Here is a 121,896-nt window from a genome sequence, read left to right as displayed (position 1 = left end):
TTTATGTGGGGGTTGTAAATATATGCGTTGTGAATCAAAGCTAGATTATATGATATAAAAATTACTGTGACATATAGTGCTGTGCAAAAATCTAATGTCATCTGACAAAATAAGATGAGACGCCTTTTATCTGGGCAGTAAAAATAGCTTAACAACTTCCAAACCTGTTGGCATCAGTTACCATCCATCTAATTTAGCCAATCAGTATCAAGTTTGGATAATCAATTATTCTTCAGATTAAATCAGATGTGCTGGTTGATGGAATTCAAATCCATGCATTGGCTGGACAATGCTTTTTTACAAAGTTTTCATGGTGGCTTTGACGAGTTCAGGACAGTCACACAAATATCTCAAACTAAAACAATAATATTGTCTCAGCACTCATAGTACATAGAAGACAGACAAATGTTTATTTAATTGCTGAGATCTTTATTTTTACAGTATTTCACATTACAAATGTTAGCGTGCTTATGGAGTATGTGGATTCATTGGGCTTTTCTTCTAAAACTATATTATGTGTTGAATTTTTTATGATTATTAGAGAAAGAGTCTGACTTCTGTGAGAGGTCGTTTCATTCAAGCTACTTACATGTGGATTAACTCACTCAAATTCATCCATAATTTTACCCAAACTTTACATTGCCAAAATTATGTTGGCATTTCTTCTAATTAGTGGGTTTGGCAAGTTCAACCACAGCCATTACTAACGTAAGATCAAGCATATAGCCAAATAATCTTCGTAGAAAAAGAATGGCAGTCGAAAGGGTCATAGTGAAGAGCTTAGTGACTTTAAGCATGGCACTGTAATAGGATGCCACTTTTCACTTTTCTACACAGCTAGAGCTGCCCCGGTCAACTGTAAGTGATCTTATTGTGGAGTGTCTAGGAGCGACAACAGCTTAACCATAGAGCGGACACGCAAACTCACAAAATAGGTACCGCGGAGTGCTGAAGTACTGAAATCTTAATGCTATCCTTGCAGACTGCAAGTCAGGCCTTACTGCCCAACATCAGTGCCAATCCTTGCTAATGCTCATGTGGCTGAATGGAAGAGAGTCCCCATGGCTATGTTCCAAAATCTAGTGGAAAGCCTTCCCGAAAGAGTGGAAGCAGAGAGGGTACCAACTCCATATTAATGGCCTTGGGTTTGGAATGAGATATGTAGTAAGCACTTTGTGGGCCACATACTTTTGGCAAAATAGCTGCAGCTATGTGCCACTGTAGCAGTTTAGATTAGCAGCCCAGATTTAACAGTTAGCTTCATAAACACAAGATTGTTTCTGTTTGGACTGTAAAACGGTGCATAGACATGGCAGTGTGGAAAGAGAGTGTAACTAATAAAATCCAGATAGTTGAGGCAGTCTTACACATATAGTTTGTGTATCTCTGTGAGCACTGTGTCTGAGGCTGAGATTACAGGTTGCCCTTATATCATATGACAGTCAAAGCAGTCTGAGAAGACAAAGGCCAGCATAAAGTTCTGAAGAGAACACTGAGCCTTTTACTCTGCTGCACATGGCGGACATATATAAGTAGTTTGAGATGTCTGACACAAAAAAGCATTTGTTTTTAATATGTTGTGGGAAGTATTACTAGTGCCACGAAGCCGTTCATGCTGCCAAAAGTGCTGCCCATGGATTTCCTCAGGGACATTGTAATGGTCTTACTTCTTTATATTAGAAGTACCATTGCCCTCTGTTTTCTCCTTACTGATGATGTAGAAACAAGAGCTCTTATTTGTGACTGCAGTACACTTCAGGTCACTTTTTCAACGTGGAAATATTTTTCACATTAACCTCACATTGACTTCAGATGCTGTGAAGTTCAGAGGTTTATCCAGAATTAAAGCATGACACACTTCTACCTTGCATATCCTTTTCAGTGCTGGATTCTAATACCATGGGTGGCACAGCAGCTTTTGTGGCCAGATATCTGATTGGCAGGAAGACTCATCTTTCTCACTTCCTCTCTGTTGCCATTACAGATGTCATGCGTTATGTGACAGCATCTGTTGCTGTTAGCTACAATCAGTTCAACAGGGCAGTCTACAAAATATTTACTAAGTAAATCATATATATATATATATATATATATATATATATATATATATATATATGTGATTTACTTAGTAAATATTTTGTAGACTGCCCTGTCTACAAAATACATATATATGTATGTATGCATGTATGTATGTATGTATGTATTTTATGATTTACTTAGTGAGGAGCAGTAGCAATACTCCTGTGAGTAAATAATTATCTGGTATCAAACTTACCAAAGTAGTAGTGAGTCTGATTACAATGATTTCTGCATAGTTCAGTCATGTTTTTTTTTGTGTTTTTATCATTTATGGTTGGTGAGTTAGCTGGCTTGTTAACTGCACCAAAAGGAAGGGCTTTTTTCATCTGCAATGTTTTAGGCTAAGTCTTGCCCATTTCGCAAGGCAGCGCAAACTGAAATGTTTTGTATTTGTCTAAGGCATGAGGCAGGTATACTGTTTCTGGCATTGTAGGTATAAATTGGTGGTAGAGTTATCTGTGCAACATGGTAATTCATCAGAAACACATTCATCAGAAGTTCCACATTCAGTCCCTGAGGACCCTTACCTATGACACAACTAAGCTGCAGGTAATCAGCAGCTGGCTGTTGGTCAGTTGGTTGTCATGCAAATTTAGTCTGATGTTACAGCTGAATATAGATGATGAGTATGTGGAAGTGTGATAGTATTTACACTGCCCTGCCCTACTCTGATCTCTCTTTCTCTGTAGACTTGCTGTGCTGTAATTACTGTTAAACTAATGAAGATTAGGAGTGAGCAGTAGCTTGAGAGGCAGAGGTGAAGAAGGGGTTACAGAAGCTGTAAGATTATACTCTTTCCTCTTTTAGCCTTTTTTTCTCTCTTCCTCTGTTCGTCCTTCCTGTGAAACCTTGCGAGCCAGGTTCCATATTTATATTGGCTTAGATTTCTCCCTCTCACTCTCTTTCTGTCTCCTGCTCTTCTTTGCAGACCAAAGAGCTTTAAACTGTTTGTGTTCGATAAAAAATCCGACGATTATTATTCAACTAGACTCATAATTCACTACATATACACATATATAGATACAGAGGTGGCATTAAAACCATAAATTTAGCATGTCTCCTGTTCAGCAGACCACTTCAATATACTGTTTTCAGTGTACCATGTCTCTGAACAGGTGCGTCCTAATTATCCTATCACACGACTTGCAGGGATGTTGTTGCCTCCTCAAAAAGGAAGTTGGCCTCTGTGTCGAGACTGGAGTCTCTGTTGTTTTAGCTCAGGCCATTCATGAGACAAGATTTCTGGGTAGAATTATTGATCGTTCTTTGTTTATTAAACTTGCCAAAGTAGTAATAGTGCACTGTTTTTACATCTTTCAGAATCTATTGAACACAGTGGGTCTGGTTCTAGATTAGTTATTCAGAATGTGTTGTTGGCATTCTGTTCTTTAAAGGGGGACCTCCAATGAGTTCTGCAGTCTTTGCACAGTTCGGTTGTTGAGATCTGAACAGTCAATCAGAGTTTTGTATGAGAGTAAATGTCTACAACATTATTTATTGTCCAAAACAACTAATGAACCTACAGATATCTTCAGAGTTTTCATGTGTGATGTATATTTTACATTGTAAAACTATGCCTCAGACATCAGGTAGCTTATTTGTAGCCATTTCATGTAATAACTCTGTGTGAGGTAGCTTTAAGAGGCATTAAACACCTGAGCAATCTAGTTCCTTTCACCACCACTGTGAACGATTGTGATTCAGTACGTTTTACTAGAAATTTCCCATTAAATTACTCTGAATGATTTTGTTTATAGTTTAATGATTCAATTGTGCCAAAATTTTGGAAAATTCTTCAAGGTGCATGACTAATATTTGCTAAAAAGCGTCCATGTGTAGTGCAACTCTTAGTGTGCCTTCTTTTCTGAACAGCTCTGTGTCTTTTTTAGATAAAAATGTGTCTTAACTCCATACAGGAGTGAAGTAAACACATACTGATCCACCACTGAAATGCTCCAGAACAAACCTCTCTACCAGATGTTTTGAAGTCTTCCACACAGACATTGTACAGATTATGAAGACCATCTGCACTTTATATCTTTAAGGTACTGACCTTGAGGTTGACATCAGCAGTATTGCATTATTACATGAAAGTAACCATTTGCCATCTGACACAAGCTTGTAAAGGAGCTTTTCCTAGAGCCCATCTCTTTATTCCACTTCTGTCCCCAGCACTACACAATAAGGTGTTGCTCTACTCAAGCACATCTGATTTAACTCACGTAGGTCTTGGTGGAGAATTAAGCTGAAAATGCTAGAATAGGGATGGCTGTAAGTATGCATAGCAATTGTAGAATTATCATGCTCAAATTTATTTTAAAAATGGCAGCCATAACTGATTGTAAAGGTATTGTCTGTAATAGAAAATTAGAATTTGTTCAGTTTAATTTAAGATATTACTGATTATTGGCATCAGTTGTCAGTTCATTCAGTGAAGCTAACTCAATTTAAAAGCCTTATCTACAGCGACATTTGCTCATGATTATCACAGGGCTCTTGGTGTGGGCTAGTGCCTGAATATTGCAGTTTTTCATCTTTGGTACCCTGAGGAGTCGCTCCAAAGCACAGCAGTAAGCACACTGACGCAAGCGTAATCTCCAGCCGTGCTGCAACATCTCTCCTTCTACACCTCTTTCTCATTCTCACTCTGTCTCAGTCTCAGTCCCTTTCTCACTTAGCAGTTAAAATCCTCAGCCTGTCACACCTCAGCCAAAGGGTTGTTGCTTTGACACAACTAATAACAGAACATTGATGGTTTAACATAAGTAACTGCTCTATTTTGGTTACGCTGTGAACATCTATGGTGTTCTGGTTTTAATAGGAATCAGTTGCTGATCCATGTGTAAGGCACAGGTTGGTCCAGGCTGCTGTTTCTACATGAGGCACAGGTTAGTCCAGGCTCTGTGCCCTGCAGGTGGGAGTGGCTCTTTAAGTCCAGATGTTTTTGTGCTGTCTGTTCCAGACTGCTAGATCTAGCCCTGATTTCCAAGCAAGAGGCAGGAGTGCTGCTTGAATGTGTTGCACTGCAGCACTGGGATTTCTGATATGACTAATAGATGAACATCAGTTTTCTTTTTGCAAATCAAGTAACCACACTGTCAAGACGTGGTGGGACTGATTGTCTTGTCATTCAGGCATTTTGATAAGCAAATGTCACTGATCTTGGTTCCAAAGATCTACAAAATATGTGTGAAACTACTGAATGAAATCCAAAACAGTTTCACCTTTGATGTAACGCTAAGAAAGCCCCTCAGGACCACGCACACGTGCACACTGCCACAGAGACTCACAAAGAGCACCCCCCCCCCTTCTTGGCATGCTTGGTCCCATCATGCCGCAGGCTAGTGATGTCATAGTGAAGGGGTTTTCTTTAATGTGAGTCTACTTCTACTTTATTCACAATTCCATTGTTTTTTATGAATCAGCACTTTGAACAGCAGGGAGATGCTATCATGAGGCATTATTGTTAGGTGTCAACAGGATGGCCTCTTTATCTTTTTATTCACTCTGTTAAAATCTTTCCTCAGACATCCTCCCTTTCTTCCTTCTTCTTTCTTTCTCTCCCCCCACCGAGCATGCTCAAGCTATTTTCACCTGCCTCTCATTCTGCACGACTGGCTCCATTTCATTAGGAGAAGGGCTGAGAAAGACAGAGAGTCAGAGAAAGCTGTGTGAATGGAATGGATTTGGGGATAATAGGAAAATGATGATGGCAGGCAAAAAGGAATGAGAGAGAGAGAGAAAGCAGAGGTGCATGTATGGAGTGTGTGTTAGTGTGTGTGTGTGTGTTGGGGGTAGGGAGAGAAGGAGGTAGGGTCAGAAAGAGAAAGAGAGAGGACAGTGTTGTCACTGCATTGAAGGGGGAGGTGACTGCAGTATTCTGCATCGCTGCACTACCTCCTTCCTCCTGCTGGTGGCACCACTGCATGAGAACGAGGGGTGAGAAGGAGGGGGGAGAGGATGAGTGTAGAATGACTGAGAGAGAGAGAGACCCATTAGAAATGGTGTGTGTTAGACCCAGAGGAGTTTCACTGAAGCACAGCAGCGCAACACACACTTCTGGAGGCGCAATATTCCCAACCCTCCTGCAACATTTCCCCCCCTCTTATGACTCTCTCCCTTCCCATCCTCACTCTCTGCATCTACTCCTCTCCCTATATATCTCTTGCTCTCTATTCCCCCTCTATCTCTCTGCATCTGCACTTCTCTTTATGTATTTCGCTGTAGAACTTGATTTCCATTGCCCCTCTAAACTTTCGGCATCCATACCTCTATCTCTCCTTCTATCTTAACTCTCTTATCTCTCTGCATCTGTACCTCTCTATGTGTGTCTCGCTATTCCCCCCTTCCTTATCTCCACCCATACCTCCCTCTTTTTCTCACCCTCTCTGAACTCTCCCTTTTTCCCTCTCTCTGTATCTATACATCTCTGAATGTATACACATCTCTCTGCCTCTTTCTCTATGCTGTTTCTATTCCCTCTGTATTCTCTCTATCTCTCTCCACCCATCTTTCCCTATGTCCCTATTTCCCAGAGGGTACCTTCTTCTTTATCCCCCCATCTGTGCTACCCATTCTCTGTTCCCTCTGTTTCCCCTCTATCTCTCTTTCCATACCCCCCCATTTCTATGTCCCCCTTTTTGTCTACTCCTACTGTCTTTTTTCTCTCTCTCCTTTCTCTGTCTGTCCCACTCTACCTCCATCTCTAGTCACTCTGTCCCTTTTCACCCCTCTCTATCCATACCTCCACTTCTTCTCTTCTTCTTTACTCCCTCTGTTTCTCTCCACCCATACATCCCTGTCTCTGCATCTGTCTTCCCATTTATTCCTCCTTTATCTCTACCCCCTCAAACCTTTCTATGTCTCACTCTCCCTGTTTCTATTCTCTACGTACTCTGTCTCTCTATCCATACATACATTTCTTTATTTATCTCTCTCTACCCCTCATTCTCTACGTCCTCTGTCGCTCTCTCCATATATACCTGTCTCTATTTATCTCTACCCCTCATTCTCTACGTCCTCTTTCTCTCTCTCCATACGTACCTGTCTTAATTTATCTCTCTACACCTAATTCTCTGCGTCCTCTGTCTCTCACTCCATACTTACTTGTCTTTATTTATCTCTCTCTACACCTCATTCTCTACGTTCTCTGTCTCTCTCTCCATACATACCTGTCTCTTTTTATCTCTCTCTACACCTCATTCTCTAAGTCCTCTGTCTCTCTCTCCATACATACCTGTTTCTATTTATCTCTACCCCTCATTTTCTACGTACTCTGTCTCTCTCCATACATACCTGCTGGTCTTATACTTCCCTCTCTGTTCCCAAAAACTCTCTCCATCTATACCACCCTCTCTTTATTTCTCTGTCTATTCCTCTTTCTCTATTCCCAATATCTCTTTCCATCCATACCTCTCTCTTCCTCTCTTTCTCCCTCTATCTCTCTTTAGGTATCTCCATCCATACCTCCCTCTCTTTGTCTCCAGCTATACCTTCCTCACTCTATTTCTCTATTTCTATCCACATATCCCTTTCTATATTCTTTCTTTACACCTCCCTCTCTATCCCCCACAGTTTCCTCCATCTATACCTCCCTTTCTTTCTCCCTTTTTCTTTCAGTCTGTACCTCTGTCTCTCCCCTTTATACCTCTATACTCTCTCCCTCTATTTCTCTTCATCTATACCTCCCTTTCTCTCCCTCTATACCTCTCTCTGTGCTCCTGCAGTCTACTCCATCTGTACCTCTCTCGCTCTCTTCTTCTGTGCATTCTTCTCTTACCCATTTCTCCATCTCTCCTTCTACATCCCCTGCCATTTCTCCATCCATACCACCCTGTTTATCTCTTTCCACCTCTACTTTTCTACTTCCTCTGTCAGTTCCTCCATTCCTACCTCTCATCTCTCTTTCTATACCTCCCTCTCTCAATCTCTCCCTCAATGCCTCATTCTATTTTTTCATTTCTCTCCATCTATCCCTCTCTTTCTCTCTTCCTCCTTATATCTGTCCCTGTTTATCTCTCTTAGCCCCCTCCTCCCCTCCTCCCTCTCTCTCTTTCTCTCTGTTTCTCAGTCGCTGTTTTTCTTCTTCATTCTTGCTGTGTGTTTCTTCTCCTTCTTAATGCCCTCTGCAACTCCTGCGCTTTTTCCCCTCTTACAGCTGCCAGAGCCAGAGCGGTCCGTCTTATCTATGCTCTCCTTTTTTTTCCTTCGCTGGTTTTACTCCGTTCTTTTTCTTCTCCTCTTCCCTTTGATCTTCGCTCGCTTCCACATCCTTCACACTGTACATGCAAATTCCCCCCCCCACCCTCTCTGCTCCCCCCTCCACCTCCTCTTCACACGTCATCTCTCTCTCTGTTATCTTCCTTTTCCCCAGCTCCTTCCATCCTGACCCCTCCCCTTCTCATGCTCTCTCCCTCCATCTCTCTCCCTCTCTCTCTTTGCCTCCCTCTCTCTCTCTCTCTCGCTCTCTCTCGCACTCTCTGTATTGGATGGGTTTTGTGTTTTTGCCAACTACAGGAGCATAATTGACTCGGTCAGCAATCCTCTGATCCCCCCCCCCTTTCTCTCTCCTCCATTTGAACTTCAATCTCTCTCTCTCTCTCTCTCTCTCTTCATCTCTCTTTCCTCTTTGCTGGTATGGTGGTGGTAGCTCCAGCAGTGCCTCTTTCTCTCCCTCCCCCACTTGCTGCAGAGTGTTTGCTAATTTATATTAGTGTAACTGCAGTTGTCCCAGATACATCTCTCTCTCTCTCATTCTCTCTCTCTGTTTTTAATCTTTGATTCTTCTTTTTCTCTTCAGCGATAACTGATTCTTGCCCTGTATTTACTCACTGTGGTGCACATACGCACCCCCACCCACACTAACTCTACAGTGCAGCTGTAGAGGACAGGCTGAATGTCGTTTGCGCCGTAAACCCGGGATAATTAAACTCTCCTCTCTCGCTCACAGTCTCGCTCCACTCGTTCATCTCCACTCTCCTCTCCTCTGTTCTCACCTTGTTTTCTTTTTCATTATTTTGTGTTGTAAAACATGGCTACAGATTCCACTACTGCAGAACATGATTTGAAATGTTTTTTCCTTTAAAAAGGTTTTTAGGATCTTAGTGTTTGAGTTTTTGTAGTATTTACTATCAGTTCATCAACAACTCTGAAGCTGTATTTGCAATGATAGCTCAAAAGAAGTCTTAAATAGTGTGACATTTTGGTAGAAATACTCATATGAAGTAAATGGGGAATCAGACCTGGTCATTTTATTCTGTTTTATCTTTACTAAACTTTCTTAGTCTTATGCTGTTCCGTCTGTACTGAAGAAAGTAATGGTCGCTGTCCATGGTGCTGAAATTAGATCCCAGTCCTGTACCCTTTTTCACCTACACTTGCTTTGATTAAGCTTGACTTTATTTTATGAGCTTTTATGATGCAAGACTTACTCTCTTACTTTCTATGCTACGAAGCTCTATAGTCAGCACTATAGATCACAAAAGATCCTCTTTAGATGTACACTGGATACACACTGTCTACACAGTATTCTTAACTCCATGCTATGATCAAGTTAGATCTTGCATACCATAGTTATGATCACATTCTGTTTGCAGTTTTTTTAGGTACTAAAATTAGTTTTATATGCATCTCAGTCAAATTAAAGTTATTACTGCACTCGCATCAGTTTAAGCATCGCTCAAAAAGTGTTGCTTTACTGAAATCATTTTTTCATGCTTCTTGTAAAGTCCTGCGTAACTGCTCAAGTTACATTACTGCTGCTGTAATCTGAGAAAGCAGTATTACTGTACTGAATTCAGTTTTTCATGCCTCACACAGTCTTATTACTGGACACTACATAAACAGTCTGATATAAAGACTGTACAGAGATCAGCTTTCTGTCAGATGAGCCCAACTGATCCAGGAGTGGAAACACAGCTGTTCTAAGGTCAGTTTTGCAATGGCTTGCTGATCTCCAGAGTCCTGTCATAATGCAAACCTCTATAGACACACCAAAGCATCTTTTTTGGATAGCAGAATTAGGTGAAGTCTTACCTGAGGCACACTCCTGGCTCTCCTCATTTTCGGCTTTCACCCTGTTTTAGGCCCACATGAAGAGTTCCCACACAAGTTAGCTAGAGTTTTCAAACTTGCACCATGGACAGGAGGGTAGAGCGTAGATGAGGACAGGATGGGAACAGAGTAGAAGATAAAGTAGTCAATGAGTGGAGGAGAATAGACATATGAAGAAAGAAAACAAGAAGGAAATAAAGCATGAAATGAAAGAGGGAGAGAGGATGGATGAGGTGGAGGTCAGTCAGTGGGAAGAACAGAGAAGGGATAGAGTGAGAGCGCAAAAGAAAGGTGCAGCGGGATGAGGGAGAAAAGTAAGGCATGGGACGGACATGGGAAGTGAGTTGCTTCAGAGAAATGTGAATCCTGAATGCGGAATCTGAGAGCGAGAGAGGAGAAGGGGGAGGAGAGTAGAGGGAGGGAGGCCGAGAGAGGAACGGGATACAGAGAGAGAGAGAGAGAGATATCAAAGTGGCGTATTACTTTGAGTATGGGAAAACAGCTAACTCAGAGGTATCCCAGCCAACAGACAGCACTGCAGTGGCAGAGAGAGAGGGAGGATGGGCGAGAGAGAGATCGAGAGAGGGATAGAGGGAGAGCAAAGGACGAAATGAGAAAGCAACTCCAGCCTTTACTGCAGTGAAAAACTCATTCACTCTACTCTCTCTTTCTCCCTCCCTTCCTCCCTCCCTCTCTCTCTCTCTCTCTCCACCCCCCTTCGCTCAGTGCTGTGTGTGCATACCGAACAACCACCCCTCCCTCCTTGCCTCTTCACTCAGTTGATCAGTGGACGGCAGTGCTGGCTGTACTAATTTACTGAGTGACATTGTAATTCTGCAGAAAGAGAGAACAGCGGTCAGTTTAATTCAGACAGGCAGCAGCGTCACAATGTCGACTACACAACTTTGCATACATTTAGCTCTACCATATCCAAGTCTTCCCTGCTTCATCCACAGCCATAGCAGGAGTGTTTAAGATTCAGAGCTTTTTGCACTGCAGTGTTGATCCTGTAGGTCCCAGATGTCGCTACAGATCTAAACTATAAGCATTCCTCTCTGCTTAGCATGAACACCATGAATTACTGTTATTGTGAGCTATTACAACACAGCAGCTCAGATAGCACAGTCCTCATGAGTGCTGATCACTTTTGGGACATGATTCATTACACACTGCAGGTGTGTGTACTGTGGCATTCGCCAACCAAACGTCCTGTCATTGCAGCCTAACGGGAGACATGGGTGACACATACATACATGAAACAGTTCTTATGCTTTTCTCCCCTCTTACTAACCATCACCCCTTTTTCTCTCTCCTCTCTCCTCAGACTCCTCCCCCCTCCGCTTTCTCTCCTCCTCTCCCTCCCCAACTCCTCCCCCCTCCATCACCGCCCCCCCCCCTTTCCCCTATGCTCAGTTCCGTGTGTGTCTCCTCATTCAAAGGGCGCAAGGGTGGGAACAAGTCGTCCAACAAAGCATGTTACAGCGCCGACATGCCTTGCCCGTCGGACAGCGAGAGAATCGTGATAAACTGCGGCGGCGTGCGCCACGAGACGTACCGCAGCACGCTCAAAACGCTGCCCGGCACGCGCCTCTCGTGGCTCACTGAGCCGGACGCGTTCAGCAACTTCGACTACGACCCCAAGGCCGATGAGTTCTTCTTCGACCGGCACCCGTCCGTCTTCTCCTTCATCCTCAACTACTACCGCACGGGTAAGCTGCACTGCCCCAACGACGTGTGCGGGCCGCTGTTCGAGGAAGAGCTCGCCTTCTGGGGCATAGACGAGACGGACGTGGAGGCGTGCTGCTGGATGAACTACCGGCAGCACCGCGACGCCGAGGAAGCGCTTGACAGCTTTGAGAGCCCCGAGCCGGACGCGCCGGACGACGACGCGGCTCTGGCCGGCGGCGCGGACGGAGACCTCAAGCGCCTCTGCCTGCAGGAGGACGGGAGGAAAGTGGGCTGGTGGCGCGTCTGGCAGCCCCGAATCTGGGCACTTTTCGATGACCCCTACTCGTCTAAATACGCACGGGTGAGTAGCCTCGACGTTACACCGGCCGTCGTTGCCTTCGTTCAGGGAGCGGGTCAGTCACTGAGCGTGCTAACTCGCTAAGAATGAATGGGGAGTTTTGTCTCATTAATGAAATTAATGAGTTTAAAAATCAGACGTTTGCTAACTGTCACGAGGTTTGCTCTAATTAAGGAAACAGTTCAGTAAGGAACAGTGCGTAAATGATCAGTTCTGTCACAAAAGCTCATTTGACATTGCTTCAGCAAATGAACTGTTTTGTCAAATAACTGTTTTGCTAACAGGTAACGAAAGCTTTGTGTCATTGAAGATATAGTGAGGTTCAGTAAGAACAGGCGATTAAATGATTACTTGTGTCACAACAAAGCTAATTTGACATCTTGCTTTCGTAAATGACCAGTTCATTGAAGACGGAGTGCAGTTCAAAATGGAAATTTGCTGACTGTCATTGTAAGTTTAGTGTCAGTAATGAAATGGTTTAGTAAAAACGGACGATTAAATTACCAGCTCTGTCCAAAAAGCTAATATGGTAACAATAAATAAAGTTTTCCCTCATGAAAGGAACAGTTCAGTCATGAAAGTAGTAATTTCTTGAGCAAATGCTGAAATCTAAAGACGTGGTGTGTTAAAGGAAGGATTTAGTCAACAAGAAAGTTAATATGCTAGCAATTACTGGACACTTTCTGTCATTAAATGATCAAAGACCTAATTTACTCACGGGTTTTGTCTCATTAAAAGTCTCTTGCTAAAAAAAAAAGCTAATTTACTAACAGTGATTGGATGTTTTGCATCCTTGTAAGAAAGATTCTGTCAAAAAATGTTAGTTACCAGCGAATGCTGGTTGTCGCTAATTTACAGTGTCTTTTGAGCAATGGCTGTTCACTTGCATTCATTGTTAGCAACAGCAGCTTTTTCTGACTAAAACTGTTTGTTGGATAACAGGAATGAATTGCGAAACATGAAAATTACAGCATGATTGTGGTGATTTTTGTTTATACATCAAGGCTGAGGTAAATCAAATTTCAAATCAGCTTAATTCAAAGTGCTGAAATGTCAAAACACAGAAGTTTTGTCTTGTTTGTCAAAACAAGTGTTCAAAAAAAAGCATGTGTTGCTTACTAGCATTGTGTTATTCTATGGTAACTTTGCATATTTTTGACAGGTCATGCAGGGTTGTCTCTCATAAAGAAGACTTTTTGAAATGTTACCAGTGTTCTTGATGTTACAGACCTGTTTCCCAGGCCTGCTTCAGTAATACAGTATTGTGGCATGTTTTGTGAGCTGTGTTCTTGGTCATTGCCATTCAAGTCTGAGGCCCCGTTTTAGAGCTGATCTGACAAGGGCTTGTAATATGACCGTGTTAATGCTTGAGAGATAACTGTTGATGGATAGATGAGTAAGAGATGTGGATGATATTGATCAGACGTTGCTGAGTGTTACCTGATTATGAATCATCACTCAGGAATGTCTTATGCTGTCTGCCTCAAACTGAGTCCACTGTACTTAGTGTTGTGTTTCAGTTGTGACTGTAACGCAACCATGTGCTGGGCTTCGAAGGTGACATGACTATGATTATGCACAGACAGACGTTAATACAGATATCGTAGAGTCACAGATAAGCATTTATACTTGTAAATGGAGAATATTCATACAACAGTGCTTATGCTCATGAAGTTTGTGTGTGCTGTAGGGCTGCAGTCACCTACTGTCACCTGTCTTCCTGTTGAATAGAGGAAGTAATTTCAGGTCATGTAACAGTGTTTTTAGTGGTTGGAGGTTGATGCTGGCAGACTATCATCACCCTGATATATGCTTTAATACATCATCCCCATCACCATCTTCCTGATCCTCATTGATAGATAGAACTTTATTGATCCTGAAGGAAATTTCACATTGCACATATATTAGACAGAAATAAAAATAGACATAAATTAGGCAAATTAGGCAGTCAGAATCAGCACTGACATTAGCTGTGTTCCAAAGCCTAGGCTGCAGCCGAGGTAGGGCGGGTCCTTGGTAGGACTGTCCTATGAAGACTCCTCTTAGTAGCCTATTGGTCACACAAATGAAACCGTCCACACCAGGCTGCGTGGTGACGTCACCAGAAAGGTCCTAGCTCTCATAACTGCTGTACGAAACTTGTGAGGGAACTGTAAGGGAACTTGTGAGGGAAAACGGAGCCCGTAGCATTGTGTTTGTTGCTATGGTAGCTAATGCGCCAACAAACTTATGTACTATGATAAACTATATATACAAATACTTCTGATTATAATGCGATATATGCTTTAATTAGTCAGTCATTTTACACTTTATATGGTAATGAAGACGAATTCAAGGACATGAACAACTCACATTTTAAAACAACCTCTGCTCCAACTGCATTGTTTTTCGCCATTTTCATGATGCTGTTTTTTTCCTTCACGTCTTTCGTGCGCAGAGAACTTTGGGTAACCGAAGGCCTGGAAGGATACATCTGTTGCATCCTCGAAATCACTCAGAACGCAGGCTGCATTTCTAGGCTGTACATGAAGGGTCCTTCACTTTGGAAGCATTTTATGACTTAGCGGATGAGAAATGCAGCCTACCTTGGCTGCAGCCTAGGCTTTGGAACGCAGCTTTTGTCATCGATTACATCATTGATAAATTCCTTCAGCAGCAGGAGGGATCATACTGTCACTGCTTAATGTACTGGTATGATAACTGTTCACTTGCTTAGTTTGTGGCCTAACTAACAACATCATTTGACCACATTGCTCGGTATGAACAACACAAGAGGAGCTAACACAGTGTAAGCATGACCTGTTGTGCCCTTGTGAGCTCCCAACCATTAATAGAAGTGACATCGCTGAGAATCTTTTGGGTTTCTTTCATCCACAGCGTGTTCTTTCAAACAGCTACGACGACCTGGTTTTAAGCAATAGTTCTCATCCAAATTTCGCTGCTACAGACTCTTACCATTACTACCATTACTTACCATTACTAATATGTCACCTTTACAGTCATGTGTTTCTTTTGTCACAACACGATGTTTACCATATTAACAACAGAGATATTCTACACAGCAGTAGTGTTACAGTCATGTCAGGGCAGAGTTTAATGAATTTGACTGTAACGGGTTTAAAATTGAAACTTTAATAGAGACACAAATACATGGTTTACAGGACCACAGATTGGTCATGATGGTCAGGATTTTCACAGCATCTCTGAAACCTTCTATCTCCAAAACAGTAACATTTTTTGTGGAGAAGGAAAAACTTTTAACTTAAGGTGGAAGTTAGAAGAGTAATTTTGGACCATTTATCTTGCTCCATTTATCATGAAATTTTCACAATGGCTGCTGGTGTTTTTAATTTATATACGAAAAAAAAAACAGGAAAAAATGGTGATTCAAGGTTTTGTCCTGATATCAATGATAGATTAGTAATAAAGGTACTAATAACAAATAGTTGCCATCATAACAAAACCTTGTTACTTAACTCTACCGATCTGACCTCACTACTTGGCAGGTGCCTATAAGTCTTGATGTTTATACCATCCCACAATGTTTTATTTTAGCAAGTAAATGGAATGTATTTTGATAGAAATGTGTATGATTTACTACCCAAAAAGCAAACTGTATTTTCATCTTCATACACGAGTGTCAATGGCTTTTATTTGGTAAAATATTTTGGTCAATTTTAAAAGCTATTTTTTGTTGTTGTTATATATAGAAAGTTGCAGTTGTGCTGTTTGTTTTATCTCGGCATGGCTGTCTTTGTGGAGAGGTGTGAACTATTTTCACAGCAGTGTGTTCTCATTCTTTCTTTTCACCCCTCATCGCTCACTAGCAGCTCAACAAAGAGTCACACAGAGAGCCAGCAGTGTCCTACAAATAAAACATGTTAATATGTTTTTCAATGACGGTAAAAAATTGAAGTACTACTTTTTACTGTAATTCACCTAGTTTAGCTGGTTATTCAGATTTTTTTTTTAATGTAACAATGACAGTAACTACAAATAAAATAAACAAATGTATAATAAAGGTGATTTCTTTTTATTTGTCTTATTTCTGTAAATTAACAATAGCAGGTTTAAAATGCAGTGTATGTGTGGCTTGTTTATATGCATTTTACCTCATTAAAAAAATAAAAACAAAAAACAGGTATTGACCATTAAAATTTTACATTGCTTTAACAGTGAAAATACTTTTTTTAAGTTAATCGGATACTGGGGAAAAAATCCTTTATTTGATTATATTAAATAAAAATATCTAAGTTGATTTTCATTCCGTCAGTGGAATGGCCACTATATATATATATATATATATATATATATATTTCTTTTTGACCTTTATATTTTTTACACCATTAGCAAATATCAGCTGTCCTTACACAAACACTTCATATCTATATAAAAGAAAAAATAACAAGATTTACACGTAACAGTGATGATTTGCTCCATCAGGTCTCGGCAAACCGCCAGTGTTGTTTCTGGCTTAGAACCTGTTCTAAACCTTGAAACCTAGACGTTCAGAGAGGCTAATGTTTTGTGTATGTGTGTGTGTAAAATGTTTACGGTAGGTTTGGGATTGGCAGAGAACGCGCCACTCCAAAAGAATTAACCCCCCATTATCCTAATGTCATTCACAGGTCAGTACTCACTCCTACTGTTTCCGCCTCTGTCTGCGTCCAGATTTACAACACAGCGCAGTGATATAGTACAGACGACACAGCCATACACAGTTACAGGAGTGTGAGCTCATCTCTGAGGGGAAGAGTGTGTGTGTGAGTGAGTGACTGAATGCAGCTCTCTGGCACAGTCATGCAGGGCTCAGTACACAGCTCTGTAACCCAGTTTAAGGCATTTGAGTGATCTAGAACTAAAACACAAGACATCGGACTCACGGCAATCATGCGTGAAAGGGAAAGAGCAGAGAGAGGAATGGGTGGAAAACAGAAGAGAGAGATGGATGAAGGTTGAAGGAGACAGAGAGAGACTGATGGGGAAGGAGAGAGAGATGGAGAGAGGGAGATTATTGGCATGATTTAAAGCAGGACGCTTGGATTTATGGTCCGGACGGACGGTGAAACATTTATGAGCTGAGCAATAATCAGCAACGTTATTCATACCAACACCATTCCTCGTGCACAGCAGGACACGTGAGCTGCTCTCACACACACATACACACACACACACACACACACGTTTGCTGCCTTTGCTGCAGTGAAGAGAGAGAGGTAGAGTGAAATGGGGGAACATGAGTGATTGGGGTAAAAGGAATAGAGAATAGGGTTGAGAATACATAGAGAATAGGGTTGCACCGATAATGAATTGCTGGAGCTGCCTCTGATTTCTTTACAGCCAAATCAACCTATTTTTTGGCCAATTTTCATTAGCTGAAGGATTTTTAAAGGACCTATAACATGGAAAACTGAATTTTCCTCAACGTTCTGAAATAATTTGATGTAGTATGTTATCGTTAATGTTTCAACGTTTCGTGTTCTTACCATTCAGTCCATAAAATTCACACATGGAAACCAAACTGCAAAAACAGCCCACAGTGATGCGATTGTTTTTGTGATAGCACCAAAACCAGTGCATTTACATATATCTGTCTGTTGACTACATCATTTTAGCTCCACCCATTCATGCTGTTAAAGGTGTGTTTCAGCCTGGATTGCTTTCTGAATGAGGTACCGTACAGGGCAGCCAATCAGAACAGAGCTTGTTTACATATATCAGTCTTAAAGTCACTGACAAAACAGCTTGCTTAATTCTGTGGTATGAAGTGAGTTTGGAAAATGGTCATGTGAAGATGAATTATGGGTGTTTTGTCATGCATAAAACCACATGTACATTATAAGTGGACCTCAGAACAAAGAAAAGAAAGAAAGAAAAATACTGGATAAGCAGCAGGCAGCAAAGATAGTAACATTGCCCAAAGTTTGTACTTCGTAGGCTAAATTAACCTGTATAAATGTATAAAGTAGGGATGTGCATGGATACAGAGTAATCAATAACTGTTTAAGGTGTTACTATTGTAATGCTGAAGTTAAATATTCAGGTATTTGTTGATTTGTTACTTTTTTATGTGAAGATGGACATACAGACTAACAATTCAGGGAAACAGTTCAACAGTTTTATATTTTAATAAAGGATGCATTGTCAAGGACGTGACTCAGAAGGCAGAGATAGGGATGCCAGCTCCGACACGGCATTACATATTGCTGTTGTCAGAAGAAAACCTTCTATCTCCAAAATGGTAACTTTACAGGAGACGGATAAAACAGACTTTACTTTTAATGTAAGTCAATAGAACCAGACGTTTTTCCAAGTAATTTTGGCCTGTTTCTTTTAGTCAGTTCATCATGAAAATTACACACAATTTTCAAATTGTCAAAAACTGAAAAACTGGAGATACGAGGTTTTGTTCTGACAGCAGCGATATAATTATTTATTAAATAGTTATAACTAGTGTAGCTGATGTTAGCTGAAACAGTAAAATACATTTCTCTGACAGTGTAACATGTTGGCACATTGTCCGTTGAGGAAAAAAGACCTTGTGTTGAACAGGACGAACCTTCATCAGCATTCAACCTTATTAGTGTCAGCTCGTTAGCTCATCTGCAGATGCAGCTTCCGTTACTCATTCAACACGAAAACCTACTGTGTTCCCATGGCTATTTTTGAATAATAAAACATGTTTTCAAACTGGAAGCTCTAGTACTATCATCTAAAATATAAGCCCAAAGTCTATTTTTTGCTTTTAAGTTGTTGAGCTGTCCTTCTCTGTAGTTAAAAGCATGTGTTCTTTACCTTATTGTTCATCATATACCTGCTTTCTAAAATTAGTCAGAATGCACATCACTAACATGTAGCACTTAGGTTGGTGGGTAGCCATAGCGCCTGTGTGGACATCACAGAAAACATTAAATGCACTACTAATATTACTTCTTGTAGCCTGTTTAAGCAAAAGAATATGAGAAGAAGTGTGATTGCGAATGAAATCATGGCTGAAGGCGAGTGCCGTAGATCACAGCCGTGAAGTCATTCACAGTACTACATGACCTCATGTACTCTTTTGCTGTCATACAACAGTTCTGCAGAATAAAGAAAACACTGTAGAATCTGATCAGACGTGCTGCAGGACAAATTAAGAGCTCATTTGCAAAAAAATAATCCTTTAAAAAAACGAGCTGACTGTGCTGAGTTATTCTTAACACACAGTGCATTCTGAAACCTAATAATGTTTTGACACAAAAGTCGTTACTGTCCATTCTCAAGGCATTGCAAGTTCATGTTCTACAGCCGAAACGGTCAAACGCCAGCACAGTTCTCCAGCAGAACCGAATAAATTTGTTCAGCGAATCAGCGCACAGTATTTGGGTCAGGTGACGCAACATTGCTGTGAACTGTTTTAGGCAGAAACCTTCTACCCTGCAAAGTGCAGTACAGAGGTCTTAAAATAATGGCTACTGGATCTAAACACAGCGCAGTCTCTCTAACAGAAAACCACTTTGGAGTCAGCCGTGTGTGCACAATTCCATACTGGACATAAAGTACAATATTTGGGTTTAAAAGCCAAAATTTCATAACTCACATAGTGCACTGTATAGCAGTGAGCCATTAGAGATTCAGCCTTAGGATTTTCCAAGGTCTGATCTTATAGATGTTTAATATTGCCTATTAATAGGATGTTTTTTGCTGCAATTCTCACCTACTTGTTTTTTGTTAAATATTGCATTTGAAAGAAACTTGCATCCATTATTAACTTTGTTAAACTCTTGAAACATGAAATGACCACTGGAGTTATCTGCTTTTGCCAAAAAAAACATAATGGAAAAAAAATACAATCTTTCAATAAAGGCTAATTTTGTACATTATCTGTGCTTTGTTGTATATACTTAACCCTCGTGCGGATGTTTCTGTTACTTAGTGGGTCTGGTGGACCCACCACATTATTGTTTTAATATATACAATGGTTTCTGGCAATATGCACAGCTATCTAACATAAGAATGTTGAGAAATTTGTAAGGCATGAACTACTCAGCACTGCTCACTTTATCCAGTGCTAGATAATTTACTGGTGCCTTTCTATCCAATACTTCTTTAATCAGTGTTTTATTCCTCCTGACAGAACTGTGCCTCAATTACCAACAACATTTAGAATATTATGAGCTCCAATTTTCTGTTTTATTAACTTCACACATCTCTCACTGGGTAATGCTGATTATCATACCTGGGCTCGTGTTCACAAAACTTCTTAAAGTAGAAGTGCTGATTTAGGATCTGATTTATGCCTTATTTACTTCGATTTTACTGACTGGAACAGATCCTAGACCAGCACTGAGAGGCCCTGTTATAGGCCCTGTTTTCCACAGATTTTGCTGTATTTTTTGTGTTCTCTGCCGTGAACAGGGTTGCCAGGTCCAGTAAACATCTTCAGCCCAAAATAAAAGTGTCCACCAGAAGCTAAAACTTCTATATTTTTTCCCACAACTGTATTTTCAAACTAGCTCAGTTTGGTAGGGAAAACTTGAACCTGTACCAAACACGCCACGGCATAACCCAGTGGTTCCCATACCCCCTCAAATCGAGCCATTGCTGTTGTGATCACAAATAACAGCACAGATGGAACACTTCTCAACCAGACTGTGTTGTCAGAACTAACTGTTGTATAAAAGAATATATCAGGTTCTCGCACATTTCTAATCCATTTTATTAACTAAAGTTTATTTACATCATGAAATCCCCAGATTGGCCAAAATAACAATTAAAAGGCCAATCACATGTTGGAAGCATTCCGATCCTGGCTAGTTCCAGTCATGCACCCTGATGAAGAGGAAGAGGAGTGAGTGATACATACAAGACAGAAAGGAATAAGCAGAGAGAGAGAGAGAGAAATAAAAAGACAATGAAAGGGATGGTGGAGAAGAGCTGGCGCTGGTCTTGTCTTCACCTCTTCAATCATGTCTAAAGACACCAGCAATCGGATCCACCTCCCCTGCAGCTTTCTGCTGACGATTGATTGATCGCTTATGGATTTTCCTCCGTGTTTGTCTTTCAGTATCCATCAGAGCCCATGCACCCGCTCACTCGCGCACACCTCCCCCCTCGTTCTCACACACACACACGGCTAATGTTGACTCTGCTGCTGATCGCACTAGAACTGATACTGCTCATATGCACATGCATGCGCATCCACCCTGCTGAAGGTTATCATGACTGTTAGATACAGTGACCTGAAGAGTGGTGTGTCTAGATATGATTTGCTTTGTATTCTGCAGTCAGTGGCTGTTTGGAGCTGGGAAAGATCTGATCAGTTCTCAGGGTCTTAAATATGGAGAAATAATGTGTAATGGTCAAAGTTATAGTCTTGTCAATGTGCCACATCTAGGGCTGTGGGTTGAACATTGGCGGGGTTGAACAGGACCCTTTTTTAGAGGTCCAGGGGCAATATGAAATATGAAAAAATATCTCAAACTAATCTCACCACAAAATTCCAACCTAAATCTACTAGATTTCATAGTGACAAATGATAGGTGGTGATGCTTTTATGATCCTCTGGCACAACCAGACTTTTTTAGAATTGGAGGTAGGGCAATCAAAATATTGAAATCAATAATTATATCAGTATTATAAATACAGATAAGTTTATTTTCTGTAGCATTAGTTATGTTAGTAAAACCAATGCTTTTTTTTAATGCTTTATTACTAAATAATTATTACCGATATGAATTATTGGGGCCTTATATAGCTGAGTTGTAATTATTAGGGAGGTTGTAACCCTCTTAACCCCCACCCCCATCCCCCGGAAGTTACACCTATGGGCACGTCACCTTTGGAGCTTCTGACAATACTTAATTTAAGGGGCAATATCTCACATTTTCTTGTATTTTTTATTTTCTCCCATGAAGAAAAATGATAACAGTGTTGCGGATTCATACACCAAATACAGTCATAATTCAGTTACTTTAATGTTAATGACCTCAGGTCAGATCCATGAACACAAGTGACCACTGTTGGAAGCATATCACGATGAAAATGAGAAGCAAATCCATGAAAACCAATGACTGCTGGTAGAAGCCTGTCATGATGACACGTTGGTACGAATACATAAAGATATTGATTTTCATGAGGTCAGAAAAACAGTGAATTCAAAACAGGCTATTATTGCTGCTTAGTTTCAATATATGGATTGTATGCAGTTTAATAGTGTTAACATACTGCTTTACACGATTTTATTTTTAAAAAGTAAGGAAAATATGTGAACCTTTTACATTAAGAATTTCTAAATTACCAATCGATCAATCAATCAATCAATCAACCTTTATTCAAACTCGGAGTACACCGAGGGAGACCTACATTTAATGTAGCTGAGCCAATACAGAGATCAGGGATTGAGAAGTTATAGCCAATAGTGAAAACATAACCACTAAAAAGTAATTATAATCATGGTAATAAATAAAAAAAAAAACTAAATCATTAAACCAATAAAATTACAACAATATAGCAATTTAATAAATAAGATAAAATAAGAATAAAAAATGATAAATTAAATAAATAAAGAAATTAAAAAATGTAAAGCAATACCTTGGCAATATTAAAATAAATAAGAGCAAAATAATAAAAATGAAACAATAAATAATAAAATAAATTACTTTAAACCTTAACTAAAATCAAATAACAGTTGCAGGCTGATAAATGTGGTATCATAAGCTATAATACTGTCCTACAGGATGATTATATGTGGTATCATAAGCTATAATACTGTCCTACAAAATGAATTCATTCGTGCTGCAGTGTGCACGCTTTCAGGACCGTGAAGTATGTAAAGCTCATTTACCTGAAGGTTGTTTTAGATTTTAGATAGTGATCGTTGCTGAACTGGGCTTTTTATAGATTTTTCCATAAAATGGATTGGTGATTGTGTACAAGAGCATAATATTCACTACCTGCCTTTGACGTGCCTTTGTTCTGAGGTCACTGGCCGTCCATGTGGAGTAATTAGGCCTGCAGCAGGAGCTCTTGTTCTCAGTACCCTGTTCAGGTGTCCTTCTACATGGGGTTGAAGGGGTGTTAATAAACTCATCTAAAACGGCTAGAACAGTCAGGGCTTATTGGCATATTATAAAGCAATAATAAACACCCTTTTTGAATGTATAAGTTGATGAATGATGATGTTTCTGATGGTGTTATACAGTACTGTGCTGCACCCTGGACTGTAATTAATGAATGTTGTACCACTTGGCCGGTTGAGGACTGGAGAGTAATACTGACTGATTTATGCAGTAGCCTGAATAAGCTGATGATATGAAAGAAGGAGGTGGATTTTATGGACAGTACAGAGCTGATCCTGGATCAGCAGTCTTGTTGGGATGTGAAACATCTGGTCCCTGGGTTCAGGATATACACACATTAGAGCTATCAAACAGCTTCATTTCTTCTTAGTCTTGTTAGTTTATTAATCTTATTAGCTAATTTCCATTGTTGAAGGTGAGGTGGTGTCTCTGTAAGCATAAAATATGTTTTAGGCCGCACAGACAGCTGTTCCTCCACAGGTTTTTACCTAGTCGTTCTCCACAACCTGAACATCATCTGTTTTTTCTTTTTTTGGGGTGATGCCATAAAGTGATAATGGCAGCATTTTTAATGCACTGCTTTCGTGTCATCCCGAGTTTTCCTCATGTTTTATGCCTGACAGAGCAGGTGCTGCTGGCGCTGGATGGAGGGTGCTTTCAGAGCGGGACTGTCATGTCTGAAAGGGCAGTTTTTCCGTGTTATTCTTTTTTATTGTGGTTTATGTTTTATTGATTGTTGGATAGCAGATTTGAGTGATCAAACCATTGTTCCACCATTTCCCATCATGATCAAAATGCCTTCGAAAGTGGGTTTTATTTCATATTTCAACTGAAGACAGCAGCATAGATCAGTGGTATCAGATCTCATTACTGAAGTGCTCATAGAGCCAGTACTGTAGCACGTGTGATTCAATAGTCAGGACTTTTTTGCTTTTCTTTATTTATTTCACAGAACAGTTGTGTTGTGTGTTATAGGGAATAATAATAACTTCAACTGAATCACGGCCATGATGTTAGTCACTATAACACACTCCCTCTTTGTTTTATTGCTTTAATGACAGTAGATGGATGATGGCAGACCAGATCTTTCATAGTTCTGAATGGAGCAGCTATGGAAAATTCTGCCACTGCCGGCAGCAATAGCAGCGCACCTCAGCAGAAGGTTCCCTCAAGAGTTCAATTTTCTCAACTTTTGCTGTCAGTTGCAGTGGTACCCAGATGTTGATTGTTTTTTTTAAACACAAGTGCTGAGTTGAAGTCTAACTGTTCATATACAACAAAATCAAACTTTTTAAAATGGACCATGAGAAACATTCGCATGTGTCTAACACCACTGTTATTCCAGGAATGTTATAACTAAGGCAGCATTTAAATGGCTGCCTGCTGCTTACCAGTACTGATTACACCAATTCTGCTATGAAGCACAGAACAACCAGGTTTTCAACATGTAAGCACAGTATTACAGTGATATTACTGGTTCAAGCATGTTCAATAAGCAATTAAGCATGTTTTTTTTATTGATAATAATAGGACTAAACAGTTCTTAGCAAAGCAGTGTAGTTTCAGTAGGTAATGGCTGCCAAGCAACATAACACAATTCCATGAACAGCACAATGGATTTTAATAACTTGTGAATAAGTTAATAAATACAGAATTCACATAATGTATGCTGTCATATGATGCATGTGTGTATATTGAGTGTTATAAAACGCATAGTTCCAGTCCTAAAATCTGATTGGCTGAGCCATGTTCAGAGTCATTGTAAAATCCACAATATATGCACACCTCTGGTCGCCTCACAACAACTGAATTGTATGAGTACAACACAGCACGAAGCTGTTAAAGGAATAACCTTTGACTCTCATGCTGCTCGCATGGACCACTGAGTATATTTATGAAGTAAGAACCCATGTTTTGTTTAAACTGAGGGGCTGGCAACCCATGTTCTTCACTAGAACTAGGCTGGTCAGCTAGCTAACAGGCTAAAAGTTAGCTAACAGCCTAAACAACTCGATCATTAATGTCACAGGTATGATTAACTGTAAAACGACAGAACAAAAGTCTAAAAAGTGGCACTTGAATGAATTACATGCTTGAAATGTTTATGTTTCAGTCAGAAGTAGCGTTAAACTCAGGCTGAATCCCAAATGACTCAGTATTCCCTAAATAGTGTGCTAACTGTAAAAGTTTAGAAATTCTAACCTCTTCCACCAAGTGCATCATTTATCGAGTATGGATGTGGCTGAATCCCAAATGGCTAGGTCTTAGCTATGTTCTGTACCGTTGTGGTGCAGGATCCAGTATTTAAATTCCTACGTAGTGCGCTGAGTAGGTAGCAGGGAGCCATTTGAGATTCAGCCCCACACAGGAAGAGGGGTGCCGCTGGATTGGTGCTAAATAAGATTCAGTGGTAATTTGGTGACCAAAAAGTACATATAAAGCAAAAGGTTTTGCATCAAACAGTGCTGTGTTATCATATGTTCATTCTTATATGACAAAAAGTTTAAAAAATCATAAAATGACTGCAGTACAGCGATGGGCGAATGAACATTCTTCTCATTCAGCGGTCCATGGTTGCTGAGCACAATACTGTACTTCAACGGAACTACATTTCTTGAAGTAGTAGAACTTAGTTTTGCTTCCTTAGCTGTAGATAGTCTTTAGCTGTGTCCCAAATTGTGCCCTATTCACTATGTATTGCACTATTTTGGGGTTTTGCCATTTTGTAGTGGTGTTTATAAACATAGTGCAGAAGAACCAGTATACTCAAACAATCCCACAATGCATTGCAATAAGTACGTTGTTTGATTTGAAGATTTACACACAACTCCAATGGGTAGGATTAGCGAGCCCAGCTACAATGGCAGCATCTCCACCGACCTCTCTTCAGTTCCCGATGTAAGTAACCTCTACTTATTTCATGGTGAAATTGTTCTACAAACTGATGGAGAATGTGTTGGACATGGTTCTATAAAGAACCTTTTGAAAATCGTTCTTAATTGTTACAAGTTTGACATCATAACAATAGCAGAACCGTTTTTGGTTCTATATAGAACAGTTTTCGAAGAGGTTCTATATAGAACCATATACAGTACAATTTCCATAAATCTGTAGAACCATTTCACCATGCAAAGAACCATTTAAGCATGAAATGGTTGTGTATAGAACTCATAAATAGACCCATTGCCTTTACTAAACATCTTTTTTAAGTGTGTATAATTGTGTTCTGTATGGTGGTTCAGATTTCTGAATGTAGGTTATAATGATTAGGGATTTCAAGCACAGCAGTTGTCATGTTAACATACAGTAGTGGTCATGTAATTGATCTGTCTTTTTAAACATACCATTTAATATGGTATGTTTGAATTTTTTCCAAAGTATTAAAGGCCCCATAATCTTACATTTCTCTTGCTTTTGATATTCTTTTCATCTGATCTTCATCCGATGTCTGACTTATACTGTTTGCATGGTTTTATGATTAGGATTTATTATCATGAATCATTTTTTTCCAACCTCTCTTTATCCATTAGAAGTTATCAGACTGTTTTTGTCGCTGTGCTTTCACAGCTATTGTCTGTAAAATGATTGGCTGCCCTGTATTATGCCTTGTTTAAATAAGCAGTCTGGGCTGAAACACTCCTTTAAATTAATTTTTAAATTAATTGATCTGTCTTTCTCATTCACTCTTATGTATGCAGTCCACACTGACCACTGTCTTCTACTGTATCACATTTGACGGTGTGTCCTTTATGTTTGATTGTATTTGATTGTTTGCACCTCTGAGTGAAGGTCGCGTCTGGCAGTCCTCTTTGTCCAGTCTTTGCTGATAAGCAGCACTGGCTGTGATGGATATAAATGAACCTCTGTGGTCAGTCTTGGCCTGGACGTTGCTTCCATCGACAGTTCTTGGGTCCAGTCCGGGACGCGGCGTCCCTCGCAGGCTGAGAACAGCTCACCTCACTGGATAGGGCCGTATCGATGGGCTGCCAGGGCCCTATATATAGCAGCCATATTAACCAAACTGCTTTGGACAGGTTTTTGTTTGACTTTGCCATTTTTTTTATGTCGGGGACATTTCATCTCTGCCGGAAAACCCACTGACACCAGAGCACCAAGTCCATTCTGATCTAGTCAGACAGAAAGAGACAGAGAGAATACTTCTCAAGCGGACACACTCAACATGCACGTACATAAAGTAAGACACATGCTCCCACAACTTTGTGTTTTTCGTTTTTATTGTTTTACACCATTTAAAACACTGCCTTTTATATTGAGTGAATGCAGTTGTTCTCATATTTTTTCCTTTCTGAATATTCTGTCAAATATTATTTTAAATATTAATTAAGAGTAAGAAAAGCTGAGACCCTTTTAAGCAAATACATTTTATTTTATTGTTAATTTTTTTTAGTATTGAAAATTACAGTGAGTGTGTTTACATGCACTTAATAATCCGATAACTGCAGAAAATCAAATTTTGTGAGTAATCTGATCAAAACGTTGACATGCACTTGGTTAATCAAATAATGGAAAACTCCAGGTCTACATGAGTCAGGCAGTAATCAGATTTCTGCTTTGCAACCAGCCAGTAAACTCACAGAAAAAGACGTGATGTTAACATAACGTAAAACTCAATGCCACAGATTTATTTAAAAACATTGCACCACTTTACCTGAAAATATGAACATACATCATCTAGAAGATGAGGATTAAGTTAAGGTCATCTTTTATTAGTCCCACTGCAATTCAGTGATACAGCAGCAATATATTTAAATCCTTCATTTCATCAAGCATGTATTTGATTTTAGCGTCACTCCAAGTGTTTGTTGCCATCTTGCTGGTGCTGTGTTAAACACTGCCTGCTATTTCTGGTACTGCGGCCTGTTTTCACATTTCTCAGTTGGATTTACATAGTTTACACAGACTGAGAAATCCGAAAGAAATCTGAGTAAGAGTACACATACATGAGGAATCCTATTATTGAGCTTAAATCCAGCACTCTTCATTGTTTTTAATCAGATTTCTAGACCTTACTCCAATCTAAGAAATGGCCGTATGCTGTTTACATGACATAATTGAATCAGATAACCACAGAAAACAGATTATGATTGAATAATTAAGTGCATGGAAATGCGCTGTGACCTTGACAGTGCCTTTTTTGTTCTACTGCATAAAATCTATGTATTTATGTATTGTCTTTTTAAATCAGAAGCTCACACTATGTGGGGCAAGTGAACATTACCTGCCTTACATTCATCACATCGCAAAAGTGCAACATGGATTGCCAAATTGAAAACAATTAATTGGCTGATAGAGTGAAAATCTCCTGGTTCTGATCTTGGCCAATTCCAATTCATACCTATTTTTTATTTACACAGGGTACCACTTTAAAATAAGACTACCCTTGTAAATGGTTAATGAATGGTTTAAAATGAGTTTATTAATGGTTCTTTCTAGGTCTTAAAGACTCTAAAATCATTAATAAGCATTTATAACACATAAATAAAAAGGCCTAACAGTGAACTCACATTCATTTATACTGTCAAACTTCAGACTTTGATGTTTACTGATTTTACTTTGTCTTTTTCATCAGTTAGCATTAAATCTATAAGCTTCATCACATGTTCATATTTATCAGATATAACAGCTCACTTTTGCTTTTAACTGCTTATTAATGATAAATGAAGCGTTTATGTGAACAGATTTTTTGTGACTCTAATAACCATTAACAAACTATTTTTAAACCATTTATAAACCCTTTATAAAGGTAGTCTTATTTTAAAGTGGTACTGAAAAAAGAAATATAATACTACAAAATCATCACATTTTCCTGAGTTATTACTTTAAGTGTAGTTTATAATGCCATAGAACATGAAAGTGTATGATTTGGGTGGATCTCTATGGAGTTCACTCAGAGAAAAAAAGATTTGTTGCAACAAAGGCAACAGGTCAGAAGGACTATAATTTGACAGATGTAAGACACACAGACTGAAGCATATCTGTTCCATCAGACAGACAACTGAAAAACCACCTCAAATATTATGATTTTTTAAGGGTGATTTTGAGAACAAAAGTATTAGAAGCCTTTAAATAGTGGTCACCAGACCTGGTCCTAGAGATCTACCTTCCTGCAAAGCCTAGTTTGAACCACAATCTACCACACCTGCTCTAGATAATCACCTCCCTCAGAAGTTCTTGATTGGCTGGATCAGAAGCATTAGTGTTAGATAAGTTAGGGCAGCATGTTTGCTGCAGGTTGGAAATGAACTCTGCAGGAAGGTGAATCTCCGGGAGGAGGGTTGGTGACCAGTGCTGTAAAGTGCTGTTTAGGTCAGCCCCACTGACATACATGGTTTCATAAATCAGTATTGGCTTTACCGTTTTCACATTTCAAATTTATTGAACATCATCAAATATTCATTCTAGTCTTAATTACCATACAAATTAACATATATTTACATTTTCAGTATCTTTTTGGATATAATAAGTCTTCTGCATAATTCAATACACAATTACTGTTAATTTGCTAAGTTTAACATATTGAAATAAATAAATAAAATGTGGCCTGTAGAGAAGCTATGGCACATTTAATATGGTATGTTTGACTTTTTTCCAAAGTATTAAAGGCCCCATAATCTTACATTTCTCTTGGTTTTAATATTCTTTTTGTTTGATCTTCATCTGACGTCTGACTTATACTGTTTGCGTGGTTTTATGATTAGGATTTATTATCATGAATCATTTTTTCCAACCTCTCTTTATCCATTTGAAGTAAACAGGCTGTTTTTGTCACTGTGCTTTTACAGCTACAGCTATTGTCTGTAAAATGATTGGCTGCCCTGTATAATGCCTTGTTTAAATAAGCAGTCTGGGCTGAAACACTCCTTTAAATTCAACATGAATGGGTGGGGCTAAATTGCTGCAGGCTGAATAGGTAGATATCTATATTACATATAGATATATGCAAAGTGTGACGATTTTTGTGACATCAGAAAAACAATGAATTCAAGTCGGGCTGTGTTTGTGGCTTTGTTTCCATGTGTGGACTATTTGGACTGGGGGGGTGAACGGTATGTTTTGAAACTATAACTGTTCAAATACTACATACACTACCTTTTTTATTTAAAATACAATGAAAAGTCAGTTTTCCGTTCTTTAAATTCAGCAAATAAATAGAAATTGTGCTGTAAAGTTTAAATATTTAATAAAAATGTTTAAGTTTGTTTACTGTAGAAAATTTGTTAACTTATTTTCAACAGTGAAATGTATCATTTTGCCAGGGGTATGTAGACTTTCGTTTGCATCTGTATATGTACCAGTCAATAATTTGTGTGTCTGTGTATATATGTGTGCTCAGTATACTCAGAGTCCTGGTTTCTAATCCTGATCTCAGGTCAGCTCTAATTCTGCAGTCTTCTGAGATTATTTTTGCAACAGTTTTTAGCCCCAAGGCCACACACACACACTTAGACCCCCACACACATACATTGCTGGCCCGGGTACAGTGTTAGTGCTCTGAAGGTGATTACACTGACAGACAGGGACGCAGCCAATCACATCATGGCTTGTCTGTTCAGCTCAGGAGGACAGCCAGTCATAATGCAGTACGGCAGTTCTCTTCACATTCAGAGCCAGTAACAGTGCAGTGTCTTTGTTCTGCTCAGGGACGCAGCCAATCACAGTGCAGCTTACCTATTCTGCTGCAGGATTTAGCCAGTCAGTGCACGTGTCAGGCTCTATGCTATGCTGCTTCATCTTTTCCTGCAGCAGTGCTGTCTTTTCTGACGTCATCCAGTGAGGTCACTGTTCCGTGAGAGCGCTGTCTAAGAGTGCTGCTAACAGGTTTTACCTACATTCAGACAAACTCCACACTGTGCCTCCAAGGAGCATCTCACATCTCTCATCACACATCTTGCATCTTGCATCCACTAGGGGGGTAAAAATGCATCGATTTAGCATGATGCATCAGTCTGAAGGTGGCAATTCAACTGCATTCATTTTGGAAAATCAATTTTATAACATACATAGACTCCAGGGAGGGTTTGAGCTCCTGCCCTTTTGCCCCCAGACTGTGCAAGTGTTCTCTTGTGTGGCATGTATAATAATTGTCTTTTATATGGCCATTCTTCAAGATCTGTTTCAGCGAGGCAAGGCTCAGCCTCGTCTTGGGAATAGAGCTACCGCCTGTTTCAATACCGCATTTATACCCTCGTCCATCTGGCCTTGCCATTTCCCCTTGGGGGAATCCCTAATGCCATCTCAAGGGCCGTTCCATTACTTTATTAGCTCAAGTGAAGTGTGTTAGATGAGCCCTCTGAGGGGTGAGGGATCGAGTGAACATACAGTCGTATTCAAAAGTTTGAACACCGCTGGTAAAATTTCATTTTTCAAGTTAAAGTAAGAAACTTAAATATGTAATTTTCTAGGAATTTAGGAGCACAGTTCTATTTATTTGTTGAGTTTAACATATTGGGAAAAACAATTAAACTTAAAATGTGAAACACGTTTTATTTTTCCCATTATGTTAATTTTAGCAAATAAATAATAATTTTACATTTAAATGTGCAGTGTGTTCTGTGTAGAGGACGCATTCACTTATTTTACTAGGAAAATCAACAAAACATGTCATTTGACCAGGGTTGTGCAAACTTTTGCATACAACTGAAAGCCCAGAAATCATTGCAATTTCCTGTTCAAACAAGTAGTGATGTGCACATGTACTCGAGTACTCTGGGGTTCAATCCCCTGACTGGACAAGCACTCTACACTATCTACACTACCTTCGTCTACCTGTGTAAAATGATCAAGTCGCTCTGGATAAGAGCGTCTGCCAAAAGCCTATAATGTAATGAAATGTAACTGTTGGAGGTGTTAGTGTTCAAATACTGAAATCACTATTCAGGTACTCACTACATAAGTCGTTTTATCGCAGTAAGATGAAGAAAATATACAGGCTAACAATTCAGTGAAACGTAATGGTTTTGCTCATATTTAAAAACGAGTGGTATTTCTGATTGCTGTGGTGACTCTGCGCTTAAAATCCTACTGTTAATGCAGGTTGACTGTAGTAGCTGTTTTCAGACTGTTCTTTGTGGTTTTACTGATGTTTAATTAGCTGCGTTGCCATACAAGTTTTCGCAGAAACTACAGATAATGCTCTATTCTGACATTGTGTCGCTGGCGCAGGACTATGAAAGCCTACATCGTTGCAACATCTGTCGATTACAGTATTTTTTTGTCATGAAGAACTATTTAAGCATGAAATGGTTCTATGTAGAACTCAAAGTTCTAAACAGAACCATTTTCTTTACTAAAGAACCATTGAAGAACCGTCATCTATTGTTTTTAGGAGTGTATGGGTTCAAACACCAGTAAAATACTAATAAACTGATATATACCAGCAAGCTAATAAACACCCATTTCGCAACCTCATTATTCTCCCTATATGTCACAAACAGCTTAAACACGCACAATACACTTTGGTGCTAAAAGCAAAAATGCCACGTTAAAACTCTCTCGTAAGGGCAGAAAAGTGTACCTGCAATTCTGAAATGAACCACTAGAGGCATACTTGTAAGGACCTGATATTGTGGGTCTGAAAGTGAGGGTCTGAAAGTGCGGTACTGCGGGTCTGCAGCTGGATACTACTTGTTCTGAGTGCACCCCATGCTGTTTAACGGTTTCAGTTTGAATTTCCCAAAGCTTTTTATAACATTATTCCCCCTAATAAATACACGTTCAGCTCAGTCTCCTCATTATTCACCACCACCGCTGCAGTGTTTTATTAGACAAGTTTTCACTGGCATTAACACACGCAGATAATAAAAGGGAATGGTGGAGTCTGGGATTTTTTTCAACTGCAGATTTAGGGGAGGAAAGTACCGCTCTCACAGATGCATCCACTATTTTGCAAAATGAATAAATGGAACACCGTAATGCTAGTTATAGTGAACTTCAGCGGAATGGCAAACAATAGAAATGGTAGATTAAAACAAAAGTTAGGACACTGCTGGAATTGTCCTTAAGTTAGGACAGTATTTAGGGAATTTTGCCTAGTTAGGATGTTTCTGTAAAACTTTCTTGTCTGGAGTTAGGAACTCAGTCACAGTTGTGCATTAATTTTTAAAAAAATAATGTGAATAATACCACAATAGTCAAATCGATTTGTGGAAAGTTTTGAGATTTCATGATGCTTTGGAACATATCTAAATGATCTAAATGATCTAAATAAATCTGAATGATTCATTGTGAGGTCAGAGGTTTACTCCCCTGTGGTCTACACTTCTTTTCTCTCTCTCAGTTTTCTGCTTTCACCGCAGAGACATTTGGTTGAAAGTGTGTTTCTGAGTTTCTCCTTTCAGTTTTCTGCTTTAATTCATAGTATTTGTTTAATAGAACATGCACTGGAATAAAGTTAACCATCCGTTAAATTCACACACTCAGCCAACTGTACACATACATACACACATGCAGAGATACACACACACACACATACACACACACACACACACATTTGTGAAAAATGTGACTCAGTTGTGCCTCAAGTGTTGTGAGATAGATCTGATGAACCCAAAATAGTGTGAGAAGAGCGAAGAGAGAGGAAGAGGAGAGAGAATGAATGTGGGGTGATAGACTGAGAGTTTTCCTGCCATTTCTTTTGAGGGTATCAAGACACTGACCAGTGTTCTCACAGTGAACAACAGTATTGCTGTAACAGTTCTAACAGTTGTCCTTAGTGTTCTTCAGTAATTTTTTGACCTCATACTTTTGTACATCTTTTGCTTGAGTGATTATTTTACCCAAGTATCAATACTTTTACTTGAGTATTGATTTACTCTACTCTGACCACCTCTGACCAAGCTGGCTAGCTCATTTCAAACAATTGGTAAAACCACAAAAGTAAAGTGGGGTGACAGACTGAGGGTTGTCGTGTCATTTCCCTTGAGGGTATTAAGACACTGACCAGCTGTGTCCTCACAGTGAATAACATCACTGCTGTAACAGTTCTAACAGTTGTGTTTATTTTTTTCTGAGCCTTAACAGAGTAACTGCCTACACCTTGTACCAAGTGAACACCCAACACCTCATTCCTCCCAGTGACATCCGCAGTGCAATCTGATGTTGAGTTTTGTAGATCTTTGAATGTGCTGAGCTGTAAGCTACAAAGATGTAAACAGGATTTGCCCAAAAGAACACGTTGGGAAAGCAAACATATTGCCATGGAAGACTTAGGTCGCAGTCATACTAGACTTTTGCATGGCCCTTTTATTGGTTGAGTTTGACACCCCTGTTCTATGGGTTAATGCATTTTATGTGGCACAATTTAGCACGTATGTAGTGGAATTAGCTGGTGAGATTTAATGATGTAAATGATTTATTGTATCTCTATATAATCTCAGTACAAAGAACCTTCATGAGCTCCGTGGGCAGGGTCCCTCATTTATCTGCTCAAAAACATTCACACAAATAAAAAAACAAAAGGTCCTGACTTGTACGAAATCTCATGTTGTCCTTTACCGTGAGGACATGTTGGCCAGCGCCTCTCAATCATGAATAGTTGGCGCCGGTGTTTTTGAAACAGGTGAATCGCGTTTTGGTTTTCCCTGACAAAGATGTCCATGTGCGTGCGTGCGTGTGTGTGTGTGTGTGTGTGTGTGTCTGATCCAGTGTCGGCTCCACTGGGAACATGAGTTGTGGGCTGCTGGGTAATTTCATCTCTGAAGTGATTGGTACTTCCTGTAGAGATGAGATCATATCCTGCTGAGCAGCATCTCAGAGGCGACATCACACCCTGCTGTCTCTCTCATCCTCACACACACATACACACACACACACACACACACACACAAAGCGCTGACGAGGGTTGTTTCTCACTGTACTCCCCTGCAGTTTCCTGATAATCTTATTAAAATTGCAGTCTATAATGTATGTCGCTTTTGAATTATTGTCTATCTAAACAGCACACGCAGAAGGAAATACAGCCGTAATGATCAGAGGAAACAGACTTTTGCAACTTAGAAGCAAGTCTGTTAAAAATCAAATATGAAACATTGTGGCTTTCCTAAAAATATGTTAGAATAAAATAAACATTGCATAAAATACATACAATAAAGATAAATAAGCATAACACACATTGCAATACGTCATGTTAAAGTGGCTGCTTCAGTGTCTGTTATCAAGCTTAGACCTTCTAATGTTTTTTAGTAGATAATTGTGTTATTGTAGGAACAGATATACATTTGAGCGTGACAAGAATTTGATGTTAATACAGCTTTAATACAACTTTAACTGAACGGGGAACTCCTCCAATTTTTCAAATTTTCTGTGTAAAGCCATCATTGAGGTGCAAACATAATCATCCCGAGTGGTCTGTTCTAGAGAAACTTACCAAGTCAGAATTGTTCACAGTGGTGATGACAGGAACCAGACGTCTGAAGTGATTGATGCCTCTAAAAGCTACATCACGGAATATATTTACATGAAATGGTTGTGAATACGCCGCTTATTGCTTGAGACATTATTTTGTAATAGTTTTGAGATAAGAATTTGATCTAAACTGTTTTACATATAAAGACTAAGAAGACATGTGTAGGTTCACTGGTGGTTTTGCGTAGTAAAGAAAATGGCAATATTTGTGTTGCACACACATTGACCCCTGGTTCCTATCAGCAACACTGTAAAGACATCTGAGTACGTTTCTCTACAATTAACCTTTTCACACCAAACCACTCTGAATGATTTTGTTTACCTCTCAACAGTTGAATTAGGCAGGAATTCAGCTTTAAGTAACAAAATTAGTGGAATTCCCTTTTGAGTAACTTTTTAGATTGTACTTCACTTACACAGTGGCATTGTGTGTGGGATTGTGCAAATGTCTGTATTCCTAAAACATGAACACGTATTAGCAGATTTATGTACAGCGTGATTCAAAAAGATTCATCCGATTTCAAAATGACTTATTTCACTTGTAAATCATTACAAAACAATGCAGTAAATTGTAAATGGTTTAAGTGAGCATGAAGTTTATTCTGTAATTTTACAAGTGCTCAGTATGAACCTCCTCCAGCTGTACGGACAACATCAACGCAGTAGTCAAATTCATCCCATACTCGATTGAGCATGTCGGGTGTCACTGTACTCACAGCTTTTTCAATGTGATTTCGGAGATTATCCAGTGTTGTGGAACCAAGGACGAAAGCTCTGAGCTGTTGGAGGTTCACTGCTGATGAAAATCACGTTGCACAGTTATGACGGATTCACTCTTATTGAAGTGGAGAATGCAAAATGCTTTCTGCTCAGGGGTCTCCATCTCTTCGCAGACTGAAGGGAGCTATCTTCCGGTGACAGTCAGAAACTCTATGACTCCCTCTTTCAATTGGTATGTGATTGGTTCCTAGGCACCTCACGGTTGTAAAAATATGGCACTTTGAAATCGGATGAATCTTTTTGAATGTATGTGTGTGTGGGTGGGTGAGAATATATGTGTGCGTGTGTGTGTCTGTGTTTGTGTGCTTATCAGTTCTTACAATGATCATATCAATACTGGCAGAAAAAAGATGATTGGCATTGGACAAACGTTTAACATCACAAACCAACTTTTGATGGCATATTTATTGTACTGTAGAAGAGCAGAATGTAGATGCTTAAAGTGCTTAATGTCTGCGTTGTATTCATTTTCCTGCGTTTGTAACCTGATAAAAACAAAGATAGTTCTCTGTGATGCTAATCAAGGTAGCAGGTGGCCACCTCCATTTTTGATGTTTTTCAGTTTTTGACATAATTTGAAAGTACCTGTTGGCCTTTACATTGTGTGTAAATTTCAGGATGATTGGACCAAAAGAATTTCACTTTTGACCATTGACTTACATTAAAAGTAAACAAGGTTTACAGGAGAAGGTTCTCCTGTAAAGTTATAATTTTGGAGATACAAGGTTTTGGTCTGACAGCAGTGATCTACATTTTATAAATGGTTGCTTATCTGCACCGACATTGGCAGATATACAGCCATATGCAAAAGTTTGAATACCCAGGGTCAGATTACATATTTTGTTGATTTTAAGTGAAAATAACATAGCACGTCCTTTACAGGGAAGAGATTTAATAGCTGATTTTCTGCCATGATAAGTATTCTGAGTACATGCCATGAACTCTCTCTCTCTCTCTCTCTCTTTCTCTCTCCCTCTCTCGATCAGACGCTGCATTTCTCTCATTAAACTCGCTTCCTTTGTTCCTTGTTTCCTCTTGTCTACTCCTATTCCACACACTCTTTTAATGCTGACTCTGTGTTACTGTGCGAGACTCTTCTGCCCATCGATGAGTGTCTGTGTGTGTGTGTGTTCCAATCAGAGGACAGAATGAGGGCAGCCACTTTTTCCCTGGAGTCCTTCCACTAGGATAGTTAAAGGCTTGGACAGCCGTGTACTTGCTGTGGGTGAATGGTGTCAAAGTCAGTTTAGCTGCTACTAAGCATGCCATAACATTCACACACACACACATGTATGTTCACGTGTTCAAACACACACAAACATGCATGCAAGCACCATAGACACACACACACACACACACACACACACACACACAAACATGCTTATATGCGTGCTGGGTAAAATGATAACATATGAAAGCACATGCTAAAGAGGTTGCATGTCAGTACAGTGTTGCTTGAGTGTGTTGTTCTGTACCTCAGAAGGACATGATTGAACTTCTGTGCCAGCTCTCTTTAGGAAGGGCAGTGTGTGTATGTGTGTGTATGCTTGACCATCTGCTTGTTAAGGCTGGCAGCAGCAGGGACAATGAATGCTGAATTCATCACTTTGACTTTCTGCTCAGTACACATGCAAAGTGTTTTTTTATGTAGGCCGATTTGTGAGAGACCACCCTCTGAGATTGTGTGTGTGTGTGTGTGTGTACATTTCCAGGACAAAAATGACCTGACTTTGCAGGAAAATTAGAGGACAGGCATAACCTACAATGTCAGGACCAAGAAAATGATCCTGACTGTGGAAGGTGCTTTTTTACATAAACTCCACTTAAAAAAAAACAGCTAAATTTTAAAACTGAAAGGCTAGACCCGTTTCTTTTTGATTACCAAGGTTAAGGTTAGGGTTAGGTTAAAAGTTATGCTTAAAAAATCCTTATTACTCATAGATGTGTAAAATGTATAGGACATATTGTTACATACAGGGTCGGGCAAAATACTCAAAAAATGGTCATTGCTGAATACTGAATAAACTGTCAGTAAAGTATTTTGTCACAATACATTAGAAGTAACATATTCAGAATGCATTTAGAATACATATTAATAAAACACATGGGACAAAACTCTGCTGTAAATTTTACTTAATTCACAGTTACTCACTAGTTTTCTTCATGTAATTCTTCTGTTAGTATGCAGCATGGAAAATTTGCTCATCAAGTTCTGACTTTATCAACTTTTTTCTTTTCTCTGTCATCACCTGCTTCAGTATGCTGCTGCTCCCACAATCCCCCGAGCAGGAGTGCAGTACAACACCGATGCTAAATTTATCACTCACAAACATGTCCACTACTGTAGAGATTATTAATTTGATCAAAGGCGTTAACACAGAGATTAATAACTGATCATCACATTGATTTATCAGTCTACTCAGGCTTTAGCAGAGCTCAGTAACACTGAGATTAATAACTGATCATCACATTCAATGATGTTGAGGTCTGGACTCTGGAGTGGTCAGTCCATTGTTCTGAAAACACCAGCAGCTTCTTTGTTTGATTTGCAAATTGTTCTATTTCCTTTTCTCAGTAATGGCTTCTTGACAGCTATACATCCTTCCAGACTCATAGTGCTGAGTCGTCTTCTCACAGTGGAAGGATGGACAGAAACACCTGCGGATTTTTTCATTTCTGAAGCAAGAGTGGAGCTTGATTTTCATCTCCCTCTCAAAGATGAAAGATTTAAGTATCTGAAGGTGACAGTTTTGGTGACCTACCAGGTCTTGCACGGTTCTGTTTTTCTCTAGTTTTGGAAACTCTTGTTTTTGTATGCATGCATGTATGTATGTGTGAGACCCAGCGTCCTGACACCGTACTAAAACAAACCTGTTTTTTTGTGTGTCCATTAATAAGATGTAGTGTATACTGCAGTGTGTTTGTATGTGTGTGACAGAGCAGGACAGAGAGACCTGTGACTTTCTCGTTTCTCTTACGAGGCAATTTTTTGTCACAAAGCACTCTAATAGATTAAGGAGAGAGAGAGAGAGAGAGAGAGAGAGATTGGGGAAGGAAAGATAGGGAAGAGATTGATAGAGGATAGTGAAACTGTGTGTGTGTGTGTGTGTGTGTGTGTGTGTGTGTGTGTGTGTGTGTAAGTGAGCGTGCTCGCATGTGCATGCCAGTGAGAGAATGAAAGAACAGGGGAGGTGTGTCGCAAGGACAAACGCACATGGCAGCACTGCAGTGATCTGGAGAGAATACAAAACAGACAGGATCCTCTACACTCCACACACACACATTTATGTGGAGCAGTAGATTGTCTCCTGTGGGGACGCTACACTGTAAGACACTGGTGTAAAATTAAATATGACTGTGCTAGATGTGATGGAAGTCATTGTTTCATTACAGAGACAGCCTGGCTCTGTTCCCAAAGCATGACCAAGCTTAGAGCAGACAGCGAAGCTAAAATCTCCCACAGTTGTTGACTATTTATTAACTTTTTCAGATCTACGCTAGATTAATAAGAAGAAAATTAGAAAAACAGTTACACAGATTTCCTTCAGATGTAGTTTATCAGTCAAGACGTGTTTGATGTCAGAAGTGTCCTTTTTCAGTGGGCCTATCATGATCATTTTAGCTGACAATTAAATGATATTTGACAACTATGTTGTCTTTTTTGTTTTATCATTGTGTGCAGCTACTAAAGTACAAGCCTAAAGTGGCCAGACTGGCTGATTAGCTATCTGCTTCCTAGCAGTCGATACTTAGAAGCTCCCAACTGACACCAGACGCAGCTCAAGCTCCAATAAACAAACATTTCTCACTGCTGCCCTCTAAAGGTGTTACAGCTCCAGACAGAATTTAGAACTGTGATAAATGTGGTTTGCTTAGATCTGCCTCAACGCAAATGAAAATGCGCCCAATCCGCATTTTGCTTGTTGCAACGTAAACATATGATTGTGAAAGCTAACATTTGGTCAGTTTAAATTATTGTGCTCAGGGGGCCATTTACAGAATGATCCCAAATCTGATCTGTTTAATCGATATGAAACTTCACTTCGTATCAAACTTAGGACAATACCTATAACAGCCTAACACTTCCTAAGTGCATAATCTTATTTTAACTCCTGATAAAAGTATTAAAGAAACATGGTAACTGACAAAATGTCCTACAGGACAACCTCCTGTTTCAATCTCTCATTTCTGCTGTTCTGTGAAAATAGAATGTAGTAGTTTTTGGCACCTGTGACTGGCTGTATAACAAGTTCACCATAACTGTGTTTGTATTCTTGTTGCAGAAAGAAAATCCCAGACACTGCAGACTGTAGGTGTTTATGTCAAAGAAAACTTGCCAGATAAAATACTGCAGCGATGATGTTGTTTAGAAAGTTTAATACACTTTGTCCACTCACAGTCACACCAACCTTGTAGGTCCACCTTGTAGATATGAAAAAAAGTCAGAGACAGTAGCTCATCTGTTGCTGCACAGTTTGTGTAGGTTTACCTCCAGTCCTTCATCAGTGGTCACAGGACGCTGTTGGCTGTGTATCTTTGGTTGGTGGACTATTCTCAGTCCAGCAGTGACACTGAGGTGTTTAAACTCCAGCAGCACTGCTGTGTCTGATCCACTCAGACCAACGCAACACACACTAACACACCACCACCACATCAGTGTTACTGCAGTGCTGAGAATGACCCACCACCCAAATAATACCTGCTCTGTGGGGGTCCTGACCGTTGAAGAACAGGGTAAATGGGGGCTAACAGAGTATGCAGAGAAACAGATGGACTAGTCTGTAATTGTAGAACTACAAAGTGCTCTTTTATGGTAAGTGGAGCTGATAAAATGAACTGGCTGGCCGGTGTAATATGAGTTTGTGAAAAATCTTATGTTGGCCTTTGTCAGATCTTAACACAGATCAAATTCAGAATTCAAGATGACTGCTTGTGGGTAGAGAGGGGCACAGATTAACATTAATGGAAGTTTTCTGTAGGTAAACATGTTCAGGTAAAATGTGCTTTTTGTCGTCTTTTGACATTGCCATTGCAACATCATCAATCGGAAAGACATTAATCAAGTGTCGTCATGAAGACTGATTTTAATCACTGTTATGTGGAAAAGCCACTAAATTTTATTCACCCTCTTGGTGGCTGTAATATAACATCATTTCAAAGCATGCAAATAACACACAGCGAGCACTAGCTGGGTTACAGTACAGCCTCCACATGGCAGTGGTAGTTGCAAGCCTACCAAATAAACAATAGGAAAAGTCCATGCCTCCCCATAAAAAAAAGAAAATAGTTTTTTGGAAGTTTTTATGCAAATTCCTCAAAATTATACTATAGATAAATACAATTAAACTGCAATAAAATTTATGTTCAGCTTTAATATACTGATATTTGCAGTTTTACTGCAAAAATACATTTGCCACACATACCCTCCTTTGATTGATCATGTTTATTTTGATGCAGATACTGTTATTTATTTAGTTTGGAAAGACTGACTGGCGTTACGTCCTGTGTTCGGTTGTCTCTCCATTGTTTCCAGGTTGGTGTTGCTGCATGACTGACGTCCCACAGTTCCCAGCATGTGATTGGATGTTCCTATTGGTGCTGATAAAAGGCCTTTGCTATCAGTCAATGTGGAGGGGTCTTTTTTATTCGGCCTTGCGCTACTCTGCTCCCCTGGCTGCCCACTGTTTATTTAGTTTGGAAAGGTTGTCTGGTTCAAACCACATAAAACATAGAGCATCAGTTTATGATTTTAAGCAATGTAAGTTATGTGACATACTATATACAGACCGTTAGAGAGTGGAGTGCACCAGCAGGTAGGATAACTGCTTTTTCTGTAAATTTACGCAGTAGTTTGATGGCAAAAGGAAATAGCCCGCACTGACAAACCAAAGCTTACTAGTTAGGCTTCGCTAAAAAACACTCATGGGAAAAATCTTTCAGGGGAAAAATCTCTCTCACTCAAAGAGCTGAAAATGAAAAATAGCAGTTCTCTAAAGACAACATGGGATTTTATCACTCCGGTGGGACGGCTGGTTTGATGGTGTTAGTGTTGACTGTAACCCATTAGAAACGTTTGAAAGGATGAAGCGAACAGATTCAAAAGCATGTGTCGCAAAAAATTACGCCGAGGAACTGAGGAAGGTCAGGAAAAGAGTAGCTGAGTAGGAAAAGAGTAGTTGTACACATCTCAAAAGAATCTTTTATGCTGTTCTTTTAATAGAGCGGAGTGTTTCAGTTTATTAGGCTTTAATATATGATTGCTGCCATACTTTGTTTGACTAAACGCTTTAACGGCAAACGTTTGCATGCTTAAAAATGCAACAGATGTACTTATTATACTTGTTGTCACAGTTCCAAAGACGACCCTGTCCGTCTTAGCTCTTCTCAAGACTTTAGAGGGCCATTCAGCACTTTTTTCAATACACATTCATTATAGTACACGACAGTTACTGTCTCAGAAAACAAAGCACCGAATGCTGTGCGACTACTGCTTCAAAAGCATGTCATGGCAGACTCAAAGCCGCATGCAGTGGAATTTGCAACTTTCAATGTTAGTCTGATCTTATCTGATCTTTCTTCTCTGTGATCCAAGTGCCTCTGTTTGGTCTTTCCACAAGTATCTGGAATTGTACTGGAAGGTTGGAACGCCATTCTTACACAAGATATTGGCTCAGTTGGTGTTTTGATGGTGGTAGCGGAGAGCGCTCGGTCCAAAATCTCCCATAGAGTTTCAACTGGGTTGAGATCTGGTGACTGTGAAGGCAATAGCAAATGATTTACATCATTTTCATACTCATCAATCCATTCAGTGATCCTTTGTGCACTGTGAAGGGGGATTGTCATTCTGAATGAGACCACTCCTATCATGATAGAAATGTTTAATCATTGGGTGTGACCAGTCAGAATAATCTTATACTGGTTTGCAGTGAGTCTTCTGTCGGGACTAAGTGCGATTCCCGCTCGCTCAGAGCCCCAACATATGGATAAAATTATACTAATCTGTTCCATAACTATATTTCCATTCTTCAATTAATCTAATTGCTGATTCTCATCATAAACGCAAAATAAAAAATAAAATTTTGTCAAAAATAAAAGAAAGTTGAATAAAAGACTTCAGCCGTTGAGTTCTTTTGGAAGGAAGGAAAAGGCCCTCTTCTTTATTGAGCTTCAGGTGGCAAGATGGCTCCCGGACAGCCAAATGCAAAGTACATTACAGAAACATCATTTTTTATACCCTGTTTGGGGGCGATGAAGCAATCACCCCCTCCCTCTCACCTTTTCTCATTTCACTTTGGTTCCCATTGTTTCCCATCCTTACACTTCAGTTGGAAACCCTTATTTCCGCACGTGTCCTTATTTTTTTCAAAACTTGCCATGCTCAGCTATCCCAGGCTACCCCCATCCTTCCAAGGCTACCAATTAGCTTCTTGTCTTATTGAACTGGTTCCAACACTGATACTGTTTAGTTTCCTATCAGCTTTACCTCCCCTCTCACAGGCCAGCTTGTTCTTGCAACAAAGCACACTAGCTTCTAGATGCTTCTAAACTTCAGGACTTTCTCATGAGAAAATCCTTACACACAGCATGGCCTATCCTTAGTGAGGATTAATACACTTTTGTTAATCAACTTTTTAGCTTATAATTATGGATTTCTTATTGATTATAATAGTAATATATTCATTAAAATACCACACTTCCCTCTGAGGGGGATAAGTGGACCAGGGGTCGGCCACCTAAATGTTAAGAAGAGCCATTTTGCCTTTTCAACAAAAATCAAACCACCATGGGAGCCACATTTTATGTCCATTTTACCATCTTGGCTGTAAATATATCTCATTATGGGCTAATGTACTAGTAAAGGCTACAAAATATAATTTAATTGGAAACGCAGACTTACTCTGCTCTGCTTTAAGCTTTAGCTCTGCTATAATCACTTTTCTCGCATCTCAGGCAGGAAATTTTTACACTAAAGTAGAATCGTTTCTTGTAAAATATCTCTCAACATTCAATCTATTATATGGCTGTAGTCAGCTTCTCATTCGCCAGCTTCTTCCACCTTAAATGGTGCCTGAGCTGCCAGAATGTAACTGCTGCACCATTTAAGGTGGAACGGGAAAATTCGAACAAGAAGCTAGTGAATGAGAAGCTGACTTTTTTGTGTTTGACTGTTTCTCATTGCAGATTAAACGTATTGGGAAACCAGCTGGAGTGTTTATAAATGCAAGTCCATACATCTCCAAAGTCCTCTTGTACTGTTCTCTTGGTGTCCACTGCACATGCATTCACCCACTTGTTCAGAACATGGTGGAGGATGTCTCATGTCATTGTTCTCTGTAGATTAGTGCCTGTGCTCTCGTCTTTATAATGAAGGGTTTATGCACTGAAACTCTACTGTAATGTGTTTGTCTGTGTAGCTGTGGGTGGGCTGATCTTGATGACACAGTCTGATCACATCCTGCATTGACATTCTCACTCACCTGAGGATCAGCTGCGTTTCTGTTTTCCTTACATATCACACTGAAGCATGAACATCACAGTCATTGAATGTGCGCATTCAACAATAAATCTGTATTTTATCAGCTGCTTGTGTGCATATACATCCATATTCTCTCATTTATAAACAGTCATATGCAAAAGTTTGGGCATATTCCATCTTTTGTTATTTTCTAAGTGAAAATAAGTTAACAGGGGCCGTATTACAGAAACGTCCCGAAACTTTTTGTCTTAAGATCTGACAGGTCAAGATAAATTTTTTTCACAAATTTGAATTACAGAAGCAAATCTTATCTTAATTTAGGAATCTAATCTTATGTCATGTTTTTGATATAACTGGGGGGAGGGGGGGATAGAAAGTGGGCAGGTTCTTAAATCTTAACTTACTCAAAGTCGACAATGAACTGTCATGTCTGTTACCTAGCAAACGACCATACACGCACCATACAAGCTGAATTCTTGTCCCCCTGCCTCATTAAATGGAAAACAAAGGTGCACGTTATCTGTGTTTCAGTAGATGAAAAATGACAAAAAGTTTAGGAAGCACTAAGAGGAATGAAAGCTTTTGATTTGTGTACAGATAGTCTGATATAATCAAAAATAGTTTGTTCTCACAAGAACATTGGCTTACTGAACTACCGAAATGCTGCAAGCTGACTGCGCTAACACACACGTCTGTTTCAAGATTAGTACTCTGTACATGGACTTCATACACTCACACACGCACACACACCTGTCCCACTTGTGACCTTCATTTTCCCGCAGTGTCCTGTGTTACATCAAGTGATAGTGCCTGCCCCTCTCAGGTGTATCTCTCTGTCTACATGTGATTGGTCGATATTGTGAGAAAATCGTGCTGAACCACGTGCTTCTCTGACAGGACATTTTGTCATTTTTTGGATGCTCTGCTTGAAAGAGGAAACGATGAGACTTTCTCGCCCTTTAGTGAAGACTCCTCTTCGTGTAGTTGTATAAGTACAGTCACACTGATGATTTGACCTTTATGTGGAGGAGTGTGTGTGTGCAGTGTTGGGGGGGGTTGTTCTGGATCTATCTGTCACATTCTGTTAATTTTTCTCTCCAACCATTTTCATTCTTGTGCTTCCTCTATAGAGAGAGAGACAGAGAGAGAGAGAGAGAGAGAGAGAGAGAGAGAGAGAGAGAGATAGAGAGAGAGAGAGAGCAGTGAAGGAGAGGAAGCAAGAATGAGGAAGAAAGGGTGTCAGACGAGAGACAGAAAGGGAGAGATAGGGAGAGTGAGAAAGAAGGGGAGAGGGGAGAAAAAGAAAGAAGCAATGCGAGAGAGAAAGAAGGAGATAGCAAGAGAAAGAGAAAGAAGGAGAGGGAGAGGGGAGATAGAAAGATAAGGAGTGAGACAAAGAAGGAGATAGTGAGAGAAACAGTGGGGAGACAGTGGGAGAGGAAGAGAGGGATAGCGAGAAAGACGAGGGGGAAGAGAAAGAGAGAGAGAGAGAAAGATGGAGACAGGGGAAAGAGAAAGAAGGTGAGATGGAGCAAAAGAAAGGGAGAGAGAGAGACAATGGGAGAGCTGTGGAGGAAGAGAAAGATGGAGAGAGAGAATGAGGAGGAAGAGATGGAGAGAGAGACGTAGTGAGAGAAGGGGATAAAGAGAAAGAGAAATGGAAAGAGGTAGAAAGAGAAAAAAGAGATATAGAAAGACAGGAGAGAGAAAGTGACAGAAAGAGAGAAAGAAACGGAGAGAGAGAAGTAGAAAGAGAAAGAGGAGCGAGAGAGGGAGAAAGACTTGAAAAAGAGAGAGTGAGGTAGAGAGACAAAGTGGGAGAGAAAGGAGGAAGAGAGAAAGAGAGAGAGAGGTATATGTAGAGAGACGAATAAAAAAATGCAGAGAGGAGATGATAAATGTGTGTGTGTGTGTGTGTGTCATGGAGAGTGCGTCACACACTCCCCTGCACGTGTTTAACGTGTGTTCTGTGTGAGTGTGTGTGTTTGTGTTGTGTGTGAGCATATCTGTGTCTGTGCGTGTGTGTGCTGTAGCGGCGCTGTGGCGATGCCGTGTTTACTGCGGCACAGCTTCATCACCATCTCCATGGCGACGGCTGCGCTAGCTTCCCCTTCTTGCACCAAGGACAGAGAGATGCCAAATAGTGATGCCTTACGCCTTGAGGCTGCTGCGAGCTGCCAAATGGGGATCCAGTGAAAGCCGTTTAGATGAGTGACATGAAGCTTTATCTCTTAAAGTAACGTTGACCTTGAATCAGAGCTGCGTAATCATTATTCAGATCGGAGAAGCACACTCACACACAGACACACACTCACACACACTCTCACACACACACACACACACTCAGAGTCAGACACTCTACTACTGTAAATAAACGTAATTAGATGTTGAACAAAAGCCAGCCAGTCTACCACACAGTGTGTCTTTTGATGCATTCTGTATGTATGTGTGTGTCTGTGTGTGTGTGTGAGAGAGGGTTAGGGAGGGAGAGGGAAGGGGGGAGGTTCTGCATCAATTTCACTGCACTGATTTCTACACTCTTTTTGTCTTGATCTCTTGAAGTACTTGAATGTCGAAGTGTAGCCACACAGCTTTAGCTGTTGTAACTGGTATCATTTGTTATTGATTTAACTGCATGTCCCACCTCTTTCTCCAAGATGAATCAGTTGCAGTAAAACCATAATTCACATTCAGAAATCAATCATTTTGTCATAGTGTACAGCTTCTCCTTTTTTGCAAATGTAAACATAAGTTTCAACAAAATGAAACATACATGAAGTTGGCACATAAATATCGATGGATATTGGTATAGGGCCGATATCAACAAAAAACGCAACAGGGTGGGGTGGTGTCCACTTTTTTCATGTCTTCAGATATCACTGCGGTATACTGTATTAAAGTGGGGTAAAAAGTGCCTAAAAATGTGCATAAAAATGAGTAAAAGCACTGTTTGCATCATAAAAGCGTTAACTTCTGTGCTATTTTGACGTGTGTTAAAATTAAAAACTATTATATAAACAGTTCGGTTCTGTTACAAGGTCGCCCAGTAACTGAGTGCAGTTGCTGAGTGCTTTTTTCCATCTGATGTGCTCCTAAATCAAAGAAACACAGGACAGCAAGGGTGTCACAATTTCAATATGTAGCGGAAAAAAAAGGAATTATTAGGCCACCCAGCCCTAAATCTGATCCAACACTGTAACAGGATTGTGTACAAATTCCTGTGAGGTGGTATGATAGTGCTTTTAGATGACTTTTAGATCTTAAATAAAGAGCTAAAATGTCTGACTATAAAGCTTAGTAGCTTTTAAAGGTAAAATATTGGATTGTTATTGGCTGCTATTAAAGATTTCATAATATTAATCTACAGATAAAATGGCCAGTCAGTGTTTATTTATGGTTACATTATAAAAAGTGAAGTTGCATAATATAGTTACAGTTTAAGATATCAGCAGTGAACATATGGTCTACTTTGCATAGGTGTTAGTAATTTGTGTGTTGAAGAGCAGCTGATCATAGAAGTGGAATGTGGGAAAATCCTGGGTAAGTTTGAACTCTTAACATTTCCATTTCAAAGAGATTTTGCTATGACAGTGTATACTGTAGTCTGTGTGCCAAACTGGATACGTGAAACTGATCACAGAAGAGGGATGTGGGAAGAGTCCTTATTTATGAGTATAATGATCTGGATGGTATTGTTAAAATTCAATATCACAGTAATTCCCAAATACATATTATAGTTTATAATTATTATAATTTATATTAATAAAGTTAATGAACTCATACTTCCTGAGTGCTGCTACTCTGTGCTAAAAGAATACCTTACAAACCTGATTTACAGTCAGGTCCATAAATATTTGCATGTAGACATGTTCTTTTAGCTCTCTGTCACAGCAAACTGGAGTTAATAATAAATATAAGCTCATAATAAATATGAGCTCAAAGTGCAGAGTTTCAGCTGTAATTTCAGGGTATTTACATCCAAATCGAGAGAATGGATTTGAATGATGACCATTTTCATACATTACCCCAACCCCCACTCCCACCCACAACCCTTCACAACAGTTGTCCAGATCAGGAACACCCTCCAGGAGGTAAGCATATCTGTGTCCAATTCAACAGTCGAGAGAGGACTTCACCAGAGTAAATACAGATGTACACCATTGGTATTAGTATCGGCTTGTATGCTCAGATTCAGCCAAATTGGACAGCGCTTCACAGTGCAGATAGGCAGTTACCTATAGCTTACTGTGAAAGCAACCCAAGACTTTTTTAAGGCAAAGAAGTGGAATGTTCTGCAATGGCCATATCAGTCACCTGATCTCAATCCAACTGAGCATGCAGTTCACTCACTGTGAAGGTAAAACTTGAAGGTAAAACAGGTCAAGAGAAAGCAGGAACTGAAGAGAGCTGCAGTGAAGGCCTGGCAGAGCATCACCAAAAAGAAACCCAGCATCTGCTGATGTCCATGGGGTCCAGACTTAAGGTGGTTTTTGACTGCAAATGATTTGCAACAAAGTATTAAAAATGACAGTTTAATTTATGGTTGTTAGTTTGTCCTGTTACTTTTGAGCCCCTAAAATGGGGGGTTATGTTAGAAAATAGTTGTAATTCCTACATCGTTTACCCAATTTGGATGCGTGTACCCTCACATTAAAGCTGAGATTCTGCACTTTGAGCTCATATTCATTACTGTATTTAAACTCCAGTATGCTGTGGTTGACAGCTAAAGCAACAATAAGTTTACTGATACGCAAATATTTATGGACCTGACTGTTGCTTGTTGTGATTGGCCTCTTTTGTTCTGTGTTCTTGTCCAAAGGCAAGTCTACAGCATTACACAATCTTTCCACATTAACGGGAAAATAAACTTACTTTTTATATAGTTTTTATGTGTTTGAACTGGTCACCTAGTAAGTGACTTGATAAGTCATGGAAATGTGTAAATTGAACATGATAAAATGTTAAAAACTATGAGCAAATAGCTTGGCTACAAGGACACTGCTGCTTTATGGAGTTAAATGTTATCATGACTATAATACATTCATATATGCTGTTATTTAGTGTACTGCTGTATAACAATGTATTGCCCAGCACTAGTCTGAGGAATGAAACTGTGCAGGTGCTGGTTAGTGCAGTCTTTCATGACTCAGCAAAAATAAAATCACTATTTGTGGCGTCTTGCTGCTTATACTATTCTCCATGTGTGGCTCCATGGTTGCTCTAGCAGCATGGCCTCTACCTCACTGCCCTTGCGTTTTATGTCAAACCCTTTCTGCTGCGCTGGAATGAATCATCCTGACTTGCATCCTGACCTGGTTTATTCATGGCTTCTCTCTTGGGTGACTCTTTGTTTCTTCTGATCTGTACGGTAGTGCATCATTGTTCAGGGCTGATTTATGGACAATATCTGCTGCCTTTTCGTATCATTGCAGCTTTTAAGCCATCATCTGTTCATAAGAAGTTGCTGTATGATTATGCTATGCAACTGCGTTCACAATACAAGCTTCAACTTCAGCGAAGTTTTCAGAAGACGTTTTGAACATTGTATGAACATGTCTGGGTGATGCTTGGGTGTTCCCAAATTAAGTTTGGGACAGTGAAGGAGTTTGGATGAAGTTTTGGGAAATTAATGTTTTTGGATAAAGGTTAAGGAGGTGAATGGGCTTGGGTAAAGTTTTGGGAGGTGAATGGGTTTGGATAAAGTTTTGGGAAATGAATGGGTTTGGATAAAGTTTTGGGAAATGAATGGGTTTGGATGAAGTTTTGGGAAGTGAATGGATTTGGATAAAGTTTTGGGAGGTGAATGGGTTTGGATAAAGTTTTGGGAAATGAATGGATTTGGATGAAGTTTTGGGAAATGAATGGATTTGGATAAAGTTTTGGGAGGTGAATGGGTTTGGGTAAAGTTTTGGGAAGTGAAAGTGTTTGGGTAAAGTTTCGGGAAGTGAATGTGTTTGGATAAAGTTTTGGGAAGTGAATGTGTTTGGATAAAGTTTTGGGAGGTGAATGTGTTTGGGTACAGTTTTGGGAAATGAATGTGTTTGGATAAACCTTTGGGAGGTGAATGGGTTTGGATAAAGTTTTGGGAAGTGAATGTGTTTGGATAAAGTTTTGGGAAGTGAATGTGTTTGGATACAGTTTTGGGAAGTGAATGTGTTTGGATAAACCTTTGGGAAGTGAAAGGATTTGGATAAACCTTTGGGAAATGAATGGGTTTGGATAAAGCTTTGGGAAGTGAATGTGTTTGGATAAAGCCTTGGGAAGTGAATGGGTTTGGATAAAGTTTTGGGAGGTGAATGTGTTTGGGTACAGTTTTGGGAAATGAATGTGTTTGGATAAACCTTTGGGAGGTGAATGGGTTTGGATAAAGTTTTGGGAAGTGAATGTGTTTGGATAAAGTTATGGGAAGTGAATGTGTTTGGGTAAAGTTTTGGGAAGTGAAAGTGTTTGGGTAAAGTTTCGGGAAGTGAATGTGTTTGGATAAAGTTTTGGGAGGTGAATGTGTTTGGGTACAGTTTTGGGAAGTGAATGTGTTTGGATAAACCTTTGGGAAGTGAAAGGATTTGGATAAACCTTTGGGATGAATGGGTTTGGATAAAGCTTTGGGAAGTGAATGTGTTTGGATAAAGCCTTGGGAAGTGAATGGGTTTGGATAAAGCCTTGGGAAGTGAATGAGTTTGGATAACGTTTTGGGAAGTGAATGGGTTTGGGTACAGTTTTGGGAAATGAATGTGTTTGGATAAACCTTTGGGAAGTGAAAGGGTTTGGATAAAGTTTTGGGAGGTGAATGGGTTTGGATAAAGTTTTGGGAGGTGAATGGGTTTGGATAAAGTTTTGGGAAGTGAATGGGTTTGGGTAAAGTTTTGGGAAGTGAATGGGTTTGGGATAAAGTTTTGGGAAGTGAATGTGTTTGGATAAAGTTTTGGGAAGTGAATGTGTTTGGGTACAGTTTTGGGAAATGAATGTGTTTGGATAAACCTTTGGGAAGTGAAAGGGTTTGGGTAAAGTTCTGGGAAGTGAATGTGTTTGGATAAAGTTTTGGGAGGTGAATAGGTTTGGATAAAGTTTTGGGAGTGAATGTGTTTGGATAAAGTTTTGGGAAGTGAATGGGTTTGGGTACAGTTTTGGGAGGTGAATGTGTCTGGATAAAGTTTTGGGAAGTGAATGTGTTTGGATAAAGTTTTGGGAAGTGAAAGGGTTTGGGTAAAGTTCTGGGAAGTGATTGTGTTTGGAAAACGTTTTGGGAAGTGAATGGGTTTGGATAAAGTTTTGGGAGGTGAATGGGTTTGGTTAAAAATTTGGGAAGTGAATGTGTTAGTGTAAAGTTTTGGGAAGTGAATGGGCTTGGGTAAAGTTTTGGGAAGTGAATGGGTTTGTGTGAAGTTTTGGGAGGTGAATGGGTTTGGATAAACTTTTGGAAAGTTAATAGTTCGGATGTGTGAACAAGTTTGGATGGAGTTTGGAGAAGTTAACAAGTTTAGATTAAGTTTAAAAGTGTGAACACGTTTGGACTCACATATTGCTATTTATGTTAGATGCATATTAGTCAAATAACCAATATTTTTAAAATTTTAATACAAAACAAATTCTTCTGGAAACAAAGTTTATGTTATGAATACAAAAGAAAACAGAGTGTGATAAGCAGTGTTAACAACTGAGAGACGTTTGAAGTTAATAAAACCTTAAAATTGGTGTTTCTAATCCTCAAGGATTATCTTGACATTTATTTAAATAAAACAAATTACATAAAAATAATGCCTTTAAATTATTATAAAAGGGTTTTTATTTGTTTTATATATATATATATATATATATGTGTGTGTGTGTGTGTGTGTGTGTGTGTGTGTGTAGCATGCGCCCATCCCCTGGGCCACTATAACATTCCCCAAGCCCCCACTCCATCATTTACCTTTTCGTTTTTCTTCAGTTCTTGTTGGCATGTGTTCAGTGAGAGTTTTTCAGAGAACTTGTCTTTCTAGAGCAGTAAGCTGTAGTACACTCTTAAAAATGATGGTTCTTCAAGGGTTCTTTAGTAAAGAAAATGCTTCTACATAGGACCATGAACACTCAACAAACCTTTTACATGATTAAAGGGTTCTTTACATCACTAAATGGTTCTTCAGATTGATGGAGAATGTGCTGTAGATGGTTCTGTCTAGAACCTTTTAAAAAGGGTTCTACATAACACCAAAGTGGGTTCTTCTATTGTTACAATGTCAAGCCTGTAACAGTAGAAGAACTCTTTTTTTTTAAAAGGTTGTATGTAGAACCATATAAAGCACACACACAGACATTTTCTAAACAGCTTATCCTTCTGTGTCGTGGGGGGAGCTGGAGCCTATCCCAGCGGTCATTGGGTAGAAAGCAGAATACACCCATGACAGGTCACCAGTCCATCACAGCCATACTAAAACACATTCTCCATCAATCTGAAAAACCATTTTACCATGCAAAGAACCCTTGAATCAGGGCTCTTTGAATGTCCATGGTTCTATATAGAACCATTTTCTTTACTGAAGAACCCATGAAGAACCATCATTTTTAAGTGTGTAGGAAACTTTTTGTTCAGGTTCATTGTTGTTTTCAGGAGGGGTGTAAAAATGCATTTTATTGGAAGTTTTAGTTCTGATTTTTTTTATTTTTAGTTTAAGATATCAGAAAAAACCTAAAATATAAATTGTGGTTATATATATGTTACTATATGTTTCTATGTTAATATGCTTACATTTATCCCCAACATGTTAAATTTGGAAAATGAACAGTAATTATGTATTTGTATGTGCAGAAGTGTGTTCCGTGTAAAGGTTTTAGTACTTAATGTGCTCTGTACTTATTTTCACCTAGAAGGTTGACACCACATGGGCTCCCGAGTGGCACAACCATCTAAGTGGAAGGCTTATCATTAAACTGAAGTGCTGACAAATATAATATCTTCATGATTATATGAGCATAAAGTAAAAACCTCTGGACTCTAAAGTTCTAAAGTTATATTTCTTTACCACTCATTAGTAGCCCGAGTTAAAAAGCAGATAAATGTCATGAACGGGTTTAGCTCTGGCTCAGTGTACCTCAGAAGCTCTGGAAAGCTGTCGTCATCCAGCAAGTCCCATGTGTGATTTCCTCACACCACCGTGCGTCAGGCTTTCTGTTTGATGGACGAAATGGTTGTCTGTCTTACCGCTTGCAGTCGTTTGCTTTCGATCTGGTTCATCGCTGTAGCCGTACTGTTGTCCTCTCAAGAAGTGGTCCTGCTGTTTTTAGTTGTGTGCTTCATCTTTTAGTAGGCCTATCTGGCGTCCTCATGTGTACAGCTCAGAAACGTTCCTCAGTAATAAGACCCTGAAGACTAAATAAATCAAATGAATGTTTTACTGATTGTATGATGTGTTCATATAATCATGAACATAACACATTCGTCAGGCCTTCGGTTTAATACAACACACACATGAGTGGTCTACTGACTGCTGGGTTCCTTAACTTTACCAGACGATATGGAAACACATACATGATTCTGAAAGAGAGAGAGAGAGAGAGAGCGAGAGAGAGAGAGTGTGTTGTGGGATTAGAGAGAGGGATGATGGGGATGGGGGGATGAAAGAGGAGAGGAAAGGGGACCTGGGCTGAGAGAACTGGTTACTGCAGCAGTTTGTAAGTAGGTCAGGCTGGGGAGTGAGAAAGAGAGAGAGAGAGTGAGGATAAGAGAGAGACAGAGAGTATAAGAAAGAGACAGAGAGAGAATAAGAGACAAAAAGAGAGAAACTGAAAGAGAGACAGAAAAAGAGAGAGAGACAGTTAGTGATGAAAAAACAGTTAACTCGTTAGATTTTCACACCATTAGCCCTCTCTCTCTAGCCTATCTCTCTCTCTCTCCACCCCCCCTTTTCTTTCTCTCTGTCGGCCTGTATCTCTCTCTCTCTCTTACTCTGTTGGTCTCCCTCTCTGCCTCGCTCCCCTGTTCTCTCTGTTTCTCCCTCTAATTCTCAGTAATTCACACTAATAAAAGCAGATGTTTAATCACTGTGCTTGTAAAAACAGAAGGATATGCATAACTGAGAAAAGACAACAGAAATCACATACATGGCGAAAAAGAAAGAATGAGAGAGAGTGGAAGCACAGTTACCGTTACAAAATAAACATGTCTGAGATGGTGGAGTGAGGGAATGAGAAAGAAGGGAGGAGTGGAGTGGAGAAAAAGCTCTCAATCCCTGGTTCCTCACTACATTTACATCTTCTTCACATGAGTGACTGTGTGTGTGTGTGTGTGAGAGTGTGTGCGTGTGTGTGTGTGTGTGTGTTATGTGGTATATTTTTTCTCTCTCTCTCTGTTTTATTATTTATCTGTGCAGAAGGCTTACAGTACATGTATTTATGGGGTAAATGTGTCCTTTCAGTAAGTAAGTAAGAGAATAACGTTTGGGCTGATCAGTCTACTGTTGAATGTAGCACAAGACTTTATTTTCAAGAGTATTTTTTCAAAAGCTTTACTAAACAGATTCAGTCAGAATTTGGACTGAACAGTACTATGAAAAGTGATAATGCAGTATGTTGTGTTGTGATAAATATTGTGATATTTGGAAAACAAAATAAAGAACGTAAATAAACTATTCACAAGTAGAGATAATTATTGCTCCAGCGATGGAAACATGTGTGTAGAGGGTGTTAAAGCAGAAGTTCAGTCTTCTAATCTGCACAATACGGATGCTAGGGGTGCAACTAATGATTATTTTGGTAGTCGACTAATCTGATGATTATTTTTCCGATTAGTAGATTAGTCAGTGATTATTTCTGTCATGCCGTCCATCTCTGCTTCCTGTGGGTGTGACTCCTGTTCCTGTTTTACCTCTTCTGCTCAAGTCTGCAAACCTCTGAATATCCCCCTGTTGTCCAGTCTCTGCCTTAACACAAGTTCCCATAGCAAATTAAAATATGACCCATGAAACGTGAATATGAAACTTAAGCTTGATAGCTTATATAAACAGGGGACTGTTAAGTTGCAGAAGTCATAACTCTGCAAGTCAAAAACAAACTATATAATAAGTTTCCTTGAAGTGACATTCAGGTACATAAAAGTAAAAAATAGTCCATCCATTATAAAATCTTGCTGGGTCTGGAAGTTCAAAGGTTCGAATAAGGCTAAAAAAAAAGTTCTTCTCGTCCAAAATACCTATTAGCAATAGTTTACAAAAGCTTTAAATTGCAGTGCAGGAACATGAGCATGTTGACGTATTGGAGTGAGGCTGGCTCTCGTCTTTGAGGTGATGTTCCTATGCTTTAGCTAACATAACTCAAATAGCATTCTCTTAGCAAGCACAACCATGAGACCTTGTGTCCCCCGACACAACAGGTAAACAGGTAAACTAACAAACATTAGCATACTAACATTAGTTGGCTAAAGAACAAAGTGGTAGAAAACACTTTGGGAGTAGTGTTAGACATCATGGCTCCAGGGTGCTTGCGTTTCAGATGCTCATGCATCACCATAGTGCTTCTGTGAAATGACAACTCTGCTTTACAGTGTCTGCATTCAACTTGTTTCGTTGGTATTTTTGCTGAAATGCTCCCAGACTTTTGAAAGTTTTGGCCTCACTTTTTTTGCCTCTCTTTCTTCACACATCTCCACTGCGTCATCTTATCATTCAATATAGTACAGAATGCAGTCATGCCAAACATTGGAACTTTCAACTAATCGATGCAGCCCTAACGGACGAAGACTTTGATATTGTTTAAATAGAGTAGGGTCAGCCACACTCACATCTGATCCTCATCAAATTGATTGAACCTCCTGACCCTAATTATCACTGATAATCCAGCAAAGACATTTAGTGTTGGATCATTTTGTTCAATAAATGGAAGAATTTGTATAATTGTTTGTGTTATTTGTTTTATTGGGTTCTCTTTGTCAGTTGTTATGACTTAAATGAAGATGTGTTCATATTTTAGGTCACATTTATGTAAAAATTCACAAAATGATGGTCCCCAAAAAGCTCCCCAACCATTTATTTGGCACTTTATATTTTCCCCTTTTTTCACAGCATGAACAACACAGTGAAATTCTAAAATCAATGAATATGTTTACATGCACTCAATAATCCGATAACTGCAGAAAATCAGATTTTGTCAGTAATCCGATCAACGCTTTTATATGCATTCAAGTAATCAGATAATGGGGACACTCTGCGTCTACATGAGTCAGACAGTAATCAGATTTCTGCTTTGCAAATGGCCAAAAAACTCACAAAGAAGACGTGATGTAAATGCAACGTAAACTCAAACTTCATGCCGCGGCTTTTTATTTAAAAAAAACTTCGTGCCACTTTACCTGAAAATATGAACATCCATCATCTAGAAGATGAAGAATATTTAAATCCCTCATTTTGTCAAGCATGTAGCTGGTTTCAGCGTTGCTCCAAAAGTGTTTTGCTGCCGTATCTTACTTATTTACGGTACTTGCCATCTGTTTCGTACAGGCTGAGAAATCTGATTACGGCGCTAAAGTCCAGCTCTCTTTATCAGATTTCTTAATCAGATTTCTAGATCGGAGTATGGTGTTTACATGACCATTTGAATAATCAGATAGCTGCAGAAATCTGAATGTGATCGGATTATTGAGTACATGTAAAAGCACTCATTATGTCTGGTGTGTGTAGTTTTGGTGCAAAAAATGCAAACAATAGTAAGCCCTTAGGGCCTTGCCAACCCAAGCTGACTGTCAAGCATCAGTTGGTGCCAGTGGCTGATTGTCATCTGTAGTTTGTGTGGTGTGTCCAGTGCTGTTGGCTTCAGTCAGCTTTTGTCGAAACTATTTTGGCTGCCTGAGCATGCTGAATCAGCGTTGGCAGTTGGCCATGAGAGTTTGTTTTGTGATCAGCTGTGTAGCTTGGGGAATCAGCATTCTCAATTCAGTTCTGAATGTGTTTGCACACTCATTTAAAAACTATCACAATGCATCCAACAAGAAAGGCAGCCTTGTGCTTCTTTTACACAGTGATAGACAACATGACAAAATGCTCCGGTTCCTGATACTAATCCATTTTACTATGACCAGCATGGACATGCACACAGAACTCTTTTAACGAGTGAAAGGGGTCAAAGCTGAAGTCTCGGAATGTAACATCGACATGATCGGTAAAACAGGGTTACCCTGTTGGGGGAGCCTGTGATTTGAAATCCCCTAAAGCTGAGACTGAGTATATTCCACAGGACCTTCACTGCTCCATCTTGCGCAGCTGCATACTGCTACAAATGAGTCTACACACACACACACACACACACCTGCACACCTGTAAATAAAACAGTGTGGTCTAAAAGAAAGGAGAGTGCCCAAACTTTTATACAGGTGTGTGTGTGTGTGTGTGTGTGTGTGTGTGATAGGGAGAGAGTGTGGGCATATTGGGTTGTGTAATGTACAAGAGAGGTGTGTGTGCTTGTACCTGAGTGTGTCACCTACTATACAGGTGTGTGTGTGTGTGTAGAAATCTAGGGCAGCCTTTGCTTTGCTCTGCTGCTCCACTGACGGCGAAGACCCAGTTTACTCTCTGGCACATTTAGAGCAGACGAGCTTTATAGACTGTAATATTTAAAACAGAGGAGGTGTGTACATGCACATCACTACCTGTAGGGTACTGGAGGGGCATAGAGCTAGAATGAGTAAAATAATTTCAGTTTATATGGGTAAACTGAGTTAAATTAGAATGGGTAAAAGGAGTTAAATTAGAATTGGTAAAATAAGAGTTAGAATGGGCAAAATGAGTTCAATTAGAGTGGGTAGAATTAGAGTTAGAATGGGTAAAACAAGTCAAATTAGAGTGGGTAAAGTTAGAGGTAGAATAGGTAAAAGGAGTTCAATTAGAGTGGGTAAAATTAGAGTTAGAATGGGTAAAACAGCTGGGTGACCGGGTTCCTTTCTGTGTGGAGTTTGCATGTTCTCCCCATGTCTGCGTGGGTTTCTTCCCACGGTCCAAAGACATACAGTCAAACCAATTGGAAATGCCGAATTGCCCCTAGGTGTGATTGTATATGTATGTCTGTCTGTCTGCCCTGTGATGGACTGGTGACCTGTCCAGGGTGTATTCTGCCTTCCGCCCAATGACAGCTGGGATAGGCTCCAGCACCCCACCACGACCCAGAAGGATAAGCGGTTTAGATGATGTATGTAAGGGTAAAACAAGTAAAATTAGAGTTATAATGGGTAAAATGAGTTAAATTAGAGTGGAGATAAATGAGTAGTGACACCCCTGGTCAAGTTCCATGTTTTGTTGATTTTCTAAGAGAAAATAAGTTAACACATCCTCTACAGAGAACACACTTCTGCACATTTTAATACACAATTGCTGTTTATTTGCTGAGTTTAACATGTTGGAAAAGAAAATAAAACAGAAATGGAAATAAAATAAACAGAATAATAAATTTATAGAAATTGCCATATTTCAGTTTGTTCCCTGCAGTGCATGTTTTAACTTATTTTCACCCTGAATATCAGTAATACATTTTATGTGCCCTGGAACCTGGTTCAAACATTTGCATGCAGCTATAGATATAACTTTCTTGATTCCCAGCAGAAACTGCAGATTATTAATAATTGACCCATATTATGACCCCTTGTGATTAATTATGGCTTCTTTAAGTCTTCTTTACCTGCACTATTAATTCCAGACATCCATTCCATTAACTCCTAACAATTAAGAATGCCTTCCTTAAGAAATTGTATTCTTAATGATTTCAGTCTAGCCAAGTCAGCAGATCTAGGAAGAATTAAGACCCATTGCTGTCAGCATGACGCTGCTTTATTTTGCTGTTTGCCGTTACTGTAGCTCTCAAATGAATGGCGCCTCATTGTAGGCAACCCATTTATTACAGTGCTAATAAATCTGTACATTCACTGTCCACTGTATTAGAAACACCTATCCTGTACTTCCACACAGTGGCCTCTTTATGAGCTCCACCTACATAATGGGTTCACAATATAGGTGTTCGGTTACAGACTGTAGCCCAACTGTTGTCATACACACCCTTTACCTCATTTATCAGTGGTCAGGTTCTGTCCACAGGAAATGTCTACTAGACAGGCTAAAAAAGAGAGTTGAGAGCAGGTTTCAGGAGTGATAAGTTAAAGGACAAAGCAGTGAGGGATTGTTGTGGTGAACACATGATTGATGAGGCTTGGCCTGAGGACTTGCAGGCTTGCTTTTTGGAGTGACTTTGGAGTGAGAAGGTGAAACGTTGGTGTCTGTGAAGGCTTTTTTTTTGAAGATTTGAGTGATGAGAGCAACTTTAAATGGTGGTGGAGGAGCACTGAGTATAAAGAGGGAAAGATATTTGTTTAGAAAATAGGAGCTTTGGGGGGAAAAGAAGGGATTTCGGGAGTGGGAATCATATGAAATTTCCCGATTTACAAAATAGAGTTTGTCTAGCTGATTTTGTACATACTTTGAACATAATGTTGTCCAAATGTTGCTTTGTTCTAACAGCGTCTTTCTTCTTTCTTTTCCTCTTTTTCTTTCTTTCTGCAGTATGTGGCTTTCGGTTCCCTCCTCTTCATCCTCATTTCCATCTCAACATTCTGCATGGAGACCCACGAGGCCTTCAACACCATCTACAACAAGACAGAGAATGTGACTGTGGGCAACGTGACGCGGGAGGAGATTGTGTACGAGGTGGTGACGGACAGCTGGCTGACCTACGTGGAGGGCATGTGCGTGGTGTGGTTCACCATCGAGGTGTTCACCCGTGTCGTCTTCTGCCCCGACAAGGCTGAGTTCTTCAAGAGTGTGCTGAACATCATCGACTTTGTGGCCATCCTTCCCTTCTACCTGGAGGTGGGCCTGAGTGGTCTGTCTTCCAAGGCAGCCAAGGATGTGCTTGGCTTCCTGCGGGTGGTCCGATTCGTCCGGATCCTACGTATTTTCAAGCTCACCCGACACTTCGTGGGCCTGCGAGTGCTGGGCCACACCCTCCGTGCCAGCACCAACGAGTTCCTGCTGCTCATCATCTTCCTCGCCCTGGGGGTACTCATCTTCGCCACCATGATCTACTACGCAGAGCGCATAGGGGCCAACCCGGACGACCCCACAGCCAGTGCCCACACCGCCTTCAAGAACATCCCCATTGGCTTCTGGTGGGCCGTGGTCACCATGACGACCCTGGGCTATGGTGACATGTACCCTGAGACGTGGTCTGGGATGCTGGTGGGTGCTCTGTGTGCCCTGGCTGGTGTGCTGACCATTGCCATGCCTGTCCCTGTCATCGTCAACAACTTTGGCATGTACTACTCCCTGGCCATGGCCAAGCAGAAGCTGCCCAAGAAGAAGAATAAACACATTCCACGAGCCCCGCAGCCCGGCTCGCCCAACTACTGCAAGCCTGATGCCCTGGCCATGGCCACTGCCTCACCCCAGAGGATCCTGGGTAATGTGCTAGGCGGGGTAATGGGCTCAGGAGGGCTGACAGGAGACTGCCCTCTCGCTCAGGAGGAGATCATAGAGATAAACAGAGGTGAGTGATACACAAACCACTAAATATCTGTAGGGCTTCCCAACCTTTTGCAGCTCACGGTCCACACAAATGACCACAAAAGCTTCTGTGGCCCACAAGAAGATTTAACCAATCCAGCCATTTTCATTGACTAGGTGACTAAACGGAGGTCTGGCTCAATTTAATAGGTTTAAATGCATACCTATATGTTCAAGTATACCTCCAAGTGACGGTGTAAATCACGTGTTAAGCTCCAGTCCTCGTGGGCCAAAACACTGCAGTCTTTAGCACGCTGCCTAATTAAACACACCTGACTCAACTCATTAACTAATGACCAAGGCCTTCATGAACTAAATTCAGAGCGTTAGATGAGGGTAAATGCTAATATCCTCAGCCCTTTGGCCTGGAAGGTCCCCAGTTTGACATGCCTGGTGTAAATCATTTAGCTTCAAAAGACATCTGAACATACACCACAGATCAGTAATTTTCGGCTCGTTTTCAGGGTCCGTGCACGTGACATCTTGTGCTAGGTAGTAACTGCTGTATTTTGTTTGTTTCAGTTTATGCTTGGTTTTCTTGGTTTTCTAAGTCTGAAACATGGTGGCTGCTATTCTTGTAGATGGCCAAGCCTCCAGATCTTTCTTTCTATCCATGATGGGTGAAAAGTGGAAACATTTTGCATTGACTTGCACTGAAAATATAATCATAACTAGCTAGCCTTTTGCCAGACAGATCAGTATGCTTGATATAAATATGTTGTTTTATTATTGCAAATCATTATCACAATATTGGTCATGTTTAAATTACAAATAATTACATTTGTTTAAATGAATATATTGTAAAAACAATTACGTAAAAAAAAAACAAAAAAAAAAAACAATGGCCCTCAGGTTGAAAACCACTGTACTAGTGCAACGAGCCACAAAGGCTGTGTGCGGTAAGACCTTTACACTCTAAGTATGATTTAAATTCCTTTATATGGCAGTAAAATAATTTGAACACATATATAACTGACGATGTCTCTATAATTGACTAAACTCGGAAGGTGAAAAGTGACAGTATTTTATTTGCTCTTACAATTTTTGCTGTATTTCGCTGGCAACATGAACTCAACTGATCACCATTGTCTCTCACGTTACCATAACCGACTGGCATAGCATCCCAGCTTCTACAACTTTCTGACAAATGTCAAATAGATTAGTTTGCCCTCTTCTTCGATACATGTGGTTGTAGCCAGTGGCATAACTTGAATCTTTCTGTAAGCTGTGAGTGTACAGTTGTGTCAGTATCTATAGGAGGAGTCTGGTTGCTGCAGGTAGACCCAGTGCAGACGCCCCCCTGACAGCCCCCCAGTAGTTACTGCATTGGTACTGGAATCTCCAAAATCAGCACAGACTAGTTTACAGATTACAGAAAAGCTCTCAAAACATTTAAGCTCCTCACTGAGGTGAAGAAACTCTCCATTCTCCTTTGGCTTTTCCAAAATGGAAAGAACTGTTAAGGTCAACTGGTAGAGAGAGTGGTCACCGTGAGTCATCTTTGTGCTAACATGCTTTTGGGAAACCCAGCCCAGAACCGAAGCACCTAGCTTGTACTTCCATCCTCTGGCCATCTTAATAAAACTGCTAGATGAAGAGTGGTCCACTACCCAAAAATATCCACTCCTGCAGCACTGTGGTCAGAAACTGACCACTGATGAAGGGCTAGAGGATGACTAACAGAAACTACACATCAATAGATGAGCTAGAGTCTCTAACTGTACACCAACAAAATGGAGCTACTCACACAGATGTTTAATATGTTTAAAAACAACTGTATATATTATATACAGACACAGAATCCATATAAACCCAACTGAACATTCTCTTCCACTGACACACAACTATATAAAGTAACACAAACTGGGTATCAATGTGTGATGTCATAGAAAGCTGATTAACACATTTATTGATTTATAAGGCAAACAAGACCCTCCTCTTCGGTATACACAGGGTTCTTTTGTATAAGGTGTCATTATAGTGTTCCATATAGGTTCTAATACTATGTGCATTCAGTCAGTACAGTTCCACTTCAGCCTACATTAAAAAAATTATCTATTGCTACATTTGCTCTTGCCTGTTCACACAGTACAGTACAGTGGTGCCCCTATAGACCACTGTAGTCGTGCGTCATTGTGTAGTCCTCGTTATGCCCATATTAGGAACTCCGGGTCTAAACTCCATTTCTCTATGGCCAGAATGAATTCAGAGGATCCAGTGTTATTCAAGAGAAGAATATTCACAGGACATTCTTCTCTCAAATCAGGTTCTGAACATTTTTGTTTAACACAGGGTGCGATAGAGGCGATTTTTCGAAAACCCTATTCATTCTGGCCATAGAGAAATGGAACGCAGACCCAGAGTTCCTAATATGGGCATAAGAGCATGGCGCCGGCTACAAAATGATGACACGACTACAGTGGTCTATAGGTTTTCTGATTTAAAGGCTAGGAAAACTCCCAACTGATGATGTAACTTGAAGGGAGGAGGAGCTGTTTAAAGGGGGTTGAATAATGTGTTTGTATAATGCAGTTTGGCTGTTTTCGTGAAGGAACTAAATTAAAACTGGGTATTGTCATAAATTAAAACTAGGTATTTAACAATACAGTCTATTGTATTGTAGCAAATTGTAGCGCATTATATTGTATCACATGACCTTATGATAACTAGCACGTTAGCTTGTGGCTAGTATGTTCGCTTCTGACTAGAGTCTGAAGTTTATACTTGTTGAAACCTCTAAAAACTGAAAATGGAAACATTAACATATTACAAGGCACATTTTAAGCCACTGCTAATTTTTGCTGTATAGAAAAATGTATCAAATCATGACACCACTGACCTCTGTCAAACTAATGAGGCAGAGAGATAATGCCGTACTACAGAAAACTGCATAACTCAACAAATAACATAGTAAATGCCAGTTTTAGGCCAGAATGTTCCTTTAAAAGCGACATTGGTGGACAATTGTGTACTAATGGACAATTCTGTCGCTTAATTTTGCTGTTTGAAATGCTGTTCAAGTACTTTATGGCTCTCTTACAATTGAATGAAATTGGTTTGTAGCGCCATGTTGCGCTTTTTTTCTAGGTTGACAGTGCCAGCAGAGATGATGGTGAAACAACTCAGGACATTTAAGTGCACTTAAAGTATTGAGTGTTTCTCAGGAGGCTCAGCGCCTCCGTAATAGCTGATTTTATATTTATGATCAACTGGTGACTCCATATGAGCCCAAAGCATTCCATCTGCCAAGCCTAAACACACACACACACGCAGTGCCCCAGTCCCACCAGTGAAAAACCCTAGGGGCTTTTAGCTATTTAGCTATTAGGAATTTCATTTCTGGTCATTTTATCATTGTCATTTTACTCCCCCCATAAACTCTGGGCTGTAAACAAAAGCTTCCATCTCAGGGAGCTGGCCTGACTCGACTATGTCATTAATATTGCTAATAGTACAGAGTCATATGTAAACGTTTGGACACCCCTGGTCGAATGCCATGATTTATTGATTTTCTAACTGAAGATAAGTTAACACATCCTCTACAGAGAGCATACTTTTTCACATTTTATTGCACAATTACTGTTTAGTTGTTGAACTTAACTTATTGGTTATGGCTCCTTAATGATATGTTAAATTTAAAATAAAAACAGATGTGCACTGAAATTAGCAGAAAATTGCCATATTTAGGTTTGTGTTAAATTATTTTCACTTGCAAAATCAACAAAGCATGTAATTTCACCATAGTATTCAGACTTTTGCATATGACTGTGTTTTTTTTTTCCAAGCATCTTCGATTGGATCCTTGTTCTGTGGCCAGACGGACAGTGCTTTGTCCTTCCTGGACATGCGATAATCGTTCTCTGTTTCGGGAAGTAAACAGATCTTAGAACAAGACTATACTTAAATCTGAAAGTCATCAGTATCTATATCCATACCCGTATACAGTGTCTAGGGTTATTAATACACTCTGAGGCAGACATATGTAATTCAGAGCAGTGGAGTTTGGTTCTCGCCCTACTTTTTCACACGTCTTTCACCCTTTCTGACCCACAAGCCTTTCCACTGTTGTGTTTTGCATAATTATGTGATATTTTTGGGCAGTAATATGAAGTATTATATATATACTGATGAGACCACTTAATTACCACTTCAACACTTTAATATGAGAATAAAAAGATTCAGAAAAGTGTCTGTGTGGTCACTCTGTACCAGGGTTCTTCAATTCCAGTGACCAGCACAATTTTATTGATAAACCTTTTATTTTGTTAGTAGTTTGCTAATAGGGGCTGGGGCAACAAATGCAGTGGTTTTAGGTATGAGATGTGCATTGCAGAACAGTTTTTTGTTATGTTTCTGTAAGTCTCAGGCACTCTGCCCACAGAAGAACACAGACTGCCTGATTTAAACTGCATGCTAAAATCACCACAGCTCCCAGAATCTCACCTGCCACAGAACATTTAAACTGCACTTCCGTACACTGGTGTTATCAGTCCTTTGGGAACCAAAATCTAGTTGCTATTAGAATTCATTTGCATCTCTGCTCACCAACAAGCAAGATATAGACATAATCACTGGACCAGGAAACATTCATTATATCCCATTTTAAGAAGCTATTCCTGTTTCTATTTAGTTTAAAGCTGTAGGTTGCTAGTAAATGAAATATCTTTGTGTGTTTGACTTTTAACTCGTGTAGCATTTTCACACTAATAAAGTACTTTGGATTTTGTCTCCAAAAAGAATAACTTTACAGGAAAGGGCAAAAACATTCTTTACTTTCAGTGTAAGTCAATGTGAAGACATTTTCTTCCAAGCAACTTTAGAGCATTTCTGTTGGTCCATTCATCATGGAATTTTCATGCAATATAAATAACAGATGCCCTGCTCAAATGATGCAGAAAAGTAAATATTGAAAAAAGATATGTTTTTCTTTCTATTTCACAAAATGATAGAACAAGCAATGCAAAAGGCAGCAGGACAGGCTGTTTCCTACAAATTTCGGTGGTAGTTGGGGACACATAACTGCAGAAAATCAGATTTTGTCAGTAATCCGATGAATGCATTTATACGTGAGTAATCAGATAATGGGAAACTCAGACAGTAATCGAGTTTCTGCTTTGCAACCGGCCAATAAACTCACAGAAGAACATGTGACGTAAACATAATGTAAAACTAAAACTTTTTTAGTTTTTTTTAAAAATCGCTCCACTTTACCTGAAAATATGAACATACATCATCTAGAAGATGAAGAATATTTAAATCCTTCATTTTGTTGAGCATGTAGTTGGTTTCAGCATTGCTCCAAAAGTGTTTTGCTGCCATCTCATGGCAAAGCCGCTTGCTTATTTCCAGTACAGCAGTCTGTTCCGCACATGCACGGACTGAGAAATCCAAAAGAAATCCAGGTAAGAGCTTACATGCACTGAGAAGTCTGATTACTGAGCTAAAATCCAGCTCTCTTTATCAGATTTCTTAATTGGATTTCTAGATCGGAGTATGCTGTTTACATGACCATTTAAATTATTGGAATGCTGCAGAAATCATGATCGGATTATGTTCATATGACCGACATAACAACCGCTGATGTGCACCCTGCTGTCACTGCTCTCTCTTATTGTATTAACTTTATGTGAATCAGATTGTTGATATGTGGCGCAGAAGGTGCTTGTGACATGCCTATAGTCAGGTGCTCTTGTCGGAGATAATGGTGGAAAAATGAAAGAGAATGGGAGACAATTACATTGGCAGAAAAGTTTAGTCTATAAAAAAAATATTAGGTCTCTCGCTCTAAAATGTACTGTTAACTTAAACAGCGCACGGCTCATGCAGATTTTTGGACATATATAAATAAAACAAAATCAGCACAATAGCAGTTGTAGTTAAACAGTTCTGAGATCTGGGGGTGCTGCAGCCGCCTCAGTACCCCTAATTTCCCTGTCCCTGGCTGCGACCATTACTGTGTTGACCGTTACTGGGGATGAGTTTGGGTTACCCAGCAAGCACCTGTGTTTGTGCGTGTGTTTTGCCTGAACAACATATGAACTAAAGCTAAAATGACATGAATATTTCTTTCCCTCTCTTGTTCCAAATCTGCTTTTTTCTGCTGCTGCAGTGAGCCTTACTCCTTTTTTCACTCTCCTTCTGTCTGCTTTTCCCTCCTTCTCTCTCCCCCCATCTCCCTCTTTAACCTTCGCTCTCTTTCTTTCTATTTCTCATTTCACATTCATTTCATTCCCTCTTTTTCCACCATATTACTTCTCTTGTCCTTCATATCTGGACTCTCTCTATCCTCTCTATTCTCTCATCCATTCTTTTTCTTTCCCTATTTTTTTTCTTTTTCTTTAATTTCACGTTCAATTCTTTTCCTTTCTCTGTAATCCTCCAATTGTCCTGCACCTCGTCTCTCTCTCCTCCATTTCTCTTTCTTCTTTTTCTTTTTCTCTCCCTCTCTCTCTCTCTGTCAGACTCCAAGCAGAATGGTGATGCGGCCAGTGCAGCTCTGGCCAATGAGGACTGTCCTACAATAGACCAGGTTCTGAGTCCTGAGGAGCGGAGTCCAGCAGGACGGACGCGGGAGCGCTACCAGCAGGACCGCGCCTGTTTCCTGCTCAACACGCGTGATTTCCGGCCCACTGACGGAAATGTCCGGAAAGGTATACTCACACATATGCACCCCTTATGCTAACACACGCACACGTGCACAAGTTCCAACACACATGCACACTCCTTGTTTCTCTCCTACGGGCGGAGCACAGGGGTCAGACTGAGCCCAGCAAAGAAGGACATTTCCTGTTCATTTCAACCAGAAAGTCCGCCACAGTCATCACACCAAGTTTATAACTCTGCTTTACTCCCCCAATAATGACATGACATAATATACATTGTACATTATATACATAAACACATACATGCAAATATGAAATGGTTCTCTTGAATTCTTTTCAACGATTCGGGTGAACCAATTCAATGCAAGTCCAACATGAACCGAACTTCTGTTGCATCTAGGCTGCATTCACGTCCATGTTAGAGGCTGAGGCTTTTGTGACAAAATTCGAATAATACAAACTAATGTTATATAAAATGATTTTGTAACATTTTCATTTAATTATTAGGGCTGGCCTGAGTCATTTGAATGGTCAAGTATTAATTTGTTACACAGGTGTTAGTTTTTCTATTCAGTGTTTGGAAGCTTCGTCCTTTTTAAGCCACAAAAATTATAGAAGTTCCCATTTCCAGTCCTGGAGACCCTTTGCTGTGCATTTTTGTGGATTCCCTATTCTACACACCTGATCCAGCCAACGAGGCGCTTGTTCATTAGTTAACAAATTGAATTAAGTGTGCTCAATAAGACCAATCACAACAATGTGCATAGCTTTGGGTCACCAAGACTGGGACTGGGAGCCCCTGGCCTAAACTACTACTACATTTCATCAGCAAAAGCTTTTAAACAGGCCGTCAGCTGTTATTATATGGATACATAGATAAATTCTATCTGCTTTAGTTGAATACATCATAAATTCACACTAGGCATCCATATTGCCATTAAAGCGCAATAACCTGCTCTGTTTTCCACTTGACCACTAAAGCTAAACGAACAAGATGCCTGAGAAAGAAATCATGGTTATGATTATGGCTAATTATGAAATAAAATTTTGTGTTATAAACCAGTAAAATGTTGTTCAGGTCAGCCCTACTAACCTTGCAATAGAAGGCTTGTAATACGTTATGAACGGCCTCCTTTTTCTTTCTGTAGATGGAGGACGGCTTCCTCTCTCTATTATGTGTTTGTGCCTAATTTATCTGAGTCTGACTCCAATAATGAGTAGAAGTAGTGAACGTCAGGCTCACTCACTGAATTGGAAGTCATACGTATGAAAGAGATGAGAACAGTCAATTTCGCTTCACTAATCGTGGAATGAAGGAGAATCAGTTGGACATTTGAATCACAGACATTTGATTCATTAAAATGAACAAAGAATCAGTTCGGTGAGCTGAATCAATCCTCAGCAGCCAGAGCCACTGCCGTTAAACGCAGCAGTGCAGATTGTTCTACTGTCCTATCATCACACTCAAAGCTATATACACACATACACATACACTACTGTTCAAAGGCTTGGAATCACTTGTCATATTAACATTTTTATTTTATATGCAGTAATATTTTGTTCTATATTGTGTGGATTTACAGGGCCCCTGTCGTGGTAAACAGTTCCTTCACTTGTCTGCTATAAAAGAATTTGATGTAGTATGTAAACTTTGTGAAAGTTTCAAAACATATTGTTCACTCTTCACTCTTTGACTGCTAATGCCACAAACACCAAACATATTTGCATATATCTACATATTCAGCTTATGGCATTTTAGCCCCACCCATTCAGACTGAAGTTATACGGAGTGTTTCAGCTCTGAGTGCTTTTTGAATGAGGCACAGTACAGGATGGCTACTCAGTCTTAAAGTAAGTAACAAAACACAGTAACAAAAACAGTCTGTTAATATTTCAAGCTATTAAATGTTAAATAATATACTGTAATTATCTATTTAAATTTTTGTCAAGTACAAGTCTTGAGATTTGATCTCTAATTTTGAAATATTGATGATTTTGGATGTTATTTATATTATAACTTAATTCTCAATGCTGTACAGCTTTTTCTGTCATTTTAGAATCTTAGATAGCTCTCCATCACTCTGGGCACATCTAACATTTCTTCATTTTCATTTGCAGCTTTATAGCATCCTGCACTGTTAAAAATGGAGGTCAGCTCAACTCAAAAATTATAACTTTCTTGAGTTGACTCAACTTGAGGACACAAGAGTTCCCACAACTCAAACTTCTTAGCTGAGTCAAAAGTTCTCTTAATGTTTTAGTTCTGCATCTCAGTCAGATCAATAAAAGGAGCTCGTTTTTTATACTCAGCCTCCCCACTAGCCAGGACTCTATCCATCACACAATTCTGCTAGACACAGGAAGCAACTCAGATTTTGTGTCTACAAATGTTTAATACACTGGAGAAAATACTTGTTGTTTCAACTTTAAAGCATGGCACAGTCTCGTGTGGTGCAACTGTCTAATGATTCATTCTGACATCAGGAGATTGTGAGTTTGAATCCCAGTAATACCTTTGTTGTCCATATCTTGAAGACCAAGAGGAAGATATGCCAGATGGGACTGTGTGATAGCAGGAGTGCCATTTTTGACTCAACTAAGAAGTTTGACTTGTGTGAACTCCGGTGTCCTCAAGTTGAGTCAACACAAGAAAAGCCATGCAATCAGTTACTATATCAATATAAGTTGAGCAGACCTCTCAGTACAGTACAATAATGATTTAAAACCTGTATGGTTGCACAGGACGAGCATATTATACTTATTCTGTACATTTATCTGCAAACAGATTCGTTTTACATGATTGAAAACACTAATTCCAAACCTTTGAACGGTAGTGTGTACACATCTTTATACACATCTGCTCTTTCAAAATCTCCACCACTCTCCTTTTGCTGTTCTGATTCCTCTCTTCTCTTTCTCCGTCTGTTTTCTCTCTGTCTTTGTCTTTTGTTGGACTGATTGTTTTCTCATTTTACTCTCCCTGTTTCTGTCTTCCATTCTGCTTGTCTGTCTGTCTGTCTCCTCTTTTTGATACACTTTTATTCACCGCTCTAATCCTCTCTCGTTCTCTGCTCTTTCTCTTTTCCTCCCTGCCCTCTCTCACCAACCGACTGCCTTTTGTTTGTTTCTTATCCACATTCACACTCTTTTCACTTTGTTTTCCTTCTTGCTATTCTACCATTTTGTGTTTTACTCTTTTTACTCTCACACTCATGCACGGCGACACCTTAACCTCCCTCCATTTGGAACACTCCATGACGCAACTATCTTTTTCCACGGGACCCAATAACCCCCCTCCCCCACCCCCACCCCCACCCCCAAAAAATACACCAAAATGTCTGTTTATGCCCCAAATCTGCACGCAAAACACCACAAAAATCTGTACCGTTCCACCAAAACTACTCCCTGCTCCTCCCCATGACCCTTACATGACCCCCTACGTGACCCCCCTGTCCGTTAGAGATGGGAGCGCTGGCGGCAGCCCCTGATCCCACTACACCAGAGCAGTGGTATAAGCTGGAGGGCGCTCTGTTACAGCAGGACCTCAATGCTAACTCTGCCTCCTCCTGGATCAAACCGTAGTACTGAGAGGTAAAAGCGCTAAAGATGCTAAACAGAGAAACAAGGGGATGATCGTATACACACACACAGGATACACACACACATACACGCTCATAAATACATACATGTGCATACACAAGCACATGCAGACTTAAGTCACGATGGTTCGAGGCCCAAGCCCATGGGTTTTTGTGTTTTTGTTTCTTTTTTCTTTTTTTTACCCAAAATTTTCAACACAATGTATATTTGTATATTATTTGTATATTATTTTAGTGAGTGCTTGTGAAAATGTTCACTGAATAAGAGTGAAGACTGGGTTTCACGCAAATTCTGCTTCAGTACACAAAACGCTATTCAACAAAATTCCAGTTTGGGATAGTTTTCCAGTCTGTGATCCAGTCATATCCATATGACGCTTGGCCCCTCATTACACCTCAAACAAGAGAAACTGAAACTGAAAAATGAGCCATAAAATTCCTGAGATTCACGGTCTTCCAGCAAGATAAACTGAGTTTTTAGTAGGGATGTGCATTCTGACTAATTTTAATATCAAAATGCAAGAATGCAAATATTCGTAAGAGTTAATGAACAGATATTCTGTTAACTGCAGGGAATGAAAATGTAACAACTAAAATGCCTAATAACCTAGTAACTAACTAAAGCCACCTCTTCTAATGAGTTAAATCTTTTACACAAGTTTTTTTCTCCTCAGTGGATGATCATGTTAGTCAGAGAAATATATTTTTATTGTGTCTGAATGTAGCTAACATCAGCTAGAGTAGCTAGACTAGTTATTGATATAGCCATGCTATCTCTGGCTTCTCATCTACATCCTCAGCACATCCTTGGAACTTGAGATTCATGGTAACGAATTAAAAAACCACATATGACTTTTTTTATAGATATTTATATGATAGCTACCTGTGCCTGTGCCTTAGTGGGAGGTGAAATGTGATGCTATAGGTTAATATTCTTCCCACCCGCTGCTGCACAGTGATGTGATCAAAAATCAGATGATGTTTTAGAGACAGGCAAACATCATTACATTTTGATGGAAGCTGGAAAAACAAGAATGTGCTCTTGTAAATGACATAATATGATGAATCAAGTTCAACATGATAAGAGACATGAGCTAATTTGTTGAAAAGTGTCAATTATGATTTCAGGTTAGGCTTTAATTTCTTTTCAGCCTGAGTGCCACACAGTCAGGAAACACCTAAATTAATGTTTTGCATAATCTTTACGACTAAGGTTGGTGCCTAAATGCTTGAATTTAAGTAGTGATGTTGTTGTCTGTATTAATTTATGTCCAAAACAAAAAAATTATGTGTAAAAAAAAAAAACAGGATCCAACAAGAGCTCAGCTTATGTGGAACTTCATGTCAAGTCCATATGTGTTTTTCTAATGTCTTTATTATTATTATAACATGTATAATTGTATGAGTATGAGTGCCCAAACTTGGAATTTGGTACTAAACACACACTCATACACTCATGGTGAGATGCTGAAAAGCAGAAAGTGTGTGAACTCAGCCTGCTCTCTCTGTAAGTGCCACTGCAGTGAAAATGCAGGACAGGGGAGTGGGGTCACTGTGGACAGATGAAAGTACTTTGTTGTCTCCATTGTAACATGAGAGCAGTTTTGACTAAATATGAAACTACAGGATACTGCAGTGTGTATGTGTGTGTGTGTGTGTGTGCCCAGTGCTATCTCACATGCTCTGTATTGTCTCTCCTCTTCAGGTTGTGTCATATCACGCGTTTGTATGTGGGCTTCTTCATTCTACTTGCTGTTTTAGTGTTATCTACACTGTCCTCTCCGCGCTGTTGTGTGTGCGCGTGTGTTGTGGTCGTGGTGTTGTGACGTGGCTTATCGTGTTCTTAATATGTTTCACACTTTTTTTTCCTGCTCTGTCCACTCTGGACTGGGTAAGTCCCTGCAGCTCAGTTAGGGACTTGCTCAGGTCAGTTGAGGTCACGGTGAGGTCCTGGTGAGGTCATGTGAGTGTGGGTCTGCCAGATCGCTGTCGAGGTTAAAACTTTAAGCCCTCAGTTCCAAACCAGGGGTGTCAAACTCAGACTCAGTTCAGGCCAAGTTGGCATTTTTGTGTGCCCTCAGAAGGCTGTGAAGCGTAAAGTGCATCTGTTTTCTAGATTATCATAGGTTACATCAGGCTATCATATTTAACTTTGTCATGACAGAAATTCTGTTCTTTTACGTCTGCCGCAACTTCTTTACGAAAAAAAAGGTACATGCAGTTTATCACCACTGTGTTCACTCTCCAAAAGTTGTTCTGTTTTCGATATCTGGGGCAGTATTATAGAAACTTCCTACCTTTAGTCCTAAGTAAAGATCTGAGTTCACAGTAATGCTGCATTTAGTTGTTAGCACAGGGGTTGGCAACATGCGGCTCTGGAGCCACATACGTCTCTTGTACTGCCCTGTTTGTCTCCACAGCAGAATTACATTTTAGGTAAAAATAAAATAATCTTCCTTTGCAGTAAAATAAAGCTCTGCTGATTATTGTATCATAGTTTTAACACTTGTTAATGTATAACTGCTAATTCACCAACCTTTAACCCTGGCCTAGCCAGTAGCTAATGAAACTGCTAAAGAGAAAGATTTAAGGCAAACATCGATAATTTAGAGGCAAATGGACTTGCATTTATAAGCACCCCAGCTGGTTTCCTGATACGTTTAATCTGCAATGAGAAACTGTGGAACACTATAAAGTCGCAAAGCTGGAATCAGTTTCTTGTTCGATTTGTCCTGTCCACCTTAAATGGTGCGGCAGTTACATTCTGGTGCCTCAGGCACCATTTAAGGTGGAATGAGAAAATATGAACAAGACGCTGGTGAATGAGAAGCTGACTTCAGCCTCTTAAAAAGTCAAGCGTTGAGAGACGTTTTACAAGAAACTGTTCCACTTTTGAGTAAACGTTTTCTGTCGGAGATGTGAGAAAAGCGACTACAGCTGAGCTAAAGCTTAAAGCAGAGCAAAGTAAGTGTGTTTTCATTCATATTTCTTTAGTCTACATGAGGACATTAGCACATACTGAGACATATTTACAGTAGATTGTCAAAGGCAAGCCGGATATTCTGTTGTTTTCAGTGAAGCTATGATGGATGTTGATTTTGTTCATTTTTGATTTGGGAGATATGAACACTAAACTGTTGTCCAGCATTAACCAATATTATACCTATAACTATAAATAAATAAAGCACAGAACATCCTCTTTTTTACCCCTGAAATGAGGAATCAATGGCTGTCTGAAACGTAATAAATGCTGCCTACTCGGACAGTATTTTGAAGAAGGGAGGCACCCAGTAATGTCCGAATCAAATGTGTGTATAAACTGCTGCCTGTTAAGGTTCCCCTGTTTGGCTGTTTTTGAAGGCAGCATTGATGTATCCTGTGCTGCCTACATATCCCATAATCCCCTGTGTCAGCAGCGATGCGATTAGGAAAAAATAACAGAAAACACCATCACTGACTCAAAGACAATGCTGCCTTCTAAGGCACTGACTTATGAGTCAACACAGGCAGCAAGGCATGGAGATAGCTGCCTTCAGTTTTGGGCACAGCAATTATTGCTAGAGCTCTCCTCTGATAATCATGCATTTTTGCCAGTAAAGCTGTCATCGTGGCAACGTTTTAATTTCTGTGTGCTGCCAGTCACATTCTGCTGTAAGTGTAAGAATGATGGGATTTGGCAACATGTGAAAATAGCGATAATTTTTCACAAATTCATATTACAGAAGCAAATCTATCTTAATTTAGCCATTACTTTTTATGTTCTCCATCTTATCTCAAGTTAGGAAATCTTGAACTACTCAATCGAGGTTGATAATCAATTGTTTGTGACCAGTGCAACCAATGACACATGCTTGGCTGAGAAGTAAACACATAGTCGATGTAAGTTATAATATTGTATTGTGAAAAAAAAAAAAGAAAATTTCGGTGCCGCTCCCTGTGTATCAGTATTACTTTCCTTTAGTCAGTGCACACCACATAAAATGAGGTGGGTCTTGAGTTTGACACCTCCATTTTAGATGCTCTGCATTGTTTACCAATCAGCCTGAGGAGAGAGACACAGAGATGCGTGGCGCAATCAGGAGACCTCACTCAAACGGCCACACTTCTTCAGTGCTTGGTGAAGCCAAGGCCTTCTGTACTTGTGTTTGTAAGTGTGTATGTGTGAATAGGTGTGTCTTAGCTGTTGTTGTGAGTTGTGTGCAAGGTGTAAACACACACTGATGTGTGGCTGACTGGTTGACAGACAGACACAGGGACATTTGGACAGACTCTCTGACAGACTGACAGAGGGAAGGTAAGACCAAATAGCACAGCCATCCAGCAGCAACGCGCAACCCCTCTTAACATAGAAGCTCCTGAACCCAAACCCCCCGAAACCCCAACTAAACCCTGACCCCAAGCCCAGGCCTGGCCCTTCGCTCAGCTGCAGCAATGTCAATTAGGATGAAGCAGCCATGCGCTCTCCTACTGTCCCACTTTAATTTCCAGAGCAAGCCAAAATACATATACCAGCTTTTTATATATAATTAAAATTATATATATATATATATATATATATATGTATGTTAATTCTATACTATGTGTATGTGTGCTTGTGTGTATGTGTGTGTGTTCGTGTTTGGTGTGAGGACCAGAAGTCTTCATAATGATAGGATGAATGACAGAAAATGACAGAAAAATCTGTACAAACTAGAACAGGTCCTCACATTTCACCCTAAATGGAACTTTTTTTTGGAAAAAGTAAAAGAGCTGTAGAAAGAGATAGAGGCAAGCATGTATATATATATATATGTGCATTTTACCATTTTCATGGGGTCCATTTTTGAGACCCTACCCTGCTGTGTGAGGACTATAAAGTGGACACTGGGGACATTTGGCTGGTGCCGTGAATATCATTTCATTCTTTTTAAGCTTTCTTTTTTTATGGTAAAGGTGTGGACTGTCAGAAACAAATCAAGGTACAAGCAACGTAAATGCACCCTGAAAGGTACAACATGGTCCTTAAAGTCCGTTTGTGCACCTTAAATGAATGTGTACCAGCAGACAGGCTTAAATTTTTAAAACTTGGTTCTTTTAACAGAAAAATGAAATAAAAAGCCTCGGATTTAAGACAGAACCTAAAATGAAAAAAAACATGGAGTATGAAATATTCCTCTTCCTAGTTAAAGGTACTGATAAGGTACCCTTGAGGCTACCACCCCAGAGCCAGCATTTGTACCCTAAAAGGGACAGTTTAGTAGCTTTTTAGAGAGTTTGTGTGGTCATTTTAAATGCATACAGTATGGTGTTTTGTTTGGCTGAATATCCATTCAAGCACCACATACACATACATGCATATTGCTCTGGCTGTTAAAGTGGTCTGCTCATGTGCTGTGCATCCCTACTGTGTGTGAATGTGTGCGTGAGTGTGTGTTGGGTGTGTTTAAGCGTGTGCATGTGCTGATTTGGGCATGAATGTATGAAACGGCACAGACTCCAGTCAGACTGCAGTATTAAAACTGTGACTCTACACCATGAGCTCTCTACCGTGAGTTCTCTCACTTTCTTTCTTCCTGTCTCTACACTCTCTATTGTCTTCAGCTTTAATTTGGTGTGTGTGTATGTGTGTGTATGTGTGTGTGTTTGTGTGTCCATTTGCCTTCTTTCCCTTTTTACCCTGCACAATAAACCTGCACATAAAAAATAAACACAGTATTGTGTTTATCTTGTACATGTAGTGTATTTTTCTAATACAGTACCATGATAACTAAAACTTGATAAAAGGTTAGGTAAATATCATGGTATTGCAATTTAAATCAGTACATATTTTCATAATATCTTCACATATTTTACATTTTACATTTATATTTTAGCCAGACAGACTGCAGAAACAGTGTTTCAGTTTTTTTATAAAGGCTCCAGTAGAGCTGTTTTTTGCAGTTCTAGCAGTATAGTTTGATATCAATTCACACCCATTACATCCCACAAACTTTCTTTCTTTCTCTCTTTTCTTCTTTATACATCTGTATAAAATGTTTGGCTGCATGACCTTTTGACCTCAGCATGACCACTACAGTGTGCACTGTGTATCTCCATGGTGCCGTCTCACAAATATCACAGCCAGTCTTTCAGATGCTCAGTGTTTAGCACAGCTTCACTATAGGGCTTGGGAACTGACGTCACGTTGCGCTACATTATTGGATCGTTCTGCCATTTTGGCCATGGTAGTTCTTTGTTTGCTACAAATACACACACACACAGTGTGAGAGCTTAAAGAGATGCTGTTTTATTGTGGTCTTTCAGGCTTGTCATGCTTAAAATTGAATCGCATGAGAAGTGGGTGTGTCTTAACTAACTTCAGAGGGATTCCAAATAACGTAATTTGGATGAAATTAACCTGATCATGACGTGTATCCATACAAACTCATAGCCAGTGTGTGGCATAAGTGCCTGTTCTTTTAAATAGATTAGAAGTTTTAAGTCACTCCAAGCCCATGTATAGTTTACAGATGTATGTTGTGCTCAGCTAGTGTCAGATTCCACTCAGTTACTGGCATATTTCGCTATAGGTAGTCTTTTAGTGAACACAGCAAGTCTACATCAGGTACTTAGCAAACTAATGACACTGTTACTGTACTATTCCTTACTATATTAAAACACCGCAAATATTTGTAGTATGACTTGTTTACATTGTATGTGACTTGTTTACACAAGTTTAAATCGAAAGGACAGTCAATCTAAAGTCTGTAAGATAAACAGGCAAATGATGATTGCAGGCCTGGCTAATCAAATTATCGGCCCTTGGGCACAATGTGGGCCCCTACCTGGCTACCTTTTTTAGGTGGTCAGGGAATTTTATATGACATCACAGCAGGTTACCTGAGGGCTGTGCAGTGCCACAATGACAGAATACTAACCACGGTTTGGGCACATCACCGCTGTATAATAATAACCACATACTGTTTTTTTCAGGCAAGACAAAACAATAGCGAAATTACACATGCATTTAACAAGAGCACAGGTTAACATAAACCCAAGAACCAGCAATGCCCTATAAAGCGTGCATCGGCTCTTCACAAGCAAACACTTACCCCAATAAAGTTGACAAATTAAAATTAAACAGATGAAATTTACATAATATAGAAGGAAAAAATCTGCAACTTAAAAACCCAAACCATCAACCTTTCTAAGCTAAAGCATACTGCCATGGCTGCACAAAATATGTTATATCCGATGACTTTATGCATGAAAGTAGACTGCCAACAATGATGGGGCAACTTGTTTCTTTAACTTTGTTGGCTGTCGTATTATATTTGGCTTTGGAAATGGCCATTCTCTGCTCTGCTGAAGTATCAGGTCTTACTTTTACAGATTCCTTTGGCACATCTTTTGAATATCTGGAGCTTCAAATTCAGTCTACTCAAAAGTCTACTCAAATAACTAATATTAGCTCACTGCAACAAAACAGCTGTTTAAAATGTGTCTTAATTGCCCATGGGCCTCTGGGAATGGGCCCATAAAACCCAAGGGATGGTCTGGGCCTGGCTAAGCATTTTCACCTCAGACAAAGTCCTTGTAAGCTTTCTAATGTCTTTATAATGTCTCAGCATCAGCTAGCATTACAAGCCTAGTCATATCATAACAGAGACCTTTCCCCAAGAGACACAGCAGTCCTTGGTCTAAAAAGAATAATAGGATGCTGGCATATGGACCAGCAGCTGAACTGAGTGAATAAGAGTATTTGGAGGAAATTCCTCAGCCTCCTGAATAAACTGCTGTTTTGTGGATATAGATTGTATAATGTAACAAACTGACCGTCCTGCCATTTATCTTTAAAATGTGAAAAGACTAACATTAACATTTTCTCAGACATTAGCCCATCATTTCTTAGTAGTGATCCAAACAATTCATGAATCTTCAAGATTTAACCTTGAAAGCTTGAAAGTGGGAGGGACGGAGGGTAATGCCAGTTTACCACAGGATGCCTGTAATGTTTTGAATGTTTGGCATGGGATAAAAATATCTGTATAAATGACAGAGATGGAAGTGGCTACTCGATTTATGCACTGCCATTACTCTAGAAAAGAGTAGAAAACAAATGTCGAAGAGTAGAAAATGGCAAAACATTTCATTTATTAAATTTAATTGTTCTGTTTGCCTTAATCATCTCCTTAGCTTTATATAAGTGTCATTAGCTTCACAGCCAACAGTCAACATCACTGCATAATATCAAGACATCACATTGCCAAGTCCTATAGCGAGACTTAAAAGAAACAGTTGTACTGTGGTTAGTGTAGTCCTTCCTGAGACTAACCACTTAAACACCCATTTAACTGTGGTATTGTAGTCCAGACTAGCATTTAAGTGGGTTAAAAGACTGAAGTTATAGAGTTTGTGTGTCAGAAAAGGGTCTCATGTTACAAACTGCACATTTCCGCATACTGAACACACCACTGTTTCCGCAGTGATTTGCGTTCTGGTCTGGGCAAGATCAATAGAACTTAATTGTGGGTAATATGAACGCTGTCCATTTTTAACTGCCCATAGATCAATACACTGACAAATTGCAGGAGCAGTCGTCTTTGGGCAGCATTGCTAAGGACTCCATGTACATATGGCCTTCATAACAATACAGAACCATTACTTAATCGAAGACATGAATGCATAACAATGCATGCATCATCCATGTCTGCATTACTTCAAAGCTATGCTGTAATATTACTAGTGTTACTTAAACACTAGTGGTTTGAGAATTTATTACATCCTAACCTCACTCAGCTTATGCCTTACCACCTGACATAATACAGTTTACCATTACCGTCTAACACCTTACACTGTATCTGTAAAGGTCATATGTACGCAGTGTAGTGGATGTCATAGACTGCTAGCACTGTAGGAATGTTAAAACTGGCTTTGATATTTGCAGACCTCCTTTTCCTCTCCATGTCGCTCACTTTCTCTTGCTCACTGTTCCTCTCCATTCTGTAACTAATAATCATCTCATTCTCCATCCATCTCCAGGCCGCCAGTGCAGTGCCAGTGTTTCTAAAGTGTGACTGTGGGTAGGTATTTAATACGCTAATACTATAGCAGCAGTCTATATATGGCCACTGGTAGGTATTTAATATGCTGTACATCAGGTATTTACCTTTCCATACTGTTACTATGCACCTCACTTTGTGCTTTTTTAAGTACAGTATATATAGTATATAGTTGCCATCATGGAACAGATTTATTGTAATACTTACAGTATTGTAATACAGTATAATTCTGTTATTCTAGAGTGAGGTCCAAAAGTCTGAGACCTCTAGTGAAAATTCTTTTTCTTTGCATTCTTTTCTGTTTGAATACAAAGTTTTTCTGTTATTCAAAGACTGAATATGGTCAGTGTTACAAATTTGCTTCAATTTGAGTAGAGACCTAAAAATAGTGCAGAATCTGAATCTTTCTTTTTCATTTTACTAGTCATAAATTATCTTTGTTATAATTTTTTTTAACTTTCTGAAACTTTCTGTTGTTTATTTTCAGGTTTAAATGAAAATATCCCAGGTTTTCAATGTGATCCCACAAGTATTTTAGAGTTAGTAGTCAATTTGTACGGAGCGCTGCTGGTGACATCCCATATAAATAAAAATAACGCATGGCCACGCCTTATTAACATGTAGGAACAAGATCCTAGTGAGTGGCCACAACTTAGTAAGACGTGGGAATGGGATAATTAAGTCTTGACCACGACTAAGTAAAGCGTGGGAATGAGATCATGCCCTGACTAAGTCGTGGCCACGCGTTAGGATCTCATTCCCAAGCCTTACTAAGTCGTGGCCACGACTTGATTATCTTTTCCCACACCTTACTAAGCCATGGACACGCAGTATTTTTAGTAATACAGGATGTCACCAGCAGGGCTTCGTAAAATTTGCATTTTGATTTTTATTTGAAAAATAAATTAAAATGCAAATAAGCAAATGTAACACAAACTACAAATTAGTTCATGTAACACTAATCATTTTACTGTGAGTCATTTTGGGTTGCAGTTGAATCCATTTATTTACTTTTTGTTTTTTAATACATAGTCCTCCAGGTATGCATGAGGTCTTAGGTGTATTTACCTTTAGGACTTTAGGTTAGAAATAAAGATTTCCGCATTAAAGGCATTTTAATTTAAACAGTTTATGTTGAGTATTTGTCCTGGCGTTAAAGTCAAATTATGATATTTTCCTCTCTGTTTGAGCAGGTTTGTTATAAAATTGATGTTAGTGATGGCAACAAACATCCCTCCATATTCGTGACAGAGTCCATCCATTCAATCCTCACTCCTTCACTTCTCACTGCCTAGAGCTGTCTGCCTTAAACAACACTTTGGCCCTTCAGGTTTAGAATGAGTAGCTGTGACTCTTCTTGTCACAGTACTCACTGACAGAAGGGTTTTCCATTCCCAAAATCTCTGTCTGCTCAAACATCAGAGAGGAAAGGGGGATCAATTAGAAGAAGAAATCAAGCAGGGAAAATAAGGAAGGATAAATTGGGTCAGTCTGTAGTGAGGTACAAAAACAAAACTGTAAAACCACATCAGTTATCCTCCTCCGGCAACTGGAATTTAATTTAGACACATTAGACAGTGTGTGTGTGTGTGTGTGTGTGTGTGTATGCAGACATGTACGTGTGTCGTTCGTTAAAAATGTTCCATATCTGTATGTGACTGTTCTAAGTGCTTTATTAAAGTTTGAGAAGGGAAACATCCCAATAAGCCCACCTAGATGGACTTAACAGTTTATAGTGATAGTGCTTATAATATGAAAGACTACTGTTTTTTTTGCAGTCATATGTAAAAGTTAGAACACCCTGGGCCAAACATGTTTTGATGATTTTCAAAGTGAAGTTAACACATCCTCTACTGGGAACACACTTAAATATAGCATTTGTCTACTGTGAGTCTTTAGAGTGTTTCTGTTTATTTGCTGAGTTTAACATATTGGAAAAAAATAAAACATAAAATATAAAAAGGGGCCAACATTTTTGCATTAGCCATATTTTATGTTTTATTTTTCTTTCAAGCATGTTAAATTCAATTCAATTCAAAATTTGTAGAAGTGTGTTCTTTGTGGAGGATATGTTTACTTATTTTCACTAAGAAAATCAATGAAACGGCATTGGACCAGGGGCACCCAAACTTTTGCATGCGGCTGCAGCATAATCAAGCTTATTGAAGTTTATTTGAAAATCCCAGTAAGCCCAGTTATTGTTTTATTGTCTATTATTGTCCGTTGTACTGGACTGTAGCTGCACATGCTTGAAAGTTGGAGTTCTGTAGTTCAGTTTTTAGTTGTAAACGCTTCAATGTATTTTATAAGCCTTGCACACTTACAGCTTTTTAAAGAACAAAATGTAGAGAAATGTGACTTTTAATTAGCAGATTAGCAGATTTAAACATATCGCTGCTGTTGGAATAAAACCTCGTAGCTCCATTTTTGTCGTTTTTCAGCTTTTAACATAATTTGAAAGTACCTGTTGGCCTTTACATTGTGTGTAAATTTCATGATGAATGGACTAAAAGAAATGGCCCAAAATTACTTGGAAAAAAAATTGGTTCTATTGACTTACATTAAAAGTAAAGTATGTTTTCTCTTTCTCCTGTAAAGTTACCATTTTGGAAATATGAGGTTTTGTTCCGACAACAGCGATGTGCATATATGCTTCCATTTTCAAATATCTTATTGATTAATTCTGAAGTAGAATTAGCAAGTCTGTAAGGTTTAGCTGTGACAGCACACAATGCAAGCCCATCATGTAAACAGTTGCTAATCTTAAATAAATAAAATAAAAAAACACAAATCCAGTAGTTTATATCTAATGATTTAATAACTACAGATAAATATAACCACCAAAGGAGTTTTGGAGTATTTGTTTTTAGGTAATAGCCCAGACTTTACAGGCTGCCATTGAACAAAAGGGCAGTAGCATATCTAAAGGTTGAAATGGGTAGTAAAATATCTAATGCCTGAGCAGCACTGTTGTATAGGTACTGCATTTAATCTCTATTCTCTATTATTCACCTCTTTGTTCCATGCAATTATGTAAAGTGTTTCTTTAGTACTGCAAGTGCAGCCATTTTGAAAATATTTCATATCAAAAGTGCAGGTGGGCTTCTAGGGTATGTGGGCTTGTTGGGGATTTTCCCCTTTATGTTTGATACATACACTCATATTTGATACCCTTATGTGTCATCTGTGACACGTCTTGTGTGTTTAATGTCTGTGAACATGTGTGACCTTGGATTTGCATGTCCTTGTGTGTGTGTGTGTGTGTGTGTGTGTGTGTGTGTGTGTCAGATGTATGGTTGAGTCAGTTAGGTGGTTCAGTTGAGGGCCCTCATGTATATTTCAAAGCTCTCTCAGCCTACTAATGCAGCCATGCTGCAGAGAGAGAGAGAAAGAGAGAGATGTGCTGGACTAATGTAAAGAAGTGCAACATCGCTCTACAGTGTGTGTTTGTGTGTGTGTGTGTGTGTGTGTGTGTGTGTGTGTGTGTGTTTGTACATTTGTACATTTTCTGGACAAAAATGTAAGAAACTCTAAGAAAACTCACAATATCAGGACTAGCTAAATGGTCATGTCCTTGCAAAGTACTTTGTTAATTATAAAAAGCTTCATGATTCTATTTTTAATTGAAAGAGTAAAAGATTTCTTTTTGGTTACTGAGCTTATGGTTGGAGCTAAGTTTAGGGTTAGGCTTAGAACATTGGGCCTCATTCACCAATATCTTCATAAGTTTGTTTTTAAATGTGTTCTTGAGAAAGGCCCTAAGAAAAAGCCTACGTCAGATTCATGATGTGTTCTTAAACCACAGAATTGTTCACACCTCTGTGCTCTTGAGTGTGTGTAGATTGTGTTCTTCCCAAATAAGAAAACACTGGTGAATGTCAGAATCTTCGTAAAAACTGTGAAAGTGGGATTTAAGAAGACATTTCTTCTAAAGAACGGTTGGTGAATGAGGCCCATTGTTATTATATATATATATATATATATATATATATATATATATATAGAGAGAGAGAGAGAGAGAGAGAGAGAGAATTACACGCAGTGCTGTGCAAAAGTCAGAGAAAACCCTCTATTTGTTTGATTTCCGGTGGAATGTACAAGTTATTCATGAAGTACAAGTTATTTATTTTTCAGTGTGAGGAAAAAAGAAGCAGAAAACATATTTAGGTATATAGAAATATATTTCAACAACTAAATATAATATAAACCTTTTCAGTATTTGGTGTGTCCATTCTTTTCAGGAGAGGTGCTTTCAGTTTGTCAAAGAAATCTGCAGGGATATTTTTCTACACCTTCAAATTTCAGTCTTAGAAGTTGGTTTGCATTTTCTTTGTTGAGGTCTAAGGACCTGTGGATTTTTCAGATCTGAAGAAAGAGTAGAGCTGGATTTTCTCCTCTCTCTCAAATATGAAAGTTTTAAGTACTGTTTATCTGATGGGGACAGCTTTGATGGTCTACCAGGTCTTGCACGTTTGTTAGGAGTCCCTATTTTATACATCTTTTAATATTTTTTTAACTAATTTTGGAACAGTTTTTCACTTATTTTCTTTGACTTTCCCTTTATTATGCAAGTTATTTTATATTTAATCTACTCAGAAATATCTCCTGAAAATGTAATAACTTGTACTTAATGGCTGTTTCGACTGGATATGAAGGGTGGCTCTGACTTTAGCACAACACTACATTACTTATAAATATATACTGGCATTTTATAAAAATGTGTGTGTGTATGTGTGTGTGTGTCAGTACATAACTGATATTATTTAGGTGTATACTGTACTGTAGACCTTTCTTAGCACTTCTCCCTGTCGCCTCTCATTGCTGGTGTGTGTGTGTGTGTGTGCATGTGTTCTGCTTTTAAAGAGGGAACTGTTCTTGTTTTCCTTTACCTGTGTGTTCTCCTCAAAGTGTACTGTTGTGTGGTAAACATGCAGCCACGTTCCCCCACATGTCGCTCTCACTCTTTCAAGCTAACAGAGCTCAGAAAAGACAGAGAAAGAGAGTGAGGAAAAAAGGAAGAAAAGAATGAAATGTGGGTGGAAAAAAGCTGTTGTAGTTGCACTTCTCTTGAATGCCTGGTCCCTTTAAGCCAAATATGACAAGCTTGACTGACTGCTTATGACACAGTTATAAACCTGACTTGATATCTTTTACTAAATGTGTCCATTTACTCACCGTTCACTTCATCACAAACAGCTACTCTATACTTTCATTCACTGGTCACTTTATGAGCTCCACCTTACTTACAGGTAGCCCACACTTTACTAAAAGGGTTGAGCGATGCCATAGACGAACCACTGTTTCTGTAAAGAAGAGATGTGTTAGGCCAAAGAACTTCAAAAGATTTAAAGACACTTCACATGATAAAAAGGTTCTTTGCCAGTTTAAAGACTTCTTCCAAAACCTTCATATTATGTGGAGCTTCTTTAAGATGTGAAAGGGGTTCTTCACATTCACACAAATGGTCCTCTAAAGAACCATCCACTGAAAGGCTCCTTAGGGAACCAAATGTCCTGCTTATCTGTCAAAAGTCATTTATCTGTTGATGCATAATCTCTACCCCCTTCATCACTGGTCAGTTTCTGACCACAGGATCGCTGTTGTCCAGATATTATTTGGGTAGTGAATCATTCTCTACACAGCAGTGACACTGACATGGTGGTGGTATGGTAGTGTGTGGCGCTGGTACGAGTGGATCAGACACATCAGATGGTGTTGCTGGTGTTGCACTACTAGGTTGAGAGTGGTCCATTATCAATAAATATCCAGCCAAGGGCAGCTCTGACCGCTGATGAAGAGCTAGTGGATGACAAAAAAAATGAGCTCTAGCCTCTAACTGTATATGAACAAGGTAGAAGTTTGTGATAAAGTGGACAGTGAGTGTAGAATGTATTAAGAACATAAATGCTATGATAACCTAATGAAGGCGTAATGACCACACAGTCAAGGGAAGTGTGACGGCTATAAGGCTACTATGAAGCTATCCGAGGTTGTCCAGGATAGTCCAATATGAGTAGCAGTAAAAGTATAATAATCTAAAAGTATAATTTTTTACTTTGTTTTATTTTTCATGTTTGGCTATATCATGATGTGGGGTTGCTGATGTTCCAGCAAATTGGTTGCCATGACATCCTTGACAACCTCCAGGCTGGTGGAAGGGGTCAGATGTGTGGCTGTACATGCATCCTCCTTCCCTGTCTGAAAGTAGGCCTGCTTCTCTTCCCCTGGTTGACCGAAACACAACAAGTAGTATTTTGCTACACTGTGTAGCGCCCCCTATAGAGCCAACAATGTTTTACCCACTCCAGGCTTCCAACAGGTATTTCCTTCAACCAGTGGACTACAGTGGACTGTTGACAAGTTCTTGGCTATGAAGGATATAGTGTTCTTATTTTGTTTTGTTGTGGATTGTTGGAAAAGAAATGTATGACATATTTCATAACTCGCATTTTCTTGTTTTGTCCTGTCTTGTCCTGTGTATGTGTGTGTGTGTGTGTGTGTGTATGTATGTGTCTCTTTGTGTGTGTGTCTGTCTGTGTCTCTCCTTTCTGTCTCCCTGCCTTTTATTTCCACATTTGTTTGAGTTCCTCTCATTTCATATCTGCTTCACAAATGTTCAAATTTATGTTCATTCACATTTCCACATATTCCCACTCATGCTTTCTGTCTGCTGTATCATTTCATGCCTCGCCTTTAACTGAAACCTAACGTGCATTCATCTCCATTATGCCATGAATTCTGACCAAAAACAACCCATTTTTTTTTTTTTTTTTATTTGTACCCTAACATTGGTCAAAATGACTAACCCCACTGTAAACCCTGTCCAAAAACAATTCCATGAATAAACCGCCCTCGCTCGAAACGAACACTGGCCTGGCAGCCACGGGCTACGAGAAATCTCGCAGCCTGAACAACATATCGGGAATGGCGGGGTCGTCGCTGCGTCTAACCCCCATCACCAGCACGCCTTATGACCCCTACGAGGCCCCCGGACCCCTGCGCCGCTGCCGCTCACCCATCCCCTCCATTTTGTAGCCAGGAGTGCGTAAAAAAAAAGAACACACAACCGCTAGAACTCAGGACAGGAGAACAGGAGGAGAGGAAGACAGGATGGAGGCCATGTGTGCAGTGTGTGTGTGTGTGTGTGTGTGCGAACCGAAGCTCAGTCTCACACTCAAACCCATAGCAATAACCACCCAGTGTTCCTGAATGTAGAAAGAAGCTCCGCCTCCTCACCCTCTCCGCTCACAGCTTCAGGTGCATGCCTATAGTAGTTGTCCTGGAGAAGATAAGTACTCTGTACTGTATTTAGTAGAATTACAGAAGAAAAGAGTGGGTTGTGACCGAAGGACCGATGTGAATTTTTTATGAGGTTAGCTGAATGAATATAGATTCAAATATGCAGATTAACCAGATTAAGTTGTGAGCCTTAGAGAACAGTATGTGTGTATGTTAATATACCGTAGCTATTTTTCCTCACACCATTGTTATGAGTAGACGGAGATATAAAACAGGCTGCCAAAGAAAGAATAGAAAGAATGCTGCAAGTATGAAGGAAGTCAAAATAACTCGTATTTTATTAACCTCATCCTCACATTTCAATTTCCTAATATTCCTCATATTCCCTTTTGGACTGAACAACGCACACCAGTCATTTTAATGCAATGAATACACTATAATATATAAACATTATGCAAGTTTTTTTTCATGAGATAATAACATGTTAATGCAAAATTTAGTGTACTCTTCAACTATAAGCATTAAATTATAGTATTTTTCAAACTGTATTATTTTGGTTTAAGGTTAACAGTCTAGTAAGTCGATAATATACTCACATATTTCGGCAGATAGTTATATGTTGTTTTGCAAATCCTGTAATCTCCTAAACATACACATTGCCCAACCTTAAGGAAGCTAAAGACCTATTTTTGTTTGAATGCTGCTAATGGCTCTTTTGTTTTTTTTCAGTTTAGCCTTTTTTTAATGCTTTGATTACTGACATGCTCACAGCTCCCTTCATACATCATGTCCAGATGTTCTTTTCCTGCACATTGCTTGTACAATCTGAAACCACCAATGCCATAATGCCCTCAAGTAAGTCCAAAACTCCAAGTTGTCTTTATTTCATTTCCCCATCATGCATGCTCAGTGTTCAGTCCCTGTCATGGTCTTTAGGGTGAAACTGAAGTTAAAACAGGCGAGGAATTGTTTTAATCTGCAATGGTGATGTCACCCATCTACACGTATATGCAAAATGTGCAATATTCCACTCAGACTCATGATGCTGGAAGCATACTTCACGCGCACGTGTTGTTTGTAAATATGTGTGCAGAAAAAAGAAGATATTTTTAATGGAAATAAAAATGATGATCAGTGTATGAAGTAAATATGCTGATTCTAAGACTATATACGGCAACTCTAGAGCATTCCTGGTTTGTTGGTCTTTGTCCTTGTTGATGTCCTGTTGTTTTATTGATATTTTGAATGTGTTTCAAAGATGATTGTTTTTATTTTTAAAAACATTAATTTTTACCTCACATTGTTTCATTTGTATATGATATATACATGAGTGTTACGAATCTGTGTTTCTTTACAGTAGATAGAAAAATCTAGAAAATATTCAGGTCTATTTGACCAAGTGCTTCCAGAATAATAAAGAAAAGAGAAGAAACTAAAGTAATAAAGCCATTTCTGAGAAAATGCTTCCTTGGAATAGTGAGAAAAAGAAAAATAATATATTGCAATAATTGCAAATTGTAGCTATAGGTTATAGGTGACTAACTGTGTATTATCATTAAATGTTATTTAGTTTCCCAATGGAGAATCAGCTGATTAGCCGACACTGTAGACATGCAGAAAGGAGCCATTTTGTTTTAAACATGGCACCTGTCACAGCAAAGACGGGCCACGGTTTTCCCAAACTGATGCAATGGGGACCTTCTCCTTCAGTTTTCCCAGCCTAATATGGAGATCTGATACTGTGACGGGAAATACCTCAGTGTGTTTTATGGGTGATCTTAAGATGCTCTTAGTGCAGTAGTGATTTCCGGGGACTGCCCGCACTTCCTTACAACAGGAGTCCCGGACTGGCAGGGCCTGTAAGAGCTCCTTTTAATGCTGTGAATCCAGAGGTTAAGGCATCTTTTTTCACTAACAAAGTCTTACTGTTTATTAGTTATTGATCTCTAGTGATTAGCCAGACAGGAGCTTTACTCTCCTGATTGATAATGGTCTTCTCCATGTGTGAGCATCCAGTCAATGTCCACATATATATAAATAAATATTGTCCTGTTATTGTAGTATGTAGTTGTACAAACTTTTTTGTTTGTTTTAAAAAATGTAGAGAATTGCAAATCTCAATTCTTTGTGTGGAGTGTATTCCATATTGTTGTAACCGATACAACACAGTCAGGACACTTTGAAACGAATCAAACATGTTTGTGTTGACAATGTGTGCTCCCTCTATGAGGCTACTTTAAGCTGCTGTGTTATTCTAGAAACCCATAAACCGCTAGCTAGATTTAACTAGCTTCACCTGCCAACTTTATGTACATATCTGTATCTATACAATATATGTGAATACCCATTAAAAAGATCTGTACTGCATTTCTCTCCATGTATGCTGGTTATTCTGGGAGGTGTCATAGTTGTTCTGTTTGGTGTTTTTTTATGTGTATTTGTGTGAATTCGTACAGTGTTTTGTGTAAATCCTTTGTTGGTGTTTTTTGCCTTGTGTCTGTTTGTGTGTATTTGGTGCTTTGCGGGGACCAGGTTCCCATGTCTTTCCAAAAAAAAATCTTTTTGGTTTCTCTGGTAAAGTTTAGAGTCGTATTTGTTGTAGTACAGCAGAATATAGATACAGAACATGGAAATATCTCAAAAATACATACTTGTGTTCCTGTATTTAGCCTCAACCAAGCCAAACGTCCTCATGCTGATAGGAAGACATGAACATTATGTTTTCAATTGAGGACATTTTGCTGGTCCTTTGCTAACTTTTCCATCAGTTCAACTCTCATAAAAATAACTAGCAAACATTTGCTTTTTGGTTACTGAGGTTAAGATTAGGGTTAAGGTTAGGTTTAGGTGTAGGATTAGCATCATAGTACAGTATTACACAAGTGATGGTCCTCACAAAAGCAGTAATACCAACATGTGTGTGTATTATTTTGACTTTTTATTTTGCATGAAATATCTAAAAAATTTTAGTCCCACTTCTGCACCTTCATATGAACTCATGCTCTTCATTCACATATGCAAACCTGCACATTCAAGTTTTAAATGTGATTTTTTTTTTGTCTGTGCATCTGTGGTGCAAATGAATGAAAATGATGTTTGCAAAAATCAATGTTTAATTTGACTTTGTTGTTCTAAGAATTTCTAAGAAGTGAATAGATTAAACTGGACCTCAAGTAATAGAAATTAAACAAATATACAGTTTTAATCATTAGCGATGTGAGTTCAGCGGAGATTCTCCAACACTCTCCTCTTCACCTTTTTCATCATGTGTTAACAAATCGTAAAGAAAGTAAATCCAATGATACATGAATGACAAACTACAGTTAATAGTGAATTATCTGTTAACAGAACTTTCGCATGCTTAACTTTAACCGCCATCGACAGGTAAAGCCTCCCCAGCTTTCTACTGTTGTCAGTTTTAACTAATAAGTTTCCTTTATCAGTGGTTCTGCATTGTTTAATGAAATTGTATTAAATGTATCTGGGGTGGACTATTCCATTCTTGCTGTTTAAAATGTAAATGTTTGCTGTACTTTAAATACCTTAAAAATCATGGTGTGTGCAGGTTGTATAATCAATGTAACACTGAAATCCAAGGTATAATAACATCATGAAAGTTTAATGTAGAGCATGGACATTGTAACAACATCATTAACGTTTAACTCAGAACAGGACTGGAGTTTTGCACCCCTTTAAAGATACATTACACACTAATGTAAAGTGCATGTTCATTGTTTATAATGTAGGTTTAATATTTTTAACTATTTTTATTTCAGATCATTTTATTATATTTATTATTATGATTTCAAATCAATTCCCCCACCAATATGTACATCACTACTTGTTTTCCATATGGTTTATTTAAGCAACACATCTGATCTTAACATTGTTAGTTTTGAAGTTTTAATTCTTTAATTATATCAAACGCCTGTCATGAGACTCTCTTCTCTAACCTATTGTTTATCTCTTTTGTCCACAGTGTTAAGTTTCTAGCATTCACCGATTCTTTAAAGAAGACGCAGTTAGTCGTTGTTTTCTGAGTTTGCGGACAGAGCCGCATCGTTCCGGATGTGATACGTGAGGAATGTTAGCGTGGCAAGAGGAGGTGACCGGAAGAACAAGGGAATCGAACGTTCCGAGGCTGGATCTTCTCACGGTAACCAAAGCAACCTCTCGGAATTCCGGACCCGCTCCTCTTTCTACGGAAAGACTTCTTACACTGCAGAAAACTGAGTATTTTGCTCACGTCTCGAGAGAATGACTCTTAAAGTAAGAAAAAAAAACGACAACAACAATCAAAAATGAACAAAAACATTCCAAAATGCATTATGTCTGCCGTACAAGATTGAAGCGCCAGGATGTTCCAGATGCCATGCTAATCTGTGGCCTGGAGTTCTGGGAGTGTGTTGTTTTATGTCTGAAAATGATGGACCAAGCTAGAGTAACCATGTAGCATCTCTGCTAACAATTTGTAGCATTTGTTGGTGGGGGAAACTCGCCAGCAAACTTTTTAGAGACTTTGATATTCATTGACAGTTTGCACAGACTGACTAATAATGGCTTGGTCATGCACTAACCTGCTTCAGTACTCCCACCTCTATTAGCATTTCCGAGGTTGTTAGCATACCACTGGATCGTGACCATAGAAAGTAGATTTTCCTCTCCCAGAACATTGACACAGCAGTTGCACATCCCTTTCCTCCTCTCAGAGATTGATGACCTGTGTTTATCAGAGATATGGTTGCTATTCTGACACAGTCTTCCATTGTTTTTTCATTGGTTCAGGAAAGGCAACTTCCAATCATTTACACCACCAGACCAAAGCCCTCCACCGAGACCAAATAAAGTCCAAATGCTTTATCTGAGGACACGTTTCCCGCTTAACGTCTGTACAACGAACCGTTAAGATTTCATTCTCCCTTTCCGTGCGCACAGGTCATCCAATCTGCCAGGTGTAGCAGGACACCCAGTGCTCTCAGACCTCTGCCAAGCTTAAGAGTGACCGGATAGCCGTTGAGCTTGAAGAAGTTCGCATTTCCTGCCCTAAACGTTAATACTTGATCGATTTTTTTAAAATCAGTTTTTAGTAGTAGAGCTTATGCTGCCGTAGTGAACACGTGCCCACAATCAAACACTTGACTGATCCACTGCCACATCATCTAGACTGACCCAACGACTACTTGGACCAATAATGTGTGCATGCTAAACTATTAGTGAAGACAGCTTTGGGGTATCTCAGTGCTTTGAAGACCTTTGAAGGTGTGAACAGATCCCCCACCCTCTCACTTTCTCTCTCTCTCTCTCTCTCTCTCTCTCTCTCTCTCTCTCTCTTTCTATCCCTCTTCTGTTCCATTTCCCTCTCTTTCTTTTAATTATGACAATTGTAATTTGTTCTGCTTAATTGACTGCAAGGAGAGGGTACTTAAAAACATGTTAAGAATAAATGTACAAAAATGAACAAATACATATTTAGATAAGTGGGTGGGGGTGGGGATGCAGAGAGAAGTGGATGCAGTGCTGGAGAGAAGCATCCCAATGCAACAATAAAAACTGCGTCCAGAAACGCCACCCCAGCAACACCACAACTGCCACACTGACTGACTGAGAGAAAAAAGTAAAAGACAAAAAAAGAAAAGAAAACAAAAAGGATTCCAGCACCTTCTGTGCTTGGGCCCCTAATTAAAGAACTGCTGAAAAAACACAAATGAAGGAAGCAAATGGAAGGATGAAGTAGTCCATTGCAGACTGGACAGTGGAAATGTAGAGGTCCAAAGAAAAAAATGGGAGGACTTCAAAAAAGAAAAAGAAAAAACAAAGGAGAGAGAGAAAGAAAAAATTATCAGAAAATGCATTTTTGTAACTTTGTTTACCAGCATGAGTACTTTGCATGACTGTATTTTTCTGCAAGCCCTTAGATGAAGTGAGGAGGGCTAGAAATACAAAAAAAAATCATAATTATTATTATAAAAACTAATGAATAAAAAAGGTGATATGCAATGAATTTAAGAAAAAAAGATTATATTAAAAAGAGCTATATTTTGTTTTGAAATAGTAAGAAAATGTGAATAAATATTGAAGTATATGTATGACTGCAAGATACACGTTGAACTATGTTTTATTAGTTTAAGGACAAAAAGAAAAAAAAATGTAAAAATCCCACCAAAATCTCCTTCGCTACGTACTGCCCCCATGTATTATGACTTGTTTCATGTTACATGTTGACTTCACTCGTCCCACGGATGCATATGTGCAGGCATGGGTGTGTGAGCTGTTGTCCAGTTAGCGTCCGGACGCGGGAAGATACTCTCAGTGTCCGGTTGTAGAATATTATTATTTATTTATTTATATATTTATTTATTTATTTTCCAGCTCTAGCTGCTTCTTCTGTAGCCATGGCGACAGTGGTGCTGATACTAGAACCCTCTGTAAGCCAGCCTCTTTCCCAGCATGCTTTCAAGGCAAAAAAATATAGCATCTCATTATGGCAGTTTGAGTCGAGTATCTCTCATCGGCAATAATAATAATAAGAACAATAATAGGAATATTTGCTGAGCAGAGATTGTAGCTGGGTGAAAAAAACGACTCTCAACAGATGCAGTATAGGGGGTGTTCTTTTGTGCATAGGCGGCGGTTCATCTAGTCTCAGGTGAAAAAAAAAAATGAAAGTCGGAGTGTGCCGACGCTCCAGACGTCTGTCCGTCTGCGTTTGCGTCTGCCTATCTGTCCTTTTGTCTGTCTCTCTGTCGTTCACTCTTTCCATATTTCAGGACGATTCATGAGCCCAAGTCGAATTAACAGGCCTGGGATTTGTCTTGGTTGACGTCTGAGATTTACGACAACTAAAGCAGCAATACTAAACTATGCTCTTACAAATAAAAGTGCCAGAAAGGGTTCTTTGGAGTGATGCCATGCTTTGGGTTTCAATGGATGGGTGTTTAAAGAACCATTTTTGTAAAAGAGGTCTAAGTATGAGGACACTAGTTAAAGCTTCTGTACCAATCAGAGTTTTCTCCTAGAACCGTACGCTCAGGCCAAGAACCATTTAGGAACTTCTATTTTTAAGAATATAGATGATGAGTGGAGCTGGTGGGAAACAAGCTTCCTCCTTCTTGCTAACTTAATATCTCATCATGATGTGTGCTTTCTTCCAGAAAAGTCTTCCCTCAGACCAGGGGCACACTGTCCTGTCCTTGGGCCAATGCTCCATTGTTTTGAAGGCTACCAAGGCTAACTCGTAGAGAGTTACAGAGATTTAGCGCCGGGTAGCACTGTTAGCCTCAGAGTGGATAGTGATTCTCCTACAGATGAATTGCTTAATGCAGTGGTTGGCTGTTGTGGCTCAATAGTCAGTTGGAATTGGGCCTGAATCAGGCCAAATGGGTGGTTACATGGGCTTATGATTCACTCTGGAAATCAGAATATGGAAATTAAATGAATTCAGCACTTGTTTTCACTTTTCTGTTACTGAGCATTGATCTTTCACTGTAGCAGTCTGCAGATCCCTGTAGCAATGTATCTTGATGTATCACACGTGGTTGCGTGTGTTTAGCTCTTAGTGGCGACTAAATGAAAACATGAACATCAAAAGCATGAAATGCATTTTTTCAACATCTGCAGTTTAGTAGATGCAGTAAAAGACGATAAAGTTGATGTTTTGGTTGCTGTGGTTAGAGGTGGGCTAGGTGTAGCGTAGTCTCAGCCTCAGACGCTCTGCCCCCACATGGAAACAGAGTGCATGATATCTTCTGCACACAAATCTGGCCACAACTATGGGGATTTCATCATGTGCGTTCTGATTGGCTGTCCGTGCATACGCAACGCCATGCCATGTTTTCCACCATTTAGACGGGAAGGTAGTCAGTAATAGCAAACAGCTGCGTGCACTGGACATTGTGACAAGCATTTCAAAAGCTAGGCTGCGGTTCAGGTGGGCTGCATTTCTCCACAACATCCAAGGCTGTTCCAATCAGAAAGATCCTTCGAATACAGCCAAGAAATGCAGCCTACATTCTGAGCATTATCAAAGATGCTGCCAGAATATCCTTCATGGTCTTCTGCGCACCTCTGCGCACACATCTAACCCCAAGGAAGTTCAGACAGATGAAACCAACTACTACAGTAAAAAGGCCAGTAAAATATATAATAAAATATACCAAACACTGTTTCTTTAGTTGTGTGTCTGTTTGAGGGGACCTAATTGACTGCAGGGTGTGGAATGCACCTGCTCTCGCTCTTGTATATATTACATGGTTCTCATCCATGTTTTGCTCACCATCAACAGTATTTTTTCTATGAATTTTTTTTTCGCACAAGCTCCTTTCTGATGATCAGGCCTTGGTGGACCGTTTCCTTTTGCATTAAGTAATACAAACAAGGAGCGCTGATAGGACAGTCCTACCAAGGACCCCCCTTTCTCGGCTGTAGCCTAGTTTTTGGAACACAGCTAACAAGCCTTTCAGAGCAAGATATATCCGTGAGATTTTCACAGTCACCTCTCCATACATGCTGTGCTCATCACAGGCTGTGGCTGGTTGTTTTTCATGTCAGTCGGAAGGCCTCTTCTTGACGAGGTAGGCAGCTCTAGGCCACGTTATGTGGTAACATTTTTTAAACTCTCCCAAGACAAGTAGCAAAGCAGCATTTACATTCTTAAAAATAAGAGTTCTTTGGTATGCCATAGAAGAACCACCTTTGGTTCCCTACAGAGCGTTTTGTAGTGAGATGCACAAGTTTGACTCTTTTGAAGCTCTGAATAATGTAAAGGTACATATTCTGCATTTCCTTGTTATTTCAATTTGTCCCCTGTGATTCATGTAGGATATCTGTATGGGTTTATGTACCAAAAACAGGCAGAATTTATTTTTACATTACTATTTTTTTAGCCTCTCTTTTGTTAGACTTTATGTCACTTTAAGACTGACATGTAAATGATCTCTGTTGTGGCTGTTGTGTTTTGTGCTTCATTCAAAAAGCAGCCTTGGCTGAAACACTCCTTATGACTTCTGCGTAACTGGGTGGGGCTAAACAACTATAGGCTAAATCGACACATTGGTTTTTATGACTTCAGAACGGGCCGTTAATGCAGCTTCATTTCCATTAAAGGACAGAATAATCATGCCTGGCTGTTTCATTCATTCTAGAAGCTCCATTGCTGTTCATTAAACCTGATGTAAACATATCCCGACATTCCAAGCAAATGAAATAGAACGAGAGACAGACAGACAGACAGACAGACAGAGAGTGGAGATACAGTAGCAGAAGCAAGAATAAGAAAGTGAGAATGAGTAAGAAGCAGACAGGGTAAGGTGAAATGTTTAAGGGACAGTGTGTGTGTTTCAGAGTGTGTATGAGGTTTTTAGATGCTGCTATGAGAGATATTTGATAGATTTATGTATAACAGAAGGTGGAATGCACAGAAATCAGTTGTGTGTTTGATAGATCTTTTGCTTACTGAGTTCAATGACATACTGGAAGAAACATTTACAACCCTTAAAGGAATGCTCCAGTGTTTTTAAGCCTAACACCTACCTGCCACATCAGTAGCATATGGTTGAAAACCACTGACGATAATTTAACGTTTCCCTGTAATGAATGAAAGGGGCAATTGCTGAAGCCCCTCCCAAATGGTTTCTATTGTAAGTGTGTGTTGAGTCCTCAGGACAGGGAAAGTATTGCCCATGGTAGTCAGTGTTGGGGTAACGTGGTTCAATGTAACATATTACAGTAATGTAGTTACTTTTTCCTGTAACAAATTAACATACTACAGTTTAAATTCTTGTAATCACATTACAGTTACTGGCTTAATAGGGATTACATTACTTGTGTTACTCATTTCTCTAAGAGAAGAATATTAATTACATGTGATGCATTTAAAGCATAAATTTCCTCTATGTAGATTATATGTGCCTGTCCTTGTATGACAGCTGGCTGTCTAAACATGCTAACATGAGACTGATGGATAAAGAGTAGAAACCTCACCCAAACAGGCCTGACTTCCTTTTTGTTCGGTAACACTTCTGTAAGCTTTATGTTCAGTTCATAAAGAATTTATTTCAGCTGTTCTTGATCTGTTTCTACTGACTAGTTTCCTGGTTTTTAAACAGCATCAGCCATTTTCTTTTAATCAAGCGTAACTGGCTCCCTTGTTCAAAGGGAAGGATACTGACATGCTTTTTAAACAACATTTACTGTGATTGGTTATTTCATGCTTTTTAAATAACGTTCACTGTGATTGGTTTACTGTGATTGACACAGATGTGTATGGGTTTTAGAGAGTAACTTAGAAGTAAAGTAATCCCATTACAGTGTGAGAGAAGTAATCAGTACATTGTAATGGATTACTTTTTCAAGCAACACCCCCAACACCGATGATGATGAGAAATTAGGTTTAAAAAAAGCTGGAGTGTTTCTTTAAAGTGAATCTATGAGTGTTTTTGTTTTATTTTCAAAAGATTTACTTTATATTTTTGGAAATTTTTGTTTTAACTTACTGAATGATTCATATTTTATAAAGAGCATATATTGTGGATCTGTGCTTTTGTATTAATACTAAAAGATGTTTGTTTTCTTTTCATGACTCTGTTCTCTTTTTCTTTTTTTTGGTCTTATTTTAGTAGGCATTAAACCACTTTGGTCTGAGGGTCGCAAAGAGAAGCGTTATGAATATTTTAGAACGTACTTCCAGCAAAAAGAAGAAAACACACTCGCACATACACACAGAAGCTTGATGCTTTACTTCGTGACCATAGATAGTTTTATTCTTGGGACTGAGTGCAATCTTTTCTTTCGTTTGCATTACGTGATAAGTTGAACTTGTTGCTGATGCAAACCCAGACTTACGTACACTGCCCTGTTAAAAATTCTTTCTTTGGGAATGATCAGTCTGCTTGTATTTAAAATTTTTTAATGATTTTTTTTGTTTCATTGTGTCTTCTTTCTGTGTCTGCTGTTGTGTCTGATGACTTGATCATCAGTTTCTGTGTGTACTGAAGAGTTTGATTTGATGTACTTGAATTAAGGATATGCAATCTTCACCACTGACCACTGCCAGCCCTCGCGATCAATCAACATGATCAGTAATTCATATGATTAAAGTGATTGATAACCACATTGTGCTTTGGTTAACATCTTCCCCTGTGTGTGTGTGTGTATATGTCTTTGACCCCATAGGCATGTATGTAGTAGTGCAGGTTCCCAATTCAGTCCCCAAGGCCCTTCGGTCAGTTCACATTTCAGGCTCCAACAGGAAAGTTGGGCCGCATTACATAAAAATATGAACTGCCTGAAGGGACAGCTCTAGCCGGGGGGGTGGGTTCCATTTTACTAGCTGATAAATACTGTAACTAATAACAGACTAACTAATAACAATGCGCCTCATTAACCAACCGTTCTTCAGAAGGAATTTCTTTTTTACAACCCACTTACGTGGTTTTTATGAAGATTCTGACATTCATCAGTGTTTTCTTATTTGGGATTTGTTCTTAGGTAAGAACAGCATCTACACACACTCAAGAGCACAAAAGTGTGGACAATTCTGCGCTTTAAGAACATCATGAATCTGACGTAGACTTTTTCTTAGGACTTTTCTCAAGAACAAAAACTTTGTAAGATATTGGTGAATGAGGCCCATTGTCATCTAAATTATATATATTTATGCACCACTGGTTCATTTAAGATGCTAATAAATTGAAATTTTTAATTATAGATTACCTTCTTAGGATTTTTGATCCAGGAGCCTGTCTTAGGATGCTATATTTCTTGCTTACCCAGCTAACATGAGCCTTAACTTGAGCAACCCTGGTAGCAGTAGTGACAATGTTGCTTTTTTACCATTATAAAAGCTTCAATTTCTACATATTTAAGTACTATGATTTCCTTCTTTAGCGATAACTCCTCCTGTTTCACGCTATAAACATCATGCTTTCATGTGCACAAGCACGATGAGTAATCACAGCCTCAGTATCTAAACCTGAATTAACAAAGTCATTAACCACTGTTGTGTAATCAATTAACTGCATCTGTGTTTGTCTCAGTCAGAAAGCCTAAGTTGAGCCAGCTTTGTTAAACAGACCCCAGATCAACTAATTTGTTTTCATTTTTTGGCTCCAGATGTGTACCTTCTCTTTGAGACAGAACCCTCATAGGACATAGGAACCCCCAAGCAACTGCTTATTTCACTTATTAGGTAGAGCCAGCACTGACTGCCTGTTAGGACTGATTTGGGAACCTACATATTAGAGTATTGATGATCACACATGTACAATCACAATAGTTTTTTTGGTTTGTTTTTTTAATTTTTAGGCAGACATGACATGCAACTACCCAAAACATTGCTGACGATGCATTAACAAAGGGGCAACATAGATACATCACACAACCGCACACACTTTAATGCAATCATGTGTTGCTTAGACACAGGGCGAACCACAGCTAGCGAAGGTTCCAGGTTCGAGAGTGACTGTGACACAAGATGCCAACATTTATTTTATGTAAGCGATGGAATGGCTTATTAAGTGTAACCCATGCAAAACCTGTACCTTTACATTGGAATGTCTGTGCAGTTTCTTTTCCAATTGTCAGAACATATCAAGAAACATATCACTGAAGTGGAAACGTCTGTCACATTTTGAAAAATGAGACTTAAAAACAAAAAGAGAATGAATGTGAAGCCCAGTTGGCAGCTTGACTCCGTGTCTGACAGGAAACGGAGCATTTTGGAGCAGATACTCAAGAACGGGCTGAACAAAGTCATGAACGGATTATGTAAAAAAACTAAAAAAGAAAAACTGAAGACTCAGTCAGTTCAATAAAATATTAAATTGATGTCATATTTTTAAAAAAATGTGTGTTGTTTCTTTTTTTTTGGACAGTTCTTTGCTTTGTAACAGGAGGCAGCAATATACGCGAACAGCCACTTCATTAAGTACACCTCCTCAGAGCCGGCCCTGACCTCCCTGGGGCCGTCCTACCTGACCCCTGAGCCATGTAAACTATTGGCAGTTGCCACACAGTCATACCCAACACCCCGGAACCCCAGTGCTCCCACTGCAGTCCTTCCTCCTTTAAAACAGTTTGCTCTGCATCTGTTGCTCTAAGAAGAAGTAGACCTATACAGAACATGAAGTTATAACACAATTGGATAATACTATTATGGATCATACTATTATTAATTTTATCAGCTGCATCAGGCCCATTCAAACTGCCCACAGTTTTCATGACCTGATAAGTTGTTCTGGTTCATCCTCTCATTCTTGACACATCCTTGCGGAATTTGAGGGGCCATACGCAACATGCGTAGTGAACGTATAGGGCTGACCAGCTCTGCACCTCATTGTATCTTCACTCCCTGTCCATTTTGTCAGCTCCACTTACCATATAGGTGCACTTTGCAGTTCTACAATTACAGACTGTAGTCCATCTGTTTCTCTGCATACTTTGTTATAACCCTTTTCCTCAGTGGTCAGGACCACCACAGAGCAGGTATTATTTGGGTGGTGGATCATTCTCAGCACTGCACTGACTCTGACGTGGTGGTGCTTTAGTGTGTGTTGTGCTGGTATGAGTGGATCAGACACATCAGTGCTGTTGGAGTTTAAACACCTCAGTGTCACTGCTGGACTGAGAATTGTCCACCAACCAAAAGTATCCAATCAACAGTGTCCTGTGACCACTAATGAAGGACTAGAGGATGACAAACAAACTGTGCAGCAGCAGATGAGCTTTTGTCTCTGACTTTACATCTACAAGGTGGACCAACAAGGTAGGTGTGTCTAATAGAGTGGACAGTGTGTCTGATCCAGTCATACCAGCACAACACACACTAACACACCACTACCACATCAGTGTCACTGCAGTGCTGAGAATGATCCGCCACCCGAACAATACCTGCTCTGTCGTGGTCCTATGGGGGTCCTGACTATTGAAGAACAGGGTAAAAGGGGACTAACAAAGTATGCAGAGAAACAGATGGACTACAGTCTTGTAGCACTACAAAGTACAACTATTTGGTATTTCCTGTTTTAGTCTTTTAGATATTTTTCCAGTCTTAGAAGTTGCTTGCATGTTCTGCTTCTCACAAACTAAGTAATCCCAAACACATTCATTGTTTTCTTTCTGATAGTGACAGTTTTGGTGGTCTACCAGGTCGTGCATGGTTGTTAGGATTTTCTTTGTGGCTTTTAATCATTCTTTAAACTTTTCTTGTCCTCATGTTTATACCTAATCTCTTCAGAAAAATTAGCCATTTTAATCTCCATTAGCTATGTTAGGTGCAAAGCAGCACTTTGTAAGGCGTGACTGTGTGAATGTTACAGTCTCTTTGAAGATGAACATAATGTCAGAGACTCCTTTGGAAGCAGCTTCTGTTGGGAGGACACAGCTGTATTTGGTTGGCTTTTAGATTTGAAGGATGGATGAGTTAGAGTGTTACAAAAATAACGAGTGGACATGTTCAGTATTGACAGATTTAATATTATACTTAGTGTTGGAGGTTTTGTGCAATTTTCTGTTAAATGTGTTTCCTGCTTTTTTCTGACAGTGAAAAACGAAGCACTTTTACTTAATGGCCATTTTGACTGAAAATTAAATGATAGGATGGTCTTAGACTTTTGCACAGTATTACATAAGTGTGATATCAGATTTTAAAAGGAATAATTTGAAATAGTCTGACAGGCTTAATAGAAATTATGTGACTGGTTCATCAAATAATCAGTTTTACATGGTTGGCTCTGGTTCCTCCATTTGCTTATCTGCTTCCATTATTGCTGAAGGCACTGACCCCTGCAGGTCTTATGTGGTACAGCAACCAGCAGGACACAAAAGGCTCCAGTGAGCCACAGGGCTGATCACTGTGAAGATGGAAACAATGGCAACTGGCTAGGAACAAGAGTTTTGGCTGAAATCATGTTTTCTTCTGGAAGGAAGACTACAGCTTGTGCTCTTTGCTTCAGAGTCACTCCCTCACCAACATCATCACATCACGACCGAGGCTAAGTCATGAAATGGGAATTTCCAATGTCAAAAAAACACTTGCTAGTCATAAGGTGTTGAAGCTCAGTAGTAGAAGCTACACTGCTGAGAGCTGGAAGTTGTAAGTTCAGGTCTGCATAAAGGCATGAATTTTGCATGTTATCCCATGTGATGACACGAGATCCTGTGGCTTGCTGGTAAATGCTGTGCCTCCACAGTCAGGAGGTTATTGGTTCAAAACCTGATCAGGTACTCCACAAAGCAGGATTTCTCAGTTTAGCTATATAAGTAAGCCCAAAATCTAGCTTCTCCAATAGGAAAAGAGCTGAGGGACATTCCCATTGGACAGTCCTCATCTTTGGACTTAAGTTATCAGGCTAACTGAGATATCTTGTCCCTGATCATCGCTGCAGATGAAGTGTGACGAAGGCTGGTAGGTAAAATGTGCACAAGGAAGGCCAGAGGGCAACACCCAAGATGGAGGGGAAGTAATCTGTGCTTTTCCCCCAGGGAGATGGAAAGATGGGGTTATGGATCAAAACAAAGTGTTCAACTTTTTTCAGCCATTTTTTCTGGCTTCTTGTAGGAAGACCACTGCTTATGTTGTCCTCTTGTTTTTCTCTACCTATTGCCCTCCACCTCACCTCTCTCATCCTATTACCAACTCCACCACCACATCACAACCAAGATAGAGACAATGCCAGATTGAGACAAACAACCTCTCATACATGAGGCCAAGCTTTTCCCACAAAGCCACCAAGTCTCACACCAAACAACCTTTTTTTGGGGGGTCTATCTTGAAGATTAAAAGAACAGCCATAAAAACTTCCAACTTGGGCACATGGACAGTTTTCTAAGAGCATTCGATCATCCCTTCCTCAAGTGAACACTCAAATCTTTGTCAAGAGCATAGGCAAGTGTTTTAACTAGTCGTTCTGCAACTGAAGATCACACAATCTCTTCTTTATAGAGGTATGCAAGCTTAATGCACGACAAAATGAAATACCACATGCATCCACAAAGAACAACAGTATGGAAACCGCATGCTTTTTTACTCCGTGAAAATGGCTTATTTTCATTTGTTTTTTCAAGGTCTTGTGATATTTATGTCATTATTCTGGTAAAACATTTTGAGATTTCAAGTTAGTTAGATCATTACCACACCATAAGTGACATTGAGATAACAGTCATTATGTCATGAAAATGGCATAAATATCTCAAGATCTCAAGAAAACAACATTTATTGATACAAATGAAAATAACTTATCATGGAACAACAGAGCAAAAAAACCCTGCAAATCCATGTCCCTTTAGGGCTTCCATACAAGCTATAATGAGTGTTTCAGCACAGGCTGTTTTTTAAGTGAAAGACAGTAAAGGACAGCCTGAGATCAGAACAATTCTTATTATGCTATACTACATATAGCAGTTGTAAAGGCACAGTAACAAAGACAGCCTGGTTAATTCTAAGGGGTAAAGAGAGGTTCTGAAATGGTACATGTGAAAAGGAAGTATGACTGTTTTTAGTACACAAAACTATACAACCGTCATAAGCAGATATAAAATACAAAAAGAGGGTGGGATGTGGGCTCTTTAACAGTTTGTACATTCGTAACTCTAACTTTATTAACTTTTACCAGAGTTGGGCCTGTGAGTTTTTTTGCAATATACTATTATCAGTGACGACCATAAAAAATATAAAATATAAACATTCATAATTGGCTAAGTTGTGAATTGCTGATGATGCTCATTTGGGGATCTATTAAGCTACAGTTACTATGAATCAAAACTGGAGCCTCTAAATCTGGATTAATCACAGTCTGAGTATCTAAACCTGACTTAATCACAGCCTGAGCATCTAAACCTGGCTTAATCACAGCCTGAGTATCTAAACCTGGATTAATCACAGCCTGAATATCTAAACCTGGATTAATCACAGTCTGAGTACCTAAACCTGGATTAATCACAGCCTGAGGTATCTAAACCTGGATTAATCACAGTCTGAGTAGGTTTAATCACAGTCTGAGTATCTAAACCTGGATTAATCACAGCCTGAGTAGGTCTAATCACAGTCTGAGTAGGTTTAATCACAATCTGAGTATCCAAACCTGGATTAATCACAGTCTGAGTAGGTCTAATCACAGTCTGAGTAGGTTTAATCACAGTCTGAGTATCTAAACCTGGATTAATCACAGCTTGAGTATCTAAACCTGGATTAACCACAGTCTGAGTATCTAAACCTGGATTAACCACAGTCTGAGTATCTAAACCTGGATTAATCACAGCTTGAGTATCTAAACCTGGATTAACCACAGTCTGAGTATCTAAACCTGGATTAACCACAGTCTGAGTATCTAAACCTGGATTAATCACATCTTGAGGATCTAAACCTGGATTAACCACAGTCTGAGTAGGTCTAATCACAGTCTGAGTAGGTTTAATCACAGTTTGAGGATCTAAACCTGGATTAATCACAGTCTGAGTATCTAAACCTGGATTAATCACAATCTGAGTAGGTCTAATCACAGTCTGAGTAGGTTTAATCACAGTCTGAGTATCTAAACCTGGATTAACCACAATCTAAGTATCTAAACCTGGATTAATTACAGTCTGAATATCTAAACCTGAATTTATCACAGTCTGAGTATCTAAACCTGGATAACTATTACATGGTCCTGGCTCAGAAGGTGATTTGGCATTTTTCTGTGGTAGCCCCCAAAATAAGGAACTTTTTGAAATCATCCCTCCACCATAGAAATTTTTAAATCCATTTTTTCTTCCAAACATTTGTGTTTTTAACGTGTACTAAATCATTGAAGTTCTTTCTGAAGTTTCATTTTGTATTTTACTGCATTGTATTGCTTTTCACTTATTCATTTGTTCATTATTAATCATTTTTATGTTGACTATTTTTATTTTATTTTGAAATTACTTAATTTTATTGAACAGTACTTTGGACACTTGTCTTTTAGTGTGCTATATAAACAAAGCTGACTTTACTTGATGGCAAAATGAAGCTTTCTGAAGCAATGAAGCTCTGCTGTAAGCTGTATCAGAAATGGGTTCGTTTCTCAAAGTATTAAAACCATTGCACATGTATGACACCTGGTGGACAAAAGGATGCACTGCATCTATAAATCTATGCAAAGTTTCAGGCCAAATTTCTCCTTTCTAGTTATTTGAAAACATGTTACATTGCACTGAAGAACGAATGAACAGGATGTCCAACAATGTCATACTTTTGGCCATATAGTTAGGTATTTTACATGTGTTATCTCTCTGGTGGAAAAGAGGAAGATATACACCCAATATCTGGTCATTTAGGATACATGCATACTCATTCTTTGAGGACAGATGACAGATATTGGGTCACTTATAATCACAAATGTGAACCTTCAAGGCAGTAAGATCTGAGTAAAAAGTCAGAACTGAGCAACAAGGCTTGGAATGTGAACATAACCACATCTGAATTTTGGGAGCAGCTCAGCAGCGCTGGTGACCCTAAAAACAAAGCACAAAATGTTTAACAGAAGACATGAAGAATATGCTCCCTCACTGTAAATGGCACTCAAATCTCCTGAAAAGCCACCCAAACCCACAGAGAACCATACTTGGATTTAGCCTACAATAATGCTGAATTTGCCTAGTAGCAGTAAGAATAACAGGAGAAAAAGTTGCAAAACATATCACTTTTAAATAACAAAGAACCTTGAAAGTCATGATTTATGTAACATATAAATTGATGTAATACTATTTATAATAAATAATAATGACATTTAATAATTTTTCAACAAAAAGGCACTCATATTCTCAACATTGAATAGCACAAAGTATTTCAATGCATAACATATATCATACCATATCATATATATAAAAAAATTTTTTGGAAGATTCCTTGATGGTCAGCAGTTATCTCCATTGAGTGTCAACACAGTTTATGAAAGACCACCATTAATGAGGAACATGTCTAAGTTATGCTATCAGCGAAAGCTAAGTTACCTACAATCATGAATGGAATTTGAAATGTTAGCTAGCCACATTCAGCTAGCTAGCTAGCACATGACAAGCTTATGTCAGCTACATATCAGTGCACAATAATGTTTCACCAGTTTTAAAAAAATCAAGATTTGGCACTACAAAACATTGGCGTTGGTCACTCGCTGAGTACAGCAGGCCAAGTTAATAGACACTGAATGATTTTTGTTGTTGCTGAATTAGAGTTTTAGAGAATTAGTTTTCCCACTCCTATTTTTCTATCTAAAAAGGTAAACAACTGTAATCCAGAAGCCAGCAGCCTTTCAGTAAAGTTGGTTTGACTCAGGCTGCCAGATGACTAGCCCAAACATAGACTGCTTAATACAAGAGGAAATGGCAATACTCTGCTGTTTGGCTATGGGGAAAATCATAATGCCCAGCCTGGCCAATCACATCAGACCTCATAAGACAATCAAAGTTCATTTGGAATAATTTATTACAGCTCACAGCTATTAAAATCCATTGAAATTAAGGGTACAAACTACAACCATTTAGTCCTGCAGATACTTGCATTGCAAATCAGTGTTTTTCCTGCTGCTGTACTTAATAGCATTTGGTGCCACTTTTAGAAATACTTTTCTGAGTTACCAACAACATACCTGAACATATCTTTTATCGTCCGAAGAGTGAGAAATTAAAGTAAGTTAATGGGGAAAGAGCACAGTTCGGATGTTTTCTGGCTCACTGGTTAGTTAAATGTGGGATACCCTGTCCTAATTCAGCTCATTCTGGTACAAAACAATGGAATTGTTATCAGTAAAGTGGTTTGGCATGAACAAGCCTGCTTTGGCTAGCTAAGTTAAATCTTAGAGTTCAGCGAGTTTTTTAGACTGTTACTGAGTGACTCACTCATTTGTGGGCAGTAGCGGCAACAACAGCTAGTTGTTTCTGATTGGTAAGTCAATCTATTTACTGTGTTGGAAGATCCACTCCCTGTATCTGGGATAGCACAGCGAGTAGAGGTGGTGCCTCTCGTGTGGACAGCCGAGGTTTGATTTTGCTACTCAGTTAAACACTCAAGAAGTGTTTGGTGAGGCTTAATGTTAAAATTCTGTACAGGGCTAAAAAAAAAATCCCACACACAGGGGCAGCGCTGGTACCATAACTAGTGCTCTGGCCCCAGTACGTACTATAACACTGGCCACTGTCACTGTGGCTGTCTGGTGCCACATACCAACAGCCTTCTCTGCTGTGTTATGCTTCAGAATATTAGTTCACAACGCACACTGCTAGGATGGGGAAGTAATGGCAGTTCTGCATTAACTTTCCTCAGAAGGCAGTCCACAGTGAGTTTTGTTTAATAGCTACAGTTCAAAGTCCACCCACCTATGTTCATGGTTGTTCAAAGTTCTCATATGCCAGACCCAGTGAGACACCAGGCACTTCAGCAGAAAGTTACCCTGCTGCTAATGAACAGAGCTATCAGAGAGATAGCACAGCTAGAACAGCAGAGTGGTTTCTATTCAAGATACTAGTTGCGAAAAAAAATGGAGCTACCTTCTCATCTTAGATCTGAGACCATTGAATCACAACCTTTACCCACTGCGATTCAAGATGCTCTCTGTCAACCAGATAATTCAGTCTGTGCAGGGCAGAGGCTGGTTCACCAGTGTGGACCTCACAGATGCATATTTCCATATTCCTGTCCATCCAGACCATCGATAGTTCCTGTGGTTTGCATTTGGCAACTGAGCCTTTAAATTTTCAGGTTTTTTCCGTTTGGCCTGTCTTTGACTGTTGCACCTTCACAAAGTGCATGCTGCCCTGCGTCCACTTCATCAAAAAAGCCTCAGAAACTTGAATTATTTGGACAAATGGCTAATATGCTCCCAGTCAAAGGATCAGGCTATAGCTAATACAGTGACAGTGGTAGACCACATATAGCAATTAGGCCTTTCTCTCAAAAAAACAAGAGTCACTTAACCCCTTCCCAGTACTCCACGTTCCTTGATGTCCAGCGGGACTCTGTAACAATGGTGGCATTGTTAATGAAACAAATGAAGGCAGTGCTAAGCCAGTGCCTTGTAGAATTCAGAAGCTGGCATATACACTACTTTTTAGTCTTATAGCAATGGCCTCACCGGTGGTCTGCCTGGGCCTTCTCTATCTAAGGCACCTACAAAGATGATATATGTCTCAAAGGCTCCATCCCATAAAGGATGGACACAAAACTATCCCAGTGACACCCCAGTGCTAAAAATCCATCCAGTGGTGGAAAAGGCCACAGAACCTGACCAGAGGACTTCAAATGTGTAGTTTGTGCAAATGAGAAGTCCTGTCAACAGATGTGTCTCTTTTGGGCTGAGGTGCAGTATGAAATGGTGTAGGAGTTCTCTTGGTGGCAGCCACCCTGGAGATCTTGCACAAGGTGGCCAAGGAGCTGATTCTGTGGGCAGATGGCTACCTGAACTTAATCAAGCCAATTTGCCTGCCAGGGGTACTGAACACTGCAGCGGACCTCCTTTAATGTGGTCACGTTCACCTCCCCCCCTGAATGGAGTTTGCACCCAGAAACAGTGCAGCTAATATGGGCTCATTTTGGGAAAGCACATGTAGATCTTTTTGCCTCAAAGCAGTCGGCACATTGCCCACCATATTTCTCCTTAAACCACAGGAACAGGACACTGGAAGTGGATGCACTAGCCCATAAATGGCCACATTGTCTTCTGTATGCATTTCATCCACTGTCCCTGATTCCAGGAGTGCTGGAAAGGATAAGGAGGAATGGAGCAAATGTCTTACTGGTAGCACTTCGCTGCCCTCAGGCGTGAGAAAGTGAATGGTGGATCTGTCAGATCTCATCCATGGCAACTTGACATAACCTTTGACGTCCTGACCAAAGCTCCGTTTGAACTAATCATGCAGGTAGACCTCAAATAGCTTTCGTTAAATGCTGCCTTTTTCCCTGTCGTAACATCAACAAAGCATGTTGGGGTGCTCCATGCCTTATCTGTGCATGGTGATTGCTGTCAGATCAAACCTGATGACACAGGAATGATCCTGCTCCCAAACCCAGTCTTTATGCCAAAGGTTCTATCTGCTCCCTTTGCATCCAAGGATGATCAACTATAAGATTACTTTGTCCAGTGCTACAGCATTATATGAACAGCACAAGGCAAATTCATAGGGCAGACCGACTGTTTGTGTGTCACAGGCAAGATGTAAGGGGAGAAGCCCTCTCCAAGCAAAGACTGTCACACTGGGTAGTTGATGTCATAAGGGAAGCCTATGAGCGGGCAGGTCTTACAGGACCAGCAAGGACTTACTGAAATTTGTAGTGTAGCCGGCTGGGCAACACCTTCAAACATTGCCAGGTTTTACAGTCTGAAAACAGCATCTACTGTTTCACTAGGTTATGTAGTTTTAAGAAGTTAACTTGTTGGGTTCAAATAAATTACATGAAACTTATATCAGTGGTGTTGTATTTTGCGTATGACTGTATTTAAAGTTAAGCCATCCGTCGCAACGTTTTGGTATACGGTATTCAGTCATTTGGGCTAGCCATCTGGCTAGCCATACATAATGAAACAATGTGGGATTACATATCATTGCTGTCCAAAATAGTAGCAAATAGTAGAAAATAGTAACTTCGCAGGAGAAGGCAAAAACACTCTTACATTTCAATATAAAGAGATTTTATTCCAAGTGATTTTAGAGCATTTCTATTGGTCCATGCATCATGAAATTTTTACTTGAATGAAAGAAAGGCTGCCAGAATTTGGCATCGCACTTGGCTTGCATTTGGGATTTATTGGAGGACAGTTGTGTGTTGCGCCAACTATACATACACTGAGTGACACAATACACTCACGTGATTGATTTGACATAAACTACCTCAGCTTTCACATGTACGCACAGAATAAAATTCAGCTCTTTCTTTCATTCACAGAATCAAAGTTACATACGTAACCCCACATTTTTCAGCTAGAATATCAGTATGGCAGGATTACTCCACTGAATGTGTGAGCGCTCGTCTCCTACTCAAACTACTAAGTGAGTGACCAGCAGCATCTATTTTGCCAAAACTTTAATCGTTAAACTAGTGAAACTAAAATTTGGGATATTTAGAGGTCTTTCTAAAATCATTTTTCTGAAATAGTCATTGTCGTAGCTCAGGCTGATAGCAGATTAAAGGGGAATTTCACTATTTTTCAAAATGTCTGCATAATTAAATAGGTAAGATGTAAACAAAGTCAATCAGAGTGGTTTTGGGTTAAATGCTCCACTCTAGAGACACTTACCAAATCAGAATTGTTCACACAGGAGGTGATAGTAAGCAGACGTCTGAAAAGCCCCTTAAAACAACCTCAAATAAACTTATTACATGAAATGGTTTTGAATATGCTGATGGCTGAGACATTGTTTTATGATAGTTTTACAATTAAGATTTCACCTAAAATATATTTTCAAAAGTTATTTATGGTAGGGGAGTATATGCAGGGCGTTGTAAGGCATAGTAATCCCCCAAAAAACCTATTTTCTCAAATGTATCAATAGTTTACCATCATCAACATTACATTTAAACACTCAGAAGACGTGTAGGTTCACTGGTGGTTTTAGATAGTAAATAAAATGGCCATATTTGTTTGTACCCATATTGACCCCTGGTTACTGTCACCACCACTGTAATGAAATCTGAGAGTTTCTCACTCTGTGCTCTAATAATACTGCCACAAATTACCGCATAGTGACTAGCAATCATTAGATAATGAATTAATAAAACACAAAATAAAATAATGATATTATAAAATAATTAGTCATCCAAAATTATGTTTAAATTGCATTTTAATGAACTTAAGGATCAAGCAATGCTTTCAAACAAAGACCCAAACGTTTTTAGTCTGGATAAACCTTCCATAATGCACTGTTCTCATGCTGTTGGGTGCTGATACTGCAAGATGTTAACCTTCATGTGTTTAATCATAAAACGCTTTATTTCTTTGTTTCTACATATAACATAAAATATCATTTAAACATAATCTTTCTTTTGGCTGGAGTAAACATTCCTCTCCTAAATTGATTCAGTTTTATTTTCCATGAATCGGTTTTCACACAGCAGCAGGCCTGGATCAGCAGGTTTGTGTGGTGTGATGTGGTGATGTCTGTGTGCGCGTGTGTCTGTGAATGTATTTAGTAGTACTAGAGGCAGTCATCTGGACCTCTGGTTTAACATGAAGACCACTCATATGAGAAGCATTATCAGAAGTGAGTTGTGAAAAAGTCCCTGCTGTTTAAATCTCTGTGGTTGGTTCACACCTATGATGTCATGAAATATGCAACGTCACAGGACAGCTGGTACAGTCTGGTGGTCTGAACTGGTGTGAAACTGCTGGGGTGAAGATGCTAACAGAACTCAATGGACAGCTGTATTTGAAAATGGAGACCAATTGATTAAAAAAGTGGAATCAGGTGAGCTTCTAACAGAGAGTGAAGGGTGGTCACTTTGGTACACAAGGAAATATTCTAGTTCCATTTAGTGGCTCAGGTGAAGCACAGCAACAGTGCAGTCTGAAAAAAGCTCTCTCTGTCTTCTTCATTAGCATGACCAGAAAAAAATGACACAAACTGAGCATCTCACAGAGAAACAGCTTTAAACACTTCAGGTGTAAAAGCTGAGTTTAATCAAACAATAATAAGTGAGTACCACTGTTATTTCCATTTACAAGTACAGCGTTGAAAACTGAAAAACAATAAACATTCCTCTGTAAATAGAAATAGAAAAGCATTCTGCCAGAAATAGAAACTCATATCTTACAGTACTGTACAAAAGTCAGGAACCATCCTTTATCTATATATTTCTAGTCAAAATAGCTATTATGTATAAATGATTCATTTTCAGAAGACATTTTTAAGGAGATTAGAGAAGAAAAGTAAAAGGAAAATAAGTGAAAAAACAGGAATTTCCCAAGAGTTAAAAAAAATATAAAGAAAAAATCAACTAAAGAAAAACATATATCTCCATTTTTTGCTACATCATTTGAGCATGGCAGCTGTCATTTACATTGTGTGAAAAGTTCATGATTGGACCAAGCTGTTAAAATGCCCTTACCGAGAAATAGACAAAAACAAGAAAATTTGCAAATCAAAGACAGAAGCTGCAGGTGTTCTCAGAACAATGAACTGCCCGCTCAACAGTCCAGATCTCAACATCACTGAATGTGTTTGGGAGTACTGAGATGGTGAGAAGCAAAAAATCCAACCAACTTCTAAGACTGAACTTTGAAGTTGTGGTAAAATATCCCTGCAGTGAAAGCAAGTCTGCTTAAAAAGTTATGTCTTCTGCTTTTTTTCTGACACTGACTTCTGCAGTACTATTATTGCTGATGAACCACAGAAAGGAAAGGAAAGGAAAGGAAAGGAAAGGAATGGAAAGGAGTTTTCCACTTGTTTTTCTGACTCTGACTTTTGCACAGTACTATTATAGCTGAGGAACCTTGGAAAGGAAAGAAACGGAAAAGGACAGGAGATAACAGGACAGGAGCGGAAAGCAAAGCAAAGCAAGGGCATGCCTACATCAAAACTAGGGTCTCTGGGTGATGAAGTTAGCGAGGACACCTAAGACACCACTACTTCCACCTCCACTCTTCACAGTGTGACTCAAAGCACTTCCGTGCGAGAGGATGAAGCATCCACTCAGCAGGGGGAGGCCTAGCAGGACACTGAGCCATGGGAAATAGCAGGCAGGTGGGAAGCAATCTCCTCAAGGTTCACTCCATTTAGAAGGTGAGGGACCAGAGGTGATAGTGCATACAGTACAATCAGTGTAAGCACTTATGTAACAGGTTTGTAGTAGAGTGGAGCAGATGGTGCAACCGCCACTGAACAGATTTGAACAGAACTGTTGATGGCTTGCTGTTCATAGCCAAGTCACTGGTGACGCAACCACTTTGGATCTTATCTAATGACTTGCTGTTTGTGGGAGGCACAACCACCGTAGACCAGATTCTGACTGAACCACAGTGCCAATGTTTGAAGCCAAGCTGGGCCCATGATTCAACCAGCGCCAAGCATTCTCTCCCTGAGTAGTTGGCATTTTTGAGGCAGATGAAGGGAGTGGTACAATTACAGCAGAATGAACTCCAACTCCAATCTTACATTAAAATCAACCTTTTTTACTTCATTAGTTCATGTCTCCGATAAGATTAAGCAAATTTTATCATATCTTGTAAAAAATTAAATAAAGAAATAATTTAAAAAATACAAATTTTTTGTTTTACCATAAACTATTAAAATGTAATGACTTTTATCCACCTCTAAAACTGAGTTTTGATTACACCTCTGTGCACCAGCGAGGAGGAACCATGTTATAAACAAATAATATCATATATTACTTTTATTATTATTTTTAAGTAGAAGTGTGAAAGTATTGAGTTATTGTAGATATTGAATGTTGTAGTGTTTACCGCTAGGAAAGAGACCCAGTTTATGCACAATTACTTGTGCTTTATTGCAGGCTGTAGTCAGCCACAGCCACACCATACAATAAGCAAGTTTGCAACACTAATGGAAACCATTTTGGGTTGGTGGATCATTCTCAGCACTGCAGTAACACTGACATGGTGGTGGTGTGTTATCGTGTGTTGTGCTGGTCTGAGTGGATCAGACACAGCAGCGCTGCTGGAGTTTTTAAACTCCTCAGTGTCACGGCTGGACTGAGAATAGTCCACCAAACAAAAAAATATCCAGCCAACAGCGTTCTGTGGGCAGTGTCCTGTCACCACTGATGAAGGACTAGAGGATGACCAACACAAACTGTGCAGCAGCAGATGAGCTATCGTCTCCGACTTTACATCTACAAGGTGGACTGACAAGGTAGGAGTGTCTAATAGAGTGGACAGTGAGTGGACACAGTGTTTAAAAAACTCCAGCAGCACTGCTGTGTCTGATCCACTTGTACCAGCACAACACACATTAACACACCACCACCATATCAGTTTTACTGCAGTGCTGAGAATGATCCACCACCCAAATAGTACCTGCTCTGTGAGGGTCCATGGGAGTCCTGACCACTGAAGAACAGGGTAAAAGGGGGCTAACAAAGTATGCAGAGATGGACTACAGTCTGTAATTGTAGAACTACAAAGTGCACCTATATAGTAAGTGGAGCTGATAAAATGGACAATAAGCATAGAAACAAGGAGGTGGTCATGATGTTAAGCCTGATCGGCGTATATTCCATATTTTCTCTCTTCTAATGCTCTGGACTGTGAAATACTCATCAGTAATTGGGGGTCTTGTTAATTTTCCAGTTCATTCGCACCATGCTAATGCTAGCGCTGACTGCAAGTAAATATTTCCAGTGTTAGCCAAGCTAGCTAGCAAACATTAATTAGGCTATTATTGATTTCCATTTCAATGTAAATCTCTCGGATTCTTTGCTGACATTGTAGGTTTAATACATTCACTATATTTATCAAGTTAAGAACAACAAAATAAGTCTTTTTTATATAGCTAGGCTTGCTAATTAGTTAGCTAATTTAGCCACTACTTTGAATATCTGAAGGATTTAACTTAAATACAGTCTTCCACACTGTTTAATCCCAGAGCTCTCCTCTTGTGTCTTTGGTTTGGGGAAAGGGTAACATTACACTCCTTTCTCCAAAATCTTGGCTTATTGGCTATTTCATTTCCATAGTCCATGCGCAGCAATGCAGCATAGAAGAAGCTTGTCAGAGGTGACCTGCATAGTTATGGTTGCTAATGCTGCGTCCAGGTGTTCATAGGACGGTTTGTATGTACCAGATGGTTAACTAGAACTGGAAAAATATATACCCTGCTCTTTCTTTGTTATATTAAAAAGCACATAGATCACATAGAAGTGCATTAGGTATGCAATTTTCCCCATTCACCACCAAGTTTATTGTTTTTCAAGTGCCTCTTTTAACCATTGATGCAAAAATTCTGAAACATCAGTGGAGTTCCCCTTCAACACCAAAAATAGAAGCCTGCATTTCAAGGGTAAAGCATGCAGACATAAAACACTGTAATGGCCTTGTCCTAAATTATCATTTTCTTCCTAAAGGACACCTTAACACCATAATATATCCTCAAAGTTTATTCTCAGAGACCTCCCAGAATTTTGAGAATTTTTGAGATATCCAAAAGGTTAGTTAGGAAATCCTAGACTCCCTGGAACCTCTTGTATTTCGTACCTTGCATAGAATGCTAAATTCTGCAATGCAGTGGTCCTCCAGGACTGGGGTCTGACACGCCTGCACTAGGATCAGTTCTGCAGTGAAGCAGCATCATGTCCATTTGTCACTGCAGAACTCATGAGGTAGAATCAGAAATATTATGAGCCTAAATATTCAACAGACAATGGTGTGATATTCATGGGAACCACAGGGTGGCAGCATCACAAGTGTTTTTAGCTTTCCATGTGCCCTAAAAAACATTTAACAATTGTATCTGGGCCTTGTTTGTATGTATGTGCTGGTAAATACTGATGTCAAATAAACTCATTTGTTGTAATTTGTCAATTGTCTTAGTAAGGTGTTGGGCCACTATGAGCCACCAGAACAGCTTCATTACACCTTGGCATAGATTCTACAAGTCTCTGCAACTGTACTGGACAGATGAAGGTCCGTTCTTACTAAAGTGTTTTGATGATCGTGGTGGACAGTGCTGTTTAACATGTTGGTAAAAAGAACTCCCATAGGTATTCTGTTAGGTTGAGATCTGGTGACTGCAAAGGCCGTACCATATGAATTACTTATTTTTCATACTCATCAAGTCATTCACCCCTTTGTGCCCTGTGGATGCGGCTATTGTCATCCTGGAGTAGACCACACTCATCAAGATAGTTCTGTTTCATCATAGGATAAAGGTAATCAGTCAGAACAATATTGTATTGATTTGCACTTACCCTTTCCTCTGAGGGGTCAAGTGGAGCCACACCATGTCAGCAAAACAGCTCCACTTGCACTCACAGCAAAACAGAGCCATTTGACCCCCTCACTGTAGGGTGAAGCATCCAGTCCTGCACCATTCTTTTGGTTTACTCTACACATGCCCTCAGAATGTTTTGATGGATGACTCATCTGACTGTCTCTGTAGACCAGTGCCTAAGGTTTTTACCTCTGAAATCTCAAATGGTCATTTATCTTTATAATGAGGGGTTTATGCACTTCAACCTTACTACAATATCCCTTTCTGTGGGTGGGCTGTTCTTGATGACACAGCCTGAGCACATCCTGCATTGATATTCTCACTCTTCTGCTTTTCTTTACATATTGCACTAAAGCACAAACATCACAGTCATTGAATTTTAGCTTTCAAGCACAATTTCCAACTCTGTTTTGTGATGTTTTTCCCTTAGATCTAAATGCAGATGTCACTTTAATCATAGTTCCTATTGAAACTCTAGTCAGTTTGCAGTCTGTGACTGAAGCTCCTGCAGGCTGTGCACTGATAATGAACCCTCATTCAAACTCACATCTTTTCCTCCTGCCGTCTTGCAAAATCGAGGTCAGCTGGGTCTGCTCAGCATGTTTACACATGGCACAGAGCATGATGGGAAGCTAATTGCTTACCCCCATTAAAATCCCAGGCTTATTAAATACGAATGCTTATTATTGAGTAACTATAGGGACTTCAGTGCAAACACATTGAGCTATTCTTAGGTTATAGAAGCATGTAACAAAACTTTGGGCCTGCCGGTGGGCCCTGGCCATTTAAGGGGTTAACTGTATCATGTAGTACATCTGTCTGGTAGCATCTGCACTCATTATATTTATGTTCCTCTTATGTTATGATTCTCTGACCATTCATTCAGGTTCTTCCTTTAACCCCTTTAATGGCCAGGGCCCACCAAGGGGCCCAAAGGTTTATTACACACTTCTATAAGCTTAGAATAGCTCAACCAGTTTGCACTGAAGTCCCTGTAGTTACTGAATAATAAGCCTTAGCTTAGTATGTGATAAGCCTGGGATTTTAAGGGGTTAAACATTTCACTCATCTGTGTTTTGTCAGGTGAAAATAGTATATAATGCAAACAATACCATATAAGAATAATGCTTTCTTAGGTAAGTGAGTAGCTGGATATTTGGTTGGCCAGCTCAAATCACGTTTCGTTGAATTTCTAAGTGAAAATAAGATAACACATCCTTCTCACATTTAACATACTAGAAAAAATAAAACGTAAGAATGTTTGCTTTTTTTCCCAGTATGTTAAATTAAGCAAATTAACAGTAAGCGTGCATTAAAATGTGCAGAAGTGTGTTCTCTGTAGGGGATGCATTAACTAATTTTCACTTAGAAAATCAACAAAACGTCAATTTTTGCACACAACTGTAGGTTAAACTAACTACATGCTTCATGCCTTTTGCAGGAAAGTGCTTACTTTGGTTGTCAGCAGTGAGTGCCTGCTGTTGCTTTTGGCTCTGTAACTCTGCGGGTTCATAATGCTCTGATTATAGATCATCTCTGTGTGAGACGCTCTCTCGCTCTCAAACACACACACATACAGAGATGGAGTTCCACGTCAATGACAGGACAAAGAGGAGAGCTGTGCAGTGTGTAAGAGGACATTGAGCTGTGAATCAAGACTGCTGTGTGAGGTCTGCAGTATTTAACTGGTTTGTTGCGTCTCTCTGCGTGCATAGCTCCACCCCTCAGCATCTTCATATCATCCAGAGCACTGACAGGTTAGTGAAATGAGAGCGAAGAGTGTGTGTGTGTGTGTGTGTGTGTGTGTGTGTGTGTGTGTGTGTGTGTGTATGTGTGTGAAATAAAAGGATTAGAGGGAGAAGAGCGAGAGAAAGAGAGAGAAAGAGCACTGTTGTGTGCTTTATTTCTGAAGTAAACAGAACTGAACATATGTGCAGTAGCGTCATTGGGATTTTATAAGCCCCAGTGCAAAACAAATGAGTGCCATCCCATCCAAAAATTACTTTCAGTAATACAAAAAATGATAATGCAATTGGCTTGTTTACTCACTGTTGTTACATCTCAAATAGGTTGACGATCTCAAGGCATGCCACTCCGCTTACTGGCATGTAATGTTAACCTAAATGTTAGATTAGAATATTAGGATCACAATACACATACATCAGATTCAATTGTCTGACATGCATAACATTAGAATGTTGCAGACATTCCCAAGAAACCTTGCTGCATGAGGGTTTTTAAAAGATATAGAGAAAATGGAACTCCTAACAACCCTGTGAGATAGGGATGCTCAATCCTGGTCCTGTAGATATACCACCCTGGAGAGTTCAGATACAACACATCTGACTCTAACAATCAGATGCTCCTGAAGGTCTTGATTACCTGGATCAGGTGTGTTAGATTAGGGTTGGAGCAAAATTCTGCAGGGTGGTAGATTTCCAGGACCATTACTGGGCACCCTTGCGGTAAGAGCACCAACACCAAAACTGCCACCATCAGATAAGCAGTAAGTGGACGTGGGTGTTCTTGTGTAGCTGGTGTTCTGAGAACAATGAACTGGCCACCCCAGAGCTCAGACCTCAACATCACCGCAAGTGTTTGGGATTACTTGGATCGTGAGGAGCAGGAAATGCAACCAACTTCTAAGACTGAACTTTATGATAACTTTTAAAAAATGAAAGCAAGTGTCCTGAAAAAATGGAAGCTGTAATAAATGTAAAGAGTGGACACACTAAATACTGAAAAAAATAACATTCTATTTAGTTGTTAAGCCCTCTGTGTTATTTTCTGTTAAATATTTTTCTCCTTTTTTCTGATGCTGAAAAATAAACATTAAAGTACATCCCAGCTAAAACCGGTTACCATGGATGTGATGCATGAAAAAGATTAATGAATTTATGAACAAGAGGGATGGATCATGTGTCAGTACCTATATAAGGGTCCTGATAAAGATTTTAGGGGGCTTGGTCGCTGCAAGCTCTCCTGTGCCAAGTGCCCCAGTGTGATTGCCCCACCCCCTCAGTGGTTACGCCACTATGTGTATGTGTGTGTGAGAGAGAGAGCAAGATAGATAGAGATGACAGATGAATGAAGTGTTGAGTCACTCAGACTCAAACTGAGTCATCAGCACATCCTGAGAGCATATGCACACACACACACATACACAGCAGCGAGTATGAGTGTGTGTGTGTGTGTGCTGCTTCATTCAGAAATGTCAAATATTGGTATTTTGATGAGGGCCTTGTACTAACAAATAGAACAGTGTACTGGTACGACTGTATCAGGCACAGAGGCATTGCTGGGGTTTTTACACACATTTAAGTGTCACTGTTAGGTTGAGAGTGGTCCACCACTGAAAAATATCCAGCCAAGAGCAGCTCTGCAGCCAGAAACTGACTATTATTGAAGGGCTGGAGCACGCTTGGTTCTATGGGGGATGCAAAAATATGCATTGCACCCTTAATTTTACTTTTTACATACTCAGTTGGGCTTTGAGGAAGGTGCATTTTTATAGTCTGACTCCTACCTATGACCAGTGCCACAGTGTGCAGTAACATGGCTCTGGTATTTTAGTACAAAGACTAAAGCCAACAGTTTGCTTCAAACGACAAAAGAACCAAACCAAAACTACATTACTGCCAAACATAAGTATAGTTAAAGGGTAATTTCACTGATTTCTCACAATTTCTGCATAATTAAGCATTTAATATATAGACAAACTCATTCAGAGTGGTTTGGTGTTAAACGGCCTTAAAGGCATTGTTTTGCCTAGAAATTTCAATCACGTTTAAGGTGCACTGATGGCTTAATTAATCTATAGAGCATTTTAATGTCTGATTAGGCCTGAAACATTCATGTGGTCACTGCACACGGTGTAGCAAACTCTGCAGTTAGCTCTGTTGTTATCTAGCATGCTGAATGTCAGGGAACTTAATCAAACATAGCTAGCAAGTGAGCTTACTGTCATAGATTTTTTTAAACAAATAGTATTTAAATATCACAATAATGTGAAGCTGCTCTCTTCCATGCTTTTTTATCTTATGGTAATCTCTACAAATTAACAATTTAAGCATGGGAAATTGAGGCCTGTCGCAATTATTACATCATCTCCTCAGCGCAAGTATTTGAGCTGGTGGCAATGATTTAAGCTGAGTGCAATTATTTTTCACACTTGTTAGCTTTCACGGTCCTGTTTAGGACAAACAGAACATTAATTGGGTGTGTTTTCATCGTATATATATATATATGCCCACTTTAGGCTCCAAGCACAGAAATACAATAGAATAGGCCTAGGGATATTTCAGTACTTATTCATTTTTGGCCATACAGTCATAAACAATTGACAGCTCATTATACTGTAGAACATTTATTTCAGACACACCTCAGTGATTTTGTTCTGGAACCGATCCTGAGCTAAAGGAACACAAATAATATAAACTGTGCATGACAACCAGACAGCAAGAGTCGAGGTCAGAGAGCAGAACGAGAGCACGGTACGTGCAAGTGTGTGTGTGTGTGTGTATGTGTTTGGAACGGGTGGCAGATGGTCGTGTGTGTTTGTGTTCATACAGCACATATGTAGGTCAGGTGCGCCATGGGCTGCCGTTCCTATGGCAACAAGAAGTCAAACATGACTGTCTTCTCATCGGTGTGATGCATAAAGGATCGACACATGCACACGCGCACACACACACACACACACACACACACACACAAACACACACGCACGCACTCTTGCTGTCTCTTTTAGATTTTCTTCAAATGTAAACAATACGAACACTTAAAATCCCACTCTTTCTTTTTCATACCTCTTTCTCTCCTCCGCTTTTGTCTCTCTCCTGAGCCTTCCTGCAAACCAAAATAGCTCTCCCCCTTACGCATTCTCTCTCTCTCTTCCTCTCCCTCTTTGACTGTCTCTCACTCTTTCCTCGTCCCTGCTCTTTCTCTCCTTCACACTTTCCTCTTCCCCTCTCTTTCTCTTCCTCACTGCCCCCCCCTTCTTCCTTACTCTTTCCTCTTTCCCTTTTTCTATTCTCTCTGTTCCTCACTTTTTCCTTTCCCTCTCTTTCTCTTCTGTCTTTCTCTTCCTCACTCTTTTCTCTGTCCCTCTCTTTATCTCCCCTTTCTCTCTCTCTCTCTTCC

The 121,896-nt window shown here is 39.5% G+C and overlaps 1 protein-coding gene across 5 annotated transcripts; it reads left to right on the top strand.

Annotated features, from left to right (window-relative positions):
* Positions 1-11,536: 11,536 nt before the first annotated feature.
* On the top strand, positions 11,537-87,922 carry kcnc3b (potassium voltage-gated channel, Shaw-related subfamily, member 3b). 5 transcript variants are annotated; one of them, XM_036591245.1, is made up of 7 exons: positions 11,537-12,160; positions 60,406-61,272; positions 69,113-69,123; positions 75,438-75,467; positions 81,250-81,262; positions 83,588-83,597; positions 87,506-87,922. In XM_036591245.1, exons 1-7 carry the CDS (start codon positions 11,537-11,539, stop codon positions 87,658-87,660), a joined length of 1,710 nt encoding a protein of 569 aa, XP_036447138.1. In that variant the 3' UTR covers positions 87,661-87,922. The 5 variants fall into 5 exon arrangements, with proteins under 5 accessions (XP_036447138.1, XP_036447119.1, XP_036447102.1 ...); XM_036591226.1 differs by lacking the exons at positions 69,113-69,123; positions 75,438-75,467; positions 81,250-81,262; positions 83,588-83,597 and adding exons at positions 62,662-62,672; positions 67,865-68,054; positions 73,311-73,331 and having other exon boundaries at positions 60,406-61,387; XM_036591209.1 differs by lacking the exons at positions 69,113-69,123; positions 75,438-75,467; positions 81,250-81,262; positions 83,588-83,597 and adding exons at positions 67,866-68,054; positions 73,311-73,331 and having other exon boundaries at positions 60,406-61,387.
* The last annotated feature ends 33,974 nt before the right edge of the window (positions 87,923-121,896 follow it).

The sequence above is a fragment of the Colossoma macropomum genome, unplaced genomic scaffold, assembly GCF_904425465.1.
Source record: "Colossoma macropomum unplaced genomic scaffold, Colossoma_macropomum, whole genome shotgun sequence".
Classification (NCBI taxonomy): domain Eukaryota; kingdom Metazoa; phylum Chordata; class Actinopteri; order Characiformes; family Serrasalmidae; genus Colossoma; species Colossoma macropomum.
This window is presented reverse-complemented; position numbering and strand designations above follow the sequence as displayed.

Excerpts from the sequence above, each read along its gene's own strand:
- kcnc3b (XM_036591226.1), top strand. The coding sequence starts at position 11,537 with ATGCTCAGTTCCGTGTGTGTCTCCTCATTCAAAGGGCGCAAGGGTGGG. Across the intron at positions 12,161-60,405 it reads ACTCGTCTAAATACGCACGG|TATGTGGCTTTCGGTTCCCT; the intron begins GTGAGTAGCCTC and ends TTCTTTCTGCAG. Across the intron at positions 73,332-87,505 it reads TTGTGTCATATCACGCGTTT|CCACGGGCTACGAGAAATCT; the intron begins GTATGTGGGCTT and ends CTGGCCTGGCAG.